This window comes from Clarias gariepinus, chromosome 2 (assembly GCF_024256425.1).
Source record: "Clarias gariepinus isolate MV-2021 ecotype Netherlands chromosome 2, CGAR_prim_01v2, whole genome shotgun sequence".
Taxonomy (NCBI): Eukaryota; Metazoa; Chordata; class Actinopteri; order Siluriformes; family Clariidae; genus Clarias; species Clarias gariepinus.
Window position 1 is genome coordinate 28,785,056 of NC_071101.1, and position 120,497 is coordinate 28,905,552.

General features: G+C 37.2%; 8 protein-coding genes across 11 annotated transcripts; 4 read left to right on the forward strand and 4 right to left on the reverse strand.

Annotated features, from left to right (window-relative positions):
* The first annotated feature begins 565 nt into the window (after window positions 1-565).
* On the forward strand, window positions 566-17,337 carry LOC128507343 (disintegrin and metalloproteinase domain-containing protein 10-like). Its single transcript, XM_053478141.1, has 16 exons — window positions 566-716; window positions 5,921-6,071; window positions 7,510-7,628; window positions 7,777-7,935; window positions 8,028-8,128; window positions 8,394-8,552; window positions 9,570-9,662; window positions 9,851-10,034; window positions 10,219-10,382; window positions 10,993-11,176; window positions 11,479-11,629; window positions 11,821-12,004; window positions 12,127-12,235; window positions 12,517-12,737; window positions 12,939-13,065; window positions 14,133-17,337. The coding sequence occupies exons 1-16, from the start codon at window positions 650-652 to the stop codon at window positions 14,339-14,341; spliced, it is 2,382 nt and encodes a 793-aa protein (XP_053334116.1). The 5' UTR covers window positions 566-649; the 3' UTR covers window positions 14,342-17,337.
* A 124-nt stretch (window positions 17,338-17,461) lies between these two features.
* On the reverse strand, window positions 17,462-27,198 carry LOC128507347 (hepatic triacylglycerol lipase). The gene is made up of 9 exons (XM_053478155.1): window positions 27,016-27,198; window positions 26,532-26,722; window positions 26,067-26,246; window positions 23,151-23,268; window positions 21,292-21,525; window positions 20,970-21,215; window positions 20,066-20,180; window positions 18,003-18,221; window positions 17,462-17,755 (listed from the first exon to the last, which is right to left on the reverse strand). Exons 1-9 carry the CDS (start codon window positions 27,095-27,097, stop codon window positions 17,608-17,610), a joined length of 1,533 nt encoding a protein of 510 aa, XP_053334130.1. The 5' UTR covers window positions 27,098-27,198; the 3' UTR covers window positions 17,462-17,607.
* A 3,667-nt stretch (window positions 27,199-30,865) lies between these two features.
* On the reverse strand, window positions 30,866-37,232 carry aqp9a (aquaporin 9a). The gene is made up of 7 exons (XM_053485756.1): window positions 37,215-37,232; window positions 36,058-36,141; window positions 35,683-35,809; window positions 33,806-33,943; window positions 32,876-32,994; window positions 31,924-32,141; window positions 30,866-31,070 (listed from the first exon to the last, which is right to left on the reverse strand). The coding sequence occupies exons 1-7, from the start codon at window positions 37,230-37,232 to the stop codon at window positions 30,866-30,868; spliced, it is 909 nt and encodes a 302-aa protein (XP_053341731.1).
* Window positions 36,890-51,291, reverse strand: LOC128512456 (cingulin-like protein 1). Its single transcript, XM_053485744.1, has 19 exons — window positions 51,197-51,291; window positions 49,403-50,489; window positions 49,103-49,203; window positions 48,540-48,636; window positions 48,237-48,338; window positions 47,822-47,970; window positions 47,502-47,637; window positions 47,117-47,329; window positions 44,360-44,566; window positions 43,309-43,413; window positions 42,536-42,688; window positions 42,223-42,393; window positions 41,854-42,006; window positions 41,414-41,503; window positions 40,291-40,374; window positions 38,620-38,744; window positions 38,203-38,311; window positions 37,415-37,578; window positions 36,890-37,286 (listed from the first exon to the last, which is right to left on the reverse strand). The coding sequence occupies exons 2-19, from the start codon at window positions 50,447-50,449 to the stop codon at window positions 37,211-37,213; spliced, it is 3,282 nt and encodes a 1,093-aa protein (XP_053341719.1). The 5' UTR covers window positions 50,450-50,489; window positions 51,197-51,291; the 3' UTR covers window positions 36,890-37,210.
* A 1,555-nt stretch (window positions 51,292-52,846) lies between these two features.
* On the reverse strand, window positions 52,847-62,728 carry LOC128544846 (transcription factor 12-like). Of its 4 annotated transcripts, none has more exons than XM_053515155.1 (12): window positions 61,214-61,317; window positions 60,202-60,301; window positions 59,345-59,484; window positions 58,979-59,120; window positions 58,829-58,893; window positions 57,572-57,668; window positions 57,002-57,075; window positions 56,619-56,804; window positions 55,710-55,809; window positions 54,857-55,085; window positions 53,777-54,006; window positions 52,847-53,533 (listed from the first exon to the last, which is right to left on the reverse strand). In XM_053515155.1, the coding sequence occupies exons 1-12, from the start codon at window positions 61,286-61,288 to the stop codon at window positions 53,397-53,399; spliced, it is 1,575 nt and encodes a 524-aa protein (XP_053371130.1). In that variant the 5' UTR covers window positions 61,289-61,317; the 3' UTR covers window positions 52,847-53,396. The 4 variants fall into 4 exon arrangements, with proteins under 4 accessions (XP_053371130.1, XP_053371139.1, XP_053371122.1 ...); XM_053515164.1 differs by having other exon boundaries at window positions 52,851-53,533; window positions 53,777-54,009; window positions 55,791-55,809; XM_053515147.1 differs by lacking the exon at window positions 61,214-61,317 and adding an exon at window positions 62,523-62,728 and having other exon boundaries at window positions 52,852-53,533; window positions 53,777-54,009.
* Window positions 62,729-67,345: 4,617 nt separating this feature from the next.
* LOC128507184 (DNA-binding protein RFX7) lies at window positions 67,346-85,822 on the forward strand. The gene is made up of 10 exons (XM_053477890.1): window positions 67,346-68,025; window positions 71,055-71,088; window positions 75,685-75,770; window positions 76,176-76,214; window positions 76,381-76,503; window positions 77,264-77,380; window positions 77,527-77,611; window positions 77,877-78,084; window positions 78,201-78,502; window positions 79,490-85,822. The coding sequence occupies exons 1-10, from the start codon at window positions 67,874-67,876 to the stop codon at window positions 82,994-82,996; spliced, it is 4,653 nt and encodes a 1,550-aa protein (XP_053333865.1). The 5' UTR covers window positions 67,346-67,873; the 3' UTR covers window positions 82,997-85,822.
* A 6,622-nt stretch (window positions 85,823-92,444) lies between these two features.
* Window positions 92,445-112,492, forward strand: prtgb (protogenin homolog b (Gallus gallus)). The gene is made up of 19 exons (XM_053514147.1): window positions 92,445-92,572; window positions 93,012-93,311; window positions 96,682-96,826; window positions 97,017-97,150; window positions 97,309-97,605; window positions 97,709-97,868; window positions 98,898-99,145; window positions 100,455-100,619; window positions 100,928-101,233; window positions 103,835-104,020; window positions 106,023-106,118; window positions 106,327-106,513; window positions 106,668-106,795; window positions 106,989-107,159; window positions 107,760-107,942; window positions 108,043-108,157; window positions 108,546-108,672; window positions 108,806-108,925; window positions 109,878-112,492. Exons 1-19 carry the CDS (start codon window positions 92,506-92,508, stop codon window positions 110,160-110,162), a joined length of 3,420 nt encoding a protein of 1,139 aa, XP_053370122.1. The 5' UTR covers window positions 92,445-92,505; the 3' UTR covers window positions 110,163-112,492.
* A 4,522-nt stretch (window positions 112,493-117,014) lies between these two features.
* On the forward strand, window positions 117,015-118,277 carry LOC128540707 (serine/threonine-protein kinase pim-3-like). The gene is made up of 4 exons (XM_053510735.1): window positions 117,015-117,251; window positions 117,417-117,503; window positions 117,681-117,731; window positions 117,909-118,277. Exons 1-4 carry the CDS (start codon window positions 117,015-117,017, stop codon window positions 118,275-118,277), a joined length of 744 nt encoding a protein of 247 aa, XP_053366710.1.
* Window positions 118,278-120,497: the final 2,220 nt, after the last annotated feature.

The window sequence follows — 120,497 nt, forward strand, 5'->3', positions numbered from 1 at the left end:
GCAACAGTTTTTACAGTGGAAGAACCCATCGTCTCTACGACTGAAAAAGGGTAGGCAAGTCCACCGCTCGACCAAGTGCATGCTTATCACCTTTTTTGACATTTACAGCATTGTGCTTCGAGAATTTGTCCCCAGCAGCAAGCCGATCAATAGCGAATTCTAATGCCAATTTTTAAGGCATCTGAGTGATGACATATGGCAAAAACGGTCTGTGGCATGCGAATCTTTAAACTTTTTAATACCATCTTGGGTATTTTTTTTTTCGTGCCATTTCCAAGTTGGCCTTAATGGATAGTTGGGTGTGAAAGTGCTTTTGCTTGTACCCTGTGATGGATTGTACATATTTTTTTTTGTTATATAATTAAAAACAAAACAAAAAAATGTGATGGGCTGCCACCCGATTAAGGATGAACCCTGCCTTCTGCCTGAGCTTCCTGCGTTAGTTATCTATGTTTCTGACAAAGGCCTACTATTGTTTTTATGAAGGGCGGAGCCAAATAACTTCTCTTCGATTGTCTGCGTCTGACGTCACGACGTTAACGGTGAGTGAGCGTGAGAGGGTAGACCGAGAGGGAGCGAGCTGTAAACACAGGGGGCGTCTTACGTTCAACTGGGACAATAAAGCGCTTTCCGTATCAATGCACTAACCATGAACCTACGCGATATGACTGTGATAAAACTCCTATGCCTATTGTGCGCCCTGAAATCCAGTCAAGGTGAGTGTGAACAGCACAACACCGTGTGTCAGGGCGAGCTTTTTTTTTTTTTTGCTTCGAAGTAAAGCGGACACGGCTAGCGCGCGCGTAGCGTTGCTAGCTGCTAAATGCCGAAAAACACAGGCCCTTTGTCGTAAAGTTAGAGCTTTTATAGAGCTACAACACGTCCGCTTTCACCAAAAAACTGAACTGAAAACAGTGCGGTAGAATTAAAATCAGTGTTTACATAGTTCCAGGCGCAGTATCCATGACAAGCGAACGGGACCTCCCTAAGGTGCTCTATTAGCCCAAAACACAGTAGCTAGCGATAGCATTGTCCAAGATGGAAACAGACGAAGCAGCCGGCTGCGGCTAGTCAATTACATGACAAGCTTTTGGCCGCTAGAGCCGTCACTGTAATGTCGGTGTTAATAATAATAATAAAACAGCAACACTATATTAATGTCAACCCTGTCTGTCAATGGTGTTTGAAAGGTAGCTTCGAATGCTACGAAATAAATCTAACGTTAGTGTCAAGAATAAAGAGATTTATTAGTCAAATAGACGGGATTACGGAGAGTGCGAGCTAGCTCATCTAGCAGCTCTGAGAAATCTGTTGTTGGTCTTAGAGGAAAACACAATCCTCCATTCATGACATCTGATATAAAACTCTTTTTACATTAATCCCCGTTGTTAGACATGCACTGTTCATTCTGCATTGATAAATAGATGATGCATTGGGGGGAAAAAACGTCGCGATTATTTTGGCTTGCTTATTATCCGCGGAGCTAAAAGCTAACAGCGTCCGTTATTTTATTGTTTGTTGGAGCTGAAGGCTGAAGCCCGGGCAGGAATTGCTGTAGCGTCCAGGCTCTAATATTTATATCGTTTGCTAATTTAAATCCGGTCAGTTTTAACATTTCCTTTAGGCATTTAAAGGATTTACTAAATAGTGATAAATAGGCTTGTCAGTTGTAAAAGGATAATTAATCATTTCGGCAACATAAAGCTGAAATAACAGCCTCGCCTTGGAGAAAAAATATGAGCAGCAATCACTTGTGTTTTCTCTGCTCCTCTGAGATGTTGGATCACGAATGCTCATAGGGACTTGATAAAAAAATGCATGCTTAAACTTGATTAGAAACCATGTTTAAAAAATTGATGTAATATTATTGAGATCTTTTGGCCGCATATTAAAAGCTAAAAGATTTAGTAGAGTCGATGATAACACACATTTTGGGTTTGTAGAGAAAGGCTTGGATTGCATAATTCGTAAGATATATGATTGTTCATAATCAGTAAAGGATTTGATGCGCATCCTGTGGCACCCTTATTTTTGTATTGTCTTTTTCTTTTGATTTTTTTAGATAATCTGGCCTAACATGAAATGGGTTTCCTACACGTTTGTGTGGCAGATGCCTCGCTTTAGCGAATGTTGACATCTATGCACTATCCCTGTTTTACATTTTGATGCTATTTAATTAGATATATTTTGGTTTTCAGTGCAGAGACTTCAGGTGATGTGAGTGTTGGTCTGATTTAAACCTTGACCCTGTTTAATTTGTCATGTTTAGTGTTTATTTTACTTAACCCTGGAAAACCCAGACCACCTTATCCTAATAGGAAATCTATCTCCTTTGGCTGAAATGATGATACAGACCCAGTGAATCCTAAAACAGGTGTTTTTTTTTTTTTATTAACCCTTTACTACTACATGTAATGACATGGTCCATATATGACCCCTTGGGATGTCCAGTATGTTTTACCAACTGGTTACGTTCATTCAAGACATAAATTTTCTCATTTCAAAATATATTTATTGATTTTAACTTTTCATCAATCACTATGCACATCAAACTTTGCTCTAGGGCAGGAACTAAAAAGACTGGCATCAAACATGCCAACCTATCAAAAAACATGTAAAATGAACAGACCTGCAAAAAGGTTTACCACAGTAGCAGCCATGATTGATGTGAAAAAAAATTAGGTTAGTTCAGTCAGTTACCACTAAATGTCAGTGTTATGGGTTCACATAGGGCACACTGGGTTGTAATGCAAAACGAAATCGTTACTTTGGTGAGTGGGTTGAAAATAATGGTGAAGTAAATGTCAGGGTCAAATATGACCACAGGGGTGCTCCAGGGTTAAAGGGGGAAAAATAAAAAAATGTATGTCCAGAGGTAATATCCAGAGGTATTATGTCTCGACGTTTGGATCAGTGGTGGCTTACGAGGTTTTGGCAATTGACCCTATGCCCATATATAATACCTATCCACTGGAGATGCAGGGCATCCTCCGTGCCAATCACAAGCCTGGAGGAATGGGTGCGCTGTGACAGGGAGGGTATTCGACATAAAACTTGTGCCATTAACTTGTGGATCTAATGTTCCAATGTGGTGACCCTGAGACAGGGGGAAAAATATTGCATGCGAAAAAAATATGCGCACAATGTGTGAAAGACATAGCTAATCCATGAAAAGTAACTGTTTATGCCGGTTATCTGTTTATGCCATCCTTTTCATTATAATCCTATTACATAACCCAGAATGCCTGCAGTATGTTACTAACCAACACTGAATTTAATCACAATATACGCTTTATATTTCTCTGAAATAAGATGTGTGTGATTCACGTATAGCACGTATGTTTCGCATTTCCATTCTGCCAGCATGTGTCGGATTTATCAACGTGAATAAAATGTCTGTGCAAGGGAATCTGATATGTTTTGGAAACCGTTGGGAAAGCCATTGCGTCTGTTATCTCACGGGGCTTGAGATTTTAAAATCCTGCATAACTGAGGTTTGGCTAGCGTTGTACATTAGGATATGGACCAACGTGTGGGTTGATCTGTAGACCATTTGAGCATGCAGTCATCATAAAGATGTCTTTGAGAGCTGTTATTTAGAGGTTGATTGATGTGGTGTTGCCTCACAGTGTTTGGTAAAGAATAAAGGTTATATATATATCTATTTTGTTTTTTAAATCTTTGAATTCATCTACATGTTCCAGGCCATCACACACTCGCTTGCCTGTGCTTTATGTAGGCATAATGCAATCTTCATTTTAATAAATCTGTATGAATTTGGAAAAAAAGAAGTATGGTCAGTACTCATATAACTTACAGTTACGATTACAACTTTATGGTAATAACTGAATTAAACCTTTAATCCATGTACATCTCTGTAGCAGAGACATATTAACACACACCTGATCTGTAAGCAGCTTGTTAGAAGTGTTGACCTTGCTTTAGTAATAGTCCAGTAGACTTGTTTTAGTCCGTGTGAACATAAACACAATTTATATAGTGCTGTTTTGCATTGTCTTTTTGTTGAGGGTAAACTATTTTGGTTAAATGCAATGTTATATTATTTTTCACTCCTATTAAATATATTATATTTGCTCCTTTAAAATCTTATCCAGGGATTTATTACACAGAAGACCTATTTACAGTTACAGTTTGCATGCAATTTGCACTGAACTTTCTGTTTTCTTCTTAGAGTTCATTTTAATTAAAATAAAGCAAGTTCATTGACTTTTACTAATAGTTTCATAAGTTGAAGTAATTCAGGCAGCGCTTTATAAACTCATACATGGTCTGTGTCTGTTTTATGTAAATGTCTAAAATGGATTCTACACAAAACATAAGCTGATATCTTAAGTTTGAATATAAGGAAATGTGGGATAAGGATATTGCAATGTGGAACATAACTAATGCATTTCACTACATTTCGTACTGTGTATGTTTGTGTATGTGACAAATAAAATTTGAATTTGAATTTGACAATTCCTGAACACAATTTATTTTGCAGCTTTCAGTATAGTACAAATATTAAGCTAATATAAAACTATGTTTTTTTTTTTTAATCTTAAATTTTTTTTGGTTGTTCTGACCTTTGAAACAAGTCAAGTAGGCTTTTATTGTCATTCCAACCATATACAGTTCAGTACACAGTAAAATAAAACAATGTTCCACCAGGACCAAGGTGCTACATACATGCAACAACATAAATTAGCAACACACTTTACCGGAAAATAAACCTTTAACCTAAGGTTAACCTAAAAACTATTTATTTCTCTACAAAAAAGAGACAACAAAAGACAACAGACAACAAAGTGCACGTGCAATGTGCAAAGGTCAATGGAATACAGTAGTGATGGAAATCACCAATAAGCACCTGATACAATAATATGATATGTAGTTGGCAATTGGATTTGTACATATCACGATCTTTCAAATATCCCAATTCAGTATTTCATAATTTTTTTATATTTTATTACAATTCCAAACAAATTTAACAAATAATTTGCTTCTACAGCACGGGATAGAGGATGGTGAAATTTTACCACCTCAAATGGCACCATGTATGAATTAAAAATACATTTTAAAAAAGTTAGTGTGTCAATACATGAATTTCTACACAAAAGTCAGAATCGACACCACTCCCCCACCCCCATCTCTAATGTGTAATGTTTTACTCGCAAAAGTTTGCTTTTAGCATCTGCACAGAAGGACACACCCACTTAGCTCACTCTGTGATATAATCTTGTTATTTATTGTTTTAACCTCATCATATATCCGTATAACTGAAACACAAGTCTGAGCAGCACACTTGAGCTTTAAATGCCCAGGAGCTTCGCTTATACAGTATGTTTCTGACACTTGTATACTAATTGTTACATCCATTGTGTTTCAATGTTCAATAGACCTATCCCCTGAGAAGTTTTGAAAAGAAAAACAAAACAATGAGTTTTGCTTTACTGAATAATTTTTTTTCTCTCCTCTAAATTAGATTTTTCTCAATGTAACAAATAACCTTTTCATTTATTCATGGAAAGCTATGTTATTTAATTTGGATAGAGCACTGAACATACACAGCAACTTGTTACATTGTTGTCTGCAAAGCACAAGTTATGTACTGTAAACCTGCAACATTTTGATCCATAAAACAAGGATTCATAAGTCCGTATCTAGTTTATTTACCATTGCAATCTATAATGGTTTAGAATAGTTGCTTTAATTAATTTTCAGACATTCCCTTGCAATTCATTGGATCATCACACCCCAAATTTGACCCCTTAAACTTGATGTATGAGTTTAGCTTCTGTAGTGACCGTCTCACTCTTGCCTTCCTTTCTTTTGTTTTATTGTTGCAGAGTGCCCAGTTCTTGTACGATGCTTTAGGGTCAAAACGTTGACCTCTAATCTTACATTGTTCCTTACACAGGTTACTATGGCAACCCTCTGAACAAATACATTCGCCACTATGAGGGACTGTCCTACGACACAGACTTGGTACACAACAGACATCAGAGAGCCAAGCGAGCGATCTCGCACGAAGAACGCTTCCTTCACCTGGAGTTTCATGCTCACGGAAGGTTTGTTTTCTTTTTTTAGCGTTCCACACAGAATTATGTACAGCACTGACGCTGTAGTAAATTACCTCCAAAATCACATGCACATTTACGAGTTCACTGCTTCAGGATCATTTTGCAAAGCTGTGGTTTTGAGGTCAGGTAGTCCTGATAATAATTTAAAACAATCTTTTTTTTTTTTTAAATAAATAAATTTAGTCGTGTCCAATTTATTTATGTCCAATTCCTTCCCATCACTGGGGGGGCTCCCACATTAAGGCTACTTACTACCACTCAGCCAGGAGGGTCGTGGGCTGTCACGTGTTTCCTCCGAACTATGTGACACCAGCCGACTTTTTTTCAAACTCCTTGCTCACGCACCATTGAGGGCAGCGTCACACACTCGGAGGACAGTGCTATCCGCTCCCTCCGTGTGCGTGAGCTCACATACATAGAGCTGTGATGTGGGAGCACAAGTACCTCTCTAGTACTAGTATCCCTCCCCGCTGAGTGAGCTCAGCCAATTTAGCTTTCTCGAGGCCTCCGGCTGTGAGAGGTTACAGCATCACCCGAGAACCGAACCAGCGATCTCCGGATGATGGATTTAAAACAATCTTTATAATGTATTTTTACCTTGTGTTACTGGAGTAGTTTGTGCTTTCCTACTAGACTTATTGACTCATGGTTCCCTTTATCTCTTATTTCAAGAAGTCTTTTCACATGGCATTCAGTGTGTCAGAATCATTTTTTTTTTTTTACAATTTCCCCAAATTGTATAAAGAAGACATGTTAAGTAGTAAGAGACAACACTTTCTTAGACAGTATGGGTCATGTCCTTGAGGCGAGGTGGTCTTCTGGTGTTTTAACTTTAGGGCCTTGGGATCATTTCCGAAAACAATTGACCGCATAGTCTGGTTCATTTTGATTAATGAGAACACAAACTTTCTTACCCCTAGTCGTTGGAAAAGGTGGTTTTGAGCGTGGTATGGTGTATTCGGGCTCGGATTGAATCAGATAAAACCAAACGTACCTGAAGTAGATCATTGTTTTTGTCAGTGCTGTCTGCCTTCTCCGAAATCTCAGTGTGCGCATATCTTATCCTCTGGCCTACACAGCCATAGCTAATAGAGTAGCAAGGCACGCGAGAGCATTGCTCTCAACATTTTTTCAAAAATTTTAAAAATATTACCTATGGCGCAAAGGTTGACCTCCTCATTTTTGTTTTCTCTTTGTGTTTAATGTTGACTCACAAACCAACTAGATCCATACTGCCACCTGCTGTATCGGAGGGTGAAAATACACAAGTGTATCCGGCTACAGAGAATAAAAACAACGTTAACGCCTGCCGTAAGGGGGCACAGTAAAAATCAATCGTGCCTAGTGTGATGCTGATTTATATTTTGTAGTTAACAGTATGTTGATATTTCTGACAGGTTAATATATTTATTGGGCTCCCTTGCAGGCATTTTAACTTAAGGATGAGAAGGGACACAAGATTGTTCTCAGAGGATTTTAAGCTGGATGTGTCCGGAGAAGAAACGGCCTATGATACCTCACATATCTATACAGGAGAGCTCTATGGTAAGAGAAATTAGGGTTCTATGTCATTTTTATAAAGTTAACACTGCCGTATTTTATGATAGTTAAAGGCTAAAATTTAAAGATACTATTAACACATTTATTTAGTGAAAGAGGATCTAAAAGTCTGTTGATCTGTTCACACCTTCAGACGAGCAGGGCAGCCTAACTCACGGCTCTGTCGTCGATGGTAAGTTTGAGGGCTTTATTAATACACACCATGGGACTTATTATGTGGAACCTGCTGAGCGCTACTTGGGGGACAAAAATGTGCCATTTCACTCCGTCATCTACCATGAAGGTGACATTGGTAAGTATAATGTGATTGTTTACATGAAAACACTGTTTAACATTAGCCAGGATAACTGTTCTATAAATTATTTTGCTTCATGTGATTTTTAGATTATCCTCATAAGTATGGGCCTCAGGGTGGCTGCGCAGACCACTCAGTGTTTCAGAGGATGAAGAAGTATCAGGCCTCTGCTGTGGAAGAGCCGATCAAGGTCAGCCATGTTGTCATATCTCTTAGTACATCTTTGCAGTGGACGGTTTGCCACTTATTGCTAAGTTCATTGGCCTGAAATCGTAAAAAAAAGTTAGCATCTGCCTCATTTATCTTTTTTTTTTTTATATTAATCTCATCATTAGATATTTTATAAATGACATGCTAATATAATATGCTAATGTTATATTGCCATTTTTGTTTTGCCATATATTTTTTTTATATTGGCTGTTTTTATTTTAATGCTTTGTTTGATTTTCTTACAGGTTGCAGAAGTAGGATCAAAGAAGCAGTCATCTGATGACCATGTGCTGCAAAGGAAAAAGAGAATGACACAGGTGGAAAAAAATACCTGTCAGCTCTTTATCCAGACTGACCACCTTTTTTACAAATACTACAAAACAAGAGAAGCTGTGATTGCTCAGGTAATAACTGGTAAAGTTCAAGACATTGTTCGTATAATGCACATTGATGTATTAGATGTAAAGTATGGATTTTGAACAAATAGTTGAGTTATATGTCTTAAGGCAGTATTACAACTGGACTGGGAAGGACAAGGAGTTTCTTTTCTCATTTTTCATCACTGGTATCATTTATTAAGTCACATGGTTTCTTGGCACGGAAATCACTCATTCTGCATTAAGGACTGTTATCTGCCATGTAGCGTAGCATAGACAGAGCTTCTTTTCTTACCAGCAAGTACATAACACCATGGCGAATGAGTAGTGGTCGCTACTGTGATAAGCATCTCTCTGGGACTTTGTGGTGCAATAATTAGCTCGACCTTTTGGGGCTCTGGAATTTAACAGAAAACGTTCAGGAATCGTGGGTGGAAAGAAGGGCATTACTGTCTCTCTTCTCACTTTTAGCATGGATGTCTCTGAGCTCTGATAGCACTCTCTTCTCAGTACGTATCACTGCCCTATGATGCAGCTATTGTAAACAATATAGCTTCAGTTACCACTCTTGTTTGCTTCACCCTTCCCACTCAAGCCAAGACAAAATTTGGGACAAAATTGTGGAGCTTGATGTCTCAGTCCACGTCAGTCTTCCACTCTTGAAGTCCAGGCAGTTACCCTAGGAATTCCCACATCCAGTAACTTATGTCTTTATTACTGCACCTCATTGTTGGCTTGAGTATGATGTCATGTCTGATCTTAAGCCAATGAAGACATACATTAATGTCTCTCCATTTTACTTCCTGGCTGTCTGGTTCAAGTTATGTTCAAGTCCTTAATGCTTCCCACAGAGTAGCAAGTGGAAATTCCCTCTCGTTTACCCTGACTCAGTTATGATTTATGATTTGATCACTTTGGTCTGCTAGTGTACAGTGCATCATAACACCACTTTATCTTGCAGACCAAAGACTTGAAGGAACACTGTATTCTGTGCATTTAGTTTTGAAATTGTGTTTTTTTTTTTTTTTTGTTGTTTTTTTTAAGATTTCCAGCCACGTTAAGGCGATTGATGCAATCTACCAAGGTACAGATTTCCTGGGTATCCGCAACATAAGTTTTATGGTGAAGAGAATTAGGGTGAGTCTAATGTATTTTTTTTTTGTTTGTTTTTCCTAAAATGCTTAAAAGAAAGACACTGTCCATTTCGTATTTTAAAATTACTTTTCATAACCCGATTTATTGAAATTAAATTAACAAAAACACTACGTGCTTAACACGCTTATCATTAACATGCTAATCTTGTGATAAATTTTTTTTTCTCCTAGATTAACACTACTAGTGACGAGCGCGACCGGTCCAACCCTTTCCGTTTTGCTAATATAGGTGTGGAGAAGTTTCTGGAGTTGAACTCCGAGCAGAACCATGATGATTATTGTCTAGCATATGTCTTTACTGACAGAGATTTTGACGATGGTGTGTTGGGACTTGCCTGGGTGGGAGCACCTTCAGGTAGGTGCATGCAAATCTGTCCACCTGGGTGTAAACATATTGTTCAAAGATCTGGTGTATAATTCTGCCCCTAGGAGTGGGTGATATGCCAAGAAACCTAGACTTTTTTACCCTAGAGGGGTAAGAAACCTAGACTTTTTAGCAGCTGTGTTGCATGTGCTTTTTCCAACTGTTGTTCTGTCAGGGAGCTCGGGTGGTATCTGTGAAAAGAGTAAGCTGTATTCTGATGGGAAGAGGAAGTCACTGAACACTGGGATTATAACCGTGCAGAACTACGCATCTCACGTGCCTCCAAAGGTCTCCCACATCACCTTTGCTCATGAAGTGGGACACAACTTCGGCTCTCCTGTAAGTCTGGGCCACATTTAAGATACCGATTCCGATTTGGGCAAAGTGGGCTTTTAATTTTTAAAAAAGTGTTAATTTTGCTAATCTTTTCTTGTATTGGTGTTAACAAGTGTTTACACATTAAAGCAAAAGTGTTTATCCAAATTAAACCAAGCATCAAATTATACAAGTTGCTTTTAAGTGCTATACATTTTTTGGGTTGCTGAAATAAACATTAGGTGATATAAATATTATTAATTTTCTGTTTATGAAAACAGAAAATTCTGTCTTCTGACTTCCCATGCTTATTTTTTGTTCTAGCAATTCACTCAGCTGATAACTTTAGTAGTGTTCAATCCTTATTATGTAAAGAAATGTTAAGGGTTAGAAAAAAAAAAATGTCAAAGACAGTTGATTGTATCAGAAGTTTGTTTTGGTAAGAAATGTCTATGCATACATAGTGTGGCATGAATAGTTCAGGAGAAACTGTGCCAATCAAGCAACACATGCTGCTGGTGTTTTATTTTTGTATATATGGTTGTATGTAATTTCTAAAAAAAAAAAAAATGAAAACTACTAGATGCAAGTTAAAAGCCATAACTAATTTAAAGTTTTCTTTTATTTTTATTAGCATGATTCAGGCTCTGAATGCACTCCAGGCGAGTCAAAAAGCCAGGATAAGAAGGAGAAAGGCAACTACATAATGTATGCTAGAGCTACATCAGGAGACAAGCTTAACAACAACAAGTTCTCAGTGTGCAGTATTCGCAACATCAGCCAAGTGCTGGAAAAGAAAAGGGGCAACTGCTTTGTCGGTAGGTTTTAAGCTTACTTAGGTATTCATTACTGATTTAGTCCTTATAATGGTATCAGATTAAGATTCTGGTAGTGCAAGTTGAACAGGGTGGCCTAGCTTTCACATTATGTCAGTTACACTGTGTCAAATATTATTTTGATCATAGACAGGGTTAAGTAAAGCTGTTGTCATTTGAAACCCTCTCCAGGAACAGTTACACTTTCAAGGCTCAACAAAGACCATGTATTTTATGACTGAACAAACTGTCTATTCTCCTTCTGTGTGCACGTTTGTGCCTGTATGCATTTGTGCACATAACAGAGTCTGGCCAACCAATCTGTGGTAACGGCCTGGTAGAGCCAGGAGAGGAGTGTGACTGTGGATACAGTGACCAGTGCAAAGATCAGTGCTGCTATGATGCTAACCAGCCAGACAACAAGAAGTGCAAACTTAAACCTAACAAAGTCTGCAGGTACATTCTGCGTTTTTGTACATGTCTTGAGAGGACATACCCGTGATCTGATGTTATCGTATAACATGATATATTAACCAAAAAAAAAAAACAACATATATGCAATTCTCTATATGTACTAAGGGTGTGTTTTGTGTTCATGTACCTCATCAATCCTGTGCTTTGTTCTGAATCTCATGCTGTGTCTTAAGTCCCAGCCAAGGTCCGTGCTGCACCTCCGAGTGCACGTACAAGAGCCGGAACGAGAAGTGTCGTGAGGAGTCAGAGTGTGCCCATCAAGGCATGTGTAGTGGACATTCAGCCCAGTGCCCCACCTCTGAGCCCAAGGCCAACTTCACTGCCTGCCATGGAGAAACTCAAGTCTGCCTTAACGGGGTAATGATATGTAGAGAACGGTTTTGTTTTGCAAAAGCAAAACCGTGTACAAGTAATCCTTATTTAAATAGTTGTAGTTTTAAAGAGAAGAGTGGTTGCTAACAGATTTTCTTTTTTTACAGGGCTGTTCTGGCTCTATCTGTGAGAAATATGGGCTGGAGGTATGTACCTGTGGTACTGGAGATGGCAAGGATGAGACGGAGCTCTGCCATGTTTGCTGCATGGAGAAAAGTCAGTACACTCAGTAGTCAAATCTTGTATCAGATTTTATATTATTTCACACCCTAGCCTCTTACTAAGCAACTTGTCTATGCATGACAGTGTGGTGAATCTTTGGTGTTAAATCTTGCTTTCCCTCTGGAGTCCTTTTCTTCCATATTAATTACAACACACCCACAATGTTCTAACATAGCTCGGCGGTAGTCATGTGATGCTGTGCTTGCGATTAGATAGACTTGGTTTGAAGTGCCACTGTTTTGGGAATTGCTCCATGCTTTTTCTTTCTCCCACAGTGAACCCCAATACATGCAGTAGTACAGGCTCGGAGAGCCTGGACCAGTTTTTCAAACGGAAGGTGACTACACTGCAGGCCGGCTCCCCCTGCAACGACTTCAAAGGCTACTGTGATGTGTTCATGAAGTGCAGGCTGGTGGATGCTGATGGGCCACTGGCCAGACTGAAGAAAGCCATCTTTAATCCTAAACTCTATGAGAACATTGCTGAGTGGATAGTGGCAAGTGTCTTGACTTTTTTTTTTTTTTTTGGAATGTCATTATTCAGACAGGCTTCAAAACTCCCAAAACTAGTCTTCTATACCAAACAGGAATAATAGCATTGTATAGCACTTATCAGGATGGAAAATGGGGCACATTTATAAGATTTGACATATTTTATGTATGGCTTTGTGTCGACGTTTATATTTGGATTTCCTCAGGGTTACTGGTGGGCAGTGCTGCTGATGGGTATTGCCCTGATTATGCTTATGGCTGGGTTCATCAAGATTTGCAGTGTGCACACACCCAGTAGTAACCCCAAACTACCACCACCTAAACCTCTGCCAGGTAATTTACTCCAAGCAGCAGTCAGTCAACCTTTTTGCTGTTTGTGCTTTCCTGATTTCAGCTGCTGATTCCTACCTTTTTTTATATTTCATACTTTTACAAAGAACCTGCCAATACATAAAACATAAACTGTGGAGATATACACTGCCTGCCCAAAAAGAGTTTGCATTTTGGAAGGGAGGTCAAATTATTGGTCTATATCAAGCAAATAACTCAACTAAGGATGTTTGATATTACTGAAACTGTGTCAGAAACACATTATCAAACCCAGGAGGGATAGTGCTGAACCATCATCTTTGTGGAAGAAATGTGGTCAGAAAAAAAAAATCATGACTAGAGATCATTTAAACACTTGTAAAAGCTGTGTGGGTAAAACAATCAACAATAAAAAAAACGCTATGTTGAAAAGTAAAAGTTAGAGCATTTCCACACACACAATGTGATGAGAACTTACAGGATTTGCATGTGTCAGGGTAAGAAGGGAAGTGCATGAAACGATGCACCCATCATACCTAGTGCAGACTGTACAAAAGGGGTTGCTTCAGTTGGTCTGGTCCAGGTTCAGGAGTGTTATGTAGTAATTAAAATGAAGTCAGACATGAATGTACTGAATGACCAGCTTATCACATCAAGGAAGTTTCTCTTCCATGATGACACAAGCATGCTCCTAAGCTTAAATTGTGAAAGAGTGGTCCTGGTAGCATGAGGAATCATTTACACACACAAACAGTGTACAAATCCAAGCTAAATCAGAGCTTTTAAATTTTTTTTTATATTTATTTATTTATTTATTATTTTAAAATATTTTTGGGGAGTATGACAGGCAATGTATTTTTGCAAGAAAATGTCTCATGTGGTTGCTCAACAGCAGCAAAAGACAGTACACAGTTGGCACAGGGTAAAGGCACAACTGACATTTGACTTTTGGTGGGGAAAAGTGAGGAATGAAAAATTACAATAACAAAAGACTATTAAAAAAAATGACAACAAAATGTTTTTTAAGGTAGTTTGAATTTTTTATTTTTTATTTAATCAAAGCTGTGTGTGGCTATGAACTTGATCCACAGGCACTCTAAAGAGGAGACGAGCCCAGCATGCTAGTCAGCAGCAGCAACAGCAGCAGCAGCATCAGCATCACCACCATCACCATAACCAGAACCAGCACCCTCATGCACACGGCCATCAAAACCAGCGTCCATCCCAGCGCCAGCCTCAGCCCCCGCGCCACCACCGCCAGCAGCGTGAGAATTACCAGATGGGCCAGATGAGACGCTGAGAACCTCAATGTCCCTCACAGCACCACCACTACACCCTGCCACTGCCGGCCTACATTGGGATAACGGTCACTACAGTCACTACACTACACTGCTTTTCAGCCAGATTCAGAGGATACTAATCTAAACTTGCCTGGAAAACACTAAATCATTTCCAGCTGTCAAGAATTCAAAAGTTTTTAATCATGTGCTGTACTACAGCTCCAGTTTGGTTTAATCAGGACTTCTTGCGTGTGGCCTTAAAACAAGGCCTTACTTCAAAGAGTCCACCTGGACCAACACATGAATTCCTCACAAAACTCCCAGTTATTCACTGCATCAACCAGGACTAATTTTAAAGTTATACACTATAAAATGTGCAGTATGTGACAACATGAGCAATTTTTTTTTAAAGCAGCTTTTGTAAAAAGTCATACACTAAAACAGGAATCGTTTACAATAACACGTCCAGTTTTCCATAGAGGATATCTGGGCTAGTCCATTATGCTTCCGTTCATTCCAGTCTTTATACTGAGCCACTTGAACAACGTGAAGAACATCCCTGCTCCGTTTAGCAGCAGTGAGCTCAAACCACGCGGACATTTCGGGTCCCCCCTTTGTCAAATCTCAGCACAGGAAAGTGGTATTAAAAACATCTCAAAATCTTTGCTTCATTCCTTTGAGAAAAAAAAATATCATGAACACCATACAAAATCAAGACTTTTCAGTTCTGAAGTTATATGTAATTTTCTCTTTTCTCATTCACGTCACAGTCGGTATATTGAAAGAGTGCCAGGGTTTAAAAGACAGGCCGTAGATTTAGCGTTCAGTCATTTCCGTTGTGTTTCTCTTTCAAACCTTCAGATGACATGGTTTGAAACTAAAGCATCTATTTATTCTTATGATCAAGCAAAAGTTCAAGGCTGTTATTTTTTCTGTGCAGCAAATGCATACTGCTCCGTTGTACAGATTACAACTGTATAGAGAAAAGAGATTTGTATTATATGTGAGAAATATTTCTTCTACTCCTCAGAACAGAAATAAGTTGTCCTTTTGATCAATATTTCTCAGGACTTGGGACAGAAATGAAGGGACTGTACAGGTGATTGAGGATGAAGGATAAGATACAAGTTGAGCTTATTGTTCCATTTGGCTCTCATTTACTTCTTTTAACAAATCATTTATCCAGTGTTTTTTATTATTATTATTATTATTATTATTATTATTATTTGTTGGAGCAGTGCACAAATCTACCCCAAAACTCTAGCACGAAGAACGTTAAACCCTCATGTTTCCCTGATTTTCTTGTCACCTCAGATGTCACTTGGTGTTAACGAAATTAATCTGCAATAGCTTGTGAATGCGTGTATTTCAACGTGCATGCTGCAAGTCCTCTAGGGGAGACTTAAGTCCAGCTAATCTAAATATATACATAAATATGAAAGGTACATGGTTAGGATTTGATTATCTGTTTACATGAAAGGATCATAATTGGGAAGGACAGTTGCATTTACAGGTGGGCAATTATAATTTCTTTCCCTTAATGAAGACACCTATTAAGACACTGTGAATTAACCAGTGTCTTAATGAAATACCAGCAGATACAAGTAGTCATGTTGAGCTTACAGTTACCTTAAGCCTTGCTTAGGTCCTTGCTACATTTGACATGAGAGATTAAAGGAAGTCTTATTATTAACATTACTAGGGATGCTCAATGCTTTACTCAGCAAGAAACAAAAGAGGTTTTACCTCATTAGGTGAGAAAATATTTCAGCTTTAATCTAGATATTGAAGGACCCGATTGTTTAACGATTTGATGCATAGAGCTAACACTGATATTCATAGCACAATTTTACTTAAATTGTACTCTTTTTTTTTTTTTTTTTTTTTTTTTAGTCTAATTAAATTGCTCATGGAAAATTTTTGCCTTGCCATGATTGATTTATTTGTGTTTTACTTTTAACTACAGGTTGTGCAATCTAACAAATGAATTAAGCTAACGTTTACCTTTTATTTCTGCATAACGTGACTCTTAAAAGCTAGAGTTTACATTAGCATTTCTGATTAAAATAAATTGTTTAGTTATGAAATGCTGTCATGATGGTGAGGTTAAGATGTCAAGGTCTCTTGTATCACCAACATTTCCGTCGAACCAACAGAGATGTGTGCGTATGTGTGTGTATAAAGGCGCACCAGGTTTCTTAAAAGCCATGGCAGGCAGAAGTGACAGTTTTGGAGACTGATAGCACGGACGGCAATGTTTGACCTCAGGTCACCTCTCACTTTCACAATGAGAGTCTCACAAACGATTTGAGTTTTTTAGTCATTGTGTTTGCTTCCATCAGTAAAGGTTTTCTAGGGATCTGAAGTTCTGACTTCAACTTGGGGCTGAATTTTCTGTCTTTTTAAAAGCATTAAACAGAATTTTTTGTTCTGCTCTATGGAGTGACTGGGTTTTGTAAGAGCCACTGATGTGAGATCTCTGTCTTAAAGGGTCATGGAGCAGCTTGGATGCCATCAGGAAAGCTGCTCTGTGGACAACATTGTAAACTGTTGTATACTATGTACAGTTCCTGGAGCATTTCTTTTAAATTTTAAGATAAATATGAAATTTTGATACTTGTCTGTCTATTTTTCCCCCTTTTTTTTCTTTCTTTTTAAATTTAAATGTGACCATATAGTGATATTTTCTCTTTATTCTGCATTTTTTATTTTTTATTTTTATTTCCACTACATTTGTCAAAATAGACTTGGATATTAGAACATTACTCTTTCTTTATAGCAGCAATCAGAATATTTAAATACAATGAAGTGCATAGTTTTTCTGCTTTTTTTTCTTCTTTTTTGTCTGTTTCTCATGTGGTGTGATATGAATAGAGGAGGAATATCTGCCTGTGTCTGACATTTCTTTTACTGGTTTTTATTTTGTGTAGTCTTGGTGAGTCTTTATAAAAAAAAGTGCACTGAAATTGTCTGAATTGAGTCTAAATTAATGTAGGTGGTATAGGCAGAAGGATCACAAAGTTAGAAGCAAACAAAAAAAAATACTACTGTCTGTTAATGTTAACTGTGTTTTATACAGTACCTAATTTTTTTGTTCACTTTGAACATTTTTACTTAACATTTCAAAACGTATTGTGCAAAGAGATGTAATTTTGAGTACTTGAAATGCATTAATAAAAATGGTCAATCGAAATGATAACATGTAACATCAACGCATTTCTTTTAAACCAAACCCTTGAATCATTAACCTTTTTTTAAATTATCTGTTTTAAATTTCTATTTTAATTTAATGTATATGTTCCTGTCCATTATCGCTCTCTTGAAGATTCCTGCTGCTCCTCTTCTTTTTGGCAGCGTGCTGACAGCGAACAAATTCATGTTCTTGGGCAGGTTTCATGTGCGTGATGGCTTCTGTTTGACCGCAAAACCATGTCCTGAAAGTAAAATAAAAGATTAGTATGAAATATTATATTCTATAGTAAAATGTGTATGTATATGTTTAAGTATTAACATTTTTTAAGTCATTTCAGAATCTTCACATTAACAGAAACTGCAATGAGCGAAATTAGCCACTAGGTGGAGTCATAGAATATTGGTCACAAAAGGTTCCTGTTTCATGGCAAGCGGACAGGTGCAATTCATGATTCATCCTTTTTCACACTTTAACCACATTTTACTCACTTTTCTTGGCTTTCGCCACATTTGAGTCGTATTTTGGTCACAACAAACTCTGTTTCATTCGGGTCTCCGCTGCTGCTCATGATGGATGTGACTCTTCTCCACCAGCTGCCCCAGGCTTCCTCTGCTTTGAAGCGCAAACGCACTGCTTGCAACTCCCCTAGCACTGAGCCCACTATAGCCAGAGCTGAGTATGTCCTGTTCTCAGGATGCTCCAGGGACCTTGGCAAAATCATTAAAGTTCAATTAGCTGTGTAAACACAATTTACAGATTTATCCGCTGTACTGTACATGCATGCTGCAATCTCTCTCATCCACATTTCAAAGGTGTTCAGTTCATCAGGTGACTACCACTGAAGTACGCTAATCATTCATAACCATGTGCCGGATTATTATGCTGGAATGACCTATTGTAAAATGTGTGAATTTTGGCCATGGAGAGATGTATGTAGATAAATATTTGGATAAGTGTATAATTTTAATTATACTAAGTTTGTATTGCGGGGGCCCAGAGTGTGCCAAGGAACTATTTATCGCACCATTACACCAAAACAAGCATGACCTGAACCAATATTTTCCTGTAACAGGCAGAAAAGTGCCTACAGATACATATTTAATAATTGGTTGTTTTTTGTAGCAACCACAACAGCGACATCCTTTCCCCTCTCGTCTGTTCCTACCACTCAGTATTTGGTATAACCACTGTACTAATTACAAGGCTGGTCATCTGTCATCATCTGCATCTGTTTCTCATTGGTTTATGCCTTAAGTTAGATGTTTTTATGCTTAAAGGATTTAAAGATCACTGTGTGGCTTAACAAGCAAAATACATTCCTCTGAAACTGCTCAGGTACAGGGAATGGACTGAAAATAAGAGTCGAAAGTCCTTCAAGAAAACTGGATAATCAAGATTACCATCAAACATAGAACGAAATTTGGCTCTTCTGGGGCGAAATTTTAAGAAATGAGAGGGTAGCTTAAGACCTGCGCATTACTTTTTATGGAAAAAAATTTCAATAAACCACCGAGGCTGTGAGAATGGCGTCTCAGTAGTTTCATGATGACCACCTCATCACACATGAGAAGACATGTCTGCATCTTCCTGCCAGGTGTCTTAAATCAGTTCTGACAAAACAAACCTGCCTGTAAGCCTTGTAGGGCTTAAATCAAGCCTACCACTATATTCCTGTTTTCCCCCACCATGAAGCTTACATGGCATAAAACAGATAATACAAGGCATTAACTAACCTATACAGATTGTAAATTACAAAATGTTAAACTAAACCACTAGAAGAATGAAATATAATAAACTCCCATACCAAACTACATCTGCTTGTTTTGGCAGAAATCGAGATTTACCAGACTTGTCAATTCCTGTTTATGGCTGAGAAGAGTATAATCTATCTAATGTGATCTATTCCAGCTACCTTAAGGTTTGGTGTGTTATTCAAGTCAATTCAATTCAATTCAATTCAGCTTGTTTAGCGCTTTTAACAATCGTCATCGTCGCAAAGCACATTTACAAAATCGAAAGAAAATTATGCAAATTATTTGTATAAAATGTGAAAAATGTGTATGAATCAAAATGAGTAGATTGTTGCATGCTGAGATACTTTTATCCTTACGAACCTTGGTGACAACTAGTTATTTGAGTTAACAAAAACCCCTTTTGTGGGTATGAATGAGTCTGGTCTTTCTTATTAACTGTCTACCAACATCTCATATATGCTCAAAGGATTGCATTTGCTTTCAGATATTGTGAAATACTTAAACCAGCCCTTGATCAACAACCATGGCACAGTCAAAACTGGAGTCCGGAATGCAGACCACCTGCAGCATGGCTCATCTAACAGCAATGACTTATCTAACAGTAGTAATCAGTGAGTATACTGTAATACTGTAATACAGTACAGTAGGTGTTGGCCTGACTGGAAGATTATGATACATGATACATGATCATACAAGACCCTAAACGTCATTGAATCAACAAATACCAAACTCGACAGTTCATAATTCCCACTAATATCTGATGAAATGTTCTAAAGTATTGTTTAAAATGTACTCACAGAGTAATAGGGATATACTGGCTCTCTCCTTCACTTCCAATAAGAGCAATGGAGAGAGAGGTTTTGACCTGCTCGATCAGATTCATCAGCAGAATCTTAATTTGGTAGTGATAGACTGGGTGGAAATAAAAAAAGAAAATAAAAAAATGTTTTTTAAACAGTTAATTTTTGATGATGTTCAAACAAAACAGCAAAAATCACATATACAAATATGTAAATATTATATATTTTTTACTGATACATTAGGCCACTGGTTCCCAACCCTGCCTACTCTGCACATTTTAGTATTTTTTCAGCTACCTTTAAGAGACCACTGTTATGCAAAATGAATTCCTTTTTTTTTTGTCATTCAGATGGGTCTTCAGTGTGTGTGTGTGTGTGTTTCCAAACAAAATATGAGGAAATCATTCCTTTTTCTTGTCTTTTTTTATTTTTGTATGGCCAGGTTTAAACCGATTACAGTAATTTTGCCCTTATTACTCCTCCTCCAGAGTGTTGCTCAGCTCTGCTGTTCTATGAAAGGGTTTGGCTCAGCTGTAGCTCATTTACATACTGTAGACACTAAAATGGCACATTTGGAGAAGGAGTAAACCAGAGTAAGTTTGAGGTATGATGCATTACCACACTCTGCGGAGTCCTGTATTAACTTGTTAAAGAAGTAGTAACATATGAGACATGTAAATACCAAATCTTAAAGAGCCCTTTTATTATTTTAGAGGAATATTGCTGCACACTTGTGGGTAATACCTCGCTGCCAGGAAAGGTAAAACATTTATACTCCTTTTTATATAGAGATTAGTTTAAAAATTCTGTAGTATTTGTTTGCACCCCTTTTTGCAAACCGTACTTTTTAAAATCACAAACACTTTATGAACAACAAATAATATTAAGTTAACACACTGACCTTTAAATGGCGTTTGAGGACCAGTCTTCAGATAAAGGCCTTTGCTATAGCCTCCAGTGTACACCTTTTTAACATAATAGCCCAGGGTGTTACAGCGATCCTTTTTGCAGTCCAGACATAGGCCTTGGTCAAATGCACGATCATCCCGACAGCGGTAACCTGTCAGCTGCTGGTCAGTGTTCAACAAGGAGTCAATGAAAAGGTGGACAGCTCTCTGGTGAGCACATTTGATAGTCTTTGGTACACCTGTTAAGAAGTGATAATACAGTTAAATCTTTCTCTTAAGACACACACAGTCTATAATGAACTTGATCTAATATACCTTCGAGTCCATACTGGTAAACGTTGTTATATATGTCTGTCACATGACAGCCAGGCTGGAAGTAGCCTCCATTTGGGTAGAAGTCTATGTGTCCAACAGGCTGACGGATTCCCACCGCCAACCCAATGCTGGACTTAGCAAAGGTATGGATGACATCTACAAACTTGGCATCGTCAGGAGACAGCCTGTCAGAAACAGGAACTCCCTCAAAATTTGGACCTGCGGGATCCAGACCTGCCCAGGAGGAGTCAGTTATATATTATATTACCCCTTCAGGTCACAGTTATAACAAAGTTATAGCAATATAAACTAATTTGGCATCAACATTCTTCAAAAAGAAAGATTATTCAGTGAAAAGCAGTCCAGACAGTTGCCAGTCTTCCCAGAAGTGAATGTTCCAGTATATTCAACCCAAGGTCAGAAAATGCATTTCTCAGAAAAAAAGCAAAAAAAACAAGAACTGCATCTCAGACCCTACAGGCCTCACTGAGATATTAAAATGTTTAAGTCCATGACACAATCAGAAGAAGAAAAAAACTCTTACAATTTGTTTAGAAGGGTTGTCAGATTTGACAGATGCCCTTATCCACACTGACTTATGTTTTTATTTTATTATACATCTGAGGGTTAAGCGTCTAACTCAGGGGGCCCAACATTGATACCTCAGTGGTTGGGGATTTGAAAGTGGGAGCCTATAAAACATAGTCCAATACCTTAACCACTGAGCTTCCCAGAACACAGAGGTATGCCTGAGATTCGATAAACATGCCAAGGCTTCTGGAACAATGTCCTCTGGACAAATACGACCAAAGTAGAGTTGTTTGTCCTTAAATAGAAAAGAATCAAGGTTTTGGAATGCCTTAGTCCAGACCTTAACCCAACTGAAATGCTGTCATAGGACCTTAAGCTGTGCATAAGTGAATTCCCAAAAACCTAAATGAACTGAAGTTGGAAAGAAGAATGGGCCAAATTCCTCCACAATGATGTGAGAGACTGATAAAGTCATAACAGAACTGATTTCTTCAAGTTATTACTGATACCTGCTACTGCTAGTTATTTTTTCTTTTTCCTGCATACAGGGTGTAATATTGCAGCACAGGTGAGTCATGGAATTTGTTTCTTTCATTTTGACATAAATGGCTGATAAGAACAATTTCCTGGCTGAAACTTTCTTTCACTTTTTGAACCTCTGAAACATCCTTAAACCAGTTAAATTTATTTTTATCTTCTCTCTTGCATGTACTTTTAACTAAAGTGAATAACTTGTGGTGAAAGTCAGAATTCAGCTATCACCTCAGGCTATCTTAAAAAAAAAAAAAAAAGTAATTTATGGTTGTCATCCGGCTTGAACTGTATGTTCCCAAAGAGACAATTCTGATGTTTCCTTTGAAAAATAATTGAAGGTCGTGTTTTTTTCAGTTTGCTTTTTGACTATCTTTATTCAAGTTCTTTATACAGCATCTATACACATGAGAACTGTGTGGGAAAGTTTGAAGAGGAACATATGAGAGTCTCTTTTCTCAATATTAAAAATAACTCATGGAGATCAAAGTCATTTTAAGAAAAAAAAACACTTAACCATTGTTAAGGAGATTCCAAGTTGTAACGCAAATCTGTACTATCAAAGTAGTGATAGAATACTCAGAAGTTTGCTACTTCTCATGCACAGTACACCAGTATTTGGTTTACAGCTTTGTCTGGATTTAGTAGTTTCCATATGAAAACAATAGTTCCTCACTCATACCTTACTGAGCCTGATTACTACACATTGCCTCGTGCTTGGTTTAAACTAAAGATCCCTCTACTTTCGATCTTCCCTGTTCTGAATTTTATGTCCTTCAAGAAGGAAAGAAGGGTACCTGTTATACGGGCCAGCTTTCTTGCTTTTGTAAAATGGTTTCCTACAAATCCAGCCGCATGTGCTCCTAAACTGTAACCAATTAGGTGCACTTTATCCATGGAGAGCTGGGTGGTCTCCTGTTGAGAGGAGAGGAGAGGAGTGGAGAGAAGGCTTGTTAATGCTTGTGGATCAGACTTTTTCTACAGACTAGCATCACCAGAGGTAGCAACTAATGGCAGGCAAATACTTTGTTACTGTATTTAAGTATTTTTTCATGTATCTGTACTTTACCTGAGCATTTGGGGTATGTGATACTATTTACTTCTACTTTTTACATTTTAGATGAAAAACCTGCACTTTTTCTCGTTATATTTTAAATAGAGACTCTTACTTTTCAGATGACGATCAAACAAAAGTGCCCAGTTTTTCTAATCTAAACACAAGCGTTCACGCTGCCACTCACACCATACTGTGAGCTACGCTACTTTTGTCGTCAATTCGAAACAGTAATTATAAATAAAAAATTAAATAGACAAAAATAATTATAGACTTCTGCAGAAGGGTTCGTTCGATCAATACAGCTACACCTTTTACATTGAACAAGAGACCCTCCCTTCTCGCTTTATACTCTGTGTGTGAGCAGCTGGAGGTGTTCTTTCCTAATCTCACTTGTTGCCATATCAACGAGTTTCAGTTAACTGCTGCCTGATTTTTATCCTGTTTTCTCTTGATGCTACAAGAGTAGAAGACCAGGACATTCTGTACTTCGGGTCATTGTTATCTGCCTAAATACGCATGAAGAGCTCACATAAATCAAAACTACGATATGATCTGTTCTTTACTTTAAAAGCATAATGACCTCATGATTACACTATAACACATGATCAGCAGCTAGATACATCCTTAGTATAATCGTATGATTGCATTTTTCCCTCATACTACGCAGAACCCAAAAGAATTACATTTAGGCATTTGCCAGATGCCCTTATTCAGAGTGACTTACATTTTTCTCTCATTATACATCTGAGAAGTTGAGGGTTAAGGGCCTTGCTTAAGGGCCCAAGAGTGGCAACCTGGTGGTCATGGAGTTTGAACCTGAGACCTTCCGAGCCATAGTCTAATGCCTTAACCAATGAGCTACCCCTGACCCCCAATTTATTTGAATTATCTATTTAAATTAACCAATCCTAATTTTACGGAAATGATTGGCAGGTCATTATGAAAGCGCTGATTAATAAGTGCATCAAAGTGATTGATGGTTACCCGGGCAATGGTTCCGGCCCACTTAGTCTCTGAGCTTCAGATTCTTTTGGCTTCTTTAATGAGCATCCTGAACAGGCACACTCGATAAGGTAAGATTTGAAGTGTTCTAGCTATAACATACTGCTAGAGTTGTAAACTCTTACACATTTGGTTCGAGGTTTACACTTTTAACAATGCTTTTCTTTAATAACTGACTAATCATTAATATAACAAAATTGTAAATAAATTGTCCCAAATATGTCCTAAAATATGTGATCTCTTTTAACGTCTACAGGGTTTAATAAAATTGTAAATCATCTGAAACCAGCTGTGAATTGTACATTTATTATTCATTATTAATTTATTAATAATTCAATTTCAATTGGAATAATCAACATTTTAGATTTCTGCAGAAAACAAATCTTTACTACTCCTATTATTTTTTTTTCACTTCACTATTAGTAACTCAGTCAGACAAATATCTGAAAAAATCAGTTTCTTTGTACTGTACTTTTGCCACTGAAGATTAAACACCAAATCACTTCCCATTTGTCACGATAGTCAACATTTGTTATATTTGTATCCTAAGTTTAAGTCCTGATTACTGTTTAAAGCCTGCATTATCATATGGTAAGAAAATGAGGTTTTCTGATATTTCACCTACCCTACTAATGAGAACACTTTTGGTTGATTACACTACATGGCTAGTATTATGGTAGCTTAAAGTAGAAATCCACCCTGCATGAATTGTATACTTTAGGAGCAATAAAGTCCAATATTTGTTTTATGATTTAATTATTGACTTATTATTTGACATACTGAGAAAACTTTGTACCTTGCTGATATATAAGCACTAGTGGAACAGTGGGATAAGTACATTAATGTAGCAGCGGTTAATCTAGCAAAATTCTGTTATTTTGCACAATCAAAAGTCTTGGTTTGATTTAAATGCTCCTTTTTCAACTTTTTCAACCAAAATGGTATAAATGAAGAAAACTGTTGTTTTTAGGCGCAAAAGGCATGAAACCTGATAATAAAATAAAATTTTATATGTTCTATAGTATGGGGATATGAGAGCATCCCCCATTGTGCTTTTCAAACATTCAGCTGCAGATTTATTCTGCCTTTTGTTTTTATAATAAAGTCCACTCTTCTGGAAAGATTTTCCACTTGATTTTGGAGCTTAGTGCGTGACTGTGGGGATTTGCTCATTCAGCTCCAAGTGCATTATTGAGCTCAGGCATTGGTGTGGAAATCTAGGTGTTTCAGTTTTCCCAAGAGATTTCAGTGGGGTTGAGGTCAGGGCTTTGTATGAGCCACTTAGGTTCTTTCACATCAAACCCCGGTTTCCTAGACAGGAGCAGTATCGTGCCAAAACAAGTTTGGATCTCTTAGTTCCAGTGAAGAAAATTGTACTGTTACAGAAAAGATATTCAAAATAATTATGCGCTTCCAGCTTAGTGGTGGCAGTGCGGGGAGAGATGGTCAGGTGTCCCCAAACATCTTACTATATAGTGTATGTTTGAGATTTTTTTTCCCATTAAAGCCCATTATAAGTGTACCACAAAATAGGTTAGCATCAGAATTGCTAAACAGTCAACAAACCTTTTCAATACATAAAACCTGTTAATCTTTTCATTGTTCAGTGACTACAGCATGACATTATAAGTTTTTGAGTGTCAGGTTTTCTTACCTTAAGCCACATCAGGACAGTGGCCACTTCCAAGCCCACCTGCCTGGTATTCTTAATCGCAGTTGGGTATGGCTGGAAAGCTAGAGTTCTCCAGTCAACAATCAGCACGTTTACATGCTCTAGCTTGGTCTTAAGGGCTAAGGAGAGCTGCAACACCCATTCCTCCATTTTTCCGTTCATCTACACAGTGGGAGTATACAGTAGGTTACCACAGGGCAGTGAAGCACATTAATAAGTCAGAGTAGATATTATACACATTAAAAATACCAGCTCATCTCTCCCTACATCACATTTTCTATACCAATCTTTCGCTTTCATGGCATCACTGTGATGCACAGCTGTTTAGAATCAGAAACCTTTCCCAAACATCTGGAAAACCCTTCAATACACATTTTATCCTAGAAGACAAAAGCTAGTGACACTATAGTCGATCAAGCCGAAATTAAGGTTCAAATTCATCCTCACCGTCCACCCGTGAATAATGATGACCAGAGGGTTGCTTGTGTTGTAGTTGCACATGTCCAGTGTGTCGGATTGAAATGGTTTGATAGAACAGGTATCTTCAAACAGACTGCCTTTTAAATGCATGTGAAAAGTCGACTTCACCACCAGTGGCACCTTCACTTCATTCCCCAGCTCAACTCCAAAAACATGGTCTAAAATTAGAGACAAAAATAAAATTTCCAGAGCCTTCAATCAGTATCTTTACCACATGTAATTTCCTCTGTACTATAACTGTGTGATTTTCCCACAGTATATGGTTAAAATCCATAGTATGGAACGTGTAATTAAAGAGAAACAGGCAGCACGCCTTAACATAAATGGTCTTATGCATGTGTTTTAACCTTTCAGTTTCTTTTTGTAGTAAGAGACATCTGTTCGTTCCCCTACCCTATAATATAGCTATAGAATAACTGATCTGTAAAGAAAGGTAAAATATTCCACATACCTTTAGAATTTTCTTGGGATTTTGCTGCCTCAGTATAGATTAGGAGAAGTAAAGAGAAGAATCTAGTTACAGCCTTCATCATTGCTCTGATAACTCCACTGTCAATGCCTTTCACAAGAACCAGGGGATATCCAAATATCCACAGACCTGTCTTGACTAGTGGAGAGCTTCAAAGAAGGAAGTTGTGTCTATTGCCAAGAAAGAAAGCAAGAGAGAGAAAGATATAGAGAAATAGGGATACCGGCAAACAGAGGTGGGGAGGTGTGGTGTGGAAAGCCAAAGGCAAAAGAAAGACAGATTACCTTCTGTGATTGGCTGGATTTTTTGTAGCTTGGAGGGGAAAAAAAACATGAGGACAGTCTCTGTATCGAAGGAGAAAAAAAGGAGAGACAGACAACAGCAGTCCTGCGTTTGGGTTGATATTACCAGCTACAATTCTGGAAATGTTTATTCATCACTCAGTGTAAGCTTTTACATTTCTTTCTAATATAACCCTAAAAAGAAGCAGACTTTATTGGTATTGTTGTACAAGAGGTTGTACATTACAAAGTGCATTATGAATATGATGTGTATGCTTAACGACAGTTTTCTTGCTCAAACCTTTAAGTATTTGTCCGTTTTTCTTTTTCAAAAGAGGCTGGAGAAATTTAGATTTAATTAAACTAAAAAACGAATGCTCTGAACTTTGCACAGTCTTCCAGAATTTAATGAGAGCTAAAACAAGACAGCAAACAGTGGAACACATTGTGGTATTTTATGACGCACGAAAGTCTAAAAGGGAATCTGTAAGTGAAAAAAGAAAATTTTCCCTTAGCTATGTTGATTAAAATTGAACATCTGTATTTCATACGGACTGCCATTACTGCCTGAACCCCTGCGGCATCAACTCAACTGAAATACGCTGACTTAATACAAAGTATCAGTTAGGTCCTTGTATTACACTTCCTTTCATAAACATCCACACACCTGGTTATAGACCATGTTAGGTAAATCCTTTCCCTAGCTCTTGTTTGTTATGGGTCGGTTGATGACAGTCGCTCTGGATAAGAGCGTCTGCCAAATGCCTAAATGTAAAAGTGGTTAATAATTCACTGATATTAGCTAAAATTATTGAGCTAATATGAAATTATTCGGAATTTTGTATACTGCCTGGACAAAAAGTCATTGTTTCGGAATGGTGAAATAATTGCCAATCATCAGGCAAAGTAAGCATTCAAATTACCGGAAAGTATTTTGAGAAAGAAAAAGATCCTGGATGACCATAATCAGTGATCACTTTGTAAAAAATATGGCAGTAGACATCAGAGCTAGGTTTAATAGGAAAAGTAAAAGTTTTACCATACATGAAACATGGCAAGAACTCACAGGATTGATTAAACAGCTGTCTCATTAGTGAGACTAAAAAAGGGAAAAGGGTTTAATTTGCTAGGAAACATAAAGATTGGACATTCCTTTGGACCAGTGGAAGAAAATACATGTGGTCTGATGAGTTCAGACTGACCCAATTCCAGAGCGATGGGCAAGTTCAGAGTAAGAAGTGAAACGCAGAAAGTGATGCTGCCATAGTGCATAGTGCCCATTGTACAAGCCTCTGGAGGCAGTGTTATGATCTAGAGTTGCTTCAGTTGGTCTTCTTCTTTCCTAGTGGCACAAGTATATTCCAGTACTCAAATAGTGGAAGGAATAATTTTCATGGAATTATGGGATTTTATGGCATGAGGAATCATTTTCATACTTGAAATGACCATCACATAGCGCACCATAATCAAAGCTTAAGATGGTTGAATTAAACCTTAGAACTTTTTTTGCCAGGCCATGTACAGTACCACAGCACTATTGTAGTCCTTTGTTCTGATTAGTCAGAAGGTGTTGATTAATTTTCTCTAACATCATGGTTTCGACAAAAGTTGTGGCTGCCTGTCAATTCACAGGTTTATATTCATATGCTTATTCAATTATATTAGCCTTTTTTATAATCTTTTGCTGATTCATGTATGGTAAACACTCCACATAATCTTTATTTAACAATAAACAGGTTAAAACATCGAGAGACATTTACCAAAGGCAAACCTGTAATCATTGATATGGTGATGTTTTCTATAGAGATTTACTTAAGATTTATAGAAGGAGTCTCTGTCTGTTTTGACACAAAAGAGTTTTTCAGGAAACTAAAACTATATTTATTGTCTCGTTAACTTTTCAAAGAGAAGAAATAAAAGCTGATAAGAGAACAAGAGTTTAGAGATGGTGTAACAGGAATTATAGGGGTTACACAACTCTGAATGGGGAGGTATTACTCTGGATGAAAAAAGTGATTTTGTCAATAAGTAAATAGTTTTGCTTTGTTATAAGATTATAAAAAAAATGACAGGAGATAACAACTTTTTAATTTTGTTAGTTTTTTTTTCCTGTCAATCTTTACTCTTTACTAAACAGCTGACCACCCTGCATGGTCACCTGAGAAAAGAGACACAGATCCTGTATTCTGTTATAATGCCTTGTATTCTCCTCTGCCCTCATGCTGCCATTTATCTTGTGTTATTTCATATAAGTCAAGAAGAATTTTGGCAGAGCTTTAGCGAAACAGCCTTTACCCTGCATCAACATCATCTGTAATGTGGGCTCATAACAGCAGCTTTGCTCATATGAGAAAACACAATCAGATAAGTGTACTGTACTTTTCACCTTAATCTCTATCCATGCACCAAGAATTGATTGCCTTGAACCTCTTTTATAAAGACAGTTGGAGTTACACCTCGTTCACTCTAATGATCTAATAAAGAATGAGATAAACAAGTTAGCATTATGGACATGCACCACTGGACACACATTAGCACACTGGCAACAATAAATAATACATATTATTTCATTTTGTTAAATATACCCTCACCACAAACTTTATAATAAACACTTTAATATTTGCTTCATTAAGCAGTTTTCATAATTAATAAATCCAATCAGTATGCATTTACATTTGTTGTGTGATCATTGCAATCATGTTCATGCATAAGAAACAGATTAAAGGAATTGCTCCTATGCTCATATGAGCAGTAGTTGTAGTTCTAAAAATTAATGTTTGATTTAATAGCTTATGAAGTTTTCTTTCTTTTTTTTTTGTTGTTGTTGTTTGATAATCTTAAAATTAAAAGTCTGGTTCCGTCTGGAAAATACTTCTGGAAAAGATTGGGCGTCAGAAAAAACATGTATATGTAACCAGCATACAATATATATACTGTACATAATTAAATTGAAGGACCTTTATTAAACATATCTAAAACTAAGTGGCAAAGATAATAAAGTACATGCAATAAATAGAAATAGGTATCACAATAATGGTTCATTTTGTCTCTATGTAGCATAGTGTACTAAAATGTAATATATGCATTTGCTATTTTTTGACTACATATCACCACAAAATACTCTGTATGTATTTAAAAATGAAAAATGTAAAAAAAAAATTAAAAAAAAAATGGAAATGCATACCCTTTGACAAAGTAGAAATAATAAATAAACTAATACGGGAATAATAAACTAAATTTTTGTTCTTGTAAAAAAATTTTTTTTTTACCAGTTGACTTGGGAAAGATATTATTAAATACAAATTCTTACCGTGTTTTTAGCTTATTACCTATGTATTCCCATGAAGCAGTTTCTTGCAAAGATGTACAAAGATATAAGCTTTTAAATAGGCTATTCACTTCAATCCCAGTCTCAACTGACAACAAACAAATAAAAGACTGAGAGCTAAAGTGAGAGACGAGAGTCTATACAGGGCCAGCTGGAACACATGAATATGAGCCTTCTTAATTTGTAAGGGTTTTCATTTGCTTTATAGTCAATAATTATCTGTTTAGCCCATAGCTATCATTTCATATTTGTCCCTCAGGCTGCTTTCCTCATCCTCTTCTTCATCTTCCTCGTCCTCAGGTTTTTCCTGGGATTTCTCTGAGGGGTCGGCGTGGTGCAGCTCGATCAGGATGAAGTACACTACAGCGCCGGTGATGCCTCCTATCAAAGGGCCAAACACTGGGATCCACCACCAGTAATCTGCAGTACTGAGAAGAAGAATATATGAAATCATGGAGTTCAGTATAATAGTATTATTCTTCTCAATATGACTGACTGTGTTAAACAATACCTCTGTACATTGTAGGTGTCCTTGGTTGTGTGTGGGTTTAAGTTTATTATCATTATGCACACTCACACTCGCATCACACTCCTCCAACCTTTTTTTGGCTGTACATATTTGTTTAATCTGTTCATAACAATCAATTGTTGGATATTTACAATCTGTATGAACAAATGAATACATTTATTGCTGCAAGTCTGATCTGTCAGGACACTGTTGTGGTTTTTTGTGTAGAGTATTGTGACTGTGTTTAGCTGCTGATGAGCTGGGGGATGGGAAAGGGCAGGAGTGTAACCCCCCGCTGGGCAGAAACATTCATGCCTCTCCACAATAACACTGCTGAATTTTTATATATTAAGGAGTGTATTCAAATGGTACAATAAAATGGCTAGCATACTATTTACTAATTTTATTAATAAAATTATAAAAATAGAACGGTCTACACTATGATATATTTAAATTTTTTTAACACCCTGATTGTCTACTTTCATATGAGCCAGTTTTTATTACAAATAAAACCAAAGCAGACAAATCTATGTAAAGGAGCAACACTAACACAGTAACCATAAAGAAAATATTCATATACATAAATGTTATCTATAGTTTGGAGGAACTGTGCAATAGCAATGTCTGATGAAACCAACCTTAACATATTGCTAAAGCAAGATTTAAATTATTATTTCAAGATCAGACCTTGGAGCACAGTGGCCATAAATATTTACTTAGAACCCACTCCAAGCAGTGCCACTAGGGGACACAGAGCAGAACGGAGGTGCTACCTGAAGACCTCCATGCCCCAACCAGCTATAGCAGTGAAGAGTCTGGGACCAAGGTCTCTTGCAGGGTTCAGAGGGTATCCACAGTTCATACCCATGGACACGCTGATGCCCAGGATAATAAGGCCAATGGCCAGAGGCTCCACTCCTTTAGGAGCTCCAATATTCCGGGTATCGGTTATGGCAAGGATACACAGCACCAGCATGCCTGTTCCAATCACCTGCAACAGAAATGCACGCAGATAATTTAGCCTGCCTTATTTACTGTCTGGTGTGAATGTCATCTGATTTTCCAAATGTTGTTAGACTAGCATTTAATTATAATGTCCACTCTGAAACAAACTTTGTCAGTTACACACAATTACGTAACTATTTGGGAAACAAATAAGCAGAAGTAGCTCACTGGGATCTAAAACCGGTTAACCGCTAAATGTGTTGAGATTAAAAAAAGCCAATCAATGCACATTAGCTAAATTACGTAAAAATCAGAACCAAATGTTTGCTCAACAAACCTCAGGAACAGTTTGAGGATAAACTAAATGGATTAAAATGCCTACAGTATAGTGATTAACAAAACATAATAGCCATGTAACTCTCACTTTTTAATAAAAGTCATTTGCATTTAAACTTTGTGTGTTGGTAAGCTAGATTCTGCTTTAGAACAGCTATTAACATTATAAATCTTACTTTATCTTAGATTAAAAGCTTTAAAGCACATTTTTAGTGTTAGTCCTACAAAATTGATTTATTCAAAAACATTTCATGTTTGTTTTGCAGTTAAATACAAATAAAGTTCACCTGAATTACAGCTAGATTAGCTAATAGCAACAGAAAGATTGCAGTACAATTATAACGATGATGATAATGATGGTGATGATGATAAATGTTATTTTATCTTTGCAGATCACCACATAAATTCGAAACTCAGCAACATATGCATGTTTAGCAAAGTTACCTGGTCCACAAACCCTCCAAGTATTGTAAGATGCCGTCCAGGGTAAGAGGCAAAAATGTGTGCAGTAGCATTAATGCCTGTTACAGACAGAATTCCACTGGTAAAGTCCATAAACGCATCTATAGAGAAACAGCATGCAAGTCATCCATACTTGTAATTAAACACTTCATAAAATACAGTATTTGTGGCACAATATATTAAATTTCATGCCATATTTGAAACATTCATCTGTGCCCTGACATTAGGCTACTCAGACTCAAGAATAATGAATCATTGAAATAATTTGTATATTACAAGTAAAATTTTGTATAATCTTGATGGAGTGTTGAAAATATCTTAAAAATATCGGTAAACAAATTCACTAATTCTAAGCATTACAATAAGTAACTCTTTTGGCAGATCAAATTCGTAAAATTATTAGGGCGGGTTTAAGCTTGTAATTAATGTGGAATGTCTATAAATACGTATGAATAATAATCACCTATTTAGTTTAGGGTAACAGCAAATGTTAGCTAAGGCAAAAAAAAAAGAAATGCTAGGTTCACTAAGTATAAGAATACAGTGCAGGATTTGCTCTGATGTTTAATAGCGCTAAGGAAACTGTATGTGGAATATATGCAAGGAACAATGGCTGTCTAATCCTAACTATGCTTTGAGTATATTATTACATCTATAATATTTATACTAGAGACAGATATGTGAATATTTGAGCCAAGTAGGCTTGTTTCCATGTGGTAAGCTTTATTCATGGCTGCTGTTAATCTGTGTATAGGTCAATTTCTTTAAATGGCTGCCGGCGCCTTTAATAACTATAATAGGAAATGGACTCTTAATATTTTAAAACTATGTAGATCTTAATGTCTTCTTCTCTATATGGGTGTGCCTTGAGAAGAAAGAGATCTCTGTGTATATGTTTTTAATACCCCTCACCATAATACAATCCAAACACTCCAGCAGCTCCAGCGAAGGCTCCCAGGAGCTGTGCAATGACGTAAATTGGAAATTTCCAAATCTTCAGCTTACCCAGCATGACCATGGCCAGAGACACTGCTGGGTTCAAATGACCCCCTTATGTGCAATGAAAAAATAGAACAAATAATATAAATGATTGCAGACATCTAAATGTTATGTACACTATAATGCAAGACTAAAGCAACTAAAGCAACTACAGCAAAGTCAGGACCTACAACCCCTATGCCCCAACCTATGCTAACATTTTCCCTTGATTTGCAAAACAGTAATACAGTATTGAGTTTATAGAATTAAGTAAAACAAATATAAACCATATTGATTTTACTTTGAACTGCATAGCAGCACACAAAATTGTTACAGTTAAGTATGAAGGCAAAAATTTTTGTTTAAAAAAAAAATAGTTTCCACTGTCTTATTTAAAAAGACACAGAATCCTTTTAGCTGTGAGAAATTACAAGTCTTTTCTTTGTTTTACTTTAAGCAAGAGTCTTCTTTTGTCTGTCGTGGTGTATATTTTAAAATTTAGTCCTTTCAGCTGAGTTGAACCTTTCTGGTTTTGCCCTTAGCAAAATCCTTAATTATATCCTCCATGTTCAGGGATTTTCTGACTCTTTATTCAATAGAAATCATTGCTAAGTCATTCAGTCGTTCCTGGGACATTGTAGACCGCAGGTAAGTTTTAATTTGCTGTAAAGTGGAGAGGTGTCTCTCCTGAGGCTACAGTGATAGGCAATGTCAATAGTACATGTACAGACAATTGCAATTATTCTGCTTAAAACAGCCTTCCAATGATGTGTTTCAAGAGCATGCAATTCCTGACTCCACACATGCTGTGACCGACAGTGTAATTAATGGTTAATAGAGCACTCGTTATGCAGTTTGATACATGTAGTTAAATGTCCCAGTGCTGTTATTGTCCATTATTATCACTCGTGGCATGCCTCTCATCCAATTAGGTTGCTCAGTCAGAACTAACTGCTGTATAATATTGAATGATTATGATTTTGCACACACAGTTTTCTACTTTGACTGGCTAGTTTATGTTTTATATATGTTCATGCTGACACCGAGGAAAATTCTGGATTTCTAGGCTGATACTGTGTTTCTATTTAGGCTGCATGATTCTGTTGTAGTGCTAATGCACATGCAGTGATTGAGTGTAGATCAATGTGACCATCAGAATGTTGAGAGTGAACAGCCGGAGGACAAATTTGACCTTGTAGAACTTGCAAAAAAACAGAAAAAGGTTTGACTACAGGCTAAAAAAACTAATCTTCTATTCAGAGGACTTAATTGAAATGGTTTAAGAGGTATGGCAGGAAGTTATGTATACATTTAAACATTTAAATTACGGAATCTAATTTATAAATTTTATTTTTAGAAAATAAAAAAGCTGTTGATTCTATATTATAATCAAGATATTTAAGTCATATAAAGTTATTTATTTTATTATTAATATTAATTAACAATTTATTTCAGCAATGTGAGCAAGGGCAGAATTTAATCTTAAGTAAAATATTTAAGTTGAACAAAGTGTTGGTAATTAATGGTAATCACTGGTATGTTTTTTGTTATTATAAATGTTTCATGTAATAAAATTAAGCATTACAAACCTAAGTTGTTTGAGTAAAATAATAAGGGCAAAATCATTTGCACACACACACACACACACACACACACACACACACACACACAAACAGACATCAATGTTATGGAACAATATTCATCAATCTATAATCACACTGTGATAACAGAACCTCAAAGTAGTTTAGATGCCTCTTTAAATTTAAACAGAATAATTATTTAGAGGAATCATTAATGAGTTATGTATCTACCTGAAACACCACCAGAGATATAGACACCCATAATAAGTCCGGTGGTAAAGCCGAGGTGGATGGTGAGTGGCTCACCCAGTGTATTCCTGCTGAGGACTGTCTGAGCTACAGAGCTGCAGCCAAACAACTAACGCAGAAAAAAGCCAGCATACACACAGGACCAAAGACAATGGTAATTAAGATGCACACTGTTGTGAAATCACATCAATAATTAAATTTATAGCTATTAGAAAACATTCTGTCAGTTTCTACAAATACCCAGTTTCTGTACTATAAATATACAGAACCAGAACTGCATCCTCATGGGTGTTACATGACCATTATATTCGGATAATTTCTATTAAATATAACTAGCTAACATTTTCAAGTACTCACCACAAGCACAAATGTTCCAAGAAACTCTGCCAAGAACTCTTTAAAGATGTCATGTTTAAGAGTGCAGTGATGCTTCATGGTTTGCTTGTGGATGCCTACCGACCACACTCAAGTCTAACCAAACACACTCTCTGACTACATTTATGCTGAGTGACATTAATGCCCCTGGCCATTATGGCCTGGTCCTAGCAGTCTAAGCAGAAGCCATCGATCTTTCATTTCATCCTATTGAATAGTAAGCCAATGAACCTTTCACAGAGCATCCAGACTCTGTGAAATGTGTTGAAGTGTTCCAACTGATATTATGACATTCAAATACAATCATGATTAGCTAAATAAATGATCTTGCAAAACGTTATGTTTGAGTTTCAATAATACTTTTACAAATTTAAAATAGGTCACAAGGAAGGCGATATGGAGACTTGCACTGTCACCATTTCACCTCCAGGGTTGGGTACGATTCGGGTCCTGCCTCTGTGTGCATGTTCTCTCTGTGCTTGATGGGTTTCCTTTGGGTTCTCCGGTTACCTCCCACAGTTGAAAGACATAAGGATTAGGTGAATTGCCGTTCCCCAAATTGCCTGTAGTGTGTGTGTGAGTGTGTGTAATGTATGTGTGTGTGCCCTGCAATGGATTGGCACCCTGCCCAGGGTGTACCCTGCTACTCATGTCCTAAGTCTCCTGGGATAGGCTCCAGGCCCTCCGCAACCCTGAATTCAGGATTATGTGGTATAGACGATGATGAGTGAGTGAGGTCAAGAGGCTGTCTTCTGATGAGGTGGCATTTCGTTAAAAGTGAAAAACTGAAATTCGTGTAAAAAATTGCCTTTATTTACACACGTATATAATATAAGGCTTCAAGCATTTATATGAGCCAGCAAGTTAATAAAACTTGTTATGAAATAAATGACATTAGTGTAATCAAATCCGCCATCACGTGGATATGATGCGGCAATGTTTTTAAAATTACCAGAAGGGGGAAGCAGATCATCAAAAAATACTCCGGTTGGAGGCAATTACCAGGACAGTGCATTCCCTTACAAAAAAAAATAGAAAATATAAATATACAGTAAAATAAAAAATTAACAGAAATGGATGTGGGCTGAGAAGAGCATTAGCATTACATTATATCTCAATCAGTTTGTTTTTGTGTTCACTTTGTGCTCAGATTCCATTCTTCCTCATCTTCATCTTCAATTAAAGACTTCAGAACTGGTTTTACTTTGCGCCTACAAGATAAAACCATACAGATTGTTGAAAAGCTTCAAACTGACCAGATGGTTAATCTTTTAAATTTCTTTACACCACGTATATAAATGACAGCAACATGTATTCATTTATGAAATTGATATGTGACCTCAGCTCTGTTTTCAGGTTTGAGATCTGGCTATGAAGCTGCTCGTTGATCTCCTGCTGTTCATCCAGGTCTCTCTGAAGTTTCTTCTTACTGTTCTCGAGTCGCTCTATCTCTTCCTCTGCCTCATCCAGCTGCCTCTTCAGTACCTTTAGTCTAAGAGTTAACTGCAAGTGAAGTGTAAGGACAATTGGGCATTTAAAAGAGGATTTAGATAGACACTGTAAATCAATGCTTCTGGTTTGCTGCTTGGATCAACTGAAAGTTTTCTTGCAGCCCCTTGCAGGTATTTTTCTTACTCCATATTTATAATGCCAGTTTGGTTACTTTTCAGTTCCCGACCATCAGCCACCTACTATCATATAAGGGCTACCAAATATTGAAGCTAATACCTGCTTCTTTTGAAACACATAAAGCCAACCAACAACATTGTTCTAAACTGCTGCTCATGCTGCATCACAGGGCAGTGTAACATCAAGAGGGGGAAAGTGTTATCTTCCTTTTTCTCTTACATATGAGCTCACAGACACTTATGATTGGCTATTGTCACTGCTATTTAACTGGGAGAGAGATTGCATCCCTTCATTACTCAAAAAGCATGACCAAATTACAAATTTTGGAGCCGCTTCACTCCTGGGTATAGACAGCAGAGACATTATCTGATTTTTTTTGTTAAATATTTCACAGGATCTCTACATGAATGTTCTTGTAAGAATCCTATAGGTCTTCCTTCTAAGCATCCCAACACCCAATCAGGCTTAGAAAAAAGCACAAATGTTTGTGGTCCATACCTGATCCATCTGGTTCTGTAGTGAAAGCTGTTCATCGTTCACCTGCATATTTATCTCCTTCATCTTCCTCTCCAGCTTACGGTTTGCCTGCTCCAGAGTGTTATTATCTCTGGCCACAAGAAAAAGCATATGAATAAAAGAAGAAAAAAAACATAGACGAGAGCAACATCAAACATCTCACAGTAAGACGATCCACTGAAAAAATCAGGAACTTGGATCCAAAATCCAAAAAACCAGACTAAAACAAGATCTGCCTCAAATATATTCATCCACTTCTGAATCCTCAGATGGAAAGTATTACAATTGTGTAAAACAAATATAAGTGAAAAAGAAAACTTACAAATGAGAACAAATGAGATCTAAACATTTTGTATGATGTGTTTTGTATGGTGTAGCTGTTAGTTTATGATCCCACACCTCTCCTGCTCATTAAGTCTCTCCTGCAGCTCCTGAATTCGCAGCTCTAGTTTGGTGACAAGTCCTTCATGACTCGACTTCTGAGACACTTCTAAATGCGACAATCGACTTTTCAGGTCCTTGTTCTAGATGTGAACAAATAGTACTGTGTCATACAATACATTCTAAAATAGGCAATAGCTATTTGTATTTAATAGACATTACTTACGTATAATGAAATATCATCATTTTTTTTTAAAAAATATATATATAGCTCTATATACATTTATGTGTTTTCTTATGAAATGAGATTGAGAAAAATAAATAAAAAAATTTGGTCCAGTTATTGTTAAACTGAAAATTATTTTAAATATAGTCTATTTCAAAAGCATACACCCCTGAAAGTTTTCGCATGTTCTACAATTAAAACCTGAAACTAAATCAGGATAGATTTGACTGGCTGTAATCATTTCACAAATGTGCAAAACAAACAAACAAACAAACAAATAAATAAAATAATTAAATAAACATAATAGTAAATTGAATAAATGTAATAAATATGCAGCACAAAATTCTGATGCAACCCTCAGAACTCAAAGAATAAACTAAATAGAATCCATCTGTGAGCTATTCGATGATCTCAGTATAAATACACCTGTTCCTGGAATGTTTAGAGAACATACTGTACCCAAACAAACACCATCATTATTTTTATCCCACATCACGTTTGTTAATAAATAGGCTTAAAAAAAAAACCTTCATCAAAACCAACACAAGAACACAAACTCAATATTTTCCATCGGCCATCTCAATGTCTGGGTTTGAAGCATAATTGAAAAATGTGGAGATCACTTCTTAGGGGTTTAAGATCTTTTACATCCAGTATGAGGGTGTGCTTTTTAAAAGTGACATCTTCAAAATTGAAACATAAGGAGGAAACTGATTTGAAAACAACTTCCCCTCATTCAGCCAGTGCCTGTACGCTATATATCAATAGAATGTGCCTCCTTTTATTTTATTTTGAGTGCAGGTTAGCTACCGTGGCCGTGCCTTGACTGTGAAATGGTAATGCCTTTTTAGAATGGTAATGCCTTTTTAGAAGGCATTAACAGCATTAAATTGTTCTGTTTTTGCTAATTTTAGGCTAGACTAGCATCGTGTCCAATAGCTAATATATTAAAATTGTAAAAATAAAACATACTCTTTAAATAAAAATATCTAAAGTTATATTTAAAGTTTCTTCCTTTTTAATTCTTGAGTACAGTACTAAACAGTTAACAGTTCTTTTGCCTTTTACACGAGTCTATTTTTTATTGTGTACACTTTTACTCTCAGTTACCCTTCACTTATTTATTATTCCTCAGCACTTTCCCAACCCTCTTAATGACACCAAGCCACCAGCAGCAACTTCCTGTACATGGATGACTGACAGGGACATTTCTTTACTAAACCGCCTGACCAGGATCTACAGAAAGGACATCAGGACATCATGATCCCATTCAGAGGTGTGATTAACCGATAACAAACAGGGACGAAAGAAACTGAACTAGAGATAAAATACATCCCCAAAAGCATACTGTCGGTGAATTTTTTAAGATAAAACAGAATTTTCGCTTTTAGACATTGTGGAGCTTATAGTATGTTGGGATGGACAATGTGTCTCAATAAAATTTGTCTCATTAAAATCTTTACCTGTCTCTCCAAACTGATCTTGTCACACTCCAGTTCCTGCCTAACTGATCGCTCCTGTAGCAGTTCTGATCTCACCTGCTCTACCTGTAAGGAGCACACACACACACACACACACACACACACACCTATGTCATTTGTTCATTAAGGTGCTTCCTATGTACCAATGCACTGTCAGTGACAAAAACACACAATAATTTTTAAAAAAAGTTAAAACACACAAGGAGTATTATGCCTCAAATACAGTATATCGAAAATACAATGCAACTTTGTATTTAATTAAGAAAACATATAACAAAAAACTTTGTTTCTACTTAATGATGTTCTAAATGACATCATCTGCTGGGCAGACAGAAGGAAAAAGAGCAGGAAGAAGAGCTACAGTATCCACCTGTATGTGTGAATGTTGTATCAACATATCTAGTGATGTGTGAGCCGTTGAATGTGTGTTAGCTTTGAAACCAGTACTTCAGCACTTATTTTCTGACTGTAGGCAAACAGTCTTGCTTGATAGCAAACACTACACTTCGCCTCAAGTGTTGTCAAGATTTGGTGAGAAAGCTGAGACTCAACAAGCCTTGTGTGCTTCTTGTTAGGAGCTCTGAGTGGACATGCTGGGATCGGCCTGTACAATATTTACAGGGAAAATCCCAATGTACCCATAGGAGAGGCAAAGCGGAGAGCTGCTTCCTCTGCCAAGCGACGTTCTCACTTATACCATGACTACATTCAATGCAAACATTTTAACATATGATTGTGTGTATTTTGCTTAGTGGTAACTGAAAAAGAACATGAGATAGAAAAGCCTTTCTAGTTCCTGATTCCAGCATGATTGCTATGGTTATTTTACACAATGTAGCTATAGATCATTAACACTGAACTATAGTCAGTTACATCATACATAAAATACATGTTATTATTTTAAGATAATTCATAGTAGAGAGTGGACAGTGAGGAGACAGATAATAAAAATGTAACATTTACTGGGCGAAATTTAATATCATGAAAATCAGCAGGTCATGATATTAATGCCTACCACACTACTGTAGATATGTGTGTTAGGTGTAATGTAGTAATGGGTGAGGTTTGTGCTGATGTGCTGCATTACTGTGCCAGTCATACAGACCTGCTCTTTAACTTTTTCCATTCTCTGCACCAGTGTGTCACCGCTGCTGCGCTCCTCAGTCAGGGCATCCTGTAGCTGAGTTACCCTCGCCTACATACATGCACGTACAGAAACACATAAACATTACAAATATATTATTGATATATATATATATATATATATATATATATATATGGGACCTCCATGGGCCATTAGCTTTTATGTGTTTTTTATAGTTTCTGCACATCTCCGGAACTGTACTGGATTAGATGTGGTGACTGTGTAGCATATGATTTTCATAATTTTCATACTCATCAAACCATTCAGTGAGCCTCATGCACTCTGTAGGAGGGTGGGGTCTTCCTGTGTGTGTGTGTGTGTGTGTGTGTGTGTGTGTGTGTGTGTGTGTGTGTGTGTGTGTGTGTGTGTGTATGGGTGTGTGCACACGCCTGTGTACACACCTCCATTAATTTGACTTGTCGGTCTCGATCATCATGCACGGTTTTGTTGCACTCCTGCAGTTCCTGCACTCTCATCTCCAGCTGTTTACACTTTAGCTCAGTCTTCTCCAACTCTGCTTCACGCTGAGCCAACTCGGCATCCAGCCCAGACAGCTGCACACACACACACACAACACTAAGTAACATAAGTCAGAGTCCTACTAGTTGCTGTTTTGATGTCAGTCCTTTATATTTGGCTTTATATACAGTATATAGAGGGGCGTTCAAGTCAAACTGGGATTTTAATTGTGCTGAATAACAGGAAGCTACACTAATGCACTTAACCCAGATTGACTTGAATGCCTTGTATAATATATTCTATTTCAACACCTCTTTCTGTAATTCCTGTGAGGTTCGTGAGTGTTTCTCCAGCTCTGTTTGCGTGTTGTGGAGCTGTATGCGTAGTGCACTGAGCTCCTGTGAGCTCTGCTCTCGGGCTTCGTCCACTTCGTCCTGCAGTCTCTGAGTCTCTTTTTCTGAATTCACCAGCACGTTCTTTATCTACAGTCAGAAATAAGGGGAGGGACAGAAATGTAATGGAGTTGTAGTGTAAAAAAATGCAACATAATACTTTTAATACTTAACCTTCACTCTTTACAGTCAGAAACGCTTGTCTGTGTTTTACATCTCCAACCATTCTTACCTCTTCTTGTAGTTTCTCAAAGGATCTGTCATGCCTCCTCCTTTCCTGCTCCATGTCCCTTTTGCTATTTCTGAGCTCCTCCATCTGTCTCTCCTCCTCTTTCAGTCTTTCTTTCAGTTGCCGATGCTCCTGGTTCAGCTTCGTCAGTTCACTCTGCAAACAGGAGAAGCAGTTAAGAAAGTGTTACATCTTGACTTAAGACTGAGGGACACTGTCTGAATTTCTGAAAGATTTTGTGTAACAGGTTTTAGACACAGGAATACAGAGAAACTTAACCCTAACGCATAATCACAGATTTATATTTTAGTGCTCATTAGGTCTTAATGTTAATTCAATACTAGAGACTTCTTCAAAGCATGTACTGTATGTATAGCCTTTAAATATTTTTTTTGCATTAGAATACATTGATGCATTCGTATCTTCTTTATGGGCTTATCTTTTTGTTTGAGCTTAATATTACATGACATCCTGCAATACTTCATCTTATGCTACAGCCATTTGCAGCTATTCTTATCTCTCATATGTGCATTAATATGTAATTTACCTTTGAGACATACTTTTGTCAGAGCAGCTGTTATAAATAGTTAATCAGCAATAATGACCAATCAAACTTTGACAGTGCTGTGTGATAGTTATATAGCACAGATACAGTGACCTGCTCGTGTTAGTCTGCCAGTACATTTATGACTGTTGATAGGATAATATCTTATAGTCATACTAATAATAGTCTTGTCAGTAATTCTAACGCCCAAAAGATACACACACATACTGACCTGTGTGTCCTCCAGGTGTCGAGTAAGAGCTCTGTTTGCACCACACATGTCCTCCTCTTGCTGTCTAACCTCAGAAAGCTCCTCCTCAAGTACCTGTTTCTCCTCCTAAGTCACAAAATAAATGAAATGTTATTAAGGATCAAAGAAAATAAATCCTTGACAAAGAAAAATCTGACAATAATACAATATCCTCTATTATAAATGTTTGATTAAAGATAAACAAATGAAGTTAAAATAAGAAGGTACAAACCCACAGTTTGACATTCAATAAATGCAATTTTTAGACTTTTATTCATTTTAACAAATTATTTTTCTCTGACACATAAGGTTGTCGATTAAAATTTTTTTATTTTAAAACCACTAACTAATCTTATTTTGCATATTATTTTGCATATTATCTTGCAAACCATAACAGGTGCCAGGCCTGTCTTCAGTTAAAAGCAGATGTGTAGTGAAAAGCCAATTACATCACTTTGTTCGGTCACATGATCAGTGTAGCAGAACTGCTAGCTGTGCAACACAATGTTTAACGTAAATGAATTAAATGATTAAATGTATTTTTTAAAAATGTTGAAGAAATGATGTTTACACTTTATTAATGCTGTTGCAGTTATTCCAGGGGGCTAAATGAGAGCTCTACGTTTCCCCCCCCTCACACTCCCTTTCACTTTCCATGGTTTTGATGCATTTGTGAGCCACTTGCTGTAATATTTTTTAGATAAAATTATGAAAAGGCATAACATTACAAAACGTGCATGAGTGTTTTGTGTACAAAAGACCATTTGGCAGCATATTTCAACATAATATTTCATAATTTTTCCTTTTTAAAGACATTGTGACTCGAAGACATGCACAAAATATTCTCTAACAATATACAATTCTTCTTGCTTTAAATGAAACAACAGTGTTATCTCATTTTGCAGTCAAACTCTTCAAATATTTGTATACAAACCTGTATTTAAAAAAAATATATGTTACTAAAATTATCCACATTATCCAGCATTCTCCTCAGTTTGTCTCCTGTTTTTCTCTGTTAAGAGGAGGTCCTTACCATCAGCTTGTCCAGGCGGTCTCTGAGCTGTTTCTCCTGGCTCTTTGACTGATGGATGATGTTGTTCAGGGTTGTGATTTGGGTTTCCAGACTTCGAACCTGGCCAAGGAGCTGCTCTTTAGCCAGATTGAGCTCTTGAACCTGGGCATGACTTTTTCTCTGTTCAGCCTCCACATCCTTTTTCTTCTGAGCCAAAGCCGTCACATTCTAAATGAGAGGAACATAAATGATTGATAACATGCTAAATTAAAGCCAAATAGTGCAAAAATAAAAACAATCTTAGCCTTTTTCTCTCTGACACATTCGGTTATCAGAGGTGTTTTTTTTTAAAAGGGATACGTGTATTTAGTTTAATATTTTTGTCCAACCTAAAAACTTAGCATTTGTGATAAAATCTCTCATGACTGAATGATATTTAAAGATGACTTTAAGCACAGTGTGGTGATGAGGCTCCTAGCCAGAGTAAAACATATAAATGGTTCAAACAGTTTAAAAAAGGCTGTAAATCCATGAATAACGATATCCCAGCCAAGGTGACTGAAGCCCACTGCAGTCATTCCTGTGAAGCGAGTGGAACAACTGATCTTTAAAAAATTAACGGATGAATTGTCATGCAGCTGTCACTGCATCTGTCTGTGGAAACTGTAAACACAATCATTCACAAACACCATCTGCATATAACTGGAACTTGTCTGGGAGTTACTGCCACATATCCTTTGTCCTAAATCGATCCAATCCATTTCCACATAATTGGACCATTAAAGGAGTTCCTGGAAGGCCAGTGTTTTGGAAGTGAAACAGGCAACACTAGGATTAGTGCGTTAGTATCGATTTGTATTATATAGAGACATAAAGGTAGTTTTTACCCTCATAATTATGCTCTCGTGTTCTGCAATCAAGTCCTGGTTTGATTTGAACGCCCCTCATATGCTTCTCATTTGCCAGTGTAGGCAGAGCCGAAAAATGCAATTTTAACCAAAATGTTTTTTGCTTTTTTTAGGTCAAGGCACAAAAGCCACAGGATGAGTGCTGTAGCTAATCCCAGTTGTGCAAACATTCTGTATAGAAACAGAATTACTTAAGGATTTTTCAATATTGCGCAAAAGTTCAACTTTGCTTTGATACAGTACTTTTATAGAAGAAATTGATAGTTAGTGACTAATATTTCAAACACAATATGGCCATATTGTTATTTTTATTTTGGCTTAGGTAATAGAAATAGAGCAAGCAGAAGCCGCATTTACTCCTCACCAACTAGCTGGCTGGACATGTGGTGTCATTCACGCAGTGAAATGTCCTAGTGTGATTATACTAAATATACAGTAAGCACTCTTGGAATAACACTCAACCAATCAGATTAGTTGACAAGAACTGAATATATATAGTAAATCATATAGTACAGTATAGAGTACAGTAGTAGACTCAGTAGTTTTTACTCAGTAAAAAATGTCTCATTTAAATGTAAGTTGGTCAGTCTCGACTCTCAGCCTTTTGTGCTTCCAAAGTTCCTCCCACGTTCCACGCTGATGAGTGTAACGTGCGTGGGGTTTGTGTGTGTCTGTGACATGTTTGTGATGGAATAATGGAACACTGGGGCACTTGGGTTTACAATCTCATCTACACTTTTGGAAACACCAAAATAGCCTGCACAAACTTTAGCTATATTCCACCAGATACAAAAACTATGGACGTTGCGAAACAAGGTTAATGAGACCAATTTTGTTATTAGTGGATCTTATGCATAACGGCCTGTAATTAATTTAAACTGGTAATTAGTAAAAAAAAAAAAAAAAAAAAAATATATATATATATATATATATATATATATATATATATAGTAGTGTCATTTATAGAAAAGTAAAGAAAGTTCAATGCTTGTGAGTGGCACATAATTTTAAATACAGTACAGTATGTCACACACAATATCATTACTGGACGCCAAAATGCTATGATTTGATCCACAAGCAACACAGACTTTTTAAGTTTCTTCCAAATATTACTATCATGCCCTCACTCTCTCTATTGCAGATCCTGTACAGTGTTGTGGGAGTTTGTGGGAGGAAATCTCATGGGTTTATGTGCACAAATCATGGGTACAGCTTGAACAGGGTGCCAATCCATCTCAGGATACACAAGCAAACACACACTCACACACTAGGGGCTATTTGGAAATGACACCTTTGGAGTGAGGACAAAACCCGCCAAACACTGGGAGAACATGTAAACTCCATGCACGCAGACCCGAGGCAGGAATCGAACCCTGGGCACTGGAGGTGTAAGGCCAAAGTGCTAACCACTACGTCAGGGTGTCACCATGTTACTATCAACTAGAGTCAATTATTTTGTGAAGGGGAAACTGTAAAGAATGTATCAAATGTGTCAATTAAAGATTTCAAAATGGCAACCAGAGAGTCATGTAATTAACCACATCGCATACTGTATACTCTTTTTGTAGGGTCCTCCCTCTCTTAAAATGTGTGACCCTATCTGTGAAAACCCAGCTAAAGTACTCTTAGTGAATAATTCATTTTTTGTATAAATCACATGTAGAATAATCACGAACACAAAAAAAGATAATGCCTATGATGAATGTAAATTAATATGAAATTGGTATGCTACCACGTGGGTACCAGGAGACAATAAAAAATACTGTTGATCTTATCGGTTTGGTGAACAAATACAACACACAATACAAGTCCAGTTAGATGTGATCAATAATTGAGTCTGGACTAGATGATCCAGATTTTTCCCACTTGCCTCTTTAACTTCTTCTTTGGCCTTGAGTAGCTTCTGAATATCCTCCTTGTGTTGCTCTTTCAGTGTTTCCACCTCTTTGGCATGGACTGTAATCTCTTCCTGAAGCGCACCCTTTATGGCTGTGAGCTCCCTCTCCTTCCAGCACAACACATCTTCCTGTTCCTCATGCACCTGCTGCAGCTCCTGGAACTCCATGCGCAAATTAGCTAGCTCCTGAAAGACAGAGAGAGAGAGAGAGAGAGAGAGAGAGAAAGAAAGAGCGAGAGAGAGAAAGAGAGATTTTATAATGAAGATTAAGGATTATAAGAGTGACACTCCCTTTATATGCAATTAAATGAATAGCAAAATAATTGTATGCAGATGTTGCTTTAGCACTGTTTCTCACCTGTAGGATGGAGTCTTTCTCCTTGAGCTCTGTGCTCTTAGTGTTGTCCAGTACATCATGCATATCTGAGAGCTGCTGCTGAAGACTTTTTGTCTCTGCCCGACTCCGTTCTCGCTCCCTTTTGAGCTGCAGGACTCTACAGCACACAAACACACAAACACACACATCTGCAACAGAAGCATGTACGCTACTGTATAATATGATGAACCTATTGTATATTAGGGTTTTATCAGTCTGTAATAATTCTTATTTTCCCCCAAAATAAATTTGATTCTAGCAGGTCCGACACTGTTAATATACGTAGTACAAAATGAGCTCACGTTTCTATTGAGGCTTGCAACTCTTTCTCCATATCAGTGAGTCGCTGTTGGAGTGAGACTTGCTCCTGTTCACTCCTACTTAACTTCTCTTGCAGTCTTTTCAGCTCCTCTGAAGTCTTCTCACTTGCCTGTGATAGACTTTCTCTGTCCTGTGAAATAAATAATTTTCTATATAAATACAGTATATATATTCCAGTACCTCTAGCTGCAGTGTGAGCTTATCTGAGTGCAAATGTTAGGATCAAAAAAGAAAAAAAAAAAAAAAAACATTTATACCATGTTAATTATTATAGAATGTTTCACAGATGTTCTACAAAACTATTTATGAAAAGCTTTTAGATATAAGCATATTTCAAAATACCACTATAGTATAAGTAAGTGTGGGTATGTAAATAATATCTGTGTGTCATAGTACCTTGATTTCTTCCTCCAGTTTTTGCTTTAGCTGAACAACCTGGCTCTCCAGTTCATTTTTTCTCTCCTGGAGCTCTTTCACCTTAGCCACTGAGTCAGACAGCTAAACGCAAAAGCAATTTATTTTCTTTAACCAAATAAGAAATCTCTAACATTGTATTTTTTACAAATGAAATCCACAAGCTTAACAGAAAAACAAGCCTAAGAAACCACACATAATATAATACTGTTATTTATTTATCATAGGCCTATATTTGTATGAAATATGTGTTGCTGATCTGCTAGTGACAGTACAATCCCTCACCTCCTCCACATTCTGGACAGCACATGACCTCAACATCTGGATCTTCTCAAAGAGCAGATTTACCTTCTGCCTGATGATCTCATCTCCCTCGCCACTCCTATTGATCAATGTGCAACAACATGGGTTAACATTGAAATGTTATTACTACATATCATATTTGCCTTTTTTGTTCACCCCACTAATTACCCTGTTACTACATGAGGGGAATTTGGTCCTGTGTCTGTAAATAAATAGCTGGTCTGAGAAAATTTTATTATTTTCTGTGGCTCATTTTTGTATTAGAAGGATAATCTCGTCAAATTAACTCTAAAGGGTGTAGACATTTTAGACATTGATTTGAATTCCTGCCATAAAAAACTGGGGACTTTTTGTCCAGCCAGCATAAACAATACCACGTTATCTATGGGATTGCAACTTTTAGCATCAAACAATTCAGACAAACTTTTAAGTTTGGGTTTAGTAGTAGAACATTTCCACGAAATAGACACATGATCCTGTTTTGAAATTATCTCCTTAACACAGAGCAATGTGACTAGTATGATTTGTAAGGTTTGTTTTCATACCCTTCTTTGAGGTAGTTGAACAACGCCAGTTTAGTCACGTCTTCATGTTGATGTTGATGATCCACAAGCTCCTGCTGTCCTTTCAAAATATCAGGGGTCACCTTAAATATATAGACGTTTATAGGAACTGTTTTTACATATACTATAGTTTGAAGAATATTTTTTTTCTTATAAAATAGTTAACCTTAATTAATATATGCTTAATAAGCTTACTAATTTAAACAAGTAACCAATTCACAAAAAAGGAACATATCCATGATATAAATAAAAAAGATTAATATTATTTGAGCAAGAATTTACCTGGGCCTCCCTTTCTGGGCTTGAATGGCCACTATTTTGTGGAGGACATCTGGTTGTGGTTCCTCTTTCATTTTTACAATTGGCTCTTACTAATCTTGGTGACATCCATTCAGTTCTTGTCAATCCGTCAAACTCGGCTGCCATGAGACTTCTTTTATCCGCTTCATAAATATTGTCTCCTGTTCTCACCTTTGGAAGACTTTCATTTCGGGACACAGAGCCAATAAAGGAGGCTGGGAAAGCCAATCCTTCTCCCATCCTTTGTCCTCCTGAAGATACTGGGCTTGTCCTGGAAGAGTGACCAGAACTAGATGGACCTGCACTCTGTGATCGTTTTCTCTCTTGGGGATCCAACTGCTTTCTATGTCTAACTCTACTGACCCTACCTGAGCAATGTCCATTGTCCTCACCAGAGTAAGGTACAGACAGCCTGCAGATGATATGCGATTGTCGGCAAGGAACACTTTCAGCTGATGATTGTCCGAAATCTAGGTCATCTCTCCCTGTACCAGGAAGAGGGATTTTGGTTCTCTTCACCATTACATTGGATGAAGAAACAGATGAAGTGTTTGTACTGAACTGATTTACATCAAAGTTAGACTTAGCCTTAATAAGATTGGGAGAGTCATGTAGGTCCATATTGTTGCTTCTGGGATCATAAGGTCTGAGAAGTGCAGGGTTTCTCTGGTAGTTTAGCAAGGGAGATGATGGAGTAGAGAACTGAGTTTCTGAAGGAGGTATCTGCATCTGCCGCATTGACCTGTAATCAATTAAAGGCCTATGGATGCTTAAACCCTGACCATTCATGGTTGAAACATATTCTTGACCTAGCTGATCCATGAAAAAGACATCTGGATGGACAGGAGGATGTGAGGACTTATTTTGTCCATTTAGTACCACATAGGGACGTCCCTGTATGCCCTGTACCTGCACCTTCACTCCAAAAGATGATGGTGATCCACCACGTGCTGCCTGAATTTGGTCATATTCATTACCAGCCAGATACTGGTACCCTTCTTGAAACCTGCTGTTTCCATGCACATCCATTCTGAGTTTGTGTGTGAGGTTCTCCAGTTTTCAAAAGATCCTGAAAAACAATGGTTCTCTTTACATTACATTGCCTGTTTTATGTGAATGTCCTGAAACACGCTGACACTGAACAATACTAAATGATGACTAAGTTGCTTTTACATCAGCTTGGGAAACAATAGTACAGGTCTCCCAGCTGCACTTACGCCAAACTGAGCGTGCAAAATAAAACTACTCTAAGGCTTTTCAATACAACAAATACTCTTGTATGTTAACAGTGTACCATTGTATCAGTCTAAAGAACGACTTCAGTTCTCAGAAGCACTGAACTAGATTTGTGCGAAGCTATGAGGTTGTTCATGCCCAACAGTCAGATCATGTTCATACATAAGCAAAACTTTAAACCACAGTGTGATGTAATGTGCCTTAGGCACGGTATGTAGGAGCATTTTATCTTATTCCTGCCCTGGGCTCAATTACAGGTGGCATTTTCTTTTCAACTTTCAAGTAAACATGATAGAAAGTCACCCTGCTGTGTTCTGTTACCGTATAGATGTTTGCATTTGCATTTAATGACTACGTTCAATAACTTTATAATAGTTCACACTTTGTTTACTACAATACTAAATAAAGTGATATACTTTTTCAATGAGACTTGCCTGATTGACCTACAGGTGTACAGGCTATAAACACTGTAGTTTTTTAATTAAAACTAGAGGAGCTTTCATATAAATACTAAACACAAAGGAATGGAGGTTGACTTACCTTCTTTAACTTTCAAAACAAGACTTCATTTCCATGAAAAATAGATTGAAAAAGGCACATGAATTGTGCCCTATTAGCATGGAACAGAGTGAGGTGGTAATGTTGAATAGTCTGAAGCGTCACTCAGCCTCCTCTGTAGTAATGACACTCCCCTAAGTTTATACAGACTTACAAGAGGTGGAGCTGCTTGTGTTTTCAGCACTGAGCCTGATCGCCTCTTCATACCACATTCCGGTTCCCATCAGTGCATGGATACACACCCTTTCACACACAGACACACAGACACACATCACAATCAATTCTTGTGTTTTCAGCTTCCAGATGTACATTCCATAAATCCCTTTGTGATTACTTATATGAAATTTTTTTTTAATGTTTTCAAACACTTGGTGCATTACAGCATTAATTATTATTATTATTATTATTATTATTATTATTTAATGAAAACATTACATTTTGTTCCAGAACTTTCTACCCTCCCCCGGTTACAATGTGTTAAAATTTCCACTAACTGAACACTTTTTTAGAAACACTATCTGATACTGGCCGATCCTCCCTGTGCTCTTAAAACAGCTGCAGTTTTTCATGGCATGGATTCCACAAGATGTTGGAAACATTCCGTTGAGATTCTGGTTCATGTTGACATGATTGCATCATACAATTCCTGTAGATTTTTCAGATGTTCTTTCATGCTGTGAATCTCTTGCTTTACTACAGCCAGTGAAAAGCAGTTTGAGATGAATCTTGAATTATCATGCTGAAAGAAGCTGCTAGATACGTTTTAGATTGTTGTGGCCAATCAGATATTAGATGATTAAATATTGTGGTCATAAAGTAGTGCACATGGTCAGAAACTCTGTGATGGCCTTGATAATTATTTGTATTAACAGGCTAAAAGTGTGCCAGAAAAACATTCCTCACAACACTGTACCATCTCCACCACCCTAGACTGTTGACACAAGGCAAGTGTGCATGGATTCTTGCTGTTGATTCTATTCCCATTGCAGCCTCAGCTTTATGTCAGATAAGATAAGAGACTTTATTGTCATTGAACAACGAATTTTAACCTTTTTGTCAGCTTTTCTGCCAATGTATTTGCAGAACTGCTGCCCACTGGATGTTTTTTTCCTTAATGCATCATTCTGAGTGATCACTTAGAGACCATTTTGCATAAAATTGCATGTTAAAAAACACTTAAAACCCTTCAGCTGTATGGTACGACCAGCGCTTTTAAAATCAGACCCTTTTTGAAACAATCTTGGGAAATTATTCTGAAAGATTTGTAAATTTTTACTTGTCATGTTTGTGAACTAATATTTTGTCCTAAATATCTATGGTTTTCTTAGCACACACCTTCTGTTTTGAACTGATACCTACAGTGTTTATACAGGTTTATTAAGAAACAAATTAGAAAAGGAGGAACACACTACAAGGACAACACTGTATGAATGAATTCTGTATATGTATATACCAAACCCATACGGGGAGAACAGGCGAAACTGAACAGGAACAGCAACCTGAGCTCAGCACTAAACTGGGAGGCTGGCATTGTTTTTAGTACTATCAAGAAAACAACCAAAGAACATTTTTTCAACCATATACTTTATTTTAAACATACTTTGTAGATGTATACATAAGGACAACTGTCTTTCCATTTACATGTAAAAATGTATTTGTAAAAAAAAGTAGAAACAAAAGACAAGAATTTGGTTCCATACTTCATTGTGTTCGTCATGCACATCGCATGTAATAGTGAAACTAAAGACAGAGTTGAAACAACGGAAAATGCAACTAATGCATTAAAGTCATACGAAACGAGGTGGGTGTACACTGGAGGTGAATGCTACAATAACTGATGGAAATGTAGAAATGTCTCTCCAGGAAGCTATATGCAAACAAGGAAACGGGTTAGTCAAGTGTCTGTGTATATATAAACAGTAAAACCGGGATTTTTGCTTTCCTCTTTTGGAAGGGGGATTGCGTAAGGTCACATGATAAAGCTAACTGCAATGAAAGTGCTATACAGGAGAGCGAAGAATAATTAAAATATACATTATTCCTGGCTATTACAAAATATTATATAAAGAATTAAACCAAACTGTAGAGTTCTTTACCCCCCAACACACTCACTCACACACACACACACACACACACACACACACACACACACACACACACGTATGCATTCATTCAGAGGCTGTCAGAGATGGCCGGTGACTTGATCAGGCTGTGTTGCATGAATGACTGTATGCATGGACTGAGGATCCAGTGTCATGGCTGACACCTTCTCCTCCTCTCTTCTCCTCAAGCATGCAGTCTTAGGGTTCAGGTTTCGCTCTGAAAAGTATGGATCACACAGATTATTCTTAGGCATTAGCCCATACATCAACTATTATAATAAACATATTATAATTGATATATAGCTAGGCTAAAAAGTGTCTAATCAAAATGTAGTCATCTTAAATCGATCCCAAAGCTTAAAACCTTTACTGGTTATCATGATTGTTAGGGATTTAATGCTTTTCATCCTTTTTAAAACTTACTTTCATAGGTGTTTAAATAACATTGAAGAGTCCTTACCCCGGACTTGTTGCTCTAGGCCAAGGATGACTGCAACAGCCTGATGCAGGATGAGTAGTTTGGTCTGGGGCTTATCGCTTTTCAAATGCAGCTGACACATGCGGCCCAGCTCTTTAAATGCCTCGTTGATGTCCCTCACACGCAGACGCTCACGAGCATTATTTGCCAACCTTCTCTCCCTCTCTCTCTCAGCCTTCTGCTCTGGAGTCAGCTGTTCATCCTCAAGGATGCTACTGTGAAGAAACACACATGCACACCAGAATGTTTAGCAAAAAAAAAGACCAAACCAATTTTACAAACCAATTTGTAAAATAATTTTGTTTTTGTTAAACTGTCCTGTGTCAGAAGTAAGACATTACTTCCTTCCTTACATTAAAGGTTTGATTTTCTGCCTATTATAAATAATCAATGGCAACACACTTTACATGGCCAACTCCCTGAGTTCTGAAGAATCCACGGTTTTCATTATTTTTCTTCTTTACTATCTATTAAAAGAACATGGTTTGTTATGTTCATTTTGCTGATTTATTCTTTCTCTCGTGTCAGCTCCTAGTTTGTGATTAAATTATTTGACCTTTGACCTGATTTGCCTTGAAATTGCAGTGTCTGTGACTGTGTGTCTTTCAATTGTTGATTTTGTTTTTAAATCTGACATACAGTACAGGAATCCTCACACTCCCATCTGAGTCATGTTCATTATAATTTAATTTTGTTCATTAATTCTGTCATTTATCACCAGTAACAATTTTGTTCTGGTCAGGGCCCGCGGGGATCTCAGGAATGTTGGACTTAAACATTGGTTGTGAAGCAAATTACTGTACCAAATCCATCTACTGCCATGTTCTTGGGAGGTGTAAGCAAACCTGAGAACCCAGAAGAAACCCATACAGACACAAACTTTACAGTCAGCAATCTGATCTCCAAGATATTTCTTCACTCTTGTTCGCAGTTGCCCTCTAGTGACCAAAAAAGGTATTCTGAGAGATTTCACTTACACCAACAGACTATTGTATGCTTGATCAAATATTATTACAATCCTGTTATACGAAAATTGAGGATAAGTTTATGAGAGAAGGTCACCTGGTTCTGTTAGCAGGATCGTTGCTGGGTGTTTCAGGCTCTCTGATGTCACTCTCTTCATCAGAGTGAGGACCACTGGAGGAAGAGTGAGACAGACGGCTAGAATGAGACGGGTGTGTCAGGTTCCTATGGTGGGCCTGGTGCAGTCGAAAATCTTCCATATCACTTGGCTCGGTTTTTACTTCCAGAGACCCAGAGGACATACTGGAGAGCAGCCCTGCAGCCAGACCTGGGAGAAAAAATCAGGTTGTGAGTCCTCTTGCTTATGAAGAGAATGAGATGGGAATAAAGAGAAACTTTCCCTAGCAATAGCCATGCAGCCCTGGCTTTCACAAAAGCTATGCTGTATGTTGCATGTTACTGGTAGTGAAACAGTCTGCAAAATGCCTAAAGATACAATTTAAATATTGGTTGTTTATGTAACAACCTCAGCAGCAACCTCATTTCCCCTCTTATCTGTTTTAAACACCCAGCATTTATCATCACCAGTATACTAATCACTGGCCTGATCATCTGTCACCATCTGCACCTGTTTCTCACTGGTTCATGCCTTAAGTTAGATGTTTTCATGACTGAATGAGTGGCTTGACTAATTAAAACAGTCATCTGAAACTGCTGAATGCTGCAATGGAAACAGAGACAAAGATTTCCTCGGAAAAAAATTGCTTCAGAATTCCTTCAGAACGCCAGAACTATTTCTCAAAATTACAAGAAAGTCTGACTCTTTGGAGGCAAAATATGAAGAGATTAGTGGTAGCTCAAGACTTTTTCACAGTACTATATCTACAGAAATAAATAGAGAAATAATGATAAAAAATAGGGTTTAAGAAAGCAAGAACTGTTTAAGGGAAACCTCTGAAGATGTCTTCCTGATTAGTTAGATCAGAAGAGGATGCAGAAGCAGAAGAGTACGTGCCCAAATGAGCAGTCTCACCTAGGTCTGCTGCAGACACCTGTCAGAAAAACAACAGAAAAACTATTCATTCAGTTGGACTTAAATGATCATTCTACTCCTGTGGCTTCTCTCGAACTCCAGACTGGCACAATTTATGCTGATTCTTTACATCTACTGGGAGCTTTCTGCTTGGTCTCACCATTATTTAGTACTATTATTTAGTGGATATTATCACCTGAAAATGTAGATTTGCATCAAAGAACTATTTTTGTAATCATAAAGACTCTTATTCAGAAAATATTCTTACTCAACACACTTCCTCTCTTCTTAATCTGGTTCCTCTCAATGTTTCTCCCTTATGTTGTCTCAGACAGTATTTTCTTGTGTTAAATTAAAATGACTTAAATCTGATATTAAATTAAATTAATTAAAAAAGCAACTATGTCTTACTTAAAAGATAATCTTTATATCATTTTACATCATATTTTGCTTACATCAGAACAAATTTAAACATTAAATGATACATTTTGGCAGCTCTCTGATATTTTATTTAATGCTATGGCTACAATGGATTTATTACAGATTTTAGATTTATTTTAACATCATGGTTGCTTTAGATATAGTATATTATGCTTCTTAAAACTACAACCATTAATTCATTTCAGACATCAGTTACATTATATTCCTGGTGTCATGCAGCAGTTTACTCGTGTGAACTAAGATATAAGTAACAACCTACTGATTTACACCTTTAAAAGTAATTTTAAAATTTTTATGATAAATGTCTGATCTAAAATCATCTCCTCATTGTTCTAAATTATGGCTTTGAGCTGTTATGAATGCCTTTTGATTAAAACAATGACTTACATCAGCTGGTAATCCATTCGTCACCAGGCTTATGTTGGGGCAGTTTGATCTCATTGTCATTGGTCCTTGCTGTGTGAGTCCGATTAGACTTCGCATGTCGTTGGTCAGGCTAATATTTGTCCCACCCACAGCATGGTTTCGTAGGACATGAATGACATCTTCTAATCTGTCCAGCCTGTCTTCAACCTGAAATTTAAAATAGTTATAATTTAACATGAAGATCTAAAACTTACCTAATGTTTTATTTCATTGCAAAATGATCATAGCAGATAGAGAAATGGTTGAATAATATGCTGGCTTCATTATTTATAAAACATATTTGTATTAAAATGCTTTTAGAAAGCTATTGCTAGATTAGCAAAAAATGTTTTAACAGAAATCACCATCGGCTGCATGGAGTTCTCATAACTGGATGGCAGTGCTGTCTGTCCACCTGATCGAGGCCATTGGTTAGCTCCTGAAACAAATAAACCAGATGTAATTAATAAATGACTGAAAGCCAATTCTTCTGTTTATATCATTCAGTGTTCTTTATTATACTGCATAGCCAAAAGTATGCAGACACCTTACCATCACTCCAACATGTACTCATCACATAATCAAAGACAAACATTTTTTTGGTTTCCTTCCTGAGAAGGCTTTCCTTAAGTTTTTTTGAGCATGGCTGTGAGGATTTGTGTTCATTCAGCCAAAGAGCATTAGTGAGGTCAGGCACTGATCTCAGATGATGAGGTCAGGGGTGTAGTGTTCCTGTTAATCCTAGGTTGAGGTCAGATCTCACTTCAATTCAATCACACTTCAATTTGCATATAGTGTAAATGCTAAATAGTGTGCTCTTACTTTAGTTGACTACCTTCTCTTATATATAAGCAGCTTTAGCAAAATGTTATTTTATATTTAATATTATACTATATACTATCTATTTAAAATCTGAAAGGCAGAAAGTGCTTAACCTGTTGACAGAGTGGAAGCAGCCAGTGGTGATGGTGATCTCCCTTGTGTGGAGGAACTGGATGGATAACTGTTACTGGTGTGATCAGGAGAATAAATCTAACACAGTAAAAGGAAAAAAAAGAAAGAATTTAAGGAGGAGGAGGATTTAAACCAGTGACCTCAACCTCAGTGATTTTTCACTTTTAATCACATTTTCTTTTTCCAAATAGATGTACAGTAATGTTCAAAAGTCCTAGACACCCTAGTTTTTATAGTTCAAACTTCGCCAAAGATTTTAGGACTTTATTATTAGGTCAGTACAAAACATTTGTGATTAGTATTTCAACAAAAAATTTAATAGTATGGAAAAATATTTGACCACTTATAATTCCTTATAAAAGGAAGCTTCTGGAATTTGTATGCAAAAAAAAAAAAAAAGAAGCATGTGCAACAGTCAAAGTCCCCAGAAGAACTGTGGGTGGTTCTGAAGGATGCTCAGTAATACTTAGTAGCTAATTTATTTTTAAAACTACTCAAATGGTACCTAAAAATGAACGGTCCACAAAGCTGATACAGAGACTGATTTAGTTTCATTATGCCTGATTTTTGTACAGTACTGCATTTACGGTGGAGTAGAGGTTAGCAAATATATCTATGCATGAAAGTTTTAAATATATTTCTAGTATCATTAAATAATCCAATATTTTGGAGTTTTAATCAGTTTTATTTTTCATGACAGTAATCCAAGACCGTAAATCAATCCTATTTGTAATGTGAAGCTGGTTAATATTATTTTCATATGATTATCTTCTTGCTTGAGGCTTAAAATATTTTAGGCATATATTTATTTATATAATATCATGTTCCCATAGTCACATTTGCTAAACATTATAAATGCTTCAACTTAACAAGCACAACTCATCATCCTTACAAAACTTTTTTCACATGTCCCTAGAACTTTATGGTAGAAATAGCATAATAGTCTTAAACTAAATCACTTCATAAATCCTGATAACTATAACATCCAAAAACTTGTGTGTGCCAGTATAATAATATTAAAAAAACTATTCTAGTGCAATATTTCAAAAATGATATATGCACCTACTTTTCAGCTGTACATTATTCACAAAAACACATTAAAGAAATGCCCCGAAATGGGGATATGGAAAGGTGTAATATTCCACCACATTACCCGTTAATGCTTACTTTCCTTCTCTAGATAATACTGTATAGTGTAATTTTAGCTAAACTAGCTGTTGAGGTATGTGAGTTCTTACAGAAGCCAGGGCTTTCCCGAGAGCATCTCCAGTGTGTGAGTCGCCGACTGTGTTCCCCTGACCACCTGGAATAACACAAACATACATTATAATATAACTCAAGATCACATCGGCAAAGCTTATTTCAGTCATATAAGCATGAAGTGTTACCCATGGGAGGATCTGTGAAACTGGCATGTGCTGTATGGGGTGAAGAAACAAAAAGTGAAGCGCTGCCACTTCCTCTGTGAAAAGAGGACACTGGTGGAAGACACTTGCTGACTTCAGGTGGTGCTGAATTTGGTAGTGTGGTCTAAAAACAAGCAGAAAAGTGTTTATATATATATATATATATATATATATATATATATATATATATATATATATATATTCAACCTACTGTAACACGAGTTTTCAAATACCTCTTTGCATCAGAATGAAATTTGTGCAATGTTTTTGTTAAAGGTTAATCTACCATTTCCTTTCTATACTCTCCTCTCGGGATCTGCATAATTGCATTTTAAAGTCATGTCTCACCAGACGGTCATGCGCTGGCAGGTTGCCATTGTTCCCAGACAGTGATTGGCTAGATGATGAGGATCCCAGCATGCCTCCGTGACCTGATGGACTGATCCTGCTGGCTGAGCTCCAGCGGTCTGTAGAGCTGTTTGTCCCATCTGACAGAATACAACACAATATTTTGAAGCGACCAGTGTACACAAGGTTTTTTTCTTCTTTAGGTGAATACAAGCAACATAATAATTTTAGGTATTGTATTTTTCCAAAATACATACATGACAGTCATATCAAATATGTAGGATTTCTTTGGGTCAGGATAAAAGTAGTGAGTTGTGTTATTTTGCTTGGCTGTAATCCACAGGGTGTCAAAAGGTTTAGAAGAAAGCTGAAAGAAGGATCTGATTCACAGCACTAAACTCTTTTTCCAAGAATTAAAAAAAAATTTTGGTTTGGCTATGAATGTCAGATTTTCTTTTTTTTAAATATGGACCAACCAATGCCTCAAAAACAGCTGCAAAAACAAACGCTGCATGTGTGTGTGTGTGTGTGTGTGTGTGTGTGTGTCCTTATAACAGGACTAGTGTATACAACATAGAGGCTATCTTATTTCATTTTGCCTCCCAAGGCGTCCTTGAGAGTAAAACACTTTTCAACAGCAAAGCCCTGTGCTCCAGTGCACGCACACATGGACACACACACACACACACACACACACACACACACGCACAGACACACACACACACACATTAAAACATTTTCGAATTAAAATAAAGCAATAGCAGCCTCTGCTCACCCACACAGATGTAAACAACAAGACTGTCTGAAAATTATTAGTCATCATTGTGGGATAATATAACAACCAAGGATAAGTTTACCAAAAAACGGGCCTGTGAAGCTTGTGCTTGGCAGTTTAAATGATGAATATGAAGCGGAATCTCTTTTCGGTTCCTCAGTGTTTGGAGATGGAGAGAACACCTGATGATTAAAGAACAAAACAAAAAAGACACTAAAATGAAAAGCATGGATGGAAAGGAAATGGAACAATTACAGGGAATGGAAAAAGAAAGAAAAAAGCAATGGAACAGTCCTATATTCTTTGACAGGTTAACTAAGAGATTTACACTGCCAGCAAACGACTTATATTCCCTGCTTTAGGACATATATATAATTGTGAATATTTTATATAAAGTGCTATAAATATATATATAAATGTATTACATGGCTCTACTACTAATCTTTTAGAAAATCAAATGTTTTTAAAGGTTTCTGAATAGAATCTTTTGTTTATTTGATTTTGAAATAGAAACTTCAAGGATTTCTAAAGAACCTAACTAAAGAACACTTTTGGATTTTAATGTTTTTAAATCCAGATCAAACATCTACCTGTTTAAAATTGCTTATTTATTATTTTATTTGAGATATGTGTTAAGTTATTTTATTAATGTTGTAGTTGTAGTTACAAATAGTCCTGTACTAGGTATTTTAACAATTATCTATCTATCTATCTATCTATCTATCTATCTATCTATCTATCTATCTATCTATCTATCTATCTATCTATCTGTTTATCTATCTATCTATCTATCTATCTATCTATCTATCTATCTATCTATCTAATTATTCAGTTAGTTTGTCTTTAAGTGCATTAAGATTTTGATAATAAAAATTACCTTATTATCATTATTATTATTATTATTATTAGTAGTAGTAGTAGTAGTAGTAGTAGTAGTAGTGATAGTAGTTGTAATATTTTATTACATAAAAATATATTTTAAAAAACGAACCACAGAGCCTACTTTGATGCTGCTCTGCACCTGCCTTAATCTTTGATTGCATTTCCCTTCTCTCGTGTAATGCTGGGGCCAAGCAGTAGACCCCCAAACCTACCATCACCTCCAACCCCTTGCCTCCCCTGGACATCATGAATGACAGGTGCATTGCCTGGACAATGGCCTTAAACATTCACAATCACCCTTGGCGTCACGGAGAAATCTTCTGGTCCCATTCATATAGACTTCTGACCAAGAAAACACAGCACTGCCCTTGATTGGCTGGATCAGACAGATCTTGGGCTAACCCACAGCGCACAGCATATGGTGCAGGATCAACACAATTGCCAATAGTCGGCCACGGCTGACTAAGTGACCCGTAATAATCTTAACACCCCATGGCATGACCTCTCTACCCCTTAGAGGTAAAAATGTAAGCATGGGGCCTATCGCAGCAGTCAAGAAGGACAGAAAAGGTCTTAAGGCAAGACACGAATCCAGGACACAATATATGATCAGATATCAAAGTTCTTCATGAGACAAAAATCAAAGCAGTCAGGCAGTGGGCTTCTATGAGTTACGAAGCTCAGCAAGCATATGCGGGTGCCAGTGAAAACAGCACTAGAAAAAAATACTCAAGAGAAACGAGGTGGCACTGCGCAGGAATGCATTTCAAAACACAAAATAACAGTTTCGTGGCATATAAAGCCTGGATTCAATAAAACATTTCATCAAAGCCTACTGACTAGCTGGCCCAAAATTTTTGTTCAAACCCAAATCAGCCCTACACATATGCAACTAATTTTTCCCCTTTGCTCTGTGTCATCCATGCCCGTCTGGAGGCACTTACCATGGTGCAGATCAAAGAAAGGGGCTGTACACTGTTGTAATGGGGTGGAGAGCTCTGGGGAAAAACATCTGCCAGGATTCAGCCACATACCAACCAGGGCATTTCGATTCATGGCTCACTTTCTTCTACAGCTGGGCTTGCACTTTTAAGACACACTTGATTTGGGACTATTGAAACTATGCCATGTAAACAAATAAAAGCCTTGATTGATTGAAACAAGTATGGCATTTCACAGGCTTGAAATGTTGAGCGACAGTACGCATGAATGCTGTCCTTCAAGACTAAGGCTTCCTACCTGAGCCAGATGAAAAGCATTGCTGACCTGAGAGTACACGATCTGGTCTGTTGTAACATGTACTACTGTATGACAGATCTCACACACTTATAATGTGCCGTAATCATGGAAAGGCACACATACACATGGACGGGTGCACATTTACACAGACACACATTAAGTATGTGCTAGAAAAGAATATAAGAATCCCTGCGTGACACATTCTCCAGTGGAATATGTCAATATGCTAATAAACACACAATGACTGAATCTCCTTCAGCTCACAAAGATTTTACAACTTACCTCTTTTCCACTGCTATAGTGATACATAAGGGAATTGCTGGCTGATCCTGGGCCAGGAAATGCACAAAACATGACTGCTGCAGTTTTAGTTTAGTTCTGTCAACTGTCCTTTGATCAGTAAGTGCCACAGCGCTATCCTCTTACACAATTCATACAGGTGCACATTCAGCCCTGTGGTCCTGTCTTTACAGATGTCCCAGACTGACTTCACACTCACTCCCACACCACTAATGCAAACCGAGACTGAACCACTTCTACATGCATGCGCAGGGGCGGGGGGATGGCATGGGGGGAAGGCGGGGGGGGACACAGTGCAGTGCTGGAAGAAACCATTTGGTTAGGATAGGTGCTGTGAGTGGATGATCGATTGATCAGGTTTTATTTGTACTTGAGGGGAAAAATATTTGATATTACTAAACCTATGCATGTTGCAGTAGACTAGGAAATTACTTGTGCAGATAATTGACATACAGTTATTCATGCAAAACAGTACTATTCCAGTACTTAAAACTTCTATTACAACTGTATGAGCATGTTACTCCCCAAGCTTGATGAGCTTTAAGCTTGATGTTTGCCTCTTTTCATTGTTTTCATAGAGACATCAAATCGTGCCCTGTTTCTCTTCTGACCTACTTTCTGAGTAGATTACCATCTCAGACAGCTTCAGGTAAACCAGCACGTGCAGTGCGGGTAAGCTCGGGTGGGGGAAGCAGGACTAAAGTTATTTATATGCTGTACTCTTCATACTGTCTGGGTCTTTCCGTTGGTGCTTTTTTCTTTAGTGTAGTATTACAGCAAAGACTTAATCCCTGATTTACTGTCTGCTGACCTGTCTCTTGAATTGGTTACCCAAGTAAGCAGGTTTCAGTAGAAAAGATGCTTTGAGACAATGGCGAATGTTGCAAAGGAGCTACAGAATGCAACACTTTACCGAAATACAGTGTAAAGATTTAATGAAACAAATATAAAAAAATGTATGAATAAAACTAGGACCACATGACTACAATATTTCAGATTTAAATAAGTTTACCATGCTTAAATACATTTAAAGTTTTGATATCCAGTCAGTTTATATGGAAAAATTCTCAGCAGGAGTATAGAAACATTTCAACCCCTGATCTTGAACCACCTGCAGTTATCCTTAAGTAGATCCACCATCCCAATTGAGGGTGTTGATATATATATAAAAAAAATTCAGTTTATTAGCAACTATTGTTTTTCTTGGAATTTATCCTCACTGTTTTTGTTTATTTCCTATTGAATTCAATCCAAGTCTTTAAACAGAAAGAAATTTAACAAAAAAGAGAATAACCAATTGTCCTTATATCAGGATTCTTACTGTATATCAGGATCTTATAAGAATATACACAGTGTGTATTTGGGAGAACATACTGTATGATGCCCTCATATAAGGACAGTGGGATTTCATGGGGGTTAAAATACCAAGAATACTTCATTTTTCGTCTGATTTATTAGAAGTAACAGACACAGTATACTGTCTTTTGGGCACAATCAACAATGATGAGCAAAAGTATTAAAACAACATGTGCCTATAAAACATGTGTTTAATAGTTCATCGTGTGCACAATACAGTGCCACTAATTAATTCAAGTCTGTCTGACAGAAGAGTTGTGCTGATTATATTAAAACTGGTAAAAAACTGATATGTGACAATGGTGTCCAGCCATGGCCTGGGTCATCTCCAGCCTTAAACCTAACAGGAAACTGCTGCACAATAATGAATAAGGTAGTAGCAGTCAAGAAACCATTTTCTGCACATGATTGTCAAAAAGCAATCAAGCAGGCATGGATTGAGCGAATTATACCAAAAGACTGCGGACATCCTTTTGACTTTATGCACAGCTAGATCCAGCAGGTTTTGAAAAAAAAAAAACTTCATACTAAATACTGTTAGTGTATAGTAATTGCATCATGTAAGATTAAAAAAAATACATATATGATCTTGATTTTCCTTATTTTAAAAATGTGAGAATGTCATTAATGCATTTTCACTTTTCTCTCAATACTTTTGGCCAGCTCTGTATATTTATACACCATGTAATCATTTGAATCAATATAATCCTTTTAAACAGAACATTAATGAACATTTATTGGCCTACAGAACCATTTTTACTGAAACAGTGCTAAAAATCTAATTACATATTTACAAAATTAGTTTATAATCACACAGATATGTCAGATACATATATTCTTAATTATGTACAGTAAAATCTGCCAACCTGTGTGATTTGTCACATTTTAGTCTCTATAGACCCCGGGGTCTTTTATGTACCACCAGGATTTAGTTTAAGTTAATCTCCTTAAGATTAGATTAAAAGGTTTTAAAACCTTAAGACAGTGAGGTAAGAAAATGGTTCAGAAACATGAATCTGATTTAAAGTAATGATTTTTTTATAATTCCCACAAAGTAGTGGCTTTTAACAAAATAAACTGATGCATTAAGAAATAACATTGCAGCGCTATTTGAATAACTGTCAGAAATATTTTAAAATGTTGTTCTATAAAATAGAACAACATATTTGTCTCTCTCTGTAGGTATTCTGTATTCTGGTTACATACACTGATCAGCCACAATATAACCTATGCACCTACAGTAGGTTTAGGGTATATTTTATGTGCACAAGACAAATCCCCAACCTGCTTGCACAAAAATGCATCACTACACTACCTCCAGATGAATTGAATAACACTGACTTTTAATCATATTCCAGCAAACCGGTGAGCATCATGAGCATCTAAAGTGCACTTAACCCACAGGGACCAAAATCAGCCAATTTGGTCAGATCCCACAGAAAAGCCAGTGCACAAATTGAAGAAAAATCACAAATTCAGTGGCCACAATTGAAAGACACCAGAACACCCAGTGCACCACTATCCTGATCGGATCGAGCCTCATATAAGTACAAAACACACACACACACACACACACACACACACACAAGTAATATATATACACACACACACACACACACATATATTATATATCTCCAGCCATGCGATCAATTAATTGTAAAACAAATTCTGGGGATCTCTCAACAAGATTTTTTCTTTTTATTACAAACATAATCTAAATATTTCCATGTTAGGCTAAGTCTTTAAATGTATACAAAAATCATTCAAATATTTTTTAGTGTATAGCAATTTTTATTTATATTTAATTAACCTAAAATAAATATATTACATGCATTTATAACATGCATATTTATTACTAAGCATGAAAGCAGTAAGAGATGAAGATCATATTCATTAGTGAGAATTTACAGGATAATTTTTTTCATACTTACCTGTGTGTGTGTGTGCGTGTGTGTGTGTGTGTGTGTGTGTGTGTGTCTTTACGCAGAATTAAAACATTTCTATGTCCGTCTCTATTTAAAAAAGAAAAAGAAAACATCCAGTTTAGGCCATATCCAGGTTATCATATCAGGTTTACCCAGAGCATCAGAGTACAGACACAGATACTATAGAGATCATGTGTGCTTGTTATTCTGCTGAATTTAAAGCTATAGTCTTAAGCACACCTATGTAGTCTGTGGCTATAAATAATGTTCATTGTAAGCAACACTCCTCAGGCCTTCAGGCTTGCTGTAGTATAAATACTGTTTTTCTAAAATGTTAATGGTACCGAATTGGTGTAAAATCCAAAACATTCAAAGGCAAAAAAAATAGATTTCATTAAAAACATAGCAACAACAACAACAACAACAACAACAATAATAATGATAATAATAAAAAGTTTAATTAAAGATAAAATACAGTGTGGCTTTGTATGTTTGCATGACAATGCCATTATGCTTTAAAAAAAACATTGTCAGATTTGTCAGGGATGGAGTAAAAGAATTTAAGTGACCTGCACAGAGCCGCAACCTCAACGTCAATGGGCACATTAATGATGAACTGGAAGACTGACTGCAGTGTAAACCTCCTTGCCCAATAGGGACTCCACTAATGGCCACTAATAAATAAACAAATAAATCTCCACAGCCATTAGAAAATCTAGTGGACCGTCATCCCGGAGGAAGGGAGGTTATTATTACACGTCAGAGGGATTTGATTGATTAGGTGATTTTTTTCTTCCAATTTTGCGATTATTATGTTTGTTGTAAAAATTGCAAGTATATGACACATGTAGTATGTGCCTGTGTAAGCATGGTGGCTTATTGGATGCAGCGGTGCCTTGCACCTTCAGGGGCCGTGTTCGTGGATTTATACCCCTGCTAACCAACCAGGTTTCCTCCCAAAGTCATGCAGATTAGGCCAACTGTCGTTCCCAAATTGCCCGAAGTGTGTGATTAATTTTCACGGTCGTAAAAATAAAAATAAATACACTGGTAATCATCACTGGCCTCCACGGTCCCGATTTTGACTCGAGAGGTTACTGGACGGATGTACAAGTACAGTGAGCAGAATTATGTCTCCTACCAGTGGTCGTAACATGCATTACAACAACAATCATAAAACACTAATCATTCTTGTAGCACATCAGCATGATCGAGTTTTTTTAGAGCATATTTAAAATCCCCTTTAAAAAAACGACACAATTTTCAGGAGAGCATCCTGTCAATCATACTTCTTTTCAGTCAGTGCCAGGATGCTGTATGGCATATGGGCATATGGAGGGGAAGAGGGGGGGGGGGGGCGGTAGATGAAGCTCAATCAAAATAAAAAAATAATTAAAAAAAATTGATTATGCTAGTATTTTTCTCGCATGTCTGTTGCTATAGAATGTGTCTTAAACAGGAAATACCAGGGATTTTTGACGCATTGTTGTGTGACCTATTTTGTGAACAGAATTTGTAAGTGACAATAATAATTCGCTTAAGCTGGGCACAGTATGCATACTAACATGTTTACAAAATTGCATTTCCAATTAATAATAATAATAATAATAATAATAATAAATAAAACACGCCCGACCGTGCATTCATTTATTGCTTGCTAAAAAAAACATGAAAAACATGCTTTCCGCCAGTAATGCCCTCATGACCAGAGTGCGCATGCGCAGACTGGCTGCAGCAGCACCGTCCGTGGCGGCAGCCGCCGTGCTGTTGTGCTGCAGTGGAGAGAATATACGCGTTATTATTTTTTTTCCTCCCCTTCGTCTCTCCTCTTCAACAAGCCAAGCCAGCCAAAAGCATCGAGTCATGAGACGCTCCCTCCGTGCAGGAGCAGCCTGATTTCTGACAAGCTTTTGTCTCTTTGGCGTTATGCGCGCGCGGATCTCGTGCTAAGGACTCTGATGAGGCCTACATGTTAAAGCTCGCACCCCTCCTCCTCCTCCACCACCACCACCACCAACGCCTCCTCCTCCTCCCTACAACAGTCTCACCGTGATGGCCGATGATCAACAGCAGCAGCCCGGTCAGCTGCAGCAGCAGGGTGCTGTGTCCGGGCCGGCGGCATCTCTCCCCGGCGCGCTGTCAGGGCTGCAGGGCTGCACCGAGGCCACTGCGCTGCACTACGACAAGATCAAGAACTCGATCTGGTGAGACGGCGTCGCGTCGGGCGCTTGAGCTTAGCTTAGCTACGGTTAGCCGGATTAGCGCGTTAGCCTCTGCATAAACATGATGACAGATTTAGCGCGCTAGCATCCTCCCTAAAAACGGCAATTTTCCCCACTCGTAGCTTTAGCAGCTCAAGCTAGCCTAGCGGTGTGCATGTCACATCGGTTAGAACGGGGACGCGCGGGCACGCGCCTGAAAGCAACCTGCGAAACACCAACCGTCCGGACTGATCCGTGTTTATATCAAAATAAACCAACAGCAGTGATATTTAGGGGTTCGTCGCAGCAGGTTTAGGTGATTGCCTGGTCAGCAGGTCTACTTAACTGTTTAGCCTGAGGTGTAGTTGGCCTGTATCTATTATGGTTGGCACGGGTGTGGGTTATTTACCTCATATGGCTCAGTGGCATGCACCAATGTAGATAGATGGTGGTGTATCCATCTATCTACACTGATCAGCCATAACATTATGGCTAATAATGTCCAATATTGAGTAAGTGACAAAACACACAGATCATTACTGTTTTGGTGGCAAAAGGTACCCCCCAAACAAAAAAAAACATTGATACATTGTGTTCAGTCACCTTTCTGTTGGAACCAGCATTAACCTTTTCCTCAATTAGAGCTACAGTAGCTCTTCTATTGGTTTAGACTATGCATCAGTGAGCCTTGGTCTCGTATGACCCTGTCGACACCTCACCGGTTTCCCTCCTTGGATCACTTTTGGTACATCCTGACCACTGCAGCCTAAATCGTCCCACAAGAGCTGCAGCTTTGAAGTTGCTCTGACCCAGTCCTACAGCCATTACAGTTTGGCCCTTTTCAAAGTAGCAATTTTTTTTTTTTATTATTCTCGTTACAGTGGTGGATGGAAGTCGGTGGTAAATATTAGGCAGCAAGTAAACCCTTTTTCCTGAAGTTGTTGTGCTGGGAGCAGACAAAATTGGCAAGCATAAGGATTTGAGTGACTTTGGCAAATTGTGATGGCTGAAGGATTCAGTCAGACCAACTTCAAAACTGCAGCTAGGACGTTCCCAGTTTACAATGGTCAGGACATAACAAAAGTCATCCAAGGCAAGGAAACTGGCTTAAATTTGAAGCAACGTTAATGCTGGTTCCCATAGAAAGGTGTCAGAACACAGTGCGTCAATGTTTGTTTTGCATACCCATTTAATATTAGCCGAGTGGTCATAATGTTAAGGCTGTTTGGTGTATATACTTATTAATGTACAATCTTTTTTATTTATCTATATATCTATTGATCGATCTACAGGTATCTATCTATGCATACGTACAGTATTGTACACCTGTTTGTCTTTTGTGTTACTGCAAATAATTATATATATATATATATATATAAAATGGTACTACCACTAAACCAAAACCATTCATATTTTGGTCAGCAACATCCTGTACCCTGTATGGCCAACAGTACATGAACATCGTACTTACACTTGTATGTGTATGGTTAGTCTCAGTCAGGGCTGCGCAGTCCTGTAGGGCCCATGTCCAGCACAGTTTGCATTTTACTGTAAAAAAAAAAAAAAAAAATTGTGAATTGTGCCTGGACACTTGCCCTCCGGGACTGTATTTGAACAGCCCTTGTCTCTAATGTTCACTGTATGCAGCAGTGTTTAGATTTGATGTGCACAAAGCAAAGTTCATGACCCACTTGGCTTGTCAACGTTGGAGTGAAAGAACTTGAGTGTCTTAAGTGAACTGGACACCGAGTGCTCCCAGGGTCTTCTTATCAATCATGAGTGGCTGACCCTGTTAATCTTCTCATGGCTGAGTGAACACAAATCCCCACAGCCACACACCAAAATCTAGTGGCAAGCCTTCCCAGAAGAGTGGAGGGTGTTTTAGAAGGAAAGAGGGACTACATCTGGTTTGGGATGTTTAACAAGCATGTAAACGTGATGGTCTGGTGCACAATTTTGTTTGTATACTGTATAGTAGCCTGCTTTCAATGGGGGAAAAAAAGCAGGCTATTCAACTGGTAAGGAATTACTTTCAAAACCTGAAGCGAGAATCTAAAAACCTGTTTTCTATGATGCTAAGCCAATATTCTTTAGAAACAAATTGTAAGAAATGTACCCAGGACTACTAATGTATATTTAAGTTCAAGAGGTTGTCAGGAAAATGTTTTACCTTGATAGTGTATTACTGTTTACTGCTTTTTATGGTAGAATTTTCATGTGTGTATACTGTTTATACACAGATCAGCCACAACATTAAGCCCAATATTGTGTAGGTTCCTGCCACCTAAACAGCTCTGACCCTTTAAGACATTACTCCACAAGGCCTCTGATAGTGTGTTGTGATATCTGGCACCAGGACACCATCATCAGGTCCTTTAAGTGCTGTAAGGTGTGGCCTTCGTGCATCGGATTTGTTTGTCCAGCACATCCCATGGATGCTCAATCGGATTGAGATCTGAGGAGTTTGGAGGCTGGATCAGCAACCTTGAACTCTCTACTTGCTAAGCCACATACGTGATGTGCTGATTGTTCTGATATCTTTCTGTCATAGCCAGCATTAACTTTTTCTGCAATTTGGGTTATGTCATCTTCTCTGTGGGATCAGTCCAAAGGGTCTAGCATTTGCTCCCAACTGAGATAAATAAGTGCCTATTGCTGATCGGTGTAAATTGTATTGCTTTTGAAGCCATCCTTACTTTAGAGCATTTTCTATCATTGACTTAATACCTTTGTACTGTACTGTATACGAGTCATACAGTGTATCCACTTGTCTGTACTCTGTTTGTTGCTATGTAATTATAGTCATAAATCAGGGGACATGATGAGAATATTTCGTCTAACATATAACACAGCAACTTCTGCATTTAACCCAGAACAAATGCATTGACGTTTAATAATTTGACTGATGCGTTAATCTAATGCGAATTGCAATTGAGGCAATTAAAGGGATTTCTGATCAGAAAGACTTCTGAACTGCTTTTATTTCTTATTCACTTTTGATGACCATTTATTTTTATTTTTTCGTCTTTCAGCAAATCTGTACAATCAAAAGTGGACAGCATTTTGGTAAGTAACTGTCATTATTAGCTTGATACCAGCCTGATATCTTTCTTGTACCAGCATGCGTAGTAAGCATGGTCTGAATGTTACTTACATATAGATTGCAATATTCAGCTTTATTCATTGAGTTATATGCTGTATTCAATGAGTTAACGACACTTAAATAACTATGACCTTGTAGCATCACCACTTTTTAATACTTCCCTGCAATAGGTTTTTGTAAAGAAACAATATTATAGTACAATTTGTTAAAGCTATTATTTTAATTTCAAATGATCACAAATGATGTCTCATAGATATTTTTTTATGTTTTAAATTGCAGATGTAGGCTACTAAAAATGAGTCATGTTAACGTTTTTAATTATTTTAAACATGTTTTCAGACCATATAGTAATCTGACACAGAAGTACAAACACTGTAAAATAGCTAAACCCTAATTACAGACTGTTCACACTGGTACAAAAAAACCCGAAAACTTTTATTTATATATACATTGTTCACAATCATCTTATATTCTGTATTTTGGTAATATGCTTTTACTTTTAATTAAGAATTCCAATAATTATTATGTTTATAAAGTGTAAATGGTTATGGTGAAAGGGAGAGTTATGATGCAGAAGGTTTGTATACATGTTAATGATCAAGATGTACATTGCTCACTATTAAGATTATTATTAATTTTCATACAAGCTCATTTATAATGGTGTAAAACTTTGCTGCTTTTTATTAAAAGGAAATGGCTTCGTAGCTTTAGTCATTTAATTTTTATGCAAAATGGTAGTAGATAGAAAGGCTACTCATGGGACAAAATTAATATTAAATTTGTGAGATTTGCTTGTGAGTACAGTTCAATTTAAGGTGTTTGCACTCGGACAATTATAATACAAAAACAAACATCTGAAGAAATCTGAAGAGCAGTGATCCTGAAGCGAAATAAAGGATGGAAACAATAGCCCAAAGTTGGCACATGTTTACTGTTATGTAGTGATTAGCAAATTATCAATTATTTTGGATGTAATGATACACCCATTTGAATTTGTACCATTCAGTGCAGGAGGTTCGGTGTGTGTTGTGATCCACGTAAATGTAGTCCAGCTATTACTGGTAGTGAGGGATTTTCTCCATTAATTTAAATAAATGAAACAGGCAGCACAGCACTAAATATAATTATTATATTAATATTACAATATGACTTATGACTATATTATTTGTACAATACACACACAGACATGTGTAAAAGTTAGTGTGCCCTTTTTACAACCTTAGCTTACTAACTTTATAACTTTTATTCACTGTGATATTATTTAAAAAGATATTATTTATTTAACCAAAATAAAGGCAGAAAGAAACAAAAGTGGGCAATACTAAGTACCCCCTTACTGCTTCCTTAGGATTACGAGGGTAAGTTGCGGCCAGGTGCTGCTAATCATCAGACCTTGATTGACTTATAATCAGCAGGTGTGCAGACCTTTTATAAAAGCAGCCATTTTGGCCAACTTTTACACATAACTACCTCTCTCTCTCTCTCTCTCTCCATATATATATATATATATATATACACACACACACACACACACACACACAAAGGGTGGTGGTGCGTGTTTTTTTTATCCTCCAAATAATTTCTCTCATGTACATACAGTATAGGCATGTTAAATTTGCTTTAGGACCAACTTAAAAAATCTTGAACCTGTCCTTAAAATGTAGTTCAGTTTAGTGTATGCATGTAATTTGTAAATGTGACTTAGTAGGCACAGATGTAAATCTGTATCAGGTTATTAGTCCTCATCCTGAGCTGGGGTAATAAGACCTCATTATTCTCTTTATCCAGCTCCTCAGAGCTGCTCTGCTGGGAGTTCAGGATGGAACATTGTCTCTATTCAGAAATAAAACTTTAATTAAATCTGACTTTGATTAAATCTGACCTTTGCGTATTAAAATAAATAAAAACCTAGATATAACTAGAGATAAAAAAACAACTCCCTTTATTGAAGTTGGAAACGCATTCAGTTCTGTGCCTGACTGTGGCCTTTGACGGAAACCAGTTCCATAACTGGTTATATACAGTACATGAGGGGTTCAATAAAAACAAAGCATAGCACAAGAGAAAAATATATAAACTGGAGTATGTAAATGTTTATTTTTGTGATCAACTGTGCCATTTTTGAGGCTTTAAAAATGGAAGATTTTTTCTACAGTACTGTCTTTAGCCTTTCTCACTTGTTCATATTAAATGGTGTAGATTACATAGTGTTTTACTGCGACAGACTGCAAATGTGTAAAGATACTATTTAAAAATCTGTTGTTTATGTAACAACCTCAGCAGCAACCTTATTTGCCCTCTCGTCTGTTACAACCACTCAGCATTCAGCATCACCAGTATACTGACCATTGGTCATCATCTACACCTAATAAGTTTCTCAGTGGTTCATGTCTTAAGTTAGATGGTTTTTATGCTTGAATGATTCTTAGGTCACAGTGTGGCTTAAAAAATTTTTTCCCTGAAATGGTCAGGTATAGGGAATGGACTATATGAGCAAGACTACTTAAAAACAAAAAAATCATGCTTGTTACAAGCAAAATATGAAGAAATTAGGGTGGTTTAAGACCTTTGCACATTAATGAATCTCTAGCTCAGCTTCACTTAAATGTCTTCCCACTTGCCTCTAAAGCAAATCAAGGTAACACATTTTTCAAGTTGGTAAAAGGTTTTCCGCAGGCTTTAGTGCATTCTGTCCAGACATGAGCTTTAGCCATGGTGTGGAATGTCTGTTTTATATAATCAAGATTGCCTCTTGATTGTTTTTGATAGGAACTTAAAAAGAGGTTAATACCCATCATTACAAACTTTTTTTGCTTTTTTTGTGTTTTATCTTTAAGGAAAAGTAGTTTGAAACTTATGAGTGTTAATACTTAAGGGTGGTGCAAATTTAATGGAGAATATTTTGTTCAGTGTGGAGCCACCCTAACCAACCTAAAAAAAAATATTAAAAAAAAATCCGCCACATAACCTGTCTGGACTCAAAGGCTTCTTCTCCCGAATTTATTGCTAATGCTCTGCCTGGCCTTTAATTCAGACTGTTTAAGTTTATTCTTCGGTGCTCTGTAAAGTAAAATCAAGACCTTATATGGTCTACATTGGATTGAATAAATTAAATAAGTGAATTTCTCCTAATAAATCTTAAAATAATTAAGCACGGATACACGGCTGTCTTAAAATGAAAAGAGAACATTAAAAAAGTGTCAATTACTGTATTGTTTATCAAATGAGCACCCTAACGTGATTACTATCAGTACAACCATCTGCATTCATACAGTAGGAGTGTCTGTGTGTCATGTAGACTTTTCATGCCAAGGTGTCTGACAAAAACCACCTCATGATGATGGAGGGATAATTGTCTGTTCAATGTCTGTAAAAGGTGGCTGTCAAATTAATATATGTGCGGACCAAACAACTCCAGATCATAAATCTCGATGACTGACATGCTTAGAGATGTTCTCCATTCATCCTCATTGTTCAGATGAATCCATGGAAGCCTACTGCTAAGAGCACAGTAAAGAAAGAAACAAATTATTCATCCATCAGTCCTTTTAAATAGATAGTATGTTTTGACTAGGCTAGTCAGTTGTATTATTTTTTTTCCCCTGTTCACCGGTTGACAATTCTTCACCCATTCATGAGAGGTGGTTTCCCCTAGCAACATGGAGACAAATGGAATAGGAAGAGCAAAAATGAATTCATTCGCACAAGCCAATCGAAGCGAGGTGAGGTGGGGCTCGTGCTGAAGAGACGTGTTGCCAGCGTGCCGGCATTGACATGCGTTCTTGCCATCAGGGTTTACATGGCAACCAGGACACAGCAGCTCAGGATTTGTTTATATCAGATACCAGCACGTTTTATTCCTCGGTCTCCTGATAATGGCTGCTCTTCTCCTTCATAATCTGAATGTTAGGATGTCAAGAGATGTTTGTTTATAAATCATATGATAAATGTTGTTGCGCTGTCTCAAAGTCTTGAATGTTATCTAGCTGTGTTTTTATTATAAAACCTTCTCATTTTTTAATTTGTAGGTCTTAATATTAGATAAAACTGAAAATGAACATACCAATGAAAATGTTAGTAATATTTTAGGAACTGTTTCATTTAAATAACCATTTTTGGGCTATCAGACAAATCTCAGCTCTTAAGCCATTGTTACGCAAGGCTTGCATTACTGAAGACTAGAGCGAAGTTGGATAATTTTTTCATAGTATGATGTCACTGGTTATGGCAGATTTACCCACAAGGTGGTGCCTCACGCAGCCAAAAATGGACCTTTCCTAGCAACTTGATTTAACAAAAAGTTTCTTTACTGTTGTTGCTTTTCAAACATATGAACCATTATTACTTGGGGGGAAAAAAGGGTCTTTTTCCAAAACTTTACCGATACATCATATAAATGACAATTTCAAGATGTAATGAAGAAAATAAACTCTGATAAAGCAGGTGTAAATAAAAAGGTTTTAGGGTAATTTTTTTATTTATTTTTTGTTGTTGTAAGGATGATAAACCTTTATTGCTTTTTTATTCTTTGCTCCCTTTTTGATGTCTTTCCTACACAGCAAGATGTTGAGAAGTTTACAGACATTGAAAAACTCTACCTCTACCTTAAGTTGCCTTCTGGTCCCAGCAGTGGTAATGACAAAAGGTATGTTCATGCATAAAACAGTTGGGAAATCATGTATTTGCTCTACTTTTATCATTCCCTCCCCCATTAACTTTTTGGGTTCACATCTTGGCTCACGTTTGTTCTCTCTTATCTTGCACATGCTACTGGCCTTATCATTGCTGTTTGTGCCCTCCTTATGTACATACATCATGAATATCTGGTCATCCCTCATAAATGTAGTGATATTATTTGTGTTATCTTTTATTCTGTTGTTCATATGCTTTTTCCATTGCTATATAAATCTTCATGAACTTACCATGCCACTAAAAACAATATTTTGTTAATTTTTTTGCACTGCAATACCCAGCATCCTGTGTTTTGTCATTTGTTTCCCCATATCTATTCATCACTGCAATTCCTAATTCTCACCATGATGTCCAATAGGACTGAGAATCAGAGGGGGTCTACAAGTCCTGCAACATGGTACTAAAATTTTACAACTCTATTTAAGTCAAAAGCAAACAAAAAACAATTGACCTGTCATGAAATATAAATGAAGTCTATGAGCAGAGGAAAATCAGTAATAGTGGATTCTGGAATTCCATTTATTTTCCTCCCTTTTTTTTTTTTTTTTTTTTTTTTAAACCAGTGACCAGAATTCCATGTCATCCAGTCGGACCCAACAGATGTACGCTTTCAACTGGATTCGGAATCACTTAGAGGAGCACCCGGAGACCTCACTGCCAAAACAAGAGGTGTATGATGAGTACAAGTAAGTATAAATTCATTAGCTCACATTACTTAAGTCATGATGCAGAAAATAGAATTTAAAAAATCCTGATTTATAAAGATGGCATATTGGAATGTAAATTAGTGTAAAATACACAAGACACGGAGGCTTAAATTGTTATTAAACTAATTTGTGAAGTTTCTGTTGTGTTTTAATTAATTGTTTACAAAGGTCTGGATAAGGAACATGTTACCTTTTGATATTTTACTCTAGGAAAATACTGCTAATATTGTGCTACTGTTAGTAGTTGGTGGCTATAAATAAGGCAATACAAAGGCACTTCATGCTAGGAATAAAACTTTGCTAATTAAAGATTTATTGAAACTGACATTCAGAGCTTCTAATCGATATAATCTTTTTCATGTTTTATTATCATTATTATTATTATTATTAATTACGTTAATCTATTCCCCACTTTGTATTCATGTACTGTCCCCTTAAAATGTACTAATGCGTCTTAGTCACATGACGCATAGAACAAGAATTACTGCTGCTGCAAGATCGTTTAATGTGCTCTATTTGGTCTATTGTACAACTCCATAGTTGATGATCCCAATTATAGAGGATAACCTTTTTGAAAAATCAATGCCTTTGATCCACTGATTGTGGTTACCATTACGCCAAGTGGTTTTTATTTATTCATGATTGAAAGAAATCCTGTTTTAATTGACACCAATTCTACTTAACTGTTCTAAATTCCTTTAAGTTAAGTTTATAATTTTTTTTAATGTTTTCTTTCTAGGAGCTATTGTGACAATCTTGGCTACCATTCTCTAAGCGCTGCAGATTTTGGAAAGATCATGAAAAATGTCTTTCCCAACATGAAAGCACGTCGTCTTGGAATGCGAGGAAAATCTAAATATCCTTTTCAGCTTACCAAGTCCAGAAATCTTTTTTTGGCTATTGTTTGTCCATGTAATCTCCAATTTTAGATCTGTGTTGTGATGTATTAAAAAAATTATAAAAACAACATTTCTGTGATATGGAGACTTAACTGCTTCTCACATACTGTTATAGCGGACTGAGGAAAAAAGCTTTTGTGCATATGCCATCTTTACCCAACTTGGACTTGCATAAATCAGGAGATGGGGTAAGCAAATAGATTTTCCTTTAAATATCAAATAGAAGAATTGTCTGATTTATTGAGAACTTGGGAAACTAAAAACAAAAATCTACAAGGTCATTTTAGATGCAAAACTATTTAATACTTAAATGCTTGTGTCAAGGTGCAGTAGTACATATGTTATTTAGTACCATTTTTATTTATTAACTTTTCTTGTAGATTAATGTCTCTTCATATTTTGTTTCAATTATTCTAAACATTAAAGTAGTTTTGTCTATTAAAACATGCTCAGTGTGAGTTGTTGGAGCCAACTGGTCAGTCTCCCAGTGCTGAGGATGAGATGCGTTCTGCAGCCTGTGGTCTAGTGTGTGAATGGGCGCAGAAGGTTCTGAGCCGCCAGTTTGACAGTGTGGAGGATTTAGCACGCTTCTTGCTGAACAGCCACTACATTGGCACTAAATCCATGGCTGCACTAACTGTTATGACTGGAACCCCAACCGGTAAGCACTAGTTATACCTCTCATGATCCACACCTTGGTATGTCTTATATTTATACATGTTCATACCAGGTATACTTTGTAAATTTTTTTCATTTTTTTTTCCTGCATTCTACTAGGTGTTAAAACACCCACCCCAGCCTCTGCGTTTGTGCCAACTGGTGACACCAACTCCTACCAACCACAGATGAAGACTCTACCTTCACCCTCTGTTGACACCAAACAGCAGCTACAGCGAAAGATTCAAAAGAAACAGCAAGAACAGAAGCTTACTTCTCCATTGCCAAGTGATGCCCAAGCCAGGAGAGCTGAAGCAGGCACGCCAGGCCCTGGGTCTAGTATCACCTCTGGAAGTCCAGCTTTGTTGTCCTCACAGCCTGCGATAGGTATTGTGGTGGCTGCAGTACCAAGCCCCATTACGGTAATTATTCATTCTGTTAATATACTTCATTTTAATCTCCAAATGTTTATATGATTTTTGTTTTGTACACTTTAATTTTAAAAAATTTAACTTTAGGAATTTTCTACGGTGTTACCTCATAAGATGTTACCTGCCATTAAGTGTAACCATATTAAAATTAGCTTTGCATTTTAGGGGAATAAACAGTTGTGTTTTAAAATCTGGCCATGATAGAAAGGTATTGGAACACCCAGTGCCTCAGCTAGGACTTGCAGACAAAAAACCCCAAGGCCACCAACCCACCCTCCAAACTCCCCAGATTCTAGTTCGATCCAGCACTATTGGGATCTGCCAGACAATCAAGTCTGATCCACAGAGGCCTCAACCCACTGCATCCAACGAATCCACTGCCAGTTTCTTGGTAAAAAACTATAGCAGAAAACCTTCTGTGCAGTCAGGTCCTAAATGGGCCAAAGCTGCTCTGGTGGCACAAGAGGACTGATGCCCAGTTGAGAGTTTTAATGTTATCGGTGTATAGGAAGGTGCATTACTACATTTTATATTGTTTTAATAAATTCTTGTAAGATGGCAGATTTATTAATAACATATATATTTTCTTTTTCATTTTTATTAAAGATAGTTTTAAAGCGTAGTGATTTTAAAAATTCGGAAAATTACTATGAAAATGTGTAAAGCCATTTGTTTATTGTATAAAAAGAGACCTAAAAATACATTTCTCAAACATTATTCACTTTTACAAAAGAAATGTAAAAAGTTTTTCGTGTTTTCAGAATTCCAATTAAAAAAGGGTTGGGTAGTTTTAATCGTATAGTCTGATAGTTCTTGTTACAAAATCCTTTAGCAATTGTATGTTTATTTGGCTTATAGTTATGGGTTATCATTTGTGGTTAAGATTAAATGGTTTTAATTCCATGACCTATTTGCCTTGTTTAGTACCTGCTTGTGCATAAGTCATGTTTTTATTTTGTGGTTTTGTCTTGCTTTTAGGTTCAGAGGAATAGACAGTTGATGACCTCTCCAAGTCCAGTTGCAACAACAGAGGGAAAAGTTTTACCAGTCAATTTCCAAGTGGTAACTCAGTCTGTTAAGCAGTCCCCCAAAACTCCACAGAATATTCCTGCCAGTCCTGTTGGTGATAGGTTAGCCAGGCACAGATATGCCCAGATTCTCCCCAAACCTTCTGCCACAAGTGGCATAACTCTTTGTTCTCCCCCGACACTCCTTATTACTAACAGCCCTATAAAAACAGTCATGCCCACTCCCCATGTCAGCTCAGTTAACGTCGTCAAGATGACTACTATATCGTTGACACCTAACAATAGTGGTGGTAGCAACACTCCGACACCATTACGACCTGCTTCAGCTGGTATCAGTAGCACTGTTTCCCAGGAAGAGTCTAACCAAATTCAACAATCTCAGAATGGCAGCACAGCTCTTCAGTCATCTGGAGTTGGAAGAGTTGGCCGTTTTGCCACAACCCCAATTCCATCAATTTCCTCCATTAGTGAAGTCAAGATAACATCCGAAGCTGTGAATGATAGTAACTCAACTGCTGGGGCAGAAAAACAGATCACTGTTCCAGGGAACAATATTGGGCAAAAAAATGAGAGAGCCATTAAATATAGGGCTTCCAGTGAACCTTCTCTTCTCGTCAAGGCATCCCCAGTGCCTGAAAGAGTTACTAGAGCCAAAAGTGACTCTGCAACACCTCCAAGTACAATCATAGGGACAGCTGTCCCAATTAGCAATAACAGCAGTGAACATCAGGAGAGTACTTTGTATCTGACTGTTATGAATCAGAATGCTGACATTGGATCCAATGATGCAGCTTCCCCTACTGGCCAGTCACCAAAAGATGCTGGTATTGGATTAAAAAGTCCTCGAAAACGCTCTGCTTCTGCTTTGGAGTCTCATGCAATTCCAGTTAAAAGGGTGTTCATATCTCAGCAGTCTTTGGATTCCAGCAACAATCCTAAACCCAGTCTTGTAATAGCCACAAAGAGGATACAGACTGCAGGAACTCCTGTAAGACCAGAGAGTGCCCCATGTAAAGTCAGTTTGAAACAGAACTCTCTTCCAACACAAATTCTGGCACTTTCTGATACACCTATTGGAAACACTTCTCAGACTATTGTAAGTTCTCAGAGTGTTTTAGAGGTTGAGCATGGGGACAGCTCTGCTCGAATAAGCTCTTCTGATCTAGGCTCTTGTAATAGCACATCTTCTGATCAAACCTTATTGCATCAAATTGTGAGCCAGCAACAAGTTACCATTGCCATTTCTCAGGAGGCATCGGCTGTGAGTGAACTGAAGAGCTCGTTACAAGACTACTCTCAACAGATACAGACAGAACAAAAGCAGGTGACTGCTAGCCACTTGCCATTGATGGTCCAGCCCCCTGAAGCATCTGCTCAGTTAACTCTTCAGCAAGACATTGTTGACTTTGATGGTGCTCAAGCCAGCATAGACTATTTCCCCTTTAATGATGATGACATGACGCAAGATAGTATAGTAGAAGAGTTGGTGCAGATGGAGGAGCAAATGAAGCTGAATAGCAGTCTACAGCCTTACCTTAGTTCTCTTGAAATACCTTTACAAAGCCAGTCAGCTCAAAGCACCATCCTTTCCTCTCACCAGACTGGCACTCAGTTCTACCACTCTGCACATAGTAGCACCACTCCAGTACACACCCCTACCCCCACACCAACTCCTACACCGACTCCAACTCCAACCCCTTCCTCTGAAATATTGCCAGGGGCCCACAGCCTGACCAGGGTAAGTCCGTGCTGTCGAGTAGCACCTATTACCCCAGTTGAAGGGATTTTAGTTGGTCGACATACACCTATTAGCACTCCTTTGTCTAACTGCAGCAGTAGTGTCCCACCAAGTCCTGTTGAATGCCGTAATCCCTTTGCATTTACTCCCATTAACTCCAACATACCGGGTTATCATGATGGCAATGTGGTGTCCAGTAGCCCAGTCAAGCCCATGCAGAGACCAATGGCCACTCACCCAGACAAGGCCAAGCTGGATTGGATCAACAATAGATATAACAGCACTTCTGGTTCCCCTTCAGTTTCTAACAGCAATGCCATTGGAATTCTTCCAAGCTATCAGGACCTGGTAGAGGACCACTTTCGTAAACCACATGCATTTGCTAAACCAGGGCAGTCTTTTCAGTCTCAATCCAGACACCAGGATGGGCATTTAGGTCGATTAACAGCTTTGTCACCTGTACAACAAGGACAACAGGCGGTGGAGAACAAGCAAGAAAGTTTTGCTGTGCCAGCACCACTAGACAGCAAGGTTACAGCTGGCAGCGGAGGTATAACTTTTAGGTGTCGCAGTGTAAGTCCTGCTGTTCGTCAACGCAATCTAAGTGGCACATCAGTGCAAACCAATCCTAACCCAAGGTCTGCTGTTTCACCATTCAGTTCTCCCATAACCTCAGAGGTTCTTAGCATTCTTTCCAACAGTCACTCAGTGGTCACTGCCAACAGCATGGCTCAAAGGAGCCAGTCAGTACCACTAAGCATCATGATGCAGTCTGAGATGTTGCCAATCGGTCAACAGGGACAGCCGAGTAATAGTGCCAAGATCACTAGTGTACTCCTGAGCAAAATGGATGCAGATGGGGATGATGCAATGCGTGGGCTGGGTGTCAATAATATGCCCTCTAAGTACACAGCTCGGATGAACCTGACACAAATCTTGGAGACCGCACAGGCCTTTCCTGAAGGCACAAGCCATCACAGTCAACAGCTGTCTGTCTGTTCAAGCCCCTCACAGTTTGATTTCCAGAAGCCTGGTTTCCTCATGAACACTGGAGAAGAATCGATTACGTTTTCTAGTGATAACCAAGCACAATCAGGCTCTGTGTTACAACAAGAGCAGCAGCTTCAGCTACAAGATCAACAGTTGGATCTACAGGATCAACAACTGTTGCAAGACCCACAGTTGCAACTTCAGGAACAACCATTGCAACTTCAGGACCAACAATTAGAATTACAAGACCAACATTTACAACTGCAACACGAACAACTGCAGCTACATGATCAACAGCAGCTACAACATGATCCAGACCTCAGCCAGCAGCAGTTGCTATCTCAAACCTCGCAGCAAGATGAGGAACAGCAGCAGCAGGAGCAACTGGACTTTAACAGCACTGTCAAGGATCTCTTGGGAGAGGATGGCCTCAACCCCAGCTCACAGTTGGTTGGGCAGGTGGCATCAGAACTCAGTGCAGTAGCATCTGACTTTTCTAGTGAAATTCGTTTGACCTCTGACCTTTCTGGTAGCATCAATGACCTGAACACCTTGGATCCCAACCTTTTGTTTGATCCAAGTCAGCAACAGGACCAATATGAAGACGCCACACTGGAGGAGCTGAAGAACGACCCGTTGTTTCAGCAGATATGCAGTGACACTGTGAACTCTGCTGGATTTGACTGGTTGGAGAACAAAGACCAACCAACAGTGGAAATGTTGGGTTAGTATTGTTTCCTTTTGTGTTTGTTGTGGTTGATGCTGTTTGTCACTATTTATGGTTTGATCTGTTTTGTTTTTGTGACTGTCATTTGTGTTTTTTTGTTTCTTTTTTGTTTTTGATTGTTTGTTGTGTTTTTTTTTTTAAAAAAATTGTGATTTATCCACTGCATCAACACGCTGGATATATTAGTCAGTCCAGTGGAAAGTGCCAGTCTGACATGAAGTGTTCATTTATAGGATCGTGCTTTTTACCAGTTCATTCCAGTCTTCTCCTCCTGACATTTGTCCATAGTTTACCATTTGTTTCTCCCACTTTTTTTGGGTATGTGTTAATTTGCCCCCAGTGTACATATTTTTTATTATGGTAATAACATTTTTTATTACCCAGTTATCTACATTTTTATTATTATTATTATTATTATTATATATTTTTTTACCTTAACATTTGTTAGTACATTGACAATTTTAACATTCCCATGAATCATAATTTGTGAAACTAAATGCAATATTTTGCATGATAAATCACTGAGTTTTTAAGTGTCTTGCATATGCACTGTTTGGCTTTGCAGGTATGTTGGTAAGTAACATTGCTAAGAGTTTACTTAATTTACATCATCATCATGACAGAAATTTGCCATCACTCTTACATATCAGCTGTCAGTCAAGTTAAAAGATTTAGGTGCTAACAGGTGCTCAATAAAAGTAACTGGCATCTGCCATATAATTGTCAGTAATTATGTTCTATTTAAAAAATACAAAATTAGAAAACTTAATAATAGGCCATATTAACTGTACTGTTAAAGAGAAGGGTGATAATGAAGAGGACACCTTTTTGCTGTATCTACACTGTTAAAAAAAAAAAAAAGTGAATATTACATGAGGGAGATTAATCTGCCTTATTTCCAAAGTCCTAGGCCTTAGGTTTAGGCTTTAAGGTGCAGAAAGATATTTTAAAAGCCTTGCTGCATTTCCAAAAAATAATAAGTAAATAAAACTTGGCTTTTTGTCATTGTGAGTTATTGATGTAGTTTTAAATACATCCCTAAAAGTTAGTATATTTTAACATTCCATGTAGTCTTTCTTTATATTTTATTCCAGTTATTGGCTAACAGAATGATGATAGTATTATATCGGAGGAATATGGTGATGGCCAGATGCTGTCTAAGGCTGTGCGTTTTGATCACATGTCCAACCTACTGGGTAATCATTGAATTTCAATCAAAAATTCATACCAAAGAACAGCTTTTGAAAAACTGTAAGCATTTGAGCTTAGTTATAATCGTCTCCAAATGAACATCATTTTTGAAGAAAACTGGTTGGACTTGTTGGTAAATAAAACAGGGTTTTCTGGTACTTGATTTTCGGACAGATCATATTTGTGTATAGTCTGTATATGGCAAATGTATCTGGTGTACAGGTAATTATGGATGGTAAGCATGTTGTCCAAAGTCATTAATGGATTCATGAAAGCTTAATTTGGCTATTTGTAGTCACTATATTAATGCCCCATGTGTAAAAATGACATTGTTTTATTAATACACTGTCTTAAAGTGATGATTTTTAGATAGGTCTGAGTACCCTTAAGAAAACAAGAAAAGAAATATGTTGCTCATATTGAACGTATAGCCAGCACGATATGCTGTGTGTTATGTTTTTGGCTTTTTGTGTAGTGCAAGTAATGCCGTCTGTTTGGTCTTTAGCTTGATGTGCCATTTTCCTTAGAGAGTCTATTGGCCTCTGCTTTGCAGATGTGACATGTACATTGAGAGAGGAAAGACGCATGGGTTATATATATAAAAAAAGACAAATAATCATATATTAAATGTTCATTTTATTGTGACAGTCAAATGTATTGCGCAGAGAACCCTGGAGTGGCCGGCACTGGAAAATCAATGGTTTATGATTCAGCAAACTTTGGAAGTTCACTTTATTGCACTAAAGATTTTCCTTTTTTGTAACCATGCCTTTGTGTGACATTTAAAGGACAAAATGGAACAATTAAAGCTAGGCAAAAAGCCGTTTTTTTTTTTTTTTTTTTTTCTTTCAAAGGTAAATTACAAAAGGGGAATTACATATTACATGAAAAATTACAATTAATTATTGCCTTGTGTAGCAATGTGCACTAATCTCAATGAGATACACATTTTACTCATTCTCATCCATGAGAATAAGAAAGATAAAAACAAACAAAATTTAACCTTATTAAAAATGAATAAAAGAGAACATACTTCACTATGTTTTTCAATGATTGTATGTGCGCATGTATGTTGAACTATCTATCGTAGTACATGTTGTGACCACTCCCTCTACAAAAAAGGGACTGGTAAATGTTGACCGTGGGGGGGGGAGGGTTATGTGTTTGCTAAGTTAATATTGTTCTATACTGTATGTCTTAGTTCACAGATGTTGTTTTTTTTTTCATACATTTCTATTTTTTTTCTTTTTTCTTTTTTACAAAAAATGCCTTTGTGAAGAAAACTGTAAATATTTTTTCTATGTTCCGACATTTATCAAGGCACTGATTATTTACTTTTTTTATTTCACGAAGGAAAAAACTAAATCTTACTTTTTTGATACACAGAAGTTTCATCAAACATCAAGTCTAATGCTGTATTTCTGACTGGTCTGTTAGGGGGGGAAAAGTGTTTTCTTTCGGTCTATATGAAACAGTAGAACCTTTCTCTGTGCTGTTGTCTGGTGTACTGCTCAATGTACAGTAGCTTGTTAATATTGCCGAAGCATTTTAGCAATGTTTCTCTTTTTTTCAATGGAAAGTACTCACAGGTGAGATTTTCTAAGTGGTTTTAAAAGCCAATAAAGATTTTTAAGTAATTAGTGTTTTTTGTTGTTTTTTTAAGGCATACTATCTTGTATTTGGGATTTTTGTTTATCTAGTATATTGGGATGATGTTGCCCTGTGTTGTTCTTTAGAGAGAAATCATGATTATTTCATGACTTCCAAGTAGACAGCTCCTTCATCAAGTCCTTATGTGAACGTCTCTCTCTTTGACAAACTCCTGTTTTCTACTTGCTTGCAAGAAGTAGTTATTTTAATTTTGTTTCACAACTCATCCTTCCACAGTTTGTTTTCTGTAACTGTTGGTGACATTTAAATGCTTGTGACAGTAATTTTGATCGGGACATTGATTAGAGAAAAAAAAAAAGTCATGGTCAGTGGAATGCTATACTGAAAGTGTAAAATAAATCTGTAGTTATATTTAAACAGAACCAAATGTTCTACATGGTAGCCTCAAAGTTAATGCCACAGGCAAAAGTCTATTTAAAAGTATTAAGTTTAAGTTTATTAAGTTAAATTGATGGCGTCTGACTGCAGCATTTGTGTATACACTGAATTCAGAAACGCTGAACATTTCAAACTGATGTTACACGCAGTGATGATTTCGGGCAGCAATGACTCTGGGCTGATTCTGATCGGCTCCTGACATCAGATGAGTTCATAGAGGAAAAAGTAGAGTGGTGTTAGTTCTGGTTCTATTAACCTTCTGTTGTTAGTTTAAAAGCTTTCTGAAATAAAGAAGAAAAACATGAAATTTCTTATAGGGAAAGTGTCTATGGATCCAGATGTTTTGGGCCAATGTGTGTACTGGTATCTCGCGCACACTACAAGGCCACATGGTTTGTGGGAGTACACATTCACTCTTTCTTTCACCAATGGGAGGTACACATTTGGCTTTGGTAGCCTGTCTTACATAGCCACAATGATGTTTAGAATATGTTAATAACATGACCTAGTAGCCTCCTGCTTTGGCTTCCTCATTACTGGACTTGTCACCACCAGGGTGCAGAAACCACTATGAAGAATGATTTGTGTATATTTATTACATTTTTGTAATATATATCAAAATTATTTTAATCACCAATAATAATTGTATTATCAGCATTTCAGGCAATTGTTTTTAGTAGTTTTTTTAATAACTTGCACATCACAAGCACAGTAGGGGAAAGAAAAAACACCCGAGTAGGCTAAATGAGGAGCTTGCAATTAGTGTTTGGAATAAATCTATCCTTAAAATATGAAAGGAAATGTCTCTAGACAAACTGAGCCTAGTGTGGAATTTGAAGGGTTTTTTTATACTGTGAGATTTGTCTATCTCACTTGATGTCTGTTTACTTTCCATTATAGGAGTATAAGCCATTGGTCCAAAAATAAAGAGAGAGCCAATGCGTCCAATTGACCTGGTGGTAATAAGAGGCTCTCATACATTTTTAAAAATATATGGAAAATGTCTCAAACACAGCAGACTTAAATTATCTTACAGCTAAACATGTCCAAAAAATATGACCTGTAGTGGCCAGATCTCTGTGTTCATTTAGAACATGTTGAGTCTGTTTCTGGGAGCATTATCGCCAGTTTACTTCTAGAAAAGTGTATCCTATGGATTATCTTAACTTGTATGAATCCATGTCTGACAGAAGTTGATGATAAATGAATTCCCTTAATTGCTGACTGTCAGACTGCCTCTGGGACTCTAGACCTTTCTTAGATACATTCAAGTCCAAGTGCTCCTTAATCCAACTATGAGGAGGAGTGGTGGAAAGGGTACTTAAGTATTTAAAAAAAAAATTGTACATGAATATATGTATAAAAATGAAATTTAAGAACATAAAATGCCTTAATCAGACGCTCAAAGGAAGTAAAACTATTACCCTGAAAAATTCTATTACCCACCCGAGTCCCTTTCTAGACTATGCTTAGAAGGCACGGTCAATTAAGAATGATAGAAACCATGCATTGGAAATAATAGATAATAAGTAAAGTTTGTGTTTTTGCTTGAAGTGTGACCTAAACTGAGCCCATATTTTTAAGGAATTAGGTACCAATGGATCACTTCAGGGTGATGGATTACTTTCCAGATACTTCATGTTCAGTCATAGTGGGGTGCAAAGTGCATCGAAAACAACAGGACTGGTCTACAAGATGACTGTTCTATCTCCACACAAACAGATTAACCCTCTTGATTTAGATTATTTGTCTAATAAATAAACTCATCAATATTTCATGACCCATAGTAATACATCAAACTAGACAATGCCCATCCCCCTGCATCTTTCTGTCTTTCGAAAAATGCTTTCCTGATTATTGGAATTGGACTTTTATTTCATAGGAAGGAAGACAGATGTTCATCTAACTCCTAAAAGAAGTTTTTTGGAGTAAACAATGGGGTATAAAAACCTTGGCAAAATATATTTTATGTGGTTCTTCTGTCTGCCAGTGAAATAGGCAGTGAGGCCCATCGGTTTAAATCTTTTTTTTTTTTTTTTTCATCATTACTGCGTTTACATTTAACTAACTCTTTTATATATACTTAACACACACATTTAATAATCATCAGTTATTTTAATAAAAATCTTGTTGAGGTCCTTGTGTTCTTGTTTAGATCTGAAGAATGGCCAAGCAATGATCGTCTCTTGTCTTCAATGATCAATTAATAAATAGTCATGTTCAACACAATCAAAGGCTTTTTGTGCATCGAATGGCAACAGCACCTCTGGCAAACGTGAGCTGTCTTGTGAAGAGTGTATTAAATAGCCTTTGTTGATTACTTGAGAGCTGATGCCTAGCAATGAATCCTGTCTGGTCTTGGTGTATAATGGATTGTATGACAGGATTTAGACCCAATGCCAAGACTTTAGCTTGATATGCCAAGACCTTAATATCTTGTAATCATTTGGCAGCAGACTTACAGGGTGATATGAGTGACATTTTCATCAATCTTTCAGCCAACTATTCTTGCGCTGACTTTTTCAGTGCTCAGTATCAAAAGAAATGTCATTTTGTCTTGTAACAAATTAGTATTGCATGTACATCCCTCACTGCCAGTAAATATGGAGTAAACATAAAAGCTTAATGCTGTAATATTCACAATCAAAACCAGGGTCACTGTATAGGAACATCCTGTGTGCATTGATTTTAGTGAGTGTACTGATCCAAGCCCTCAGCTTTAAATGAGGAGTAGGTGGATCAATAATCTGCTAGAGCCAATAGCAGGCTATCTGTTTACTTTCTGTATACTTTTTTTGCAAATGCTTTTTAAAAAAAATCTATCTAAGGGATGAGCCTTTGTCAGGGTATGAGGGTAGCTGAAATGTTGGAAACTGTGTGTAACTTTATGAATGGAAAGCGCAACCAATAGGTTTTGCAATTTCAGACAACTTAGCAGTTTACCAAAAAACACTAGTAGTGGATACCGTGAACTGATACCCACTTTAAGAATACTTCACAATTTAGCCAGAGATATTTTAGAGTCCAGTAAATTAAAGAATCCAGGACCTTAGAGAGTTTTTAACAAGATGGTCTATAAAAGTTCATGCCTTCTTGTACACTTGCTGTACTTTTTTATTATTATTAATGATGTGAGTACAGATGGTTGCACAAGCTCCATACTTTGTTAGATCTTGAAAAAGGAATCGGTGGATACTTTTCATTTTGCAGCAAAATAGTGTAGACATTATGAGTTTCAGGGAGAAATGTGAAAGGATCTTTAGTGGAAAAATTGTCAAATTATAAAATCTTAAACCTTATTAAATGTGCATTTAATGCAATTTTTAAAGAAACATGCAGGAACTGAAACTTCGGTTAGGGCTATCTGAACAGCATCAGGGTAGCTGATCTGGTGTGGTACATGAATCATACCCTTCACACACTCATAGTGCAACAAATAATAGTTTCACAACATTTGTTTAGCATTATGCTACTTGGTTCAATCACATTTGATTTCCTGAGACATTTTAGGAAATGTTGGATATGGTGGTTCCTATGTGATTCAGCCAATGTTAGTATAAATATATGGAAATATTCTTCAAAAATAGATCAACATTTAAATACATATTCTCAAAGTTATCCCTATGTTCTGTATTGCATAGGCACTATGGTGGGGTACAAAGTTAAGTGTTACCATACAGTACACTAGTGCATTAGTTATCCTTGCCTGCTGGTTCACAGGTTTTCCCTTCCATCGACCACTTTTTCACTGTAGACCAAGAACATCCCACAAAAGCTGCAGTTTTGGAGTTATTTTGATGCAGGCATATAGCCATCACAATATGGCCCGTGTCACAGTGGCTACAGTTACAATATCTGGTGCCAATTATAACTGGAAGTGGGTGGGTATATTAGGCAGGACGTGAACTCTTTGTCCCTGAAATTGATGTGTTACTGTAATCAAAAGTAACAGGATATGCTCAGGATGTCTTGTCTTATCTCTATGCTCTAACCCCCTGTGTGTTGTGTTGTGTTCTGTTGCGATGGGAGTCTGAAGAGGGTCAATCCTGATAATGCTCAGCTGATTTAACAGATGTCCTATTGTCCACATCCTGAATAGGGAGTGGGAGTGTGTGTGTGGATGTGTGGGTGTGGTAGCTGGGAAGGGTCACTCAATACCGCTCTCTGGATCGATATGACTGTTTATTGAACAGCTGATGTGTGGTCATCAATATCTCTCCAAGATTACCCAAAGTTCAATGTTTATAGGCAGCTGGTTGTAAAGTGGGGCCCCAGTGCAACTCATGTAGCCTTACAATAAATGCATATATGGACAATTTATCGGTCTCTCTTTTGTTCTTTGACTAATTATTGTGTGTTAATAACATAGAGAGTGTTTTGGTTTTTTTTTTTTTTTTACAGTTAAGCCTTGAATATTTAATTTCAGGGAATAGTAAAGATGCACAAAACCACTTCTCATGTCAAGGGATGTGCGTCTCGACAAGCATGGGTGTGATTTGGTAAGAGGACAAATACAGTTCAAGACTTTATGTGATCTGTTTTGTGCTCGTGTCAAAAAAAAGCTGAATATGCAATAACATACTGCATGTAATAAATACAATGTTATAGCTGACACAGCAAAATTAAATTAGCTTTTTCTGACAAACCAAGTGTATAAAATCTCATATGTGAAAGTTAAAAACAGAACAAAAAGTGCTTATAACATAACTAGGTGACTAGTTTATCTGAAACTGATGGAGGCGATGCATGGATAGTTTTGCTGGACTTTAATGTTCTCCTTTTGGAGCTCACAATGGCTTTGTGGTTTGTATAGTTGCCAAAAACCTTGGGGTGTCGAATCTCACTTCCAGTCTTTGTGTGTGTAGATAGGGACGTCACCTTATGCTTGGTGGGTTTCCTCAGGATACTCTGGTTTCTCCTACAGTCCAAAGATGTGTGTTGTAGGTTGAATACTTTATGATTGAGTGTGTGTGTGTGTGTGTGTATGTGTCTGTGGGTTAGAAACAGGAAAAAATAGACAAACATTATGATTTTACTGACATTGACAAGTGGCAAACTGTGATGGCTAGATGACTAGGTCAGAGCAAGACTAAAACTGTACCGTCTTGTGGGATGCTCCTAATCTGCAGTGGTCGGATCTGACCAAAAGTGGTGTAAGGAATTACAATTGGTGAAACGGCAGTGTCATGGGCAGCCAAGGTTCACTGATGCGTGTAAGGAGTGAAGGATGGTCCAGGTACTCTGATCCAATTGACAAGTTAAATGTAGCTCTATTTGCTCAAAGGTTAATGCTGGTTTCAATAGAAAGGTTCCAAACACAGTGTATCACTGGTGGTTACAATGTTATGGCTGATCAGTAGTGTCTGATCATATTGGTCAGAGTAATAATAACTATATATATTATTATATTATATATAATTATTGGTCAAAGGATTTGGCAGCAAAAAAGCAAAAAAATATCAGAGGAAACCTGGAATAAAGCTTTACTTAGAGTAAATGGAACAACCTCCTGTATTCGCTTGGGTTTAATTCAATTCAAAGTTCTCCACAGGCTTTATTTCATCAAGGTTAGGCTATCAAAGATATACATGAATGTAGATGATACATGTGAGCGATGTCACTCTGCGATGTGATGCTGGTTTTGAAATTTAACAAAATTAAATATTGTTTTAGAAGATTTGTTTCAGAATGGACTCAAGTAATCCTATACTTTGCTGCCCCAAACAAAAATCTAATAATGTCTAATAATGTAAAAAGCCTGTTATATTTTTCAGGAAATAACGTCATCCGACATAACGGGGTAATTATGATGCTATTATTAATGTTATTAGCATTGCCTCAGTGTTGGTAATGTTTGAATTTTTTTTTAATGTGTGTATATTTTCTGGGGGGTGGGCTGTATAAAAGGGATAAAAATGTAAAATCAAGAAGAACATTGTTAACTCTTTTTGCAACTATTCACTTCTGTTCCTCCTTTAAAAAGCATACAGTATTTTTTTAAAAAGGTTGATGAAAAGCTTACATTCGAGTTTTCAATGCAACATTGCTCTATTTACTGGCCTTGCACTTGACGTAAGAGTGGAGTGGGTGGGGATCCGTAAGGTGACGCATTTACGTAAATCACGTGCGTGAGAAGGGGGCGCGAGAGCGCGCTGAGCAGAAAGTCGCGCTGTGGAAAAGGCGCTTATTAGTGCAGAGGGACCGGAGACGCGCGGTTCTGCGAGGCGCAGCTCCTCTCAACGCGGGGACAATGCCAGGGAAATAACAATAAATGGCACTCCTTCGGCGGAAGAAAAGTCAGCAGTTGCTGATTTTGTGTTGGGTTTTGTCGCTTCCAGGTAAGGTATATGTATGTTTTGTTAAACTGCGTTTATAATGAATGGCAGAAGGGTCTGACGTTAAGCTTGAGACTTCACACAGTGTGGGTGATAGTGATAAGGATGTTACAATATTAATATATAAATATGGCTTGGACCGTAATTTCGTATTATGTCTATAAAGTATTTATGGTGTCTGTGATTTTTAAAATTAAGCCTACTTTCTGTACGAGTATATATATATATATATATATATATATATATATATAATGAAATCATGTGACTTATCAGTATTTAGTAATCTTAGATATGTGCTTATATATGTTTTCAAGTTTTTAAGATGGTTTATTATCATGCTCACTGGCGGCTTTATTATCTTTTTGTATGCTTGATGATGTTTTGAAACCCTCTAACTATCTTCTAACTCTTTCTGCACCTCCTGCCCTGTCCTCTGTCTCAGTTGTTTTCTGTTTCAGTGAGCTATCTTTTGTGACTGAACCCAGTGACAAGAGGGTGTCTCAGAACGACCGTGTAGTTCTGGACTGCTTGGCCCAGGGAGAACCGCCCGTGGACGTCCAGTGGCAGAAAAACGGGGCCAGAGTTAGAGAAAGTGATCGTATTCGTTTCTTGCCTAATGGATCTCTGTGTCTTTCATCACCAAGCAGAGGAGTAGAACAATCAGACGAAGGCTTTTATCAGTGCCTTGCTCGCAACAAATATGGAGCCATCCTAAGCCAAGGAGCTCACCTTACAATCTCACGTGAGTATGGGACACAAGTTATGGTCAAGACAGACAAGGCGTAAGCCTTTTATTGCACTCCTGTCAACATTGACAAAAAACCTTAATTCATGTGTTTCTTTATTTATAGACTACAAGTTGCCTTATCCAGGACATAACTTTTCCATCTTGAATGTTAGATTTTGATTCTGTATTCAGCTTTAGGAGCTCAAATTATATCAATTTTCCTTTTTGTCTTTTCTCTTGAGATAATTTTGTCCAGTTAGTTTTATGGGTATGTTGTTCCTTAAGTTTTAAGGGCTGTAACATTTTATGTAATCAGTTAAAGGGGCACTTAAGCCTCAGTGGACAGTCAATCAGAAACATCATAAAGATTTCAGGTACTTAAGAAAGAATGTGGAAGAGATGTCATGTTCTTAGAGTCTTTCCTTTACATTTGCTTGCAGTTGGATTAGGTTTTGTCCAGCCAGTGCCTGCTAGGCTGTTGTTTTCTGGTTGGTTAAACGTAGGAATCTCTAAAAGGCCATTCCAGCTGGCCTTTTTTGTCCTTGTGTCCATCCAAATTTCTAAAAATGAAAAGAGTACTGCGTTGAGGCCACACCGTTTGTTTGGCTACAGACCTGTGGACAAGGGACAGCTGTGCCTATTCAGCGAGGCCAATGATGACGAAAAGACTACTCTGAGCAGTTGAGAATAATGCACATAAACAGAATTATAGTGTTTTATATCAAAATATATATGAGAATATGATTTTATATATATATATCGTATTCTATATATATATATACACACACACAAGGTTAAAAGAATACTTGTAATTATAGTTTATGACTATGGTACTATGGTATATAACTTGCTCATTAGCAGCTGTCATGCTGGATACTGTCATACTGTAATATGTAATATACAGGATCATCAGACAACCAGAATTTTTTTAATTCACGTTTTTTCAAATGGTAGATTAAGAAAAACTATTAATTATACTATCCCCAGCATCTGAGGGGTTAAAAACTTTAGCCAAGGCCAGCTCGTGTTGGGGCAGTGTTGGGGGATGGGGCAGGCTATTAGTTGGCTTTATTCCAAGCTTGTGTGAGGGCCCATGGGAGCGGCCTATAGGTCATGAAGGTTGTGGGACTGGCTTTGTCTCACTTCAGGGTGATGGTCAATGCCCTGGTCTCACTGCCTGGATGTAACCTGATGGATGCCCTTAGTGCTCCCTACAAAATCTGTATTTTTGTTTGTTCAGTTTGTTACTTCTGCCAGGCCTTTAGAGAGTTTTTCAGTTCACTAAGAAATGTGAGTTGTTGTTTTTTACGAATATCAGGTAACATTTCGGGTCTAGCTCACAACACAGCCACAACTATCAGCCTACTGTTATCTCACATTAGTTATCAGCTAAAACATAGGAAAATAAAGGCTAGGAAGTGGTGTTCTGTGTTACGTACAGTATGTGATTTTACTGTGTAGCTGTACAAGTTTAAGGTTTGTATTAGATAAAACATAATTTATCTAGTATGTCTGTTTATGCTGTTTTCCAGTTTGCAAAATAAGGGTACTATTAATGTATCAATGTATTCACAGATTTGTGTAACATTACTATTGTGCTGGGTATTTTGTTTATTCCAATTTTATTCAGTTAGGGGGTAGAACAGTCCTGGCTGAAATTGAGTGGACAGACGGATTTAGGTGACCCATGACCTTTGATAGGAAACCTTTGTGCTGTTTGACCTAGGCATTGATCCTCACTTTATAACCCAGTTGTCCTCACAGGACTGGTCAGCTAGACACACACACATGCACACAGAGGCCTGCTTATAAGTGGTAAAATGAGAGACATGTCTTTGTTAAAATAAATCCTCTTAGGGAGATTTCACTTACTCAGGTTTTTTCTGTTTGTGCATATTGTTTCCCAGTTTAGAGAGTTTTAAAATTACTTTCTTCAAAATTAACATCAATATTAGGCATTAAACGTGACATTTTAATCTTTGAAATATTTAAAAATAAAAAATAACTTTTATTGACGGCCACAGCTAAGCAAGGGTAAAATCTCTTTTATCGCAATGATAAGTTTTTGTGCCTCTAGAAAAACAAAAATAAGTCAAAGAACAGAGAAATCTAATGGAAGTAGTTAGGAGATATACAGGGCCCTAAGTTAGGAGATATGCAGGCCCTTTTTTCTTTTAGTGGTATAGCAAATATGTAGATGTGTATCTGTAATTAAGCAGCATATGTAAACAAAGGCTGATTTAATTCCTTGTTGTCCTCCAACATGATTTACACGGGCGGAGTTTTACATCCGAAGATGAACATTCATTGATTTCCTTTAACATCCTTAACCTAGAGTGGGAGAACGAGAGGGGAAGAGAGAGGTGGTGGTGGTGGCGGCTGTGGTGTTAGGGGGCAGGTTGAGAGGTTGGTGTTAGGGAGAGGAGAAAGAAAATAATGTCAAAGTAAGCAAAAGGTGGTGAATAATTTTTTTTTAATTGTTTTAATTTGTTTTTATGTATTAGAGAGCATTTAGTATTCAGCATTATTTTATTATTTAAATTCTTCTCTCAATCAATATAATGATGCTTAAATATTACTTTGGGTAATGAGATCCTGCCATTCGGAGGTCTTATTTTGTATAGGGCGATTAATTTCAGTCAATATTCTGAATGAATCGACTTTGGGCGAATAGACAAATTATTGATTAATAATGATCCACGAATAGCCATCATTCACTTGTATGGGTGCATTGATCCATTGATCAGAGAGGTCACTGTAGTCAATACTGTTTCCACGTCAGACTGCCTACTTTGATGTACATATGCAAAACATTGCACCTTTTTTCCCAAATAAAGCACTTTATATTGTGCTAAATAATACTGTATATTGTATAGAAGTGCTTTATATGGTGCTAAGAGAGAACTATCTTTGCACATTTTTTGTACACACCTCCAGCTGATCTAAATGTAAATATTTTGTATGATTTTTAATCCCATAAACACAGATATACAGACCCCTTACTCTCTACTTTCTATCAATATTATTCAATTATTCATACACATTACTGAATAATATGCAAATGATTTGGCATTAAAAAAATCTGTAAAAATATTACACTTTAATGCATTATGTACACATCATTATTACACTTGCAGTTATGTACAAATCATTTTTTCTTGATCAAATTGTGTTAAAGTAATGCTCAAACACAGTAACAGCCAAAATCTAAGAATACTGTTGACATAATGCCTTTGCAAAGTGTGCAAGCCAGGCGTGTGTGTGTGTGTGTGTGTGTGTGTGTGTGTGTGTGTGTGTGTGTGTTCAATGCTGTTATAAGTGTATCATTAAGCTTTGAAGCAGTGATCTTAAACCGCAGTCTCCTTCTTTCTCTCTTTTTTTTTAGGTATCTCATCCTTTGTGACTCATCCATCTCCTGTCATAGTAAATGAAAGTTCTGTAGCTAGGTTTTTCTGCAGTATCAGTGCTGACCCACCGGCCATAATCACATGGGAAGTCAACCAAAAAGTTCTGCCACTGGAAACAGAAAGGTACAGAGCCTCTTGCTTAGTGCTGCAATTGCTTTGTGTGAAGCATCACTTTAACACAGAATCCTTTCCATTCAAGGGTTATTGGTTTACACGTTATACTGTTAAACAGCCTGCCAGTTAGTGGGTAAATAAGTGGATAAATAATGCTATATGTTTATTATAAATGATCTTTTGATCTTTTGATCTTTAGAATTGCGGTGTTGCCAAATGGAATCTTGCAGATTCATAAGGTGAAACAGGAGGATGCTGGATTCTATTGCTGTGTCGCCACCAACACTGCTGGTCAGCTAAGAAGCAGGGAGGCCCGGCTTACTGTCACCCCAGGTTTGTGCGCGGATGTGTGTGCACGAGTGTGTGTGCATAGCAGCTACCACCCAGGCAGGCTTATTTATTTGTTTTGCCTGAAAGACAAATAAAGAAACACTGACAATCAAACTTTTTATTTATTATTTTTTTAATTATAACTAACATTTCTGTTTTAGTGCCTGGTGCCAGACCACTCATGAAGCCCCGGATCATTGCCAGACCACAGAACATCAGTGCTAGCCTGCACCGGACTGTTGTTCTGGAGTGTGTAGCAGAGGGCAACCCTCGTCCCCTGGTCTCTTGGAGCAGGGCTGACTCTAAGCCTATAGATGTGTTTGGGGTCAAAGTGTTGGGAAACGGGAACCTCATCATCCCCGATGTAAAAGCCCATCATGATGGAGTTTACCTGTGTCGAGCAACAACACCACGCACACGTAACTACACCATCGCTGCTGCAAACCTCACTGTGCTTGGTGAGGAGAACGTCTTCACTAATATATAGCTACTGTTGTTCAGTCCGTTTATGGGAAGGTTATGTCTCTGACATTCTGAATGGTTATAAATGTCACTTCACAGTGCCTCCTTCAATGGTAGAGAAGCCAGAGAGTCAGACGCGTCCCAGAGCAGGCACGGCTCGCTTTAGCTGCCAGGCAGAGGGTGTTCCACCACCCCGCATCAAGTGGCTAAAGAACGGCCAAGCAATCCACTCCAATGGCAGGATTAAGATGTACAACAGGTAGGACAACTGCATTTAGTTGAAAATGGTGCAGTTATGGTTGTTATTCCTGACCCAAATCTAAAAGACCAGACACCATAAAAACATTACTGACACCTCGAAATTAATATTTGTGTCATAATCGTATTATAAGCTGCAAGTTTTCTACTTACTTATAAACTGTATGGACAAACGTATTTGGCCAAACCTGCAATGATATCCAAATACATATACTTCAATGTGGAGTTGGTCCCACTGTTGCAGCCATACCAGTTTACACTCTGGCTCGCAATCGTCGTTCCAGTCAAAACCTTCCACACTGAACTAATCAAACCATATCTTATAGTCTTAATATCTAATAGTCCTTGCTTTGGTGCACTGTGGCACAGTCATGATAGAATAGAATAAGGCCTTGCCCAATTGCATTGCATTGTCCAAGATGTCTTGGTATTCTGAAGCATTAAGATTGCCCTTCACTGGGGATAAGGGGCCTGACTGAAACACCTAAATTAATTAATGTCTTAATTGGCCAAATATTGTACGTTCGTCCATATAGTGTTGTACCACATATGTGTTGCACCACATCTTCTTGAGACATGGGCCATCTTACTGTAAGTCATATGATGCATCGTTTAGCTAGGTTTAAAAAGTGTTTGTTTATACCTCATTAAAAAAGTAAAGATGGTAATCACCAAGGACTACCTAATACGCTATTATTACAATGCTGATTCAATTTGTATTATGATTTTATAAAAATTTCAATTTGATATTAAATTTTTTTTTTCCAGATTTACTTTACACAGGTAGCGTATCTTCCTGCCTGCCAATGTGTGAATAGTTTGAAGCAGGATTATAGAGGAACTGCAACATTTTAGCACCTCAAATACAGACTTAAATAAATAAAAAAAGTATTTAAAAAATATATTTTGCTGCCAGTGTTGATTATATGAATAATCAGAAAATATATTTTTTTCCTCATCTCAATTGACAAGGAGACTTGTACAACAAGAAACATACCTACTAAAATGTTTCCTTTCTTATCTTTCTTAGTAAATTGGTGATAACACAGATAATTCCTGAAGATGATGCTATCTACCAGTGCCAGGCTACGAATTCACAGGGTTCAGTTCTGTCGATGGCCCGGCTGATAGTAGTCATGTCTGAGGACCGGCCCAGTGCGCCTCGGAACATTCATGCTGAGACAATCTCCAGCTCTGCCATCTTACTGGCCTGGGAAAGGCCTCAGTACAACGCAGATAAAGTCATTGCATATTCAGTGCACTACATGAAAACAGAAGGTAAGAGTTAGAAAAGAGGGCGAAGAGCAAGAGTCTACTATAATTAAACAGCAAGAAATTGTCCACTTAAATTTTTAACAAATCCGAAGTTTTCTGTAATGTGTGGATCAGTTGACCTTTCTCCTCATATCAGTGATAACCAGAATATTATATAACTAGTAACATAATAAAAGATATGTCATAATAGAAATTATCATAATTTTTGGATGGATTGTTTACTCAACAATAGTTGCATTATTTCTTTATTTTATTTAAAATTATGTGGCAGAAGTTTTTTAATGCCACAAACTGGCCCTAAAATTGTCAGTTAAACTGTATCGTTTGCTTTTCATGTGCAACATAAAAATCTGTTTGTGAGCCTATTGGAGACTGGGTGAATAAGCTTGTCTAAGATTGAGTTAGTGGATTATTGCTAGGTCCTACAGAAACCAATGCCACTGATATAAGCATTAATATATTACTGTTTAAGTAGTGGCATTGTTGTTGGTCAGTGTTTATTAGATTACAAAAAAATAAGGATTTGTAAATAAAATTTGCATTCATCAAAAGACAAATATTGCTAGATCCCAGTTTTACTATACCCCTGTGTGCAACATCAGTACTATTAGCACCGAAAAGCCTTGCCTCTAAAAACAAAAGCTGAAAAAAAAATTGTGAGAGCCACATATTGGAGGAGTAGTAAGTTTGCAAATCCTAGTGATGTGAAAGTTAGTGATATGTAGTGTTAGCCATCTGTTGTTGCGATACAACAGTGAGGTCAGGGCAGGAGGGAAAAGGGGCAGATCTGCTATTGTCCACTCTTGTAGACTGAGCGCTTAAAGACACTGTTCACATTTTCCTCCTAGTTCATGTTCTAATTTTTGACTGAACTAGATGTGCCCATGTGAAATTTAACTTCACACTCATAAGCGCATTTTACAAAAATTTGCATGTTGAATTTTTTGATAATGTAATTTTTTTTAAGATCAATTTTTGTTCATATATAAATTTTAAAGTAGCTTATATTTTTTATCCATGGGCTGGTTGTAATAAAAACTAAAGTCTATATGTAACTTCAAGCTCTGCCAAATACAACTGTAAAAACCCCATAAAAATTAGTTCAGTAGTTTTTACATGATGCATGCACAAACAACAGACAAACAAAAATTCTGTTTTACTACTCATCTTGCATCCCCGCAAATATCTTCAATGTACAAACATGCCAACTTTACAGTTTTATTGTATGTATATAGAATAGAAGAAGATAATAGTCTATTTCCAAATATCTTCATCCTTACTGATTGAAAGATTTGATTGCTTGTACCTGCAGGTCTAAACAATGAAGAGTACCAAGCAGTGATTGGAAATGACACAACTAGCCACATTGTGGATGATCTGGAGCCAGCATGTAACTACACGTTTTATATAGTGGCCTATATGCCTATGGGAGCCAGCCGCATGTCTGAGCAAGTCACACAACACACACTAGAGGATGGTAAGTGCAGTTTAGTGTGACTTAATTACAGGACAGAAATGTATTGATGGTGCAGTGTCACAGGTTTGTTTCCTGCAACTCCAACATTGCAGTTTTATGTTTTTCTTCTTTCACACACTTAGTTTAACTCATGAATATGTTCCTGCCTGATTAATTACCTTATTCAGCTGATTTATATGTGTATGGCTTGGGACTGATAGCACTGGTAAAAAAGACTTTTTGATATCACTGAATATATGGTGCATTTTGGTCATTTACAAATCACCTAATACTTATAAATGTACTGTACATTTCTCCTTCTGTCCCAGTGCCTGTCCGTACCCCTGAGCTAAGCCTTACCAGCCGCAGTCCTACTGACATCCTGGTGTCCTGGCAGCCTCTTCCAGCAAAGCTAAGTCGTGGACGTGTCTCCGCCTACCGCCTGTCTTTCCGTACAGGCGCTGATGAACAGGTGAGCTCAGTAGAGCTACATGGAAACTCCACGCAGTATCTGCTTCAGGACCTGCAACCTGACACCATCTACCTGCTGCGCATTGAGGTGTCCACCCGCGTGGGCAGGAGCCAACCATCAGCCTGGAGCTCTCACCGCACACCCAAAACTTCCAAAGCCACAGGTAAGGGGGGAAGAAAACTATCATATTGTTGGCATCAAGGGCAAGTTAGATATAAACCTGTTTTCCTAGAAGACCAAAAGTGTCTTCCAGGAAAAAAAGCAGCTTAAAAGTTTACTATATTTTTATAGCAAAGCAAAAATCCTCAGCATCCCTGGCAAGAGCAAGAGCTCTCCTTTCTTAGATTGATCACAAACAGTGACAAGCCAACCTGCAGCAAGGTCTTACAATACATAGAAGAAAGTTTATGAGCTAAAGATCCTTTCAATGTAATGAAAAGCAACATTTGTAAACCTTTACCAGAAATCCATAATAAATAAACAATAAATTTAAAAGCACTCCATGAGGTACGGTAGGTTACAAACAGTCGTTCTGACAGACAATTTCAGTGATGTTTTTATTTAGAAACTTTTTTTTAATTTCTTCTCTTTTTAACAAAATCAAATCTGTAACATTTACTTATTTTGAAAAATTATTGGTAACGCTTAATCACATGGAGAAGCAGATTTGGAAACTCATAGGTGCCAATACATTTAAACCTTGGATTGTGAGGAATTCCTTCCGGTAACATGCTTGTAATCCAAAAGTTGTATATCAAAGTGAACTTTCCCAAAATAAATAATGCAAACTTCAATGAATCGAAATGAAAATTATTAATCCAAAATATAAAGTTAAAATAAAACTAATAAAACTTGAAAAGAATCATAGCTGGTGTGAGAGAGGGGAGTTGTTGCAGTACAGGTACTAAAGAACAGTCTCTACACATGGAAAAAAAAAATTAAAAACTGCTTTACGCTCGCACACACACAATGGTGTGATCACAATGTTATTGTAAACAGTGCACGAGCGCATGGATGTTGACTATACGAGTGACGCACCCGCACTGAGACCGAGCAAGGGAGGCAATTACCCATAATCAGCGAGAGAGAGAGAAGAACCATTGGCTCAGTTGTGATCACGTAACACTCAGCAGATAAAGCAAATACGTACTACTCGTATTGCAAGACTTTGCTCATTTATCAAGTTAAAATTTATTACAAATTTTATTGCTCATCTTGCAAAACACTTGCAGACCAAGTTACTTGTAATCTAAGGTTTTACTGTATCAGTTCCTTAAGGAAAACACACAATATATCTGCACAATATTTGTTTAAATCATTTTGCCTTTAACTTTTTATGTACACTTTATGGAAACTTTATCACCCTGGACAGATGAACGTTATATGGTAGCTTCACTGACCAGATTTGTGAAAAAAAGACTAAATAAATAAACAGTGAACAAAAAATTGAAGAAAATCTCAAATGAAAAAAAATTGTCACACTGATGCAGAAGACAAAGTAAATTTTTTTTTATAGAGAATAAATTAGGTTGTCTGATTAATTACTACATTTACTGGATCAGTAAAATGTTGACAAATGTTGACTTAAAAAAGATGTATATGTATATATATATATATATATATATATACACACACACACACACACACATTTTTATATGTATATATATATTTATATATATTTTTATTGTATATATTTTTTTTTCTAATTTTAGGTTTTGCTTCATTGTGATGCAGAAGTAGCTTGTAGCCTAATAGTTCTTTTGCAGACCGTAGCTTGTAGCCTAATAGTTTTTTTGGTTAAAGCATTGGGTTTGTTGCTCAGTGACCTCTGATCTGGTCTGTCAGTAAGGAGCTGAGGACCAACTTAGTCACGGGTCATAAAGAAAAATGCCCCAGGCTGCGTATGATTTTGAAGAAGAATAGGGCCGTTTTAGAGGCAGGGGTGATGAGTGGCAAAAAGAGGGGGTGGACTACATTTATTTATCTCCATATTCAGTCAGAAGCTGGTTATTTCTGTTAGATTTGTTGCAGAGCTCCTGATGGTTGGTTGTGGTGATGGTTGAACCATACGATTCTATATGTGATATAAGTTTTTATATTTATTTGCTTGCAACACATTTGATGCAGATGATCAGCTAAGAATAAATATCTAATTTTAGTGGCTTCACCATGTTGGGAGACAAAAGGTATACATCAGTGGGTTTTCAATTAAAGAACCCCTCATTTACAGCATGCTGATTATTTGATGAAATTAAATTAAACAGCACAATTACTGAAATATTAGTGTGTTAGGGTTAGGGTTAGTGGAGAGAATAGTGCAATTTTGTAATTGTTGTATTATTGTGTCTGTTGCTTTTGATTTTTAAATTAAAAGTAAACCAGTGCTTCACTAGATGGAATATTTACCTGAAACTATTCTTTTTCTAGTTGAATCAATTTCCTATAACATTGTCTCCTATACAGAGAGAAACCCACACTTTATCAGACATTAGAAACAAACATGAAGTGTACTATAGGCTGGTGGATTTTGAATGCTGTTATAACCAAGACAGCTGTATATCAGAGATGTTATTCATGATGTGCAAATTGTAGAGCTGTGTCAACTTATTAGTCTCTTCTTTATTTAGCAGTATTTAAATCTGCCAAAAGATTTAGATTTGATTAATTACATTTCCAGTCATATTGTATTGGATAGGCAGAAATGATGTACATCTTCTTTTTTCCTTTACATACTGAACCTCTTTTTACCTGTTTGTATCTGCAGTACCCCCTGCCCCTAATCTGGAGTTGGAACCCTTTAACTGCACTTCAGTTACTGTCCGCTGGCATCTTGTACCCAGTGATGCTGTCATTCAGGGGTACAGACTCTCCTGGCATCCTGACAGCCATTCAGAGAGCTCAACTATCCAGCTTCACCCTCAGGACTTCCACCATACTATTGCAGCACTCGGTGAGTGATTCAGGTTATCCAAAGATGTCCATTCCATGACCATATAAACCTTTTCTTCATAATAAATTATATTTATATAAATATACATTTTGGGCTTGATGCAACAATACTAAAAAATTATATGCAACCATCTGAGTATAATTTTGGTGCGTTACGTATTTTATGATTGTTAAACATTTTTTTACTTACAAATGAGCATTCTCCTTTTTTTCCCCTAATCGATACTTTCCATCGGGTCTGTTCTGCTTTATGCATGCTCCCTCTGATCACCCATGCTCCTGGCTTTGTTTGAGTCACCTCCCCCTCTTAGTGTCAAAGGTTACAGCCCAGATGTTCCTCTCCTCGTTTTCCCATCCTTGTCCCTTTGCCCTATTATGGCTGTCTATTGTATAAGGGTGCCGTGTGTAGCAGAAGCCAGTGAGACTTTCCTCCCTCTCCAGCTGGACACTAAGGTTCACACAAAGGCCTGGAGAACGGGTCAGAGATGGACAGACAAAGCACGGTGACAGGAGTTCCCTGAACTTTAAGAAATTCAAATTTCAGATCATGACCACTTAAACCAAACCAGGAAGAAGAAAGGAACAGTAATTCGTTGTACAGAATAAATTCTTATTGCAAAAAGTAAATATTTCAAGAATACGTTTTACTTGTTTAGGTGGCAGTATTTAGTTTTAAAATTTATGATTTTTTTTTGAGTTTTAAGAGATATGTAGTTTTTAAGAGATATGATAGACTTTGTACTTTTTCAACCCCTCTGTTACTTTAACATTTATATGTTGCCAAAGGCACACCAATCTTTATAGCAAAGCAGTTAACCTAACTCTGTCATGTCCATGAATGTGAAGTTTCATCTTAGCCTCACCTCTTGACCTAAGGTCCTAAGCCCTGCTTCCCAGGAGACGGGCGATCCCAGCAACTGAACCATACTTACGATAGTGACCCATGACCTCTCACGTCTGCCCAGTCTCTAAGACCTCCATAATACACACAATGATAAAGACGCCTCCCTAATATCTGCAGAAAAATATGCTCTTTTTTGTGTGTGAGACCAGGAAACTTTAGATTTATTTTTTTCGACTATATTAGACAGATCTTTAGCAAAGTAATAGATCAGTTGTTAACAATAACATTTAAACGAACTAAGTTTCTTTTCCAAACTCGATTTGGAAGAAAGTGAGGGCCAGTCATAGGATAAAGCTGTAATGGTAGTTTGGTGGTACAAAAATTTGCAATCTCAACCTGTGGATCAGTTCTAAAGAATAGTTACAAGTGCATTGGTATTATAAGTAACTTTGAGGTACATTGAGGTAACACTAAACTATGTATATGATATGCAGTCCAGTAAAGAATAAAAGCATATGATGATAGCGATGCATTTGCTAATGCTGCACACTCTCACCAGCTCTATCTGCTTGTGCCTGCTTTTTGCATTGCCAGATTTTTCTAAGGTGCTAGCATTGACCAGAGCACTGCTGAATGGTAATTCCTGTCACACTGACTAATGACCTGTTTTGAGAGAGGGGGCATGAACAAAAGAGCAGAGCTGGCCACAGCAGAACCAACACAATGACTGTCAACTTAATTTCCATTATTTATTTTGTTGAAATAAAAATGTTTTTTCTGGAACATTCCAGAACACATTTAAATGATAAGTGGGCATTGTTGCTGTTTTGCAGCTCCAGGGTCCATGGTTTGATCCTGAGCTCAGGTTACCATGTGTGTGATTTTTCTCCTGTTCTGCACATGGTTTCTTTACCACCTCCAGTTTCCTTTCAACATGCGAAACATCCAGTGGCTAGATCAGTTATGCAAAATTGCGCCTAGTGTTTGAATGAGTATGAAAGAGGACTGTGATGTACAGTATCAGCCAGGATGATTGCCATTTTACTCCGAGTATTCTTTAATTCTGTCATAACCCTGGGGGTCACAAAGCGACTACTGAAGATGAATAAATGTTGACAAATCTCATGATGTTTTTTTATGATGTGTGCTTTTTTGACAGATCCTAGAAGAAAGTATCATGTGAAGATTCTAGCCTTCAGTGCTTATGGCGATGGCTATCAAGCACATCAGATTGTCAGCACTACTGGCTGTCCTTGTAAGTATACTTGGAAAATACATGTTTGTTAAGCACATGTTCAATTATAAATGTTTAGTTTCTGGTAAAGGTTCTTTTTTCGTATGATCGGTCTTTCTTAGATAGTGAATGTTTTTTTAAATGACTTCGAACAATAATTTAAGTTATTTATCCAACTCCTTATATTTAGCCTGATTAAAACTGATCGTTTTACATTCTTCTTTTTCAGCTTCTCCAAACAGGAGGTTGGCCACACTACCTGCTCCAGACCACGTCCAGGGTCAGACCAACAGCTCCTCATCCGTCAGCCTCAGCTGGGGACGACCTGCCTTCAGTTCTGGAAAACCAGTTAGCTTTTCTGTCCGCTATGGCACTGTGGCTCCTTACAATTCTTCCGCTGTACGCTATCTACAAACGTGAGTCTATCAGCTATACTTTTTAACAATATAATGAGAAGTACAACTTTGTGAATAATAATTCAGGGTGTTGCTTTTAATGCCTTTATGTATGGTAGAGACAACCCAACCCAATACCATAATTCAAATGTGTTTCCTGTGTTTTTTTGTTTAGGAATGAACAGACAGTAATAGTGGAGGGACTGAAGTCTAACACGCGCTATGAGTTTTCTGTACGTTTACACATGGATCACATGTCCAGCCCCTGGAGCTCTCCCATCTATCTGAGAACTCTTCTGGAAGGTGAGTAAATAGACTTTAACACCATTTAAGTTAAATGCTTTTTACTATTGTGCTTTAGCCATTATACACTAAAGAATCATATAATTTGAACACTATTAATGTAATATTTTAAATATATAAAAAGTTCATTATATTCTAAAATAATATTACTATAAAATATTATTTTTCCTGCTCCTGCTCTGGTGTGTTTCAGCCCCATCATCTCCTCCTCTGGGGGTGAGAGTGACACTGATTGAGGAGGACACTGCATTGGTGTCCTGGAGGGAGCCTGAACAGCCCAACCTGACTGTGAGCCACTACACCATTCTCTATGCCCCTCAGAGAGCATGGGTAGCAGGAGATTGGCAGGTCCTCCAGAGAGAAGGTATGCACAAGACAAAATTGAAGCCATGCTGCCAGATAACTGGTACCAGTTAATACTTTCATATAATATTCTGGTGTAGGATTTTTCAAAACTTTTTCAGTAGGAACCAGTTAGGACCTGCATAAAATATAAAATGCATATAATAAATACTTAAAAATGCTGAAAAAATACTCAACATTTATAATATGAAACTATGCATGTGTGTATCATATTAAAAAGTTATCTTGATTTCCAGCCTTTTTATAATTACATCTTCTTACTGTTAACATGCTTTTTGTCTATACTTATGACTGCAGTCATGCAGGTGTAGTCAGAGGGTATACTGTAGAAGGGCTTTTGTAGTGTAGCCGATTTAATAGACACTGGTGCCACCTTTGGGTAAAAAGAAAAATTACAATGTGAGCAACCTACTGTGAGAAAATGAATGGGGCAGTTAACAATAAATTCTGTGCAAACTGCATTTAACCCTGACACCAGACTATACATTTATTTATTGGACAGAATCACATTGAATGGTTACATATAACCATACTATTTTTCCCAGTTTTAAGGAAAACATTTTGGCTATGCTAGACTGAAGAATCATTTTGTTCTTTACAGGTAGCAGTACTATGGCTCTGTTAGAGAAGCTGGAGCCTGGTAATGTTTACCTGGTGAAGATCTCAGCTTCAAACCAGGCAGGAGATGGCCCTTTTTCCATCACTGTGGAACTTCCTGTGCTGAGGGGGAAAACTCACACAGGCAAAAACCCTCGCCATACCTACAGCCAGACTAAAACTATAGGTACTGTAGTGCTTTATGTCAATTAAAAATATGAATAATTAATTTATACTTATGCAGATGTATGTTGACAAATTCAGGATTTGGGTGTGACATTTTTCAGGTGGTCTCTATCATTTGGATGAGAAATCTATGACTGGCATTATGATTGGTGTATGTATAGCACTGGCCTGCATCATTACCTGTATCTTCATTCTCATCACTAAAAGCAAAACAAGGTATTATGTGGATTTAATGTACAGTACTAGTAGACTCTTGGTAGTACTCAGTAAAGAGAGTGATTTTTTAAGTTTATTACTAAATATTGCTAAATATTAAACATAAAGCAGCTAAATGCTCACTATGGTAAAGAACTTTAAGAAATCATTGTGGATTGGTAAAAATCACACACTGTAAAAACTACACTTTAAACACTGTTAAGAATCTTAAATCTATATTTAAAAGTTACATGTCTGTGCATGCAGCAGTTATATACAGCAAAAAAATAAAAATGGAGAAAATACTTTTATAAGCTGGTTGCGCTGCTGCTGGTTGGTGGTCTATTGTATACACACATTTGGTGCATTGGTACACTCTTTCACTGTGTGCTTTTTTTTCTCTCACCAGAAATTTTTCATCCTCCAAGATAAATGGACAAATATGTGCTAATAGTGTGTCACAGGCCAATCACCTACAGATAGAGAATGCTGAGGTTTTGGTACCAATGATTGGAAACCACTATGTTGACACCAAGGTGGGATCATAAAAGAATTTTTCTGTTGTAAACTCTTACTGAACTTGTTTCTCTTAAGCTAACAATGCTTAGTTCTGTGAAAATGGATCTAAATGTGATTTTGAATGGATGTTGTATAAATCTAATTTTTCAGGGTCGATCAGCTTTGATGATAAACTGTGGTAAACCTATCATCACTAGCTGCCAGGACACACAGACTAGGAAGTGGAACATTTTTAGACATGCAGGAAAATATGGTCAAAAGGATATCCAGGTAATTTCAGACTGAGCGCATTAACTGTGTTAAAACATTACACTTCCATTTTTCTGTCCTGGGTGCTATAAAAATTGTATTCTCTATTGTTATGTATAAGTGTGTAACACTCTTTTAACTAGCATTATTATTAGTATTATTAGTGAACACGATCAGCATTCATACACCATTAAAACACACATCAACAAAATCCCTAACACTTGTAATAAGTTCCTTAATAATCAAATCAACTCCTGCAGTAACCATTGTTAAATGTTAAAATGTTAACAACAATGGCCTACATGAACAACACCCAGCATCATAGTAACAAAGGTGATAAACCACAAAGGTAATATCTGCTGTTTTTAAAGTCATAACCCCACAGACATAATACATTTCCCACCAACATAATATCAACTGCTGTGAGCTTTCTTACATTGGCAGATGTTAGACATTTACCTGTTGTTTGCTCTTTAACATTCTGATCAGTGTTTTGGTAGAGCACTTGCTGAGTTACTATATCATATTGAAAAATGTGTTGAACGTAACCTGACTATTTGGTTGAGGTATGCTATTATTATTTTTTTATTATTAATATTCCTTTTCAATGGCTAAGTAGCGTAATATGAGAAATAAAGAAGATCCATTGTCCCCAAAGAAAACTAGCATTTTACATGGCATTTTCTTTCTGGTATATTGTTTTCTTTCTGATATTTCTCTCTGAATTTAAAGATCTAGCAGTGAAATTTCAGAAATTACATCTTGACATTTAAGTCACTTGGCCAGTACCTTAACCACTGAACTACTGCTGCATTTTGTTAAAGAGATCTCTATATTAGCTGTGACCAGGGTTTTTTCAACTCACGTTCTTATCCACTGAACACTGAAATGCCATTCTCTAGCAGTATTTATTATAAAATGTAGTACTCGAACTATCCATCTGAAGTTGAAACAAACTCTCTCTGTATTGCAGGCAGTGGAGCGAGGGTGTTTGTATGAGGTGGGGAAGATGGTGTTGCAGTACGAGCAGGAGCAGGTGGGGACACCTCTCCAGCACTCCCCTTTACAGGTCTTCTATCAACCACTTGGAGAGTCTGAGAGCTCTCAGACCAGTGAGGGCAGCGGAGAAACAGGAGATTCTGGAAATTTCTCTCAAGATGAGGCCGAACCGCACAGCTCTAAAATCTGTGAGGAGAAAAGTGACAGCTCTGCAAATCTGGGAGACACATTAGACTTTGTTTCACATGTTTCATTGTGAATCCACTTCCGCTTCTATTTACCCCACTGAACCCCAGCTGCCTTTCTCAAGCACAGAACCCAGCCAAAGATACAGGTGAAACACGTTTGCACATTCTCCAGCTCAGGTAATGCTGCTCACCAGGAAACAGAGAAGCGACCTAAAGACCAGAGTCTGTGCCAAAGACCAGAGTCTTTCTCAATCATACAAAAAAACTAGTTTAACCAAAAGCTCCTTAACTTGTGCTGCACTGTCAGCACAAAGGCACAAGCACAGTCTCAAATCTTACTGCTGCCTTGAACGCTTTCTCCGATTGGTTTAAGAAGCCCTCAGACGACTTCAGAGAACATTGCAGCCTTCTGTGGGATCTAATTATACTGTACCTAACTAATGTACTTCCTACTATCTTTGTCTTCTTCTGTTTGTTCAGAAGAAAACATACCTCACCAAATGTTGAATGTCTTTAGGCTATGTTTTTTTACATTGTTCTTAAATTTGTTCCCAACCTACCTCAGTTTAAGTTTAAACACTTTTTACTTTATTTTTCAGAGTTGCTTTGGTCTGCGTTATTTATTTACATTTTTATGAAAAACAGGTTAAGGAACCTCAGGCGTTAAAGTACTGTAATTTTAACTGCTGCTGGGCAATGTGCAGACAGACTGCTAGGTCAACCCTGAATACCTCATTCCAGCTTGATTTTTCTTATTATCATTTTATATTGTTTACTTTTTTTAGTACTACCTCCCCTAAACAGCAGTTTTGTTGTTTGAATTATTAAGAAAATAATTTGCTTTTCTTATGAAGTTTTTGAAGTGTTAGACTTCTGTTTTTATTAATGGATCATAAGTGTGGTCCATTGCTGTTTTATGGTACTTTATTTAAGATGTGAAAGCTTTAATATTTTGTTAATTTTTCTTTCTGAATTCTTTAAGATGTTGAGATCGGTTTGGGACTTTATTTGTATACTGTATGTACCTTTATCATGGCAAGTTCAGTATGCTTTGGTAAGCGTTATTTGCTTTATTTCTCATCTCTTGATTTCTTAGCAATAAGTAAGAAATAACCAAAAATTAGATGCATATATATGATTTGTGTGCATATATATGACCTTGAAAGCTTTAAAACCCAAATGGCCTTAGGGTGCATGGCCATTTTGCAATATATGTATATATAAGAGATACCCAATCCAAAGAATGAATGAATGATTGCAGGAAAATTATAGAATGATGCCAAAAAAATACTGTTACTGCCAAAGATATATTATTATATTTCTCCATATTATAAGTGCCACAACGAATACAATTTCATTGGGCAAAGAACTTTATGACCTTTATTTTGTAGATGTACTGTAGATGACCAGCAGGGGTGGCAGATGCTATTATCCAAAGAGTTGTTTACTTCTTTAAACCGGGTTGGCCACAAACATGTCATATGACACTGGGATTATTCATCTTTCTAATGTCTACTTAAGACTGATGAATGATTTTGAAATTGCGATGCAGTACCAATCAAAAGTTTAAGACGTGTACTCTTGATGACAACTTTACTCTGTTCACCATAGAGCAGCTTCCTTTCCAAAACTTGGTGGCTGCTTCATTTCTTAAAGCTACTAAATGAAACATAGACAAATTTCAACCATACACCTTCAGATTAAAAAAAGGTGTCAGGATTGTCTAAACTTTTGACTGGTACTCTCTGTACGTGTGTGAATAAATTTAAAATATGCAACATTTTGCTTATGTTTAATTTCAGAAGCAGTTTGAATGCAACCCTTTTGACTGAGGTGCAACAAAATCACTTTTCTACATTTTTTGTTAGACAAGTCATCTATACCAAAGAGTGTTAAAGTCACCATAGTACTATTAGTGCAACATATGCTTATAAAAATGCATCTAGTCTTGACTACTGCACTATATACTGTACATTGGTTTTAGACATGGCCTGGCTATATTAAGTTTGCCGTGTGACAATGGAAATTTCTCTAAATGTGATAGAACGTGATAGAACAATGCTGAACAGATCAGAAACAAGAGGAAACACAATGGGGCTAACTGTCTTGCTTTATTTGAGTGTGTATTTCATTTGTTCTGATTTTTTTTTTTTTTTTGTATTTTTTTAGTTCTGACAAACCTACAGATTCATTTGATAATGATATTCAAATTAATGTTTTTTTTTTTTTTTTGCTTTGTGTAATTTCTTTACTTTAAACAGTTGTGGTCTAATAATCTGGTGTTTTGTCTGTATAGACTTGCGTTGTGTTTTTGTGTTTACTTTCCCCAAAGTGTTACCAGTGCTCGTTAACAAATAATACTACAGTAATATGCTGCTTTTACCATTTTTATACAAACTAAAGGTGGTCAGAACAATGCAGTTTAATAAATCTATTTCTGAAACATTCATGTCTCTGCATTGTGCTGTTGGTTTTGAAAAACATGAATGGATGTAACAAGGTTTCTAAAAGAATTTCTTTTTAGTAACTGTTGTATAAATGAACTCACTTAAAACAGTAAAAAAAGGTAATGTTCTAAGTAGCTCTCCTGGGTGCCAAAAAAAAAAAAAATTAGCATAAGCATTTTGGGAGAAGACATACAGTAGAATGGCTGAAATTGGGCCATGGTGGTTATCAAGGTGGCTGCAAGACTGTCTGTACTAGTGGCACGATGTCGGCACCTCATAAAATGACTGACTTATTGTAAAAATGGCATAACACATGGGTTCAAAGTTATCCTTTACTGAATAATAGACTATATTAGCATTGATGTTTAACCCTATTACTAGCAACACTGTGATCTTTAAAGACTATTGATGCCTCTGCCTTTTTGGCTTTCAAGGTGTAATGTGTACTAAATTCAATTCAACACAATTTTATTTGTATAGCATTTAACAACAGTCATTGCTGTGAAGCAGTATTATAAAATAAAATGTGGAAATAGATTAGAAAAATATAATGAAATATGTACAAATTATAACTATTCTTGTCCCTAATGAGCAAGCCAGGGATGACGGTGGCAAGAAAAAAACTCTGTGAGATGATGAAACTATAGAAGGAAACCTTTTGAGGAACCAGATTCAACAGGGAACCCATCCTCATTTGGGTGCTATCTAGATATAATTGTAAGATTTTCATAACTGGAACTATAGCCAAAATTTGTGTATGTAGACGTATTGGGGGTATTTTTATTGTAAACGCAAGATTTTATTTTATTTCTGATCAAATGAACGAAATGACTAAAAAAAAAAGATTTGTTCATTTTGATGAACGAGATTCAAAAAACCGAGTCACTAAAATGATTCAAACTTTCCATCAGTACTGTGTACTGCATTGCATAGCATCTATGGGAGTCACATGACAAAAGAACAAACGACTCGGAGTGAAAGAGGCACTGAGAAAGAATCGCTCAATTCTGTTTCCTGTACATAACCTAGGGAGGGTTTGCATTGATTTGCGCATGCGCGCCCACATTTCGGACCTAAACTATTTAGTGACTGAAGTCACAAGCCATTACAGTAAAACTGCCATCAGACCAGTCCAAGGTCATCTTCATCGTCATTGAGTGGAACTGTCCTCATTCACCATGCACATCCCAAACAGACCATACAGGTCATTCTCAAGAACAACCAGAAGCAGGGCACCGAGATGTGTCAGATAGGTCAGGAATACAGAAGGGCAAATGGCTGATTTCATTTGCTTTCTTTAATTATAAACGCTTAGATCAGATTTTTCTGCTGCTCCCGTTTACAAATAATTAACCGCTGCACTCTATGGTAAACCCCAAGCTGCCATTATTGAGCTCTTGCCTGCTCCAGGGGCGCTAAACATCTTTAGAAGAAACATCGACAGAAGTATTTCACGGCATATAATGTTTACGGACAGAGATATGTTTTTTATAGACTAAGAAAAAGTAAAGAAGAAAACAACGGCTGGAATGTTCTTGTCCGTGGCTCCACAGCACCACGACCATGGTACTGATGCTCGGTATGACACTCCGCTGCCTGTGTGGAGCGGAAAGAGGAAGCCTCGCTTACATAGATATATATACTGACTAGATGTCGCCTTGGGTCTCGCATACGTCAACATCGCCGCCATCTTGGGTCGGGGATCTGAAAGGAAGCGCCAAAGTCTCCCGGCATTCAGATCAACTCTGAAGATGCCGGACTAGTGTTATATACTGTAGCCTAATCATTTAATAAGCTGTTGTAAATACTGGAAGATGTTTTTACACTACGTACGCACGTTATGTTTGTTTTTGTGTTATATAACCATTTTACGCTGGGTCATTGTATTGCAGGCTTGCTGATGTACGAAATAAACCAGTACAATTCAAATGTTTTAATTACCATGTATTTTTAAGTACGAATATCACACTATTGTAGCCATTTTGTGTGCAGTAGACTAGGCTAAGGTAAGTAACAATAGTTAATTTTAAGTTCACTGAAGTGGAAGAATAATAAACTTACACCTAGTTTGAAGTAGATTAATATCAGAAGCTTCAATTTTCTCTGGGCTCGATCATAACATTACACAATACATTACACATAACACAATACATGTCTGTCAGTTGAAACAAACCAAAAAACTAAAAAAAAATCATTTGAGATTTGGACGATTTATGATGATTTAATTTCTGCCTAGATGCAGATGTTAGGTTCCCCATCCTAACATTCTGAGGTCTGTTGGTCAGGAACTCCATAATTGTTTTTTTCCCTGTTTTGTTTGTTTAACTCATGCCTGTATTAATTTTAATTTTGCTCTATTATTTATCTATTTATTTATATTTTATATATACTTTATTTTATATTATTCATGTTTTTTTTCATATCACTATCAGCATCCTTGTAATTGTTTTGTGCACTGTAGAACAAATTAACTGGTAATGTAGGTGTGTCTAAGTATTGTATTGTATATGATATATCACATATTTATGATCGAACATAGATTAATTAATTATATAAGTAAAATAATTAATTAATCTATGTTCGATCATAAATATATGTCTGACATTTATAAAATATATTTATATAAACCAAACGGCTTGAAAATCGGTTGAAAATTAAGCAAATTGAGGTGATTTTAATCGTTGATAGTTCTCTGCCAATGTTAACTAATGCAGAGTAGACGCGGCTTCCCCCGACACAAGATGGCGGCCGCGCTGACGCATCGTTCCTATGGACAGCAGCGTCAGAGGCGACATCTAGTCAGAATATATATCGATGCCTCGCTTCAAGGAGTGTGTCGGTTACCTGAGAGTCACGTGACGAATGGCAAACGTTCTGATTTGTTTGGTGCTTCAACTGGTGAAAGGCTCGTTCACGTGCATGTCTCATTGCCCCAATCAGCAAGCACACTGTGCGCCCCTAGTGCACTTGTTACAACAGCGATTGTATATGTATATTCGAATTGAGCTGTCCCGCTAAGGCCATAGGGTAACTGATGTAATGGGGCCAGGGGCTAGCTCAGTCTAGCTGTAGTCTCATTGGACTACGGTTCGGAAGATCCCAGGTTCAAACCCCACAACCACCAAGTTGCCACGGTTGGGCCCTTAACCCTCAACTGCTCAGATGTATAATGAGATAAAATTGTAAGTCGCTCTGGATAAGAGCGTCTGCTAAATGTAATGAATCGCAAAAACGTAGTTTGTTCACTTAATTTTTAAAGATGGTAGTTATGTAGGCAAGCATTTTTTTAAACACATACAGAGGCACATTATGAACTATATTGATTACTACAAAAATATTTAATTAAACTAATTGGAAATCTGCATTTGTTTAGTAAATAATGAGAAATGTCTGGAGCTTTAGATTTATTCGATGATCACAACATTACTTGCAAGCTCCATATTAATGATGCTGTTTGCGATGTTAGGATCTATTTGCTACACAAACTTTGTCCACTAGATGGCAGTATAACGAGCTCTTAAATAAAGTGTCATGGAATGAAACTTTTTGGTGAAAATATTGTCTGGGAATCCTCGACACCTAAATGAGACTTTATCTCGCCATCACAGCAACACGGGGCAGATCCTGTTCATCGGCTTAATAAACTCAGGCATCGGCCGATGTAATTATTTAAAAATATGGGGGGTTTAGTCCAGATTAATCGACCGACCTCTAGTATTTACTACACACTGTAGTAACCTGTAGTATTTATTATAGTAATTTTAGTACAGTAAGGTTTAAAACCACTGTAGGATATTTTCTTATGAGTTGAGAGGAGATAATTTAGGACGTTGTTTATAAACTTTAGGCTGATTCTCCTGCTGCATCTTTCAAATTGTGCAGAAGCGTCTTTAGAACATGATGATGTCACAGAGCCCAAGCTACTCACAACACATCGCTTACAGACAGAGAAAAGCACAGAGAGAGAGAGAGAGAGAGAGAGAGAGAGATTTTACACATTTATTTTACCACTCTAAATTCTGTAAAAAATTACAAACGTGATGACTCTCTGTTGTCCAGCAAACAGTAAGTTTATTTTTACTATTGTTGTGTGGAAAAAACATTAATTCTTAATGTACACGTTGAGGATGGGGACATGATGTTCTCACCACCTTCTGAGAGAGCAGTACATTAAACACTAGTTTATATAGTAGCTGTAGTAGGAAGAATCATTAAATATCAGTAGGAATATGACTTATGCCATGATGTCCGTCCTGAATTTATGTATAAATATACGAATAGAAATTAAGGCTTAAGTCTCACTCAGTTTAGGGATGGAATTAAATCATATCAAGAAAATGTAAGACTTCTGAAGTGTATCCCTTCATGATGAAAGTGACTATATATGATTATGTGTATCAGTCAGTCCTAGTAATGTATAAAATTATTTCATAAGCGGACCCACGCTTTACTGGAAAAGAAAGGACAGAGTATCTCATGAAGAGAAAAAGGTTGAATCTTGAGGAAGAATCTGATCTCCAGCCCAAGATGAGAAGAGGGTCAGAAGAGATGGATGTGAAGCCTGACAAGGCTGACACCTGTGTAGAGGCAACCCCGTCTATCACCATAAAAGAGAGAGAGAGAAACAGGGCGTCCGTTCCTTGTGAAGGCCCTGAGGTGAAGGAGAAGAGGAGAACAGATAAGGAAGAGACCAACGTCAAGACTGAAAAGAGAGTTACGAGACAGAAAACAGGAACACAATCAGAACACTTTTCCCACAATCAGACATTTATTTTAACATTTTGGACTCAGACGTTATCTGTAGAAGTCTCACAAAGCTGGATTTGTAAAAGAAAGCTTTACTGTTTTTTTTTTTTTTATCCTTTTTTTGTTTAACAGCAGACTTTTTCAGTCGTTACATTTTGGGCCGTCTGCTGGGGAAAGGAGGATGTGGTGCAGTCCACGCAGGAGTTCGCAAATCAGACGGTAAAAAGGTAAATATCAGCAAATATAGAGTTAACAGGCACTGCTGAATACACCACTTGTAGATCAGTAGATATTACTGCCGGTAATAGACAGAGTTGTTTCGCTTCTTAGTGAGTTGGAAATTGTACTAATGTTAGATGAGAGCAGTGAAATTAAATATGCAGTTCTGTGTTACAGGTGGCCGTAAAGTTTATGCGCAAACCTAGAATTGACACCTACATCACCCTCGTAAGAGAACTTAAAACTTGTTTTTGTGATTTTTTTTAGATGAAACATGTGATGGGGAAAAGTAACACACCTCCTTAAACACAGTTTTACTTTTCACTCATTATTAGATGACAAATATAACACTTGACATCACACATCTGTCCAGTCCAATTCTAACTATATCTATTGTGTTTTTAGCCTGGGGACACACGCAGACTCCCTCTTGAGGTGGCACTCATGAAGCTCGTGTGCGAGCCACCTTACTGTCCCTTGGTGATCGAATTGGTGGAATGGCACGAGACATCCACACATGTCATCCTGGTCCTGGAGCGGCCCGAACCCTGCACTGACCTCTTCGACTACTGCGAAAAAAACAACATGTCTGAATCAGTGGCTCGCATCATCACGCGGCAAGTTATTAACGCTGCACGTCACTGCAGTGACCGGGGTGTCTTCCATCGGGACATCAAGGAGGAAAACATTCTGCTGAACCCTCGTACTCTTGAGATAAAGCTGATCGATTTCGGCTGTGGAGATCTGCTGAAGAACACCCCCTACAAGAAATAATTGTAGCTCATAGATGAGCTGATTTGATCGTTTTTGTAATCTTAGTGCAACACTTTTTTTCCGTCTTCCGTTTTTTCCGTCTTCCTTCCCGTTTTCTTCTGAATTCAGGCACGAAGACTTTCCGTCCACCCGAATGGATCGTCAAAGGAGAGTACGAGGCGGAACCTGCCACCGTCTGGGGTCTTGGTGTATTTCTGTACCAACTGTTATGTGAAGAAGAGCTTTTCAGTGAAGCCAAAGATATTGTAAATGGCCACGTGGACTTTCCTGATCATCTGTCTGAGGGTGAGAAAAATACAGATGCTTTACATTCTAACCCGTACACAAAGCTGGAAAACCTCCACAGCAAAAATGGCTAGAAGGAAAACTAATTAAGAAAAAGCCTACATGACAGAAAATATAAACATTTAAAGTTTTAGAAGGTTAGAAAAGTTAAATTTTAACCAATTATGTTAATGCACACACAGCTTCCTGCAGTCTGATAAAGTTGTGCCTACAACGAGACCCTACAAGACGACCAACACTAAAGCAGATTCTGTCACATCAGTGGTTCTGTGTTCAGGAGGCCAGGGAGAAACCGTGACACAAAAGGAAAAAGCACCTGGAGGCAGCCAGAATCTCCTCAGTACAGTACCTTATTGTGTGTGTTTAATGTGTTGCAATGACTGTTAAAATAAAAGACTCTCTCATACTGTAAAATGTAAATAACAATATGTAAAATATATGTAAAAAAAAATATGTAAAATGTAATAAACTTGCATTTATTTTTTTATGCACTGGTTCATGTCTATGTGTGCGGGTGTGTGTGAGTGGCTGATTGGGACGTGGTCAACATGTTTATCGTATTTTGTCAGCCAAAGTGTTTTTTTCACATTATTAATACGTTATACTTTTATATGTAACTTAATTCCGAAGAATAGTTCATGCATGCAGTAAAATGACCCTTTCATTAAGTACTTTTTCAGCCACGGTGAAGAGCCTAAGTGTGCTGAGAAAATATGTGGTCCATTCTGTGAAAACCAAGCTGAAGTCTAAAGTCAACTAAGGAGGTGGTCAAAGAGATGATATTTTAGCAGAGTTAGGAATCTTTTTGTCTTCTCACACTCAAAATACAAACGTTTTATGTACAGAAAGAACATTTATTATCTACAGTATCACCAAATACTGTATCTAAAAAAACACAAAAAAAAACAAGTTCACAGGGGAAGGATCCTTAAATTATCTTCTTTTGTTGGAAAAGCATTATTTATATTATATCAGTCAATCTCTTGAATATAAGATCTCTAATAAAATTTCCTTGTAGGATTATGCATTTATGCATGAAGGAACTTCTCTAATCACTCTTGCTTTTGCCTACATCACTACCTGCTCAGCTATGGAAAGCCATTCCATGAAGTTCTACGCACAGTTCTTGAGCTAATCTGAAGAATACAAAGTTTGAAGGTCTGGGGCACTATTGTCACTGCAGAAAGTTGGCGACGTATGCACCATGCGTCTCATAAGTGCGGTCCATTGTTGTTTTGTGGTACTTTATTTAAGACGTAAAAGCTTTAATATTTTGTCCCATTTTCTTCTGAATTCTTTGCGATGTTGAGATCGGTTTGGGACTTTATTTGTATACTGTATATATTTTTTCCGTGGCAGGTTTTAAGTTCAGTATGCTCTGGTAAGCGTTATTTTTTTGCTGTTGTTGTTGGTTTTTATTGATTTTTTTGCTTTAGGTAACTTCTTTACTTTGAACAGTTGTGGTCCAATAATCCGGTGTTTTGTCTGTATAGACTTGCATTGTGTTTTTTGTTTACTTTCCCCAGTGTTTCCAGTGCTCATTAATTAATAATACTACAATGATAGCTTTTACCATTTTTATACGAACCAAAGGTGGTCAGAACAATGCAGTTTAATAAATCTATTTTTGAAACATTCATGTCTCTGCATTGTGCTGTTGGTTTTGAAAAACATGAATGTATGTAACAAGGTTTCTAAAAGAATTTCTTTTCAGTAACTGTTGTGTAAATGAACTCACTTAAAACAGAAAAAAGGTAATGTTCTAAGTAGTCATGCTCTGCTGGGTTACAGAGCTTTGAAGCAATTTTGGAGAAGACATACAATATAATGGCTGAAATTGTGCCATTGTGGTTATCAAGGTGGCTGAAAGACTCTGTACTAGTGGCATGATGTCGGGACCTCATAGAATGACTGACTTATTGGAAAAATGTGCAC

What these genes read in the sequence shown, in the direction of transcription:
- prtgb (XM_053514147.1), top strand. Translation starts at nt 92,506, where the DNA reads ATGGCACTCCTTCGGCGGAAGAAAAGTCAGCAGTTGCTGATTTTGTGT. An exon ending in TTGGGTTTTGTCGCTTCCAG is followed by an intron (nt 92,573 to 93,011) that starts GTAAGGTATATG and finishes CCTCTGTCTCAG; the next exon opens with TTGTTTTCTGTTTCAGTGAG. An exon ending in ATCACTAAAAGCAAAACAAG is followed by an intron (nt 108,158 to 108,545) that starts GTATTATGTGGA and finishes TTCTCTCACCAG; the next exon opens with AAATTTTTCATCCTCCAAGA.
- LOC128512456 (XM_053485744.1), bottom strand. Translation starts at nt 50,449, where the DNA reads ATGGATGTGCATGGAAACAGCAGGTTTCAAGAAGGGTACCAGTATCTG. An exon ending in GACAAGTCAAATTAATGGAG is followed by an intron (nt 41,504 to 41,853) that starts GTGTGTACACAG and finishes GCATGTATGTAG; the next exon opens with GCGAGGGTAACTCAGCTACA. An exon ending in AGACTTAATGAGCAGGAGAG is followed by an intron (nt 38,312 to 38,619) that starts GTGTGGGATCAT and finishes TCTTGTGGCCAG; the next exon opens with AGATAATAACACTCTGGAGC.
- aqp9a (XM_053485756.1), bottom strand. An exon ending in TATCTCTGGTGGTGTTTCAG is followed by an intron (nt 33,944 to 35,682) that starts GTAGATACATAA and finishes ATTGCACATAAG; the next exon opens with GGGGTCATTTGAACCCAGCA. An exon ending in AGTGTTTGGATTGTATTATG is followed by an intron (nt 32,995 to 33,805) that starts GTGAGGGGTATT and finishes GTTTCTCTATAG; the next exon opens with ATGCGTTTATGGACTTTACC.
- LOC128540707 (XM_053510735.1), top strand. Translation starts at nt 117,015, where the DNA reads ATGAAGAGAAAAAGGTTGAATCTTGAGGAAGAATCTGATCTCCAGCCC. An exon ending in ACGTCAAGACTGAAAAGAGA is followed by an intron (nt 117,252 to 117,416) that starts GTTACGAGACAG and finishes TTTGTTTAACAG; the next exon opens with CAGACTTTTTCAGTCGTTAC. An exon ending in AGGAGTTCGCAAATCAGACG is followed by an intron (nt 117,504 to 117,680) that starts GTAAAAAGGTAA and finishes TCTGTGTTACAG; the next exon opens with GTGGCCGTAAAGTTTATGCG.
- LOC128507184 (XM_053477890.1), top strand. Translation starts at nt 67,874, where the DNA reads ATGGCCGATGATCAACAGCAGCAGCCCGGTCAGCTGCAGCAGCAGGGT. An exon ending in CAAAAGTGGACAGCATTTTG is followed by an intron (nt 71,089 to 75,684) that starts GTAAGTAACTGT and finishes TTTCCTACACAG; the next exon opens with CAAGATGTTGAGAAGTTTAC. An exon ending in TGCATAAATCAGGAGATGGG is followed by an intron (nt 77,612 to 77,876) that starts GTAAGCAAATAG and finishes AAACATGCTCAG; the next exon opens with TGTGAGTTGTTGGAGCCAAC.
- LOC128507343 (XM_053478141.1), top strand. Translation starts at nt 650, where the DNA reads ATGAACCTACGCGATATGACTGTGATAAAACTCCTATGCCTATTGTGC. An exon ending in GACACAACTTCGGCTCTCCT is followed by an intron (nt 10,383 to 10,992) that starts GTAAGTCTGGGC and finishes TATTTTTATTAG; the next exon opens with CATGATTCAGGCTCTGAATG. An exon ending in AAGGGGCAACTGCTTTGTCG is followed by an intron (nt 11,177 to 11,478) that starts GTAGGTTTTAAG and finishes TGCACATAACAG; the next exon opens with AGTCTGGCCAACCAATCTGT.
- LOC128544846 (XM_053515139.1), bottom strand. Translation starts at nt 61,288, where the DNA reads ATGTTTAAGGCCATTGTCCAGGCAATGCACCTGTCATTCATGATGTCC. An exon ending in GCAAGGGGTTGGAGGTGATG is followed by an intron (nt 60,302 to 61,213) that starts GTAGGTTTGGGG and finishes TTTAATCATCAG; the next exon opens with GTGTTCTCTCCATCTCCAAA. An exon ending in CCTAGAGCAACAAGTCCGGG is followed by an intron (nt 53,534 to 53,776) that starts GTAAGGACTCTT and finishes CATACTTTTCAG; the next exon opens with AGCGAAACCTGAACCCTAAG.
- LOC128507347 (XM_053478155.1), bottom strand. Translation starts at nt 27,097, where the DNA reads ATGATGAAGGCTGTAACTAGATTCTTCTCTTTACTTCTCCTAATCTAT. An exon ending in TCATTATTCACGGGTGGACG is followed by an intron (nt 26,247 to 26,531) that starts GTGAGGATGAAT and finishes CCCACTGTGTAG; the next exon opens with ATGAACGGAAAAATGGAGGA. An exon ending in CAGTATATCCCTATTACTCT is followed by an intron (nt 18,222 to 20,065) that starts GTGAGTACATTT and finishes GATTTTGCCAAG; the next exon opens with GTCCCTGGAGCATCCTGAGA.